This window comes from Cupressus sempervirens, chromosome 7, assembly GCF_028749045.1.
Source record: "Cupressus sempervirens isolate cs-2001-9-10 chromosome 7, ASM2874904v1, whole genome shotgun sequence".
Taxonomy (NCBI): Eukaryota; Viridiplantae; Streptophyta; class Pinopsida; order Cupressales; family Cupressaceae; genus Cupressus; species Cupressus sempervirens.
In genome coordinates, this window is record NC_143124.1 from 752,202,829 (window position 1) to 752,347,007 (window position 144,179).

The following is a 144,179-nucleotide window of genomic DNA, read 5'->3' on the forward strand; positions in this document are numbered from 1 at the left end:
ACATCATTTACTTTGAAGTAAGATCTACTTAGTACTTGACTCAAAACTAAAGAAGTTGATTACAGAAGGTTTCCTTCAACCAAATTTGTATTTTCTTGAGGACAATAAAATTTTGGGATGGAAGGATTGTAATTTTCCTATCATAAAATAAATGTATTTAATTAAATCTTGTTAATGGCCTAATTGATTCAATATATCTCAGGCCCATTTTTAATTTATTTTTTTCGTAGGTAGGTGTGGTTGTTGGCTATCTTTGTACACCCTTAGAAGGTTTTCCCAACAGGTATTTAAGTACAGCATGTAAGTAGTTGTTAGGTATGCATTTTGGATTATTTTCTATGTACTACGAATTTTTGTTGGAGTTCTCTATTGTTCACCATTTTGGAAGTGAAAGACCTTCCCTATTTGATTTTTTTAGTTTTAGTGGGATTCAACCCTTGCCCTATTCTGTCGCTTATAACACTTTGCTTAGATCTGGCAAATCAAAGCACCATCTATCTATGAATATTAATTGAATATACTTGTGTTCAATTTTCATTATTTGGATTTCATTTTCTTCATGGTTGTATTGTTCAAACTGACTTCTACTACCCCCACATCTTCTTCTGTACAATTACACAAACATATAGACATTGGATTGGCACAAAATCATTTCATAGTAATAGTGTATGGCCCATCCTATATAACCCATCTTGTATGACCCATCTATTATGGCCCATCTTGTACATCCCACACTGTATGACCCATCTTGTACAACCTCACAGGCTTTCATTCACTTGTCCCCCTCACTGTACATCATCTTTGCTCCATTACCAACACTGTACGGTCATACTCTCATATTGTACGACCATAATATATCATATTACCATCATACAATATGTTCTACCATCAACACTAGTGTACAGTCACCTCTATTATCATCTCTGGTATATAATCAGCAATAAGATTGTGAAAGAAGGGAAAATGGAATATCACAATTTTACAATTTAATCATTGCTTCTATAGGATGTATCAAAGAATGGAGTTTCCTTACATTATACCACAAGAGGCTATCATCCAAACCTATTTGGTAACAATGGATTCATTAACTTCTATTTTTCTAAGAAGGCTCCCACACAAAGACATTGATACCATTGAAAAGGTCTTCAAAGAGGTTGTTACATTCACAAAGTAGATTACTATTGCTCCAATGCCAACAATTGCATACTCAGGGTATGAGCCCCAAAAGATTGTATTCTTTAAGAAAAAGACTTCTTTGCCTGCTAAACTTGAGAACAATATGGCTAGAGAAGTTAAGGCCATAACAAGATGATATCTCTTTTATCCAATGAACTCATCATAATAAAGTTGAATTCCTCAAGAAATCAAGGCAATCATCCAAGACAACTTGTTGCCTAGAACAATTATTCTCAAAATTAGAGTAGAAATTTTGGCCTTTACAGTAACATAAACAATGAGAATAATGGTATTACAGGTATGAGTCCAAGTGAAAATGGATATAGGCACAATGATGTTTTGGATCAGCCTCCCTAAATCATGGAGGAAAAACATTTGTAGTTTAGTGTAATGGTGTTTGAATCATGTGATAAATCTGTAGAAGGAAAAAATGATGAAGATGATCAAGAGGAGTTTGTGTTCCCATTCAATGAAGAAATTATTTCAAGATTTGATGTTGCAATAAGTGTGGATATCCCAAGAAATTTTGAGGATGCAGAAAATTTTGAAGTTCCAAAACTGCATGGACTTGCAAAAATTCTCAAAGTTGCAAAAAAAGATGGAAATGGAGAAGATCCCAAGGTTGTTGAGATTTTGGAATCAGAAAGTCATGAAGATGAAGATACCAATTCTTTCTATTGTGATATTGATTCCCCATTGGATAATGATAAGCTACCTCACTCAAAACAAGATATGTCATTAGAAGAGATGGATAGAGTGCTTAATTTGGTCTCAAGCTTGAACGACGATATGTCTATTTGTGGGTATTCTATACATATATCAGACCATGCAATAACCAAATCATGTAGAATCCATCTATTTGGGTTCCTTTCAGAAGTAAGTTGCCCTAATTTCTTATTAGCTTGGGATATTTCAATGGAGGGTAAGTATGTTTTTGAACATGCTCTTTCAGACATGAGGGAAGAAACACCTTGATTAATGGCATTAATGAATCATTTTATTCCAAATGAAGGCTTATGATTGAGTTTTCTAGTCCTAGGGAGCCTAAAGGTGACAATTCATGGTTTAAGGCCAATGATGGTGGTAATAGGGACCATAAAAACAATGTTTTATCTTTGGGGTCTTGTTATGATAGCTATATTACATTAAGGACACTAATGTTTCCTTGTCTATGTGAAGTTGTGTACCATGAGATAAGACCACCAGAAGGAGAAATTACAATGTGTAAGTGTACCCCTATGATGGGGAACTAGCTAGATTAGGTGATACTTTTCCATTATCCCTCTTAGTTTGATGATTTTCAATTTGAATATGATGCTAAAGGTAAGAGAACGTGTTTGTGGATTAATCATGGTCATGGAGAGTTACCACAACTTTTGATTTTGGGTGATTTGTGCCCAAAATTTGAACCAAGATTGTCCAAATTTTATTTTTTTGAGTACAAAGACAAGTTGGGTTCTTTTAGGGCTATATGGGGTGGTTCATTACTATTACACATAATAATAAATCTATAGACAACCACCCCACATTCTTATTATTCAAGGTTTTATCTATATAAGTTTTTTTTTTTTTTTTTTAGTCTTTCTAGTTAGGTGTTAGTTTCTTTGAGTCAAGTTTTTTTTAGTTTGGGTTTCTTTTCTTTTTTCTTCTTTTTCTTTTTTAGTCATGTCAATCTGGGGGATAGGTGTAATCAATACTCATTCTTGACGTATTTTATAAACCACTCCTTATGGTTTCGAATTTTAGGGAGAGGTATTTCTTTGTTAGAGCATCCAGATAATTTTGTTTCTTGTACCATTTGAAAATAGGTGTTGCTTGTAGTTGTAGAGGACTTCTAGTCTTAAGATCAAAATCACAAATTGATAGCTCTTATCACTTTACAAATTAAAAATTTGATTATTTAGGTGTTTTTTGAGTCTAGGTAGACAGTAGCGAGGGATAATTCAAAACTAACTAGTTTAGACAAAGGGTCTCTTCAAAGAACTACTAAGATCACTGTTTGGTGTGAGAGTTTCCTAAAAGTTCATCAAAAGAGGAATGCGTAGGTTATCAAACTAAAGAAAGAATCTGAGAAATGACACTAATGCCTTGGCCACATAGTTTAAGCATGGTCAGGGTACAAAAAGAGAATAAAAATTGAGATGGTGTTAAGAATGAAAGATTCTAAAGGTTCTCAGAAAGATAATCTAACAATAGGGATATGCCCTCCAAAATGGCTTCATGGAAGAATGAAATGGAAACATGTGAGGTCTATGGAGCAAAATCCAAAGATTACTCAAACCTGAAATGCAAAAAAGGACAACTTGTTAAGAGCACTAAGAATGGATTCTCTCATCTAGTCAGATAAGGGATTGATAAAAAGGTTCTATGAGGATTCCTGATGAATGGAATAGTAAAGCATAAGATTTTGTCCAAGTTGCTAGATACTCATGATAGACTACACCTCAAGAAGTCAAAGGAAGTGAATACGCTAAGCACACATTAGGCTTGAAGATTCAAGATTCTAAAGTTTTGACTATCACGAAACTTGAAACCTGCTTGAAGTATTAGGAATTCAACTATCATTTGAAACATGCCATAAGAATGCTTGTTGATGAAGAAATGCCTTTTCCATTTCTTCCCTTTTTTTGGGGCTTTTTGTTGTGGTTTCACAATGCACACCCCGTTTTGAGTCACAAAATGGTGACCTCCTAATTTAAAAATTCCCCATGAGGCATCTAGTTTGAAGCCTTGATCATTTTGGACCCTCCCCTAGGTCTAGGTCAAACCCTAACCTCTGATCAAGAAGGGTCAGGCAATCAGACAGAGAAAAAAATGAATCTTAAGACTTCATGTGCTTAAAGTGCACACATGCACACGTTCACACATGGGAAGGTGCACACATGCACACTTCACCCCCACTCTGGGGATGCACATGTGCACACCCTCAAAAGTGTGCACCTTCACAAGGTACACACATGGTCCCACCACACTTGCATAATACCACAATGCAAAAGTGCATAGTTGTGCACCATGTTCACCTTCTCAAGATGTACATGTGTCCTACTGCATAGCTATGCACTTTTCCATCTCCAAGGAAAATTTTTGCACCTAGTGCACCTTCCAAGGTGCACTAGTGTGCAAAACTAGCTTTTGGAGGAAAAAATCTATTGTCTTATCTATTTTGACTTGTGTTGACACAATTTTTAATAGTCTAAGTCTTGTAGATTCCTCTTTTGGGTCTTCCAACATGAAATAACTAATTTTTTTTCTTTGTGCAGATAAAAAAGGTATCCTTAACTTCTCGGATTCGTAACTTTTGACCTAGAGCTTGGAATTCAAAATTGTTTACACTGTTTGAAAGAAGAACTAAAAATCTAATTTCAGTGCCTAAAATAGTGAGCCTTTAGTTACCTAGTTTTAGAGATCGATGAAAGTTTCAACTTGAAATTTTCAACAAAAGACCTCCAAAAAAGCTAGTTAAGAATGCCTAGAAAATCTTGTTAAAAAATATGAAAAAATTTCAAACATTTGATCATTATGGATAATCTGGATCACCTAGTCTCTGACTGAGAAAGATCAAGAAGTCAGAGAGAAGATAAAATCAAGGAATGGACTTCACATTGCACGAAGATGTGCATAACATGAAGGTGTGGCACATAACATGCAAGTGTGTAGATTATCATATCATCTTCATTATCAACAGCAATAGAGACCTCACCTAAGCTGGTAACCTTCACCTTTAAAGAAGTCACACGTAAATTTTGATTCATGAATTTACACTGAAGATCAAAGATACGAAGGTTGGACACATGAACTAGAATAGGCTCCTCATCTTATGAAACTATTAATGACAAGATTCAACACATGTACTTTGGTAGTTCAGATAGAAGGAGTTCAAATATATGACAATGTTGGGCTATAGAGAGGGTATAAGTCATCAAAAAGGGAAAAATAAGAACACAAGAGTGCTCCCAGACCTTGTCTAAGAAAAACCAAAAAACCATTTTCAAAATAGAGAAATTTGGTTTTTTAGTGAATTGAGCACCTTGCACAATTCCTCAAAGGTGTGCAGGTGCACAATTTGAAGAGTTGGTGAATGAATTATCTCTTAAGGTGTGCAAGTGCACATATCTAAAACATCTAGAGGCCCCTCAAGGTCCTAAACATTACCATGGATATCTTTTCTTCTATATTAGCTAAGATCACACTCAAATCCATGAATTTCAAGTTCTACGGAATGCCCAAGAAGTCACACTTCATGGTTTCCATAGGAAAGTGAGGGTAAATTATGAAGCTTTATAACTATTAGCTTCTCAATAAATCACCTTTTCTATACAAAAGTTCAAAGGTAAACATCTGAACATCGCTTTGGTATAAAGGGGAAGAAAACCTAGAAGCTAGAAATTTAGTTTTGACACTTGGGAAATTTTTTGATTTTTTGAACCTACCACTAAGGTGCATAGGTGCACAAGGGAAATTTTTTGATTTTTTGAACCTACCACTAAGGTGCATAGGTGCACAAGTGCACTAGAAATTTTGAAGAATTCAAAGGTGCACTTACAATTAATTGCAAGTTCCAAATTTAGAGCTTTACATGCATTGAAAACGTATTCTAACGGTAGTTTAACTCCTAGAAACATTCAAATAAAGCCAAGCTTCAGTTTTTAGAGCTTTCAGTGATTCACAGATCCTCTTACAGCTTCCTTCTTCTTATCTACTACATCTTTCTTTATTTATAAAGGCTCATGCACCCATTAATTGGTATTAACAAGGGTGGACTCCTACTTAGCACCATTTAGAGAGTCAGTTTGTACATAAATAGATTTGTTTTATTAGTTTAGAAGCATATGTTTGCATAAAGAGATTTCTCACTCTCAACGCAAATTGAGGAGATGATTTCTTATAAATTTAGGAATGTAATATGTATTCTAATCCATTATTTTCATGTAATAATATATGTTATTGGTGCTCTCATTCTGAATGTAGTTATTCTTGGAAGAGTGTGTCATTTTTTGTGGATTCTTGTTCATGATAATAATGGAGTCAATATTTTTGTTGTGTCAATTTAATTGTGTGGTATTTTAGTTCTTGTGTTTTCCATGTGTTGATGAATTCCACTAATGTACAAAGTTCGAAAAGAGATAACCCTATTGTTCCTACATAGCTTCTTGTCTCAGATGAGCACACTTTTTGTGGTCTTGCAATTTGATAAGAAGTGAAACATCTTTCAGTTTTACTAAATTCCCATCAACGATTGCATCAACAGATTCGAGGAAGTGTTGCACCAATTTTCATTGGTTTCCTATCCAATTTTTTCAATAATTTAACTCACAGATGTGTTGTTACCGTGGTTTCTTGTTGGAAAATGAAGATGGGGTAACTGAGAGGGGAGGGGTGAATCAGTTACCACAAAAACAAATTCAACAGTCCCAAAGATGCCTTAAACTTAGTTGCTGCTGCTACTCGGTAAACACATAAATTACTGCTTAAAACTTGATAGATGTTTAGTTAATTTATTAAGCATTTACTGAAATAAGTGACCATGCAAAAGAAAGTAATCATGAACACAGTAGACACCAGATTTACGTGGAAACCCAATATGGGAAAAACCACCAGCAACTAGTCACCAATTTTCACTCTTCTGAAGTGAGCCCTGTTAGGAGCCAACCCTATTAAAGGTTACAAAACACATTGTTAGGTGTGACCCTGTTAGAGGATTTAATCACCCTGTTAGGAGTGGCCTTGTAAGAGGTCTTTAGAACAATTCAACTGAATTTCCACCCTGTTAAAGGATTTATGGAATGGCTGTTAAACCAACTCTGTTAGGAGATTTTGGAATCACTGTTACAATGGTTAGAAAGCAACAATGAATGATCTGAAAATACATGCAACTTATCTTTCTGAATACAGATCTCAGTTTAGCTCCACAAGATCCTTACTGATTAAATATATCTTTGCAGCTCCAAGATTTCCCTCTGCTCAACTCTGCTTAGGCACACACAAGTCTCTTCCTTGCACTTCCTTGCACTATCTGTATACACTCTTTGTTCCACGCTTTTCTGCATCTTGAGCACCTCTTTATATACTATACATAATACCAGGTCAGCCCAACCAACTTGACAAAACATATTCCAAAGTCGGCTTGAACTAATAATCAAAACAAATTCTTCACTGGCCGACGCTGCTCGGTCAATACAGAACAAAAAAAAAACTGCTTCCTATGTTAACCGGCAGAACTCGGTAAAAACTACAATTACCGGGGAATTCGGTAAACCTGCCACTTCCTTTGAAAACCGACTAGACTCGATAAAAGCTGTCTTCGACTACCGAGTAAGCTCGGTGAAAACTAAGCTTTCCTTAGCTTACCGTGCGAACTCGATTAACACTAACCGTCCGCTACAAAATCCTTTGATACCCGAGTGATCTCGGTAAGAACTAAACTTTCCTTAGCTTACCGTGTGACATATAGGAACGCTCAGTATACACTGCAAAAGGCTTTACTGACCGACTGAGCTCGGTAGACTCTGTAAACTATTTTCCTGATCAACAGAACTCGATAGACTCTGTCTGATAACTGATATGGCATTTGTGTAACATCAAAGACAATACATAATTACTTAATTGTATCCAACAATCTCCCTCTTTGGCATTGATGGCAACACAACATGTCATAGCAGAAATAAAATTTGAAAGCAAGTCTACAGAAATACAACACAATTAACAATTCTCCCTCTAAGATAGAGAACTCTCCCTCTTACAGTAATCTCCCTCTGTGAAGGAATTACATAATCAAATTTCGGAAAGATATGACAGTAAAACTCTCCCTCTTTGACAACACATGCCAAAGACAATCCAATTTCAATGAATTTCATTGTACCTTTAGTACTGATTCATATGCAATATTTCTTTGATTTGTTGCATCAACTGATGATTGTTTAATTTTGTAAGAGCTGATGCATCACTAAAACTTATTTTTAGTGAACTTCAGATAGGAGAATGACCCCTAACTTACCTCTGAGATACAAAAATGCATCCTTAGGTAAAGGCTTTGTGAATATGTCAGCAATCTATTCCTTTGTATGGACATATTCCAATCTGATTTCCTTGTTCTGCACCAATTCTCTGACAAAGTGATACTTGATTGCAATGTGCTTAGTCTTAGAATGCATTACTGGATTCTTAGATATGTTGATTGCACTTGTATTATCACAAAACATGACAACTGGTTCCTTGATTTCCATCTTCATGCCTTGTAGCAATTGCTTGAACCAAATAATATTAGAACAGTTTACTGCTGCAGCAACATACTCTGCCTCTGCTATTGATTGAGATGTACAATTTTACTTTTTGCTTGTCCAAGAAACCAACCTCTTTCCAAGAAAGAATGCACCGCCACTTGTGCTTTTTCTGTCGTCAAGGTTTCTTGCCCAATCAGCATCAGTAAACACTTTTAAGTCTAGGTTTCTTCCAAATTTATACCATAATCCATAATCTTCAGTTCCTTTCAGATATCTCATTATCCTCTTGATTGCCATCATGTGATTTTCTCTTGGTTTGGCTGAAAATCTTGCCACAATTCCAACTGCAAGAGCAATATCTGGCCTAGTATGAACTACATATTGCAATTTTTCAATCATAGATTTGTACAATGTCTGATCTATTTCTTTTGAATCATCTTCTTTGGTAAGTTTTAGTGCAGTACACATGGGAGTTCCAACTGGTTTACAGTCTTCCATACCAAACTTTTTCAATATCTCTTTGATGTATTTTGCTTGAGTGATGTAGATGCCATTCTTGTTCTGCTGAATTTGAAGTCCAACAAAGAATTTGATTTCATTGAACATTGACATTTCAAATTCCTTGCTCATTTGTTCTGAAAATTCTTTGCAAAGATCATCATTCCCTGTGAAAACAGTATCATCTACAAATATTTCTGCCAGGACAATCTTATTTTCTGGTCCTTCCTTGATATACAAACTATTGTTATCATTTTTTCTTTGAAATCCAATTTGAATAAGATAGCTATGCAATCTTTCATACCATGCTCTAGGGGCTTGTTTCAGACCATATAGTGCCTTGTGCAATTTGCAAATCATGTTCTTTTTATCTGGATCTATAAAACCTTCAGGTTGTTCAATGTAGACCTCTTCATCCAATATACCATTTAGAAATGCTGACTTGACATCCATCTGATAAACTTTAAATCCTTTGTAAGCAGCATATGCTAATAAGGTTCTAACACCTTCCAATCTAGCAACGGGAGCAAAAGTTTCTCCATAATTTATGCCTTCCTCTTGAGAATATCCTTTGCACACTAATCTAGCTTTGTTTCTTGATACTTTACCATTTTCATCCAACTTATTTCTGAAAACCCACTTTGTACCGATTACATTTTTGTCTTTAGGCCTGGGTACAAGAGTCCATGTCTTGTTTTTCTCTATCTGCTCTATTTTTTCATTCATTGCTTCAATCCAATTATCATTTTCTAATGCATCTTTGACAGTTCTAGGTTCAAAATCAGCAAGTAAACAAGTACCTTTCAACTTACTTCTTGTGATGGTTCCTTCAGATTTATTTCCAATGATCTGATCTGCTGAATGATGTCTCCTGACATACTTGGCTAGAACAGGTTCTTTTCCTTTTGGATGAATCTTGTTGTTATCTTCTTGCATTTCACCTTCATGCTCGGTTTGGTCTGGCTCGGTATCAACTGGCTCGGTATGCACAAGCTCGGTTACCTCTGGCTCGGTAATCTCTAACTTGGTATTCTCTGACTCGGTAGACGTTGGCTCGATAGATGTTGGCTCGGTAGATGTTTCCTGCAACTCGGTTAGTGATGACTCGGTAGAAGAAGGTTTCTGATTCTCAGATGCAATTGATATTATATCCGGTTCACTGAAGACGAATCTTTTGTAATCTTCTGGTTCTCTTCTGCTTTCTTCTTCAGTCTTTTCTGCAAACTCATCAACTTTCACATGTATATTTTCTATGACTTTGTGAGTAGATAAGTTCAAGCATCTATATGCTTTACTCTTGCATGAGTATCCAAGAAATATACCTTCATCACCTTTTACATCAAATTTACCTTTTCTAGATTCTTTCAAGATATAACATTTGCTTCCAAATACTTTCAGATAACTTACATTGGGTTTATAGCCATACCATAATTCATAGGGAGTTTTGAATGAGTCTTTTTTCAATTGTACTCGGTTTAAGGTATGAACTGGTGTACTGATAGCCTCCTTCCAGTATTTGATAGCAACATTCTTTTCTATCATCAAGGTTCTTGCACAATCCATGATGGATCTGTTCCTTCTTTTAGCTATGCCATTTTGTTCAGGAGTACCTGGTGCTGAAACCTGTCTTTTGATTCCTCTTTCAATACAAAAGTTATTAAATTCATGTGAAATAAATTCACCACCTCTGTCTGACCTTAGGCATTTCAATCTTTTCCCTGTTTCTTTTTTTACTCTTGCCAAATACCATTTGAACTTTTCAAATGCTTCTGATTTGTTCCTTAGGTACATGACGGTCATCATTCTTGAATAATCATCAACAAAAAGAATAAAATATTTTTCACCAGTATAGCTTTCAGTTTCAATAGGTCCACATAAGTTAGTATGCACAATTTCTAATAAATCTTCAGACTGATAATTTTTGCTTTTGAAACTAGACTTACCCATCTTTCCAATTTGACAATTCTTGCATAAACCAACCTCTGGTTTCTTTAAATCAGGAATGCCTCTCACTTTCTTGAATTTTCTTATCTTTACCAAATTGTCAAAATTCACATGACATAACCTTTTATGCCATAACCAACTCTCTTCTACTTGAGCAATAAAACATGAATGTTCATCAAGTTCAAGATAGAACAAGTTACCTTTAGTTTGAGTACCAGATCCAATCAGCTTTCCCTTACCGTTCAGCAGTCTTGCTTTGCCTTGGATGAATTCTACTTTGAGTCCATTGTTGAGTAACTGTGCCACACTCAAAAAATTGTGCTTTAGGCCTTCTACCCAATAAGCATTATCACATACAAGTTCCTGGGTTAGAGTGATTCTTCCTTTTCCTTTGTTGCAACAAGGTTCATTGTTTCCAAATCTTACACTGCCACCATCATACTCTTCAAATTGATCAAACTTTGTTTTATCTCCAGTCATATGATGTGAGCAGCCACTATCAATGATCCATGTATCATTCTTACTTATGTGAGAGATGAGTGCCATTTCTTCATTGTCAGATTCATCTTTTACAGCAATGTAAACAATCTCATCCTCTTCTTCATCATTAGAATCATTAGAATCTTTAGCCATAAAACATGATTTCTTACTTTTATCCTTAAATGATTTGAGATCTTTCTTACTGTTCCATTTATTATATTTCTTTTCATCTTTATCTTTCTTGTTTGGACACCTTGCAGCAATATGACCGACTTCTTCACATGAAAAGTAGACTAGGGGTACTTTACCTTTGTATTTACCTCTTCCTCTTGAATATTTCCTTGCAAGTAGAGCTTCAATTACTTCAAGGTCACTGTCAGAACTCTGATCTGATTGATCTTCACTCTCTGACTGAGATTCCTTCTTCTTCTTGCCTTTGTCCTTGAGTGAAAGCTTGGCTTCAAATGCAGACTCAATGTTCTTTGTAGCTGGAATATAATTATCAAAATTATCTAGTTCAAATGTTGTCAATCTTCCAACTATGGCCTCTAGGTTTATCTTGTGATTGGCCTCACACCTTCTTTCTTGAATGGCTGATACCCTGATGGCATAAACTGGAAGTAGAGTTCTAAGAACTTTACTTATGACTATCTCTTCACTGATACTTCCTCCAGAAGCTTTGATAGCACTGACACATGCTTTAATTCTTTCAACATATTTGGTAATATTTTCATCTTCTTTCATTTTCATCTGATCGAACTGTCCTCTCAGACTTTCAGCTTTGGCTCTTCTGACATTGTCATCTCCACCATAGATCTCTTTCAGTCTTTCTCACATTTCATAGGTAGTAGTGCAGTCCTTGACATCATCAAACTCTTCATAACTCAAGGCAGATGCATTATCAATCATCATAATGTTATGAGTCTTCTTTATAGCAATGTCATTGACTAATAATGTACCTGATGGTTCTACATATTTCTCATCAAGATATTTCAGACCAGTGTCACCAATGGAAGCTAGATGAAGTCTCATTAATCCCTGCCATGCTGAGAAGTTGTTTCGGTTAAGCCTTGGGATTTCCCTCTTGTAAGACATCTTGATCTTTGGCTTAGATCTTTGAAATCTCCTCCTACAAGCACCAAAAGCTCTGATACCAATTGTTGGAAAATGAAGATGGGGTAACTGAGAGGGGAGGGGTGAATCAGTTACCACAAAAACAAATTCAACAGTCCCAAAGATGCCTTAAACTTAGTTGCTACTGCTACTCAGTAAACACATAAATTACTGCTTAAAACTTGATAGATGTTTAGTTAATTTATTAAGCATTTACTGAAATAAGCGACCATGCAAAAGAAAGTAATCATGAACACAGTAGACACCAGATTTACGTGGAAACCCAATATGGGAAAAACCACCAGCAACTAGTCACCAATTTTCACTCTTCTGAAGTGAGCCCTGTTAGGAGCCAACCCTGTTAAAGGTTACAAAACACACTGTTAGGTGTGACCCTGTTAGAAGATTTAATCACCTTATTAGGAGTGGCCTTGTAAGAGGTCTTTAGAACAATTCAACTGAATTGCCACCCTGTTAAAGGATTTATGGAATGGCTGTTAAACCAACTCTGTTAGGAGATTTTGGAATCACTGTTACAATGGTTAGAAAGCAACAATGAATGATCTGAAAATACATGCAACTTATCTTGCTGAATAAAGATCTCAGTTTAGCTCCACAAGATCCTTACTGATTAAATATATATTTGCAGCTCCAAGATTTCCCTCTGCTCAACTCTGCTTAGGCACACACAAGTCTCTTCCTTGCACTTCCTTGCACTATCCGTATACACTCTTTGTTCCAAGCTTTTTCGCATCTTGAGCACCTCTTTATATACTATACATAATACCAGGTCAGCCCAACCAACTTGACAAAACATATTCCAAAGTCGGCTTGAACTAATAATCAAAACAAAATTCTTCACTGGCCGACGCTGCTCGGTCAATACAGAACAAAAAAAAAACTGCTTCTTGTGTTAATCGGCAGAACTCGGTAAAAACTACAATTACCGGGGAATTCGGTAAACCTGCCACTTTCTTTGGAAACCGACTAGACTCGGTAAAAGCTGTCTTCGACTACCGAGTGAGCTCGGTGAAAACTAAGCTTTCCTTAGCTTACCGTGCGAACTCGGTTAACACTAACCGTCTGCTACAAAATCCTTTGATACCCGAGTGATCTCGGTAAGAACTAAACTTTCCTTAGCTTACCATGTGACATACAGGAACGCTCGGTATACACTGCAAAAGGCTTTACTGACCGACTGAGCTCGGTAGACTCTGTAAACTGTTTTCCTGACCGACAGAACTCGGTAGACTCTGTCTGATAACTGATATGACATTTGTGTAACATCAAAGACAATACACAATTACTTAATTGTATCCAACAGTTTCTATCTATTAGAAATTTCCCTTTCATGTTATTCTTTCATCTCTTATTACCTTATCTTTGTTATTTTCTTTGCTAACCCTTGGTTAAATTAGGAATTCATATAGTTGCATTGTTAGATTACATTTATTTAAAAATAGAAAATACCAAAAGCATATCTCTTTTTGTGGCTAATTTTGAAACATAAAGCAGAGTGATTATCTTATCCAAAATTAGTTCAAACCATAAAAGGCCTCTTTGTAAACAAATACATTTATCTTCAACTAAGCAGATTCTAGTAGGTTGCAAGATTGCCTAGAACCTTGGAGTTGATCCCAAATCATCTTTTCAAGAAAGGAGTTTGAAAGGATTCCTATCATTAAGCATCATGCAAAATGATAGCTCAACAATTATGAACAGAAATTTTTTGCAGAATCATGGTGTTCTCAGAAATCAACAATGGTGAATCAACAAAATTCTCAGTGTTATAGCACCAAATGTTACAAACAAACAAAAATGGTGTGCAATTACTAGGTTCTTCTTGGAATTAAAATTTTTTAATGCACAAAATCTAATGATATATTTACTTGCATCAAGTCTCATAATATTTTTCTTGTGTCGAGGCCTACCACCCCGAACACATTGCTAATATATCACTAAAAGATAAACTTCAACTTTTAATGTCCTTGATTTCCTTAATGATGCAATTATGGAAGGATGGGTCATCAAACATGTGATGAAGGTTATCTCATAAGACAAAAACTTCAAAGTTTACATGCAATTTGAAATTTTGAAAAATGAATTTTTCCCCCCACCCCAAAAAAATTAAGGGCACATACATGTTTGCATAAAGAATGAATAAAATAAAATATGTATGAGGTTATGTGGCATGAACTTGGTGAGTGTTGTAGGAAAAGTGCTCTAAAAAAGATCACCAAAATGGATAGAGTGATTAGATGGTATGGAAATATGGTGAAGAGAGATGGTGAGGTGGAATGTATGGTAGAGAAATAACTTTCAGGAAGAAAGTGTTTATTATGGAAATTTTGAATGGAGTCAAGAATTAGTAAAAGTCAAGGTAGAAGACCCAAACATGAGTATGTCTTTTTTGTGCTAGAACTATTGTAGGAACTTGTCATGACTAACTATTTTGTTGTAGAGTTTGAAGCGATGCCCATTGACAAGTAACTTGAATTGAACAAGATCAACAATAGAAAATTGGACTGCTCCATTTGGAAATATAGCAATAATTTCATATGGTCCGAACCAATGAGTTTGAAACTTTCCTAAATTGTGTTCATACCTAGAATCATAAAGAAGTGTCCAATCCCACACACAAAAAAAATTATCTTTGATAAACTTATATTGCACTATTTCTATTTATGCTAGATGAGTTTTGGTTATTCAATGTAGATTTGCATCATTCATCAAGGCCATTTAAACTCAAAATTTGGTCTTTTTGTGCAATAGTAAGTTCCATACCAAGGTCCAAAGCAATCCTTAATGTCTTATATTCAAACTTCATAGGCATTATAGCTGACCTACCATAGACAAGCTCAAAAGGAGTAAAACTCGTTGTAGACTTCCACGTGGTTCTATAAGCCTAAGGAGCTTATGGAAGGCATTGTGCCCAATCTTTCCTATGGAGTACTATTTTTTTGGTGAGAATGGCTTTCAACTCATATTGGGAGATTTTTGGAAGATTGGTTTGATGATGATATGTCACATTCATGACTGAGCTTGTCATTGATGTCAACATAGCATGTTTGATTTTTTTGTGGTATCTGACAGAAGAATAGTAGAAAGATCAAGTTGGTACAGATGGCTAGTTGAGAATGATAACCAACCAAGGTTATGGGAGATACTTCTGAGTATCTAGCATGCGTAGTTAACATTGAAAATAGAAAGGATAAGTCTAGAAGAAGTTATGTAAGTTTTGGTGATGTTTGTCCTAAGATACAGTTTACAGAGGCATGTTCTCTTAAACTTTCTATATGTCTTAGTAGAGTTGATATCTTAAGGATTGAGGTTGAGGACATGGAGAATACATGTTGAGGATGACATGGCTAAGCTCTCTCATCATAATATTGTGTATATAGAATGTTATTCAAGTTGCAAGGCAAAATATTTGTGTTATTGCTAAGTGTAACATGTTCTTAAAGTGGTCCTATAATAATTAATTGAGAAGGATTAACAGCTGACTCAAGGAATTTTTTTATGGAATCGATATAAAGGAAGGAAATTTTCCTTTATCATGAGAAGGATGAATTTTAATTTTAAATATTTTTTTTAAGTAGCAGAGAGTGTGAAATGTGAAAATGAGCAGAGCACTGTGAAAGTGAAGGAAACTTCATTGCCAAGGTTTTGTTGAGTGATCCAAGGTTTGGTATTTGTATCTAAGGTTTGTGACCTAGTCTACAAGGTCTAATATCAATTTATCCAATTGAGAGGATAGAGGAAAGAAGAAGATAACAATAAATTACTTGTTTGAGTAGTGAGCTCTTCTTATAGTTAAAATTGCATGTTTGGTCAATGGGCTCATCTTGCACACATTGTACCACAACTCCTAATAGGCTTGGCACAACTCCTAATAGGTTTGGAATCTCCTAACAAAGATTCAAAATCTCCTAACAGGGACTCATTGTACTAAATTTTGTAATAGACTCCTAGCAGGGTCCATCCTCTAACAAGGAATATATACATTAGTACACCATCTTGTGGGCATCATTCCCACCGAGGTTTTCCCTCTGATCAAGGGTTTCCCTAGTCAACATATATAATATAGTTGTCTATCTACATCTTTGTATGGTTTATGTTTACTTTGGTTGAATTGTTAAGTTTGTTTAAAGAAGATAAGTGTTTTAATTGTTGGAAAATTGATTCACCTCATCCCCCCCTCTTAGTTATCTTGGTGGACTATTGTTTCTAACAACTCCCTATTGGTAATTTCTTCTTGGCTATTAGCTTGTAGATGGTAAGGTGATTATTTACCATTCCAAATGATATATTCCTCCATGAGAGAAGTTATTAAATTAGATGTAAATTGAGCTCCATGATCAGATGTCAAATCCTAGGGACACCAAACCATGTAAAGATAAATTCATACAAGAACTTGGCAACATTATTATCCCTTGGATGTTTCATGGGTTTGGCCTCTACCCACTTAGTTACATAATTAGTGAAAACTAAAATATAGGATTTACCTTGTGAAGAGGGTTCAATAGGACCTACAATGTCAATCCCCCATTTATTAAAGGGTGCAATGACTATTTGAAGTTTCAAGGGCATTTCATCTAATTTAGTAGGTATCCCCATGCATTGACACTTATCACATTTCTTTTTGTATCGAGTTGCATCCTTATATAGTATTGGCCAATAGTACTTGGTAGTCAATATTTTTAAGGCGGTCCACTTGGCTATAAGATGACCTTCATAGGGCTCATCATGGCATGCCCTTAAGGTACCATATGTTTCATCTTCACTTATACACATACGCATTACTTGATCAAGACTAGTACAAAACATAAATCCAAAAATCCAAGAATAGTTAAAGCTCTTTACAACTAGTAACTTCATTTCTTTAGCAGAGAAGTAAATTGGCATCTTTCTTGTGGTTCGGTAATTTAGAATATCTACATACCATGGATTTTGTGTTGACAATAGGAAAAGATGTTCATCTATAAAATTATTGTCAATGGCTACAGGATCATCAAGGACATGCAACCAAGAGAAAAAGTCAAATACCACATTGGCCTTGTTGGGCTTATCTACTATTGTGATATCAAATTCCTACATAAGTAGCAACTAGTGAGCCAATCTTCTTGATATTGCAAGCTTATTCATTAGATACTTTATAGAAGAGTGGTTAGTATGAACAAATATTTCATATCCAGTAATATTGTGCCTAAATTTATTTAGTACATAGATAACTACAAGTAACTCCTTTTCAGTGATTATATAGTTGAACTCTGCACCTAGAAAAATTTTACTATTGAAATAAATAGCATGTTCAACTGAGTCTACCTTTTGGCCTAGCACGGAACCTATAGCATAGTTTGGGCCATCTGTATGAATGTGAAAATGAAATTCCCAATTGGGCCCTCCCAAAATTGGTGTTGTGGTTAGAGCCACTTTAAGTTGCAGGAAAGATGTAGTACACTCAAAGTCCCAAGAAATTTTGGAATCATTTTTAATAGGTTATAAAGGGGTGTTTCAAGTTGACTAAAATTCTTGATGAATCTTTTCTAGTACCCAGCATGTCCAAGAAAACTTTGCACATCCTTCTACTTATCTAGCATGGGAAAGGTACTAATAAGCTCAATCTTTGATGGATCTACTTGGATGCCTTGTGATGAAATGAAATGGCCTAGTACTACTCCTTCCATCATCATAAAACATTTTTCACTATTTAGGGAAAGGTTATAGTCTTCACATCTCTTGAGTACCTTTTCTAAGTTTTCTTTTGCTTCCTTAAAAGTAGTCCCATAAATAGTAAAATCATCTATGTAGATCTCAATATAGTTAGCAAATATATCAGAAAAGATACTTATGACAGCTAGTTGGAATGTGAATGGAGCATTACACAAGCCAAAAGGTAAAACTAAGTAGGAAAATGTTCCCTATGGACATGTGAAGGTTGTTTTTTCTTGGTCCTCTAGAGCTATTTTTATCTAATTGTAACCACTAAAACCATCCAAAAAATAAAAATATTTCTTGCTAACTAGGTTGTCAAGAACTTGATCTATAAATGGCAAGCAGAAGTGGTCTTTCTTAGTGGTTGAATTGAGCTCCTTGTAATCCACACAAACTCTCCATTTTCCCCCCTTATTTGGTACTATAACCAGGGGTGAGACCCATTGGCTATCAAAGATGGGGTAGATAAAACCAGCATTTAACAACTTTTGGACCTCATTTTAAACTATATCCCTTAGGATAGGGTTGACTCTCCTTTGAGGCTATCAAACAAGTTTGAATTTAGGACTGATATAGATCTTGTGAGTGTAGAGCATAGGGTCCAATCCCTTCATGCTCATGTAGTCCCAAGTGAATTCTTGTTGATTTTCCTACAGTAACTATAGTACAATATTTTGGTAGGAGGCTAACAAAGTGTTGTTGACATTCAGCTCTCTCCCTGGGTCAACTTCCATCTTGATGACCTTGTCTACCAAAAATATATGAGTAACTAGAGAAGAGTCTGCCTCATAAGGTAATAATGTGTGAATGAATTAGGAGGCTTCTAAATACTAAAGTGTGCTCAAAGGTGGTAATATGGTTTCTAGGATACATTCCTCTTGAGTACACACTTGAGACTCTACTCCATACACATTCATGATAATGGATGAAATTATCTCATCTTCTTCCCAAGAAGCTACAAATGAATCTCGACCTATCATCATTAGCTGATGGATGGAATTGACCTCTAGATCATCATCACCCGAGTCTTGCCAAATTATTTGGTCATCTTGTAATAGTGGATGAGTAGGGGAGTATAAATTTAGGTTCTTAGTATGGATACCATTGGAAATTGTCATCTTCCCATACTGACAAGCTATGTAGGCATCTATAGTAGCTAACCATGGTTTCCCTAGAATTAAAGGATATCCACCCATGTTAGCCTTGGGGAAGAGGAAAACAAAATCTACTAGATGCTCCAAAGAGTTTAAGGTGACTGTGACATCTTCTATCATGACATCTAGCTTGATAGTAGAATGATCAGGGAACTAAAGTATGGTTGGTGTTTCTTAGGAGACCAATAATATGAAGTTGGGAAAATACCTCTTTTTTCATGATATTTATAGATGCTCCTAGGTCAACTAAAGAATTTTGAACTTGCATCCCATGAATGGTGATAGTAACCACAGGGCTCCCAAGGTCAAAATATTTGGGTATAGTCAGTTTCTTCAACATTAGATCAAACAATTGTCCTAGGACATGAATAGTTTTTGGATCCTTCTTCTTTCTTCCTAGTTGTTTGACACATGCTTCCTTGATGGCTTTAGTATAGATAAGAACTTTCTTAATAGCATCAAGTAATAGTATTTTTACTATCATCTACTTCAGCCAATTAAGTAAATCAATTATTGCTTAGTTTTTTGCAAGCTAACCTTGTTCTATCAACCTAAGAGGAAATGGGGGCTCTTTGGCTATAGGAGAGGTTTTTTGAACTGATACATCCACTAGTTCAGATGGGGAATCTTCAACTTTGGTTATTATAGGCTTTTGTGGTGAAGGAAGAGTAGTACCTGACCTTAAGTGGATATCATTCAAGGAAATAGTATAGTCTTTTTGTTATGTTGGCTATTTGGTATTGTTGGGAATAGGATTAGGCTAAACTAGTAGATGAGTCTTCTTAGGAGGAGTATTAGTGGCTAAAGGAGGAGGCATTAGAGCCTATTGATGTGGTGGTGGCATTAAGGCTTGCTAACTAGGTTGGTTATTCCAATTTTGGGGTTATTGCCAACCTTGTTGAGGTTGTTGCCAACCTTCATGGGGTTGTTTCCAATTGTTATTCCCACTAAAACTAGTATTCTGAGAATTTTTCCATCAATTGTTACTATTATAATTTTGGAGAGGATCTTGCGGCACACCTTATCTTTGAGCCCATGGCCTTCATTCAGCAATGTAGAGCACTTCTCCATCTTCATCAATGGCTTTAAACTCAGTAGGCATTGGTTATGGCTCCAGCATTGCAACAGACTTGCATCTACAGTTCCTTTTCTTCTCTCTGCAATGTGGATAGTATTTTTGCTAACATGGCATCATCTTCATCCTTCTTCCTTCTCGCTTGAATGATGTCCAACTACATAGCTACATCATTAATGATGTATTATTTGAAATGAAATAAAAGATTGGATAGCTCCATCTTAGATACCCCTAAACCACCATTAGACTTATGTGGTAGGTCTCTAAGTCCCCTACATTTCTTCACAATGGCCATTGAATAATTCAGACATATCTTCTTTATGTCAATCCATTTTTTTTTAATAATATCTCCTCCCGCTATAGGGTCTAAGGCCTCAATACTTCCATCAGCCACACTCTTCATAATGAGATACTTTTTTGATTCCTCATTCAACTAGTGTTGTGTATTACACTGTAGGCTAAACATGAACCTTGAGACATAACCCTTGAGGGTTACTTATTCCTTTTAGGACATTCTAAAAATTTTATCCCCTTTCAAATCTTGACCCTTACAATATTCTATGTACTTTGAAAGAAACAAATTTCTCATTGCAACCCAATCTTGTATAGTGTCGATGCCTAACCCCATGAACCATCTTAGAGCAGCTTCTTTTAGAGTAGCTAGAAATGACTTCATCTTATGAGCATCAGTTGTGTAGTCATGACTTCTATAAAGGATGTCAAACTCAAAGAGGAAGATTTTAGGATCTTCTATAATTAGGCTGTAGAATTTGGGAAGTACAAAAAAAGGTATGTTCTTCAAATTTTGATTACCCTACTGAGTAGGGATAGGAAAAGGAAACATAGACTGAGGCTAAGCCATTCTTGGAGAAGGGCCTAGCAGTGGTGGTTGATAGATAACAAGGGCAAGTGGGTTGTCTAGGTATTCAACTTCAACAAAAAGATCATTCAGATACATTGATTCTTCAAAGGATGAGGGTATTTGTTCTTGAGCAACAACAAATGGATTTTCAAAGGGTTATTCTTCTTCATTCTCACTGTGAGGTTCTTTAGGCTCAAGATTAAAAATATCTTCTTGATTATTATGAGGAAGAAATCTCCCAAGGAGGTCTCCCCTTCTAGACATAAAATTCTTTAAGACTAAGCTTTAGAATATTAAAACTAGAAATGCAACTACTAAGATAAGTTTAAATAAACACCATCCTCAACAATAGTGCCAAAAATGGTTGGCCAAATAATAGTATCATAAACCTACAGCAATGGACTACCTATTCAAGATTGGACACCCTAAATGGTTTCTAAATAAATTATTCAGTCTCATTTAATTATTGACCAGCAACATAAACTTGGAATGGCATTTACAAAGTATATGATTTAAACCTTCTCAATCTTAAGACTAACCTATGGAATTCAAATACTTGAGCTTTAGGAAAACTAAACTAGAACTAGTAAATGAAATTACTCTAACAAAGTATGCAATCATAGATAGAAACTACTCTGACCACTTATGTATACGAATAGTTCACTAATTTTGTTATCAATGGTTATAGGAGCAATAAAGTTCTACCTTTCTTAGAAATAAAAAAGGAAATGAAATCTATTCTAACAAAATAGTTCATTCACCAAGCGGGCCCCCTTGGATGAGTAAATATGAAATATAATCAAGATAAGAGATATAAACTTGAACTATGCATTCTATTTGTTCATGAAGAAATATTACACTTGATTGAAAGATACTATGACAATAGTACTACTATGAAAATCAACTCATTCCATTTATTTGAGTACCCTTGAAGTTACAATAGTTGTTATTTTAAAGAAAACTACAACTACTTCCTAAATCTAAGATCACTTCATTAGTGAGGATCAATTATAGACTCATAAAGCTTAAAATAGAAATAACATTAACCATGAATAAATCCTCCAAGAATATATCAAGTTATGGAAGCTACATCCATGCACTGCAACAATAGAAAGTAATAAATGATTTTCCCCACTTGCGAAGGTCTGGCAATCCATGTTGGCTTTGACTACTCTAGTGTTGAAATGTTGAATCTTGAATACCTATGACAAACACCTACAAAATAATCAATGTTCACACAACCTCCATATACATACATACATACATACATACATATACATATATATCATCAAGATTAGAGAAAAGGTGTAAAATTCTAATTACAACTCTTGCAAATCCTATGGCTACAAGAGGAAAACTACCCAAAACATAGCATAGATAGGGAATCATTAGCATGTATAACTACTTCAATATACCATTTATGTCCATTAATTCAAGAAAATATAGCATCTTTAAACTATCTATATTACTACTTCATGTCTTCACATATATATAACATATACATAAAAATCATAAGTTCATATGCTTGAAATGATAAAGTCAGGATTGTTTGCAAGATAATTGTTTGAAAGTAAGATAAAAAGAACTCAAAAAGTTGGCCTTTTGGAGGCCCATCATATGGCATATTCTCATGCTTGGATTTGGATTTATGCTATAATTGTATAGATTGTCTCTAAGCATAATATTGTGTACATGTAAAAAATCTAAATTAACACATGTACTACATGTGTATGTATCAAATAGGTCCACCTCCTAATCCATGACTTGATGGTGATCTACATTGTAAGTTTGATTACTTTGTCAAATAAAATAAATATATGCATGTGTTAAATTGAAAGTACAAATCAATAAAATTACATGCATGTGTATCTATAATATGTAAGTAAATTACCTTTGAGTCATGCTTCCCAAGATCACTATGTATCTGTAATCTTTGAAGCATAAGATAGTATCACACGTACCCTATAGTACATGTACATATATAATTTATCTTGAATTAGATATGTGTGTAGGTACATTTAGACTCAAGTACAATTTTTTTAAATAAAAACATATAGATATACTATAGTAGTATGTAATGCTCAATCAATCTCATTCATGTTTGAGTCATGCAATAATAAGGCATTCAAATTGAGCATCTCATATCTAAGTAAAATGGTGAATATATGACATGATGTGGGGGGATGAGTAGGGTATTTAATGTATGAGGTGATGTAGGAAGTTTTGTTGGAGCTTGAGTAAGGAGAGGTATCGAAAGAGGTGTTGTAGGAGCTTTTGGAATATCCTCATCAATTGTGGTCTACTAAGGAGTTGTAAGAGGTGCACAAACATCCTCCTATCATTGTACACTCTATTATCATGATGTCATGGTAGTCAATGTGAGTGAGAGAATATGGATAGTGTGTGATTAAATGTCACTAAGAGGAATCCTAATGATTGTTGATAAGGACTAATATGTACCAAGAATATCTCTAGTTAAACATGTCAACATACAATGCAATGAATCCATATCTAATAAAGTGGAACCTCTAGTTGAAAAGGTATGTCTGATGTCTCATATGCATCATCACTAAAGGATGTAGTTTGTGCTATTGTAAAAATGGTAGTATGTGAATGTAGCATATATCTCTCACATTGATCAGATGATATATCCTACACCTTTGTAGAAATATAAGTGATACTAGAATACACTCGAGTCCCAGTATCATCTAGAAAATTCTATCTTGTAGCAGTCATCTCCATACCTTTTGACATAACCAAAAGGTTTGGACCCACCTTTTCCTTCTTATTAGTAGGCATGGGGGTATCTGCAAGTCTAAATCTATCTAACAATTTTCGTAGGCCCTTCCCAACATAAGCTAGAAAATATATATATTCTATATCATAATGAAAATGAAATTCTACAAATATGTTTTTACAAAAATAGAGTGTAAGCTCATCCTTCTATCCCCATCTATGATGAGTGGCCAACCATTGAAGATATATACATGGTGTAACAAGCTTATCCATGCACATGGTATCCATGCAACCTTTAACCCTGATTTTGTCCATATAAAATGGAAACATGGTCTTCGTCATAGAAATGGAGACCTTTGTATCAATATGTCTATACTTCATAGTGCTGGTGACGTTGTAAGAAAGAGAAGAGTAAAAAGTGTCATTGTTAATACTATCATATGGGTTGTATGATTCAACTATCTAAATCATACAAAGAAACTCTTCTCTAATATTGATCACCTTCTCCCTATTAGTAAGGGTGGTGGAAGTTAGAATGGTAGAATCAAGGAACTTGATAGCATGAGATATTCTGGCAATGGTATTAGAAAATAACTGATGTCTACCCTAACTAGATGATCCTAACCTACATGTTGTACCTGACTAAGCACTAGAACCCCCTTCCTAAATTTTAGCCTCTCCTAAAGATGCAGGTGTTGCCCCAATACGATATGTCATGATGTATGATCTAAAGATGTATCTATAAAGCAAAGGTATTTAAAAGTATGTAGCTTGAGAAGTATGTATAAATACAATTATGATAAATACCTCTTCACATGCGTACACATATACATACAATGTAAATAAATAATAATAATTTTAATTTAAAGCATACATATATATCATTACATTATTTCATTGGATCTACTTCAAGTGAAAATATATATAATTCATATATATCAACACTTTATATCATCTATTTTCCAGAAACATGTGACAAAAAACTAAGTCAATAGAACTTAACTCTAGGTTAAAACTAGATTAGAACAACTAAGTTACCTCTAGATTTTAAGCTATATATTTTGACTAGGTTAGATCTTATTTCTATATTTTCACAACTCGGTTAACTAGGTTTTCAATTTTCTAAGTATTAAGTAGATGAAACTTAACTAGATTAAATATAAGTTTGAACAACTACTTGCTAACTAGGTTTTAAATTATTTTCACTAGGTTAGTTCTACATGATGTTTGACTCAGTTAACTAACATTAAATCTTGGCAATATAATTATTGAATATTATAAACATGAACAAGTGTTTCAAGTGTCATTTTACATATTATATGAATAAACATCTAAATTTATATCATGTGCAGGTACATTCAATCTAAACATGAGAAAAAATGAATAATAAGTTTATAATTCACCTATAAATTTATATGTACAACTCATGAATAAAACATGAATATGCATGGTTTCAACTTTATTCTATACATGTGTTAGTTCTACATTTAAAGTATGGTTAAAATTTCGTTAAGTTGTATGTTAGATTAGGTTTACTATATTAACTATATTTTTTAAAAAAGGTTTACTAGAGTTCATCTATGTTTAATCTATGTTAACTATGTTTAATCTATGTTAACTATGTTTAATTTATGACTGTGGTTAACTAGGGTTAAATTTGACTATGTTTATCTATGTTCAATCTATGACTATGGATAATTGGGGTTAAATTTTACTACAGTAGTTATCTACATTTAATCAATATCATTAATTGATCTATATATTATTTAAGTAAAAATTACATTAAAAACAAATTAATTAATTTTAAGAGAATAAATAAGTTAAATTATCCTAAATATAAAATATAAACATATTCTAACTAAAAAATACTAAAAAGCTAAAAATTAAAGAGAATAAAAAATTGGCCTATTTGATCAAACTAAAAGCACCAATCTCCCTCTCCAGGCACTCTAGAAACTTTTGCAATGAAAATGAGCCACTAAGGGCTCATTCAAACTATGTATAGGTTTAATGGGGTTCAATCAGACCCCTTCCAAATAGAAAGGGGGTCAATTGAACCTTTCTTTCCATGGTGATGTCACTTGGTGCCACATGGGTTCAAGTGAAAGGGTTATGGTCAAACTCCTTCCAGTCGTAACTACTTCAATTGAAACCTCCTAAAATTTCCTTAAAGGTGACATAGGTTTTTACTTTTAATTTATATGTGATTAAAAATATACATGTGCACATATACATGTTATATCCAAAAATACTTTGCATCGTACTACTTGACTCATTCTTGATGATGTGCTAACCTCATTTGATGAAAAATGTGTCTTGTACTCTCAAAAACATCATATTCATCCTTTGTGAAAAATCCCTTATAATTTATTTGATAATTTTGTAGAGCATGTTAGATGTAAGCTCTAACACCATCATGTTCACCTTTGACATGCTCGATGTGATATGTGTTCATTACGATGATATCTACCACGTGCATAAAATGATCTAAATTATTTAAAGTGTGTGGCACACCCATCTAACCAAATGTAATTTTTATCAATAATTATGCTCCTTTCTTTCAAATATGCAAAATAATTCTTGAAATAATGTTTTACATAATGAATATCATGTTCTTTATTGTCACTAATGTAAAAGTGATATTCTTTCTTGGTGACTTGTGTTTCATATGTACTCTAGATACCATCCAAATATAATTGTGTATGATGATAACAAACATGTACTATACCATTCTATAATCAAATTATTATTCTTAAGAAAAAATGGGAGAAATACAAAGAGAACTAGATGAAGAAAAAATGAAGAGAGGCCAACTGGAGAATTAGGTTGGGAACATCCTTGAGAAGCTTAAGGCCTATGAAATGAAACTTTGACAACTGGTAAAAGATAGTGGGAAAAGAATGGACATGATGACTTCTAGTTTATGTGTTGTTGCTGCAAGTTTAGGTAAAAGAAGCAATGAGGAGATTATGCCCCATGTTGTTGTTGATGTCAAGATTCTAGGTGGCCCTAGTAAAAGAACGAGACAAAGCACGAAGAAAGTTGCAATTAAGGCCCCTAGATCTACTATTGATGACATATGATACTATGGAGGTTGGAAAGGATTTAGCTAAGTTTATTAAAGAACTAATTTAGTTGTTAGTTCTGGTTCCTGGTATATGGCCTCTAGCTAGTCAGTTGGTCCTGGTTTCCTATTTTTGTTTTGTTTCTAGCTTTGTTTTGTTGTTTACTTTAGATTTTAGGTCCTTGTAAAACCTAGTTTTGAACTTTGAATAGTTTTTTTTGGTGGTTCCAGGTCCCTATAAAACCTGATTTAGTGTTGTTTTTGTGAACTTAGGTTTTAGGTCCTTGTAAAACTTGGGGTTCATTATCATTTATCTTTCTTCTTTTTGTAAGGGGTTTTGGGTCCCCTCAAAACCAGTTTTTACCTTAATCTAAAACACACATGTGCCATAAAAGTAACTTGATTTGAAAAATAGTATTCTGATTGAATAGCCTTTTGATGAACCAAAGAATGGTTTTCTATAAAATCAACAACTAATAGAATAGTTCCAAGTGGAAAATTATCTCTATGTTTGAAACTGTTATGTTTTCCACTTTGCAAAAAAACATGATGAATATAGGGTTGAATCAAAATTTTAAATTTGTCCATAAATGCTTCAATGGTTATCTCCTCTTCAACATATTCTAACCTTTTGGATTCTTTCCCAATTCTAGTTATATTCCTTATATATTTGTAACTCTATCAATTTATCATATTTGTGACATCAATATCTTCATTTTTCAAAGGAAATGGAGCCAAATCAGCACATGTTTCATATATTCTTCTTATGAAATTTATTTAACCAACTATATCATCTGGCTTCTCACATAAAATGGATGTAATGAACTCACTTCATCTACTAGGAGGAACATTTTGATAACCAAAAGTATCTTCTATAAAAATTGAAAAATCCTTATAGTAGAGATCAAATTCAATACGATAATGACAACAACAAGTTTCAAACAATTTATTTCTCCTCACATAATATGGCTTCAATCTTTCAAATAATATTTACCCAATCTTTAAATTAGGATTTGAACTATAGAATGAGACATACATTTCATGTTGTGTTGTTTCCAACCAATGTTTTGTATGATTTTCATATTGATTTTCTCTTACCCTAACATCTCTAGGGTTTGATGAAGGACAAGTATTATATAATTCCAAAATGATATTACCAAATTCTTGATTTCATCATCAATTCTATCATAATAAAGAGATATACACATAATTGCCTAATTTCCTTCCAAAGTGTTATTTATTGGTATATCTAACCATTATTGTCTATTAGTGTCAACAACTTAGTCATTTACAAGGTAGAGTCAGACAGTCATCAATGTGACTGAGATACTCTTTATGGCTTGAGTCATGTACATAAGTGAGTGTGTACCAAGCTCTAGAGGAGTCAAGTAAGTGTATGGTTACTGAGTATTTTCTATACAGGCCGAGGTCATCAATGACCAAGAAAATTCCAAGTATACAAGTGTCAAGTTATATAGTGTGTACTAAGCACAATACATGTTGAGCATCAAAAGGGTAATACAGGTCAAGAAATAGCAATGCCAAGCATCAGGAAATAGCAAAGACCAAGAAATGTAAAGTTTACATAAAAGTCAGGAATGGAACAGAGTTTGAGGAAAAATGAATATCAAGCTAACTTGGAAGGTATATTTAAGTTTTGAAGAGGTTGTTACAGAATATTTACATGATGTGGATCACATATTTTTATGTTGTGCATTTAACGAACAATATGAAGAGGTAAAATAGGGAACCATCTAAAAAAACTTTACAAAATTCTTTAAATAGTGATGATCTTAACCTAGATCGAGAGAGAGTGAGAGAGAGAGAGAGAGAGAGAGAGAGAGAGAGAGAGAGAGAGAGAGAGAGAGAGAGAGAGAGAGAAGAGAAGAAAAGGAGAAGGAAGAGATAATGCATGCAAAGAAGAAGTAAAGGATTGAGAACATATCAGAAGTAAGAGAAGGGTTTCATTATCATCTAATAGATCAAGTGAAACTAGTCATGGAAGTAAAGTGAAAGGGAAAGACAAGTGATATCATATCAGAAGAGATGGCTAATTAGCAAGGAGGATACTTGAAATTAGCTTGTAGAACAAACCAAGAGTTGGAATTGAATCAATTTTAACCAACTTGAATCAGGGTAAATCTCTTAATAGAGTGGTCTTAAAAGATCGTTGTAAGTCTCCTAACAGAGTCCTTACTTTGTTGTAAGTGTTAAATTCTCTAACAAGGTGAGACCTAGTAGTCTCTTAAGCCTCTAATAAGGTAGACTCCTCATAGGGTAGATCATACTTTATGATCAAACATTGTAACATTAACTGGTTAACTTTATTACTATAGTAGTGAAAATTGATGGGTTTCATCCCCACCCCAATTTTAAATTCACCTTGGATGGTTTCTGGGTAACAAATATTGTGTTGTGTGTTTTCATTTTCATGCATGTGATTGATCATGTTTACATGTTACAACTATAATACCCCAAAATTGGCTCATTGCCATGACAACCAATTCTAGTCTATTTTAATCAAACCTAAAGTCCTATTTCATTAGGCAATTCTTATTCTAATTTTGCTACTTGACTTAATTGTCAAATGCAAAAAGCCCTAATTTGCATTAATTACACTACTCATTTAATTCCTAAAGTATTTACTCGAATTAGCTACCTTAAACCTATTGATTTAATTTAATTTAATATAAAGTGTTTAATTTAATTTAATTATCTCCTAAGGCTAATGTGCTAAGGAATTAAATTTATTTACTTTTATAATGCTTACTTTAATTAATTGATTGGGATTATTCAATTAAATGAAATATGCATTTATGAGGTCATATCTCATCTTATTAAATTTAAAAACTTTCTAAATTCTTCTCTTCAATTCAAGAATGGGAATTTCAAGTTATGTATCTCTCAAATTAGAATTGACTTAATTCACTCATTCTCACACTCAGGTGAATTTTAGTTAACTATTAATTACACTCAAGACCTAAGTGAGTTAACTCCACCTACATTGCGAATCTTCCATCTTGACTGAATCTTAGCTTCAATCCTAACCATTGATCTAAATTAATCTCAACCATTGATTGATTTTGGGAATTCTATATAAGAGGCTTCTAATTCCTCATTATGGGGTTTAGAATTTGAATTGCATTGAATTGTTGTCAAATTAAGTATTCATTTGATTTCCAGCTTCCATATTGTTTAGCACTTTAAATATCATCTAGATTAGAATGCATTCATATAGTTTAAATTTCCTTTTGTTATTAGAATAAATTGCATTTCTCATTTAGATTAATTGCAAGATCATACAGCTACATGAAATCCTCCACACTAAAAGGTTTGGTTGCCTGCTTCTCGAGAAAATAGGAAAAATCCTTCTAGTTAGAAGGCAATAGGTTGCTCTATCAAACCTCTCAAATAAACCATTCAATTTTTATCCCAGGGTGATCTTGCAAGTAAGGACCATGTTGAAGTGTAAGTGAGGATAAGAGGCCCCCAATTTTGCATTTACAAGAATAAGTTTACATTTCAAGTTTTACATGCACAAGTTACTAATAGATATGAATGAACTTGTGAAAAAATTAAAATGTTATAGATTCTGATCCCATCCCCTCTCAGTATCTAGTTTATCCTATTTACACCTCCATAAATCAACAATTGATATCAAAGCATCGGTTCTCTGAGAGAAGCTTAATAGCTTGGAGATTAGATCTTGGAGATGGAGGAATTTAAACTGGATAAGGTTATTGATAATCAAATGATTGACATCCAAATCATATTGAAAAAACTTAAGAAGGAAAGATGAGATATGAAGGATTCCCTAAAGAGGAGAAAGGAAATTTCCATCCAGATTAAACAGTTTTCCTATGAAGAAGTTTAGACTAACAGATTGTTTGAATCAATCAATCCAAATGATAAAGCATTTGTTGATCTACTTGACAAGAACAAACTCTTGGATGAAGAAATAAGGGGACTAAAAAGAGAATATGAAATCCAATCAGTAAGACTATGTGAAGTGACTAAACAAAGAAAGAAAGTTGAAGAAGAAAGAACTATGGTTGAAGAAGACAAAAGTGTAATGGCTACCAAACTTGAAGAAAGGATATCAGATGTGTAGAAGCTCACTAATACTCAATTGGACATGATGAATCAAATCATTATTACAAACCAAGAATTCAATCACAAGGATGTGGAAATTGCAAATCTAAAATCGCTGAAAGACATACTAAAGAATGAACTAAAAAATGAGAAAGAATCTATGGAGAAATTCAACAAACCTAAAGAGGCAATGAATTACTTTTAATAATTTATGAAATAATCAAGTTTTTATAATGATTCAACACATTCATGCATTTAAAAAGGAGAATTATCTAGGAATGGAGAACTAAGGAATGCAAAATCAAAGTACAAACCAACATGCTATCATTGTGGAAAACTTGGTCATACTACAAATATATTTCAAAGAAAACATGGTATGCAAAATTCCAAACCTAAGTTTAATGGTTACTATTTTTACTGTAAGAAGCAAGGACATAAAATACATGAGTGTAGGTCAAGACTAAGAAATGCACCTACTACACCTAGATTTGAAGGATACTACTATAATTGTTAGAAATATGGGCATATAGCATATGAATGTAGATCACAGACAAAACCCTACTAGAAAAATCAGAGAAAGAATTATGTACCTAACAATGCATGTTCCAAATGTCTCATGTTTGGAAATCAAAGCAAGAAATATAGGACTCAAGTACATTCAAAAAGTTAGTCAAAGGACAAAGGCAAAGGCAAAGTGGACATTGAGAAAAATAATATTGAAATGAACTAGAAATGGAAAAGGAGGATAGAAGATGGAAATAGTGGAGTTAATGAAGATGAGGTCACCAAATCCAATGGAGAAGGTGATCATGGCATCTCTAACTAACCAAGAGAGGTATGTATGGAACTGTATACTTAATTGATATATCATACATCAATTTCTTACATGTAAATGTGCCAAAAGTTCATATATGCATATGTAAAGATGCATAAGAACAAATGTGTGAAAGGTTGTTGAGTGTCATTAAAATTGTCTATGTTGACTAATAAATGCAACATAGACTAATAATTGTAGAAATGGTATGGAAGAGACTAAGTAATATGGAAGAGACTGAGTTGTAATACAAAGACCTAGTTAAAAGGCATCAATATCGACTAAGATAGTTGGCATCCACTCACCTAAGTACACAATATTAATGGAGACCCTAACTTGATCAAAGAAGGTATATAAGAAATTTTGAAAAAAATATTTTATACCTTTCATTCATATTTTTGAGAGCATAGAGAAATTTGGTGATTCTAGCAATCAACAAAGATTTCAAGAGTGATTTGATCAACAATCTTAAATGAGTAAAGATCTGAACTGTGATGAGTATCTAGACAAGGAAGAACTTCAAACCCTAGATATGGTCATGCCACCTTCATCAACTACTAGAATGAGCCAAGAGGTAAGTACAATCCAACTGGTGAAGAGTGACACCTGTCCTCCACCTAAGTTTTATGTTATTCCAGAGATTGTTATAAAAGGAGACCTAAATTCATTATGATACATGATGTTAGAAGTTGTTATATGGGAAAAATTAGAGAAGTACAAGATTATGAAATCAAGGAAGCTTATGAGAAGATATGCAATGAAGGAATCTTGAAGGAAAATTTTCAAATTGTTGAATGGAAAGGGTTAACTCATGCCCTATAATTCCTGAGAAATTTCAAAATCAAGTGGATTAAAGTTATTTTGAGAAGAATTCATCACATGAAGTATTGGCTATAGAATGTCCCAGTGGAGATCACAAGGAAAATGATTCACGAGGTTATGGGCTATCTAACCTTGGACAAGAAGAAAATAGTGTGATGTTTGAACTGTAAAGAAATTAAGGTGAATATAGGAGCTAAGTGGAATGGACATGGTATTTCCATCTCAAATATTTTTGATCCACTAATTGAATTTTCAGTAAGAGTCATTGCTCACAAATTTTATCAATTGAGCAGATTCAATAGTGTTCCTTTTAAATTTTATCAAGTGTGGAAGATTGTGATGAAATATCATGAGTATGATCTTACCAAGCTATAGAGGTTACAAGTTGCAAAAAATCTATCATCAATAATAAAAGTGAAGAATTGAATGTATAAGTTTGGATCCCTCATCATTTGTATTTACTTTTACATCTAGAAGTATTTTCCTAGTATTGGTAATATTGTATGGGGTCAAGACAAACTAGTGACAAAATATATCAATGAATATATTACTCGATTAGGAGACAATTTTGAGAAAGTAATGAATTCTTATTTTGATGAATTTAAGAAAAGGATGAAAAGAATAATGAGGATACTTGAAGAATTGGTCACAAAATATTATAGTGACATATGTTTTCTTGTTGATATGGACAACAATTTTGTATAGGAAGTTAAGCTGAGGAGGGCTTGGTTACAAAATTTTAAATATGAGATAGACAGTGACGTTATGAGTGCAGACATTGATGCACTAATAAAGGAAGAGATAGATTTCAAGGTTGAACCTTTTGGTTGATATGAGGAATCCAAAGAAAGAATAACTGTGCACATCAAGATTGCTTCCAACGAGAGGAAAACGAAGAAAATGAGTAAGGCCCTAGAAGCTAAATTGGGCACCCTATGCAAGGGTAAGGAACCATTGAAAATTACACAAGGTCTTGGTGAAGATGAAGAAAAATACAGTGTTGATGAGGAAGATAAAGAAGAAGAAGTTGACAAGGGACGGGCCCCAATTATTGTCATGCCACTAAGAAAGAAGGCTCAAGAAATAAAGAAGAAGTTGGCAGTAACACCTCCACCACCAAATAAGCCAAGGACAAAGGTAGTTGCTAGTGTCAACTAGTCTACAAAGAAAAAAGTAGCAAAGTCTATCGAGCCCAGTGCCCCTAGAACGAGAAGAAGGAGATTGGTCAAAGGACCGACTATTAGGAAATCAAGAACTATTGAAGAGGTATATGTGAAAGCTTGAGAAGATCTATAGGGTTATCTACTTTTATATTTGTAAAGTATGATACACTAGATAATGATGATAGAAATAAAGTTGAGGAGGCTATGGTTGAAATGATTACAAAAAAAAATTACTTCCTAGTGAAATAGAGAAGAAGATACCCAAGGATCTATACAAAATATTAGAGAGAAGATGAAAGCGAGATGAAGAAGTAGAGAAATAGATTAGAACTAACATTAGTCAAAGTCATGTATGATCTATCCTAGGAACAAAAGAACACATTTTTGGAGTAGTATAGGAGCATATTTGTTCCAAAGTATAGAATATTTTTGATATTACAAAATAAAGAGGGAGTTATACAATGGAAAAATGAGTTGTTATGGAAGAACATTTTTGGGATATCTACAAAGAAATAAGAGATAGACATTGTAAACATTGAAGACAATTATAATAGTGGAGAAAACTTAAGTTTGTAGAGTCCACAAGGCAGCATGTCCCCTATACATGTCAACACCCTTGATGCTCCAAAGGTCGAGCAATCAAGGCTCACAAATATAGAGGTAGAAGGTGAAGACAAAGAAATAAGTGTAAATAATAAGATTCTTTCAGCACCTCATATTGAGGAAAGAAAAGAATCAAATAAAGCTGAACCAAGTGTGACTGCTATTATCTTGAGCATAAATGCACAAGCATGACTGAGTGGTGAAACCCCCTCACCAATTCCTAAGGCAATCTCGAGCAGTAGCACTCCTTCACTAAGTAGGAAGAGAATAACAATAAAAGATGTTTCACTAGATATTGAGGTTAGTTTGGGTGAAATCATTCGATGCCATACTTGGATCTGTAAAATCTCACCTTGGAGAAAACTAGTTTTCTACAAGAATTTTTGGTGAAGAATAAGAGATAAGAAGAGCTCAGAAGATAGCACAAGCATAAAAGGTATTGTATGATGTAAAGCATATTTTTGTTCATGCTTTTGACATTTAAAATTTAAAAGAAGATGCACTAATAATAAACTAGCTTTTAAATATATTTGATGAAGTGAATGTTAGAAGTATGGAGTCAAATGTGAAGTTAATAGATTAGTCAAATAGAAGATTTGAAACTAGGGTTGTGGACAAAGCCTCCATAACTATTGCCAAGCAGAAAGTGTAACTAAAAGAGAGAGTACAGATTTTGATTAAGTAAATTTAAAAGGTACAAGATTTGTACACAATTTTTTTAGATGTGCTTAGGTTTACTAATAATATTCAAGCATAAATCAATAAAATTTAGGCTAAGATGAAGAGATCCAGTAGCATAATTTTAGAGTCAACAAGATCAAGAATTGATCATTACAATAATCTATTGAATGCTCAAGGCACATTGGTCAAGCTTTAGGTAGTTGACAGAAATATGAGATCCAAATTGATCTCTATTCAAGTGATGATGATACCTCATCTGGAGATCATCCAAAGAGAACTAAAAACAACCTAGGATCTTATCATAGAAGATCACAATTTATTAGTGGCTGAGAGTTTAATTCAATTGCTAGCAAGATTTTAGTTGTAAAATAATTTTTTGGAAGAAGCAAGAACCACATGGGATCATGCATTATCCATGGTTACCAAAGTTCATAAGGAATTCATTGAAAAATATGGATTACTTCCACCCATTCAACCCCGACAATGGTGACATATAGTGTTCAAAAATAAGGGGCAAAAGATTTTTGAAGGGGAAAAGAGTTTTGAGGGAGAAAGAATATTCAATTGGAAATACATATTTGAATATTTATTTTTACATTATTTATTCATTATTCATAAGTCATAAGACTTAGGGGGATAGCTCATTTGTCAGATTGTATTGTAATGATGTAAATATGATAAAGTATTTTTCCCACTAATGTCAAAGGGGGAGATTGTTGGTGTAGACACCTAAATCTGATTACATCATTTATGTAATCCTATTTAGTCATCTCCTAAGACATTTATTGACTAAGTATTTAATATTTAATTAATTTATCAACATCCCCTAGTTAATTAATTCATTTAATTAACTATCGTCCAATTGATATATTTAAATAATAACTAATAGTTTAATTATCAACTAAATCTCTATTCCCCTTTTAAATAAATTTAAATTTATTTAAGTTCCTCCACTTTAGAAAATTCTCTAATCATATGATTAAATTAAATCCTATTTAATTTAATTCTAAACCTAAGCCTAATTTCATGTTTAGCCCTAATTGGTTGCTCACACTTGTAAAATTCAACGTTAATGGCCCCTTTTTTATTTAGGCTTTGTCGTCCACTCATTTTGCAAGGTTGCTCAAACATGTGTGAACACACCTTGAGCCCTCAATCTAGAAGCCCCCTTTCTTAACTTTCTCCTCTAAGGTTTCTCACACATGTGTGAGCAAACCTTGAGCCCCTCAAACCTTAGTGGGTATTTTTGACTTTTGTTTGGTATGTCCCCCCTCAAACCATGTGCCTCTTCTCCTTGCATCCTGGCCATCGATCAGCTTTTCATCACAACTATCGATCAAACCCTTCCTTGTCCTATAAATTGAACCCTTCATCCTTCACAAAAGAATCCACTTTCATGTTGAGGTTATCATGCTATTTTGAGAGCCTAAATCCTATCAAAATACCATCATAATGGAAAAATTCATCAACAAATCCACTTTGATCCATATCCTCCATTGAAGATTGAGAAATTTCATTAAGCATACATCTCCATCCAAGGATACATCAACACAATCAAAGAGGCTTGTTGGGTGATTTGGTTTTAGCTTGTGAATGTTTTTTATTTTGTTAATGTTATTTGCATACTAATCTCTTATTCTGCATTTTGGCACGACTAGTGGGAATGACCCAAACCATGTCAAAATGACAAAATCAAAATTCAAAAAGGTCAAACTCAAACAATCGGTAGTCTATAGAGAAATTGAATCCAAACAAAAGAAACACACACTCAATACAAGAATTGCCAAGCTAGATCAAATTAAGAAAGAAGGTTTTGAGGTTTCCCTACAAACTAAGTGGGATCATAAAGTTCAAAACATGACCTTGAGATGTGGTGTCAATCAAAGCCTCAACAACTACACTAGCTATAACCACTTTGATTAGGCCCCCCTTCTTTCACACACTTTTCACTTATCATATCATAGATTTGACCCTTAGGATTATCGCATAGGTCATTTTTAGATCCATCATCCTTAGATCATTCTTTAGAAATCCATCCCCATCCCATTAATATCATAGATCAAAATCCTCTACCATCCTTGAGCATTTGGTGTCACTTTGTTAGAGTTGTCTATCCTACATCTTACATCCATCATACTATCGAGATTTATGCCTATGACTAAGCATTTTCTAGGGTAGTCTATCTTTGTCACTTATGTCCCACATCACCTTGAGCTAAAGGTTGGGCTCCACACTTGATCATCACTTCTCTTCATAAGGTTCACAAGTCTATCCTAAGGTTGACATTATCATCACATCTTGAGCTTACACATAGTAAGAACATCTATTTTACTTTGAAACCATCATAGTTAATCCTTTTGGTCTCCTTGATACCATATCATCATAAGTAAGATCATCCATCATACCCATTTGCATCTATCATACATCCTGGAAAATCCTTGCATCATAGTGATCACATCCTTAAGAAGCTTCAAAATCACCCCCTTGGATACTCTGCACTCATTGTCCTATCATCTTGCATCTCATCCTTAGGAGCATTATCATTTCATGCCAAAAGGAAGAAGAAGGACATGGACCCTAGTCTTAGTGGTGTCTCAGCTAGCACACAACCAAACCTGATGATATCTGTGACCACACATAACCCACCACAGCATAATCCAGAAGATTTGGGTCCCTCACTATCAGACATAGATGCCTTTATGGATCAACTAAGGAATGTGACCCTTGTTAATTCCATCATATAAAAAATAGAGAAACCATCATGACTAATTTTTAGAGAGATAATATCGATGCCTTTGGCTTTGGAAGGCCACCACCTTTGGACATATTAGATCCTACACATCCATTGTATGCAAGGCTTCCACCTCCTATTGGTCCCTCTGATCCAAATGACCCACTTTTCATACCTAAAAGAGGACATCAGATAATGATACCAAAAATCATGGGCCCAAACATCCCTCCACCCAACTTGATGCTCCCATCCTACAAAGTAATCAACCCACCATTCCACAATCATTGATCCACAAAATACCACAACAATCTACCATCATAAAACCCACACTCACCACCACTTCCATCACTTCTACTATTGTCACTTCACAACCCACATCCATTCCATTTAACATTGCAGGACCTTCCACCTCCCAAACTATTGCTCCCACTTCATATCTAGCCATTAGTAGTACACCTCATATATTCCAATGGAGCACACAATTTGCATTGCAATTCACTACAAGGATTTCACAGGTAGGGCCTACAAACCAACCCCTCATTGCCACTAGTCCATTTACATATATTTCAAACATCATTGCTTCATATCCACTTGGTCCTTGAAATTTGGGGCAATCACAAGGGCAAACCACAAGTCTCCCAATTAGTACCTCATTCATGCAAACCTTCCAAGCACAAAAACCACCACCTCCCATCAATCCACTACCACCCATTACCAACTATCTCACCATGCCACCCTTCAGGAGTAGCCATATAATACTACAACAATAACCAACAATCTGCTACCACCCCTACACCAACTATTTGGGACCCCTCAGCACTCAATTTCCTTCTCAAACAAGAGTGCAACCAACCTACATTAGGTAGAATGTGCAACACCAAAACATAGCATTGACATATCCACCACCTATCCATTAGCAACCACCTCAATAGTAGTATGTACAAACACCCATACCAACTCATTCATTTTCCCAAAAATCCTACACCTTTCCACTCCAATAGAGACCACAGTACCAACAATCCACCCAACAAGCCCAGGAGTATGTCCAACCATCACCCCAAAAATTGATAAATCATATCCTAACAGTAGTTCAATCCACATTCAACCCACCATAATACACCCATCAAAAATATCCATACTCACCTACCCCATCTATTACATACCTTGCACCAGGGGCACTGGGAATGGGGGCACCAACAATAACACCTGTCAACTCTGAGTGGGAAGAAATGAAGAACACTCTGAAAGAACTCAAAGATGGCACTAGATCCAAGACCTTCAAATTTAAGGATGTTTTTCCATACTCATTTGATAGATATATTGCCATGATACCCTTCCCTAAGCACATTGAGATCCCAAAATTTGATAAATTTAGAGGAAAAATTACGCATGTCAAAGAATTTTAAATGCATTACCTAGAAGTAGCCTACAATGATGTATTTTTCATGCACCTATTTCCAAAAAGTCTAGGAGGCCCCACTCTTGAATGGTTTTTCCAAATACCTAATGACACAATTAACACCTTTGCTTATCTTTCAGAAGCATTTGTGGCACAATACACCCATCTAGTTGAAACTGAGTCATCTGTGGTTGGTCTAGTCCATGCCAAAAAAAAGGAAGGTGAAAGCCTTGCTAATTATTTACAAAGGTGGAAAACTCTCACAACATGAATCTCTTGCAACATACCATAGCATCAACTTGTCAAAATGTTCATTGACAATGCACATCCTAGACTCTCTCACCACATGGTCATGAACTACCTACAAATGTACAAAGAAATCAAGGAGAAAGGCATGGTTCTTGAGTGAGGGCTTATTAACTATGGAATCATCAAGATCCATAAAGAAAATCACCATGAGAGAGGATACTCCAATGATAAACCATGATATTGGAACAAGAACACGAACACAATAACACATGGCACCACTAATACTAGATACATCCATGTAGTCGATACCACACCCAGCACATCAAACATCCCTTAACAAAAAAATTTCCAATAAAAAAAATCATATCAACCAAACATGTACTATCAAAAAACATATCAAAAACCTTTGCAAAATCAATATTAGTACCACACACCACCACCTAATTATCAAGGACCATCAAATCAAACTAATGCTATCACCATTACAGGTAGACAAAAACTAAGGGTCCCAAAGACACCTCATGAATATACTCCCTTGGGGGAACTACTTGATACTATCTTCAATAAAATGGCCCACGATAACCTCATCTAATACCAACAAACACAATCGCTTGACCCCAACACACGAAAATCATCTTGGTATCGAGAGAAAAAGTTCTATGAATTTCATTGTGTGAAAGGGCATACCACCCTTAGATGCCTACATATCAAAGATTTAATACAAGACCTAATTGATCATAAGGAAATCATGGTGGGAGCACAAGCCTCCCTAAATCCAAGTCTATGATCTATCATAATGCTTTCCCACCACACAATGACAAAAATTTAAGCAAGGCACCTATACAACACAACAATACCAACAATAACAAATGAACAATGCCCAAGCCAAGCAAGATGACAATTGTGACAAATCACAACACTATACTTTAGCATAACTTGATTATGGTAATTTGATTAGATGTATATTCCAAGATGAACCTTCTATTAATGTGCTAACTATCAAAGGCCCAAACAATCAATGTGCAATCTTAACACAACGGACCTGACTCAATATCATAGGGCCACCTACTATGGCACTTGCTCCTTCAGCAATGCAACACAATATTCTAGAACATCTTGGAAACATGCTAGCCCAAATCTCCATACTAGATTTACTCCACAGCCCACTTTATTGAGAAATCCTTAACAAGGCCCTCCATGAATCTCATTTCTCCACTGATATCGATGCCACAAAATTAAAAAACCTAGTAGGACACCTCTATGCCTCATGTGTGCTATCCTTCAAACCATTTAATGTCCCAAAAATTGAGCCAGATCATATCCTTCCACTTTGCATAGCCATCATGGTCTCTGACTTCTCCATAAAAAGGGTCATGATGGATAATGCATCTACCCTAAACCTATGTACTTTGAGGTTCATCAAACAAGTAGAATACACTGAGGCAGACATTATCAATGAGGTCATCACCATAAAATCCAATGATAACTTGGAAAGAACTATAGAGGGAATTATCTTGCTTCCCATCAAATTCGGTCCTACTACTCAGGAAATAGTGTGCCACATGGTTGATCTTAACCTACCTTTCAACATCCTCCTTAGCCAACCATGCAAGGTATTTTTTAGTGGCTAATATTCTCAAATTGGCTAATTTTAGATTTTTTTTGGCTAGTAATTTGGCTAATGATTTAAGATTTGATACAACCTAAATCGCCATAGTTTTATAAAATTTAGTTCTAGAATATTTAAAATCGCTCAATAATTTACTTTATTGAATTATTTAAGCTTAAATATTCACCACAATATTTGTTACATGATTAGATTTGAATCACCTAAATATAATATATTATTGGAGAAATTAAATTGAACTGACCAATAATTATCATAATTATTAGTTACTTTAGGGATATATCACTAGTATTTAGTTCTTCTATTGATTTAAAGTATATGTAACAATCCTCATAATATTCCACGAGGTAAAAAAATGTTCAATTTTGATTTGTAATATTCCATGACGATTAATGAACTTCCTATTATTATTGAAATTCGCTAATATTTTATACAAAAAAATAATGATTCGAAAATAATTGCCAATATTAATCATATTTAGAATAAAAAGTTGAGAGATTTGTTAATAGAAATAATTTTGTTTATTCACAATAATGAAAGATTTGCCAATATTTTATAGCTTTTTTTGGAGGTGGCTTTCTTAAAGCTTACCCTACAACCATGGATTCATGCCATGAAGGCCATACCATCCACTTATCATCAGTGCATCAAATTTATACATCATGGCACTGAGATAACCATCTGTGCTACTCCAAAACCATTTTCATATTGTAATATGGTAGAAACATCCTATGACAATCATTTCTTGAGCATTGAAATTGGCACCACCATCACTAGCTCTTTTGGTACGTACCATGACCCTGACACCATATTAGCCTTCACACTCTTCATCATTAAGATCAACCACCAAGGATGTGGTGAATATAGTCTCTCAGATACATTTGTTGTTAGCACTTTACCTCTTGACCCACACACTCTAGGGTGGCCAACCTATCAAGGAACCAAGAAAAACACCACTCCTTAGCTCAAACAATTTGGGCCCACCACATTTTTTGCAAATGGCATCCTTGATGGAGAAGAAATGGCCCTTGACATCAGATGGCTACACAAAGATCCACCTCCAAAAGAAAAAAATCTTCTAGATTACTTCAAATAGAAATATCCTTGCTCACATTGACTTTCCACTGAACAATACGATTATCAAAGAGGTGGCCTAAGAAAAGAAGAGTCAAGCATTAGGAAGCCTATAGAAGCATACAAAGAGGAAAAGAAGAAAGGCCTAGGATTTGGACGCCCAATAACTAGGGTCACTAGTAAAGATGGTCATGCCTTCTTAAATGTCCACAGTAAACTCATAGAAGTTGAACACATCCCTAAGGAAGTTGACAAGAAAGACGATATCCATGATACTGACATTTCCCTAGGAGACTCTATGCTCTGTGAACTATCCATCAACCTCATCAACCTACCCTCACTCATCCTAAAGTCATTGATTGGGACCAAGAAAGTGTAGTCCATGTTGATGAGTTCCCTACTGAGGAAGCACTCCTCAGATTCAAGGGGGCAAAGACACCACACAAGAAACCAAAGCCACTATTATCTTGTCTACAAATTGGACTTGAAGGGCTACTTGGGGGAGGAATAAATCTCCAATCACAAAAATGATAAGGAAAAAAGAAACAAAAATTAAAAAGGAACAAAAAAGGTATCCCTTGGTGAAAACTCCTTTGGAGTGCCATCAGATCAATCAAAAAATAAAAGAGAAATAAAGGACACATCTGACAGTGAAAACATCTCTAAGGCACTTGAAGATGGAGATTTCTTTCTTCCCCCACAAGATCATTGGTTGGAAGTATCATCTATCCTAGTTGAAGAAACAAGACCAGTCAACATCAATATGATAGAGACATCCAGGATCATGTACATCGCAACATATTTGCCACCAGACCAAGGAAAACTTCTCATTGAGGTATTTTGAGAAAACATTGATCGATTTGCATGGTCATACCAAGACATGCTAGGACTTGATCTTGATCTAGTTGTACATCATTTAGCAGTAGATCTAATAGTTAAGCCAGTCAAGCACAAACTCTAAAAAATGCATCCCAAGGTCCCCTTGCTAGTAGAGGCAGAATTAGAAAAGATGTTGGAAGCAAAGGTCATCCATCCAATTGACTACTCATAGTGGATTTCCAACATGGTACCAGTCACAGAACCCTTTAGTGATATTAGGATCTATACAAATTTCAAAGACCTTAATAAGGCTTACCCTAAAGATGATTTCCCACTACCAAATATTGACATGATTGTGGATCTCACAGCTAGCCATGAATTACTATCTCTCATGGATGGATTCTCTAGGTATAATCAAATATGGATAGTAGAATAGGATCAAAATAAGATAGCATTCACCACCCCTTGGGGGAAATTTTTCTACAACATGAAGCCATTTGGGTTAAAGAATGTAGGGGCAACCTATCAGTGAGCTATGGTGGTCATCTTTCATGACCTCATTCACAAAACCTTTGAAGATTATGTAGATGACATCTTGGTCAAATATATTGATGCCTTGGATCACTTGACTCACCTTGAAGAAGTGTTCTCTCGGTTAGCAAAGTACCACCTCATGCTTAACATCAAGAAATGTATTTTTGGCATCACATCTAACAAGCTCCTAGATTTTATTGTATCATGGTGTGGCATCAATATCGACCCATTAAAACTCAAGACCATCATGGACATGTCTCTACCTAAGACATTGTGCCAACTTTTCTCTCATCAAGGTAAGTTATAATCAGTAAGGTGATTCATTTCACAACTAGCACATAAATTTCATTCATTCACACATCTACTCAAGGACCAACATTTCAAATAGGATATTATTTGTCAGTGCAGCTTCAATCAGATCAAGCAATATCTAGAAAATCCACCCATCTTGGTACCACCAGTTGCTAGGAGACCATTGCTCTTGTACATATCAGCTACACCAACCACATTAAGGACACTCTTGGCCCAAATTGATGATAACAAAAGAGAAAGAGCCATCTACTACATCAGTCACACTCTTGTTGGCTACCAACTTAACTACACTCTAATGGAAAAATATTGTTTAGTAGTGGTTTTCACAACTCAGAAGCTTCGTCATTACATGCCCAATCATATGGTCAAGCTCATATCAAATATTGATCCTTTAAAATATATGCTCTCAAGGACAGCACTCATAGGTCATCTTTCCAAATGAGTCATGCTCCTCAATAATTTGACATCTAATATGTTGATCAAAAGGCAATCAAGCGACAGGCTATAGCAGACCACTTGGTTGATGCACCATTAGTTGATGACTATCCTCTTGTTATGGAGTTTCCAAATGAACATCTCTACATGATAGAAGAACAACCACCATGGAAGCTTTATTTTGATGGATCTTACACATCTCATTGATTAGGAGTTGGAATATTGTTGTTTACTCCTCAAGGTGATTACATTCTCAAAGCATTCAAGTTATAATTCCAATGCACCAATAACATCTCAAAATATGAAGCTCTAATATTAGGGCTCAAGACACCATTTGAATGGAATATAATAGAGCTACATGTATTTGGAGACTCACAACTCATTATCAAGAAGGTCCTTGATGAATATCAAACAAAGGATGACAAGTTGCTTCCCTACAAAGAATTGGTCCACTAGTTAAAGTAACATTTCACCACAATCCAATTTACAAAGGTACCAAGGTTACAAAATAAGGGTACAGATGCAATGTCCACCATCAATTCACTTTTGGAGATTCCTCAAAAAGTTACCCAATATGAATTCTTAGTCGAGCAGCTACACGGCCTTGCATATGAGAATGATGAATCAACATGTGTATGTGTCTTGGTTAGTCCCTAATCCCTGTGATACTATGAAATTCATGCTTATCCCAAAAATGGTGTCATATCCCCTCACCTCACATGAAACCAACATCAAAATCTCATTTGTAGAGCATCCCACTACACTATCGTAACCAACACCCTATATCATCAAGGTTATCATGATACTCTCTAGGTGTTTAGAACAAAATGAGGCCACCATGGCATTAAAAGAGGTACATTTTGGACTTTGTGATCCTCACATGAGAAGTATAGTCCTATCATGACAAATATTGAGAGTAGGATACTACTAGACTACTATCAAATATGACGCTTGTGAAATTGTCAAAATGTGTCTACTATGTCAGCAACATGCAAATTTGATACAAGCTCTAGCTCAAGATCTTCAACCCATTGCACCACCATGGCCATTTTCATGCTAGGGATTTGACCTTGTCCATGTTATTGCACCCTTATCATCAAAAGGCCACAAATGGATCATCCCAGCTATAGATTATTTCACCAAGTGGGTGGAGGCAGTCCTACTTGTCACCACCATAGGAGTTCAGGTTTCCAAATTCATCCTCTATCATATCATATGTCACTTCGATATCTCGACTACCATTTTTACAGACCATGGAGATAATTTTAAAAACATCAATATAGAAGAGTTGTGTACCTCCCTCCACATTCACCACCTTTTTTCCAGCCCATAATATCCACAAAGTAATGGCCAATTTGAGGCAACTAATAAAACCCTTCTCAAAATTGTCAAGAAATTTGTCAATAATTTCGGTTGTGATTGGCATTTACAAATCAATCCATCCTTATGGGCTTATTGCACCTCATTTCATACATACATAGGCACAACTCCATACTCCTTGGTCTATGGTCCCAAAGTAGTACTACCTATTAAGGTTGAACTCCCATCCTTGCGCATATCTTTGCAAGAACATATATCAAATGAGGACTATAGAGTTTCCAGACTCACATAGTTGGATCTACTAGATGAAAGGAGGCAATAGACCTATGACCATCTCATAGTCTACCAAAATCACCTCAAGTGCAACTTCAACAAAAAGGTTCACCCATGAAAGTTTCAAGTTGGTGACATGGTCCTCAAAGAAAATATGAAAGTCTAGGCAGACCAAGAGAAGAAGGGCAAGTTTGAGCCCAAATGGCTTGGTCCATATATTGTCACTGTATCTTTTGGCTCAAGAGCATATCAGTTATCAACACTAGAAGGTGAAACTCTAAATTATCCCACCAACATCATTCACCTTAAGAAGTTTTATGCCTAATCCCCTCAGTGTATCTTGCTAATTGTGAAAAAAAAAAAAAAATCTTTTGAAGTCTTGAAAAAAGACCAAAACAATCAAAATATCTAAAAAAGAAAAAGAAACAAGTAAAGAGAAAAATAAGCATCCAATGGTGAAAAACTTGGCAATTCAAGCACATTGGATAGGTACCTTGGTGAAAACCTAGCAATAGGTGCCATGTGTACTTGGCCTTCCCATTATCTATCAATGATCCACACCTACCCACTCTCTCACCCAATCCACTTATCCATCTCCCCATGTTACTAGGATGTTCTAGCATCACCATCACAGTGCATGTATCACTATCCCAATTCCTAAGCTTGGAATCCAAAACACAATAGTGCATCATATCTTGATAGTTTCCACATGTATCATATCATTGTATCATATCTATGTATCATACCCCTATACTATACTCTTTGTACTATATCATATTGCTTATGCTATCATCTCATCCTAAGTTTTCCATATGCTATCATCTCATCTTCAGATTTTCACTTGCTATCACCTCATCCTAAGCTTTTCATCCTGCTATCACCTCATCCTAAGCTTTTCATCCGCTATCACCTTATCATGATCTTTTGTACAATGATCCTTGTAAATACCATGGTAAATCAATTGTACATCCCCCAAAGTTAGTCATTAGCTTAGTACCATTTTATATCTTAGTTTTTTATGTCATTCATGTCTGATCAAAGTCTATAGCTTCCTTAGCTATGCATTTCAAATATTCCTCGTGCAAGATCTGTTGTCATCAAAGTGTTGTCCTAAAAGTTTTAGTTTGCCTCAATCACATTGCCCCTCTAGATACCAGCAATAGGTCCTTATAGGATATAGCTTTCCTCTTGTCTGATCTTGGTCCATGTCTCTCATGTCCTACCAATATCTTTGGAAAAAGGTTATTTTATGTTGATTTACACTTTCTTTCAATATTGGATTTCAAATTTTCTTCTTGATTATATTTTCCAAGAAATTTGGTTGCTCCCTTCTCAAAGTCGCCATGATCTTTCATATCATGGTGTGCTATGAATGGGTCAATTAGAGAGCAAGGTCTTGATTAGGTCTTTTTCTTTCTTATTTTATTGTGAGTTAGTCAGATGTGACCCTTGCATATTCCAAACATATGACCACTTGTGGTTACATGGTGCACTTGCGAAATATCATTTGCTTGTGGGTAACCCAATGTCATTTCCACTCTGATTCCTCCAGGATTCACGTGTGATGCTGGGGAAATCCTTGTATGTTTTTTTTGTGCCAATCCTATGTAATATTGATAAAAAGGTCTTGATTTTCTTTGTAACCTTGGCATATCTCCAATATTCTTATATCAAACTTAGTGCTCAACTACATGGATTTGCTCCATTTTAGGAGTACCCCCATGCTCAAACTTTAATGGATTCCATCTCCCTCCACACCACTAAAACACTAAACACTTTTCAAAATCCCAGAGTATCCAATCAAAAAATCCTATCTAAGCATCCAATCAAATTAGTCCTACAATCATGATCCAACAACTCTATCAATCCCCAAAGTATCAAAATTTTCTACCACCCCCTTCAACCCACCATCATCACCCCACCTAGGTTTAGTTTAAACAACCAATTCCTCCCCATCCCTTGCCCACATTCCCCCCCCCCACAATTTTTTCCTATGCACACAGTTCTCATTTGTCTCATTCTCCCATAGTGAGATTTTGAGTTGTTGTTCACCCTCTCTTAATCAATCTATGTCCTCTCACTTACCTCGAATTATTGTACTTTTCAAGAAGCTGATAGGCCTTGTCTTCTCTCCCCATTTCCTTCTTGAGGGGGCATCACATAGTCTAGTCTCTCCTCTTTCTCTTCGAGACTAGGGAAAATTTGTTGCTTTGAAAATGTTCTTTGTGTCATCTATCTTCAAACTTTTTCAAAATAGTGTTGTCCCACACTATGTCAAAGAGGAGGAAAATGTAGACAATTAAATCTAATTACATCATTTATGTAATCCTATTTAGTCATCTCCTAAGACATTTATTGATTAAGTATTTAATATATAATCAATTTATTGTCATCCCCTAGTTTATTTATTTATTTAATTAACTATAGTCCAATTGATATATTTAAATGACAACCAATAGTCTAATAATCAATTAAATCCCTATTCCCCTTCTAAATAAATTTCAATTTCTTTAAATTCCTCCACTTTAGCAAATTCTCTAATACTATGATTAAATTAAATCCTATTTATTTTAATTCTAAACCTAAGCCTAATTTCATTTTTAGCCCTAGTTGTTTGCTCACACATGTGTGAAATTCTACCTTAATGGCCCCTTTTTTAATTTAGGCTTTGTCCCCCACTCATTTTGTAAGGTTTCTCACACATGTTTGAACACACCTTGAGCCCTCAATCTAGAAGCCCCCTTTCTTGAATTTCTCCTCAAAGGTTTCTCACACATTTGAGAAAACCTTGAGCCCTTCAAACCTTAGTGGGCATTGTTGACTTTTGTTTGGCATGTCCCCCCTCAAACCATGTGCCTCTTCTCCTTGCATCCTAGCCATCCATCAGCTTTTCATCTCAATTGTCCCTCAGACCCTTCCTTGTCCTATAAATTGAACCCTTCATCCTTCACAAAAGAATTCACTTTCATGCTAAGGTTATCATGCTATTTTGATAGCCTAAAAACTATCAAAATACCATCATAATGGAAACATTCATCCACAAATCCACTTTGAGCCATATCCTCCATTGAAGATTGAGCAACATCATTGAGCATACATCTCCATCAAAGGACACATCAACACAATCAAAGAGGCTTGTTGGATGATTTGGTTTGCACTCTATTTTCCCCTCTTTTGTCTAATCTTATATGTGAATATGGTTTTAGCTTGTGAATTTTTTCAATTATGTTAATGTTCTTTACATGCTAATCTTTTATTCTATAGTTGGTATCTCTAAGCAGTGTTTTCTATTAGGGTCAACCACTTAGTCATTTACGAGGAAGAGTCAAACGATCATCATTGCAACCAAGCTACTCTATATAGGCCAAGTCATGTACATAAGTGAGTATGTATTGAGCTTTGTAGGAGGTGAGTAATGTTGATCTTAGATTGGTTTTGACAATTGAGTGTCAACACACTTAAGACATTCACTAAGTTCATACTGAACTAGTAATGTATGTCGAGTATAATATGTAAATATAGACTATGCCAAGTTGCAATGAGTGTTGATTCACTCATGTGTTGAGTCACTCAAGTGCCAAGTAGATAGACCATGCTGAGTGATTCAGGTGTTGAACAAGATAGTTGATGTCGGGCAGTTTAGGTGCTATGTTAGAAATAGAATTACAGTATGTGTCGAGCATCAATAACATCAAGTGTCGAGTAACACAGATTGGACATAGTTTTTTGTGATGGCACAAACAACTATGTAAACCATTTTTATGTTGATTTATGGATAGATCTTGAAGCTTTGAAGATAAGGAAAAATCTGTTTGATTTCCCTATGTAATCACATGTAGCCAATCAAAAAATAAGAAGAATGAAATGACAATAAGGATGAATCTCAACCATAGATTCATACCTAACCCTAAGCCACAAAATTCTTTATAAGGAAGACGATGCCCCAATATTTTTAAGATATAGAAAAAGGATCAAGAGAGCAAAGATATCAAGGGTTGAATGAATGAATTGTTCAGAGATCATTCAAGGTGACTTAGCAGATCAAAAGAATTGTAGAATCAGTTTACAGAATAGAGGATCAAAGACATAGCATTGATTTATAAGATCAAAGAGGATCAAGAAGGATAGAATAGTGATCTAAAATTAGCAAGTCAAAGTACTCTACTGTACTCTCTAAAAATTGCATCAGTTAGGGCATAATCCTTTGGACTAAGGTTGATTTAACAGTCATTAGAAAATTCTTTAATAGGGTGACATTCCAAGTGAATGTTCTAAAGTCTTTTAAACAGGCATATTTCTAATAGAGTTTTAAAATCCTCTAACAAGGTCGGACTTAACTGTCCTTGTAAGCCTTTAACAGGGCAGGCCTTTCATAGGGCAGATCATGTATCATGGTCAAACATTTTGTAACCGTAATTGGTGATGATTTATTGCTACAGTAGTGAAGAATTGTGGGTGGCATCTCCACCCTAGTTTTAGCTTCTCATTTGGAGGGTTTTTGGGTAATCATATTGTTAGATTGTGGTGACTGATCAGGAAAGTACTGTACATACTTCATAAATAGTGGGGTTCGGGGCATCGCCCCGAAAAAAATTTTTTTTTGGAAGTAGCCGACATCGACATGGTAGCCGACATATTATGGCCGACATATGGCCGACATGTTATAACCCTAAAGCGGTTTAATACTTGTATAAAAAGGGCTTAGGGTTGGGTATTTTTTGATATGTGGTGATACGAAATTGGTTCTTGCGGCGGTATTGAGCTGTAAGGGATTACGGATTGTAATCAGGTTGTAATCACTGGATTGTAATAAGATCGGACTTGCTGTTTGGTGGACGTAGCCCAGGGATTGGGTGAACCACGTTAAATCTTGGTGCCTTGTGTTCATTTCTGTGTGTTCTATTATTTTCTGTTATTGGTTATATTTGCATGTAGTTTTTTATTTCTGTCCGTGGTTTATCCTAACAAGTGGTATCAGAGCCTAGTTGTTTCTCAGTTATCCTCTGCAGGAAAGTCTCACGGTTAAGTGGGAGTCTCACGGTTGAGTGGGAGCAATGGCAGATGATGGTAAGCTGAGGGTTGATAGGTTTAATGGGCAGAACTTCCAGTTATGGAAGATGCAAATGGAAGACTATTTATATCAGAAGGATTTGTGGAAGCCGTTGGAAGGAAAAGCCAAGAATCAGGGAACTATGTCAGAGGCTGAATGGGATCTTTTGGATAGAAAGGCACTTGGAAGCATTCGGTTATGCTTGGCACCATCTGTGGCATTTAATATTACAAAAGCAAAGACGACAGAAAATTTGATGAAAACCCTAGCGACACTGTATGAAAAGCCCTCCGCTTCAAATAAGGTATTTCTCATGAAGCGTTTATTTAATATGAAAATGGCAGAAGGTGGATCTGTTGCAGATCATTTAAATGAGTTTAATACTATTACTAGTCAATTATCTTCTGTGGGTATCAATTTTGATGAAGAAATTAGGGCTCTCTTGATTTTGTGTTCTTTGCCTGAAAGCTAGAATGGCTTGGTAATGGCGGTGAGTAATTCTGTTCCTGGATCTAGTACCCTAAAATATGATGATGTGATCGGTGTTATTTTAAGTGAGGAAACTCGTAGAAAATCCTCAGGTGGATCTACATCAGGAAGTGCTTTAAATGCACAAAGCAGGGGCAGAACAACTGAAAGAGGAAGTAACTCTGGAAATCGTGGAAAATCAAGAGGAAAGTCAAAGGGGAGGAGGTCTCAATCGAGAGGACCAAATGATTGCTGGTACTGTGGGAAACCAGGGCACAAAAAGAAAGATTGCTGGACTCGAAAGAAAAATGAAGGAGATAAATCAGATGGAGACAAAGAGGCAAATGTGGTAAGTAATAAATCCGAAGAGGATGCTTTGCTTCTGTCTTTAGAGAGTGTTGATGATTCATGGGTTTTAGATTCTGGTGCTTCTTTTCATGCTACACCTCATAGAGGTTATTTCATTGATTATGTCCAAGGGGATTTTGGGCTTGTTTATTTGGGGGATAATGAACCCTGTCAGATTGTTGGAAAGGGAAAAATTAAGATTAAGTTGCAGAATGGGAATCATTGGCTACTACATGAGGTAAGACATGTTCCAAAACTAAGTAGAAATTTAATTTCAGCAGGGCAACTCGGTGATGAGGGTTGTGTAGTTACTTTTAATGATAAAAATTGGAAGGTTTCAAAAGGTTCCCTTGTAGTAGCAAGAGGTGTGAAAGTAGGCACCTTATATCTTTGTACAGGTCATATTGTTCCTTCTACTTTGATTGTTTCAGAGAAAAATGAATATTCAGGAACAATTACTGCAGATGAGCAGGGAGAACAAATAGCTGCTGTGGATTCTGATACAGCGCTGTGGCACAATAGACTTGGGCACATGAGTGAGAAAGGTATGAAAGTACTTCATTCAAGGAAAGTTTTACCAGGTCTAAAATGTGTGAATATGGATTTCTGTGAAAGTTGTGTGTATGGAAAACAAAAGAGAGTGAGTTTTGTAAAGACAGGGAAGGAAAACAAAAAGGAGAAATTAGAACTTGTGCATACAGATGTATGGGGACCGGCTCAGGTATCTTCCCTTGGTGGCTCTCATTATTATGTTACATTTATTGATGACGCAACTAGAAAAGTATGGGTTTATTTCCTTAAACAGAAATCTGATGTATTTCAAACTTTTAAGAAATGGAAATGCTTGGTTGAAAATGAGACTGGTAAGAAATTAAAATGTCTCAGATCTGATAATGGTGGTGAGTATTGCAGTCATGAATTTGAAGATTATTGCTCCACTAATGGTATTCGTAGACAAAAAACTGTTCCAAGGACTCCACAGGAAAATGGAGTGGCTGAACGCATGAACAGGACTATAATGGAGCGCGCAAGGAGCATGAGGTTGCATGCCGGGTTGCCCTTACACATGTGGGCGGAGGCTGTCAATACTGCAGTATATTTGATTAATAGAGGTCCCTCTACTCCTTTGGGCTGTGGTATTCCAGAGGAAGCATGGACTGGTAAGAAGGTGAGTTATTCTTTTCTCAAGACCTTCGGTTGTGAAGCTTTTGCTCATATAGACTCTGAAAATAGAACCAAGCTAGAAGCTAAATCAAAGAAATGTGTCTTTGTTGGATATGGCATTAATGAATTTGGTTATAGGCTTTGGGATTTTGAAAATCATAAAATTATAAGAAGCCGGGATGTCATATTCAATGAAAAAGTGTTGTACAAAGCTCTGTTGCAGCAACATGAGAAGAAAGAAGATGATTATGTAGTGCTGGATGATACTCCAAAAGCTGATGTTCCAGCCATTCCTCATGATGTGCAACAACCGCAACAACAAATACCACATACACCAGTGATTGTTAGACGGTCAACAAGGCCAATTAGACCTCCACAAAGGTTTTCTCCCTCTTTGTATTCTATTTTACTTACTGATGCTGGTGAACCTGAAAGTTATGATGAAGCTGTGCAGGTGGATACTAAGATTCAGTGGGAGTCTGCAATGAAAGATGAAATGGACTCTTTGCTGAAAAATAAGACATGGGATTTGTGCAAGTTGCCTGCAGGTAAAAAGGCTTTACAGAATAAATGGGTTTACAGGTTGAAAGAAGAGGAAGGAGGTAAGAACAGATTTAAGGCCAGGTTAGTTGTAAAAGGATTTGCACAGAAAAAAGGAATTGATTTTGATGAAATATTTTCTCCTGTTGTTAAAATGACTTCTATTCGTACTGTTTTAAGTCTTGTGGCTACTGAAGATTTGCATTTAGAGCAGATGGATGTTAAAACAGCCTTTCTTCATGGTGATTTGGATGAAGAAATATATATGGCTCAGCCACAGGGTTTTGAGGTCAAAGGTAAGGAGAACTTAGTGTGCAAATTGAAGAAAAGTTTATATGGCCTAAAGCAAGCACCTCGGCAATGGTATCTGAAATTTGACAGTTTTATGCATGAGCATGGATATAATAGGTGTCATTCAGATTACTGTGTTTATTTTAAGAGGTTGGATGATGATAGCTACATTATTTTATGTTTATATGTTGATGATATGCTTATAGCTGGGTCTAACATGGATCATATTAAGGGGCTGAAACGCCAATTAGCACATGCATTTGCTATGAAGGATTTGGGGGCAGCAAAACAAATCCTTGGTATGAAGATTTGCAGAGATAGGAAGAACAGAACATTGACGCTATCTCAAGCTGATTATGTTGAGAAGGTGTTGCAACGTTTCTCTATGGAGAATGCTAAAGCTGTCAGCACACCTTTACCTGGTCATTTGAAATTGACTAAGGAGATGTGTCCCAAGACACAAGAAGAGGAGGATAAGATGTCCAAGGTACCCTATGCTTCAGCTGTAGGAAGTTTGATGTATGCTATGGTATGCACTAGGCCAGATATTGCACATGCAGTGGGAGTCGTTAGCAGGTATATGAGTCATCCAGGTTTTGAGCATTGGAATGCTGTCAAGTGGATTCTCAGATATTTGCGAGGAACATCCAATAAGTGTTTACACTTTGGGGGCTCTACTACTGATTTACAGGGCTATGTTGACTCAGATTTGGCTGGGGATATTGATACCAGGCGGAGTACTACAGGTTATGTCTTTACTGTTGGTGGGGCAGCCGTGAGCTGGGTTTCTAGGCTACAGAAGATTAATGCTCTCTCCACTACAGAGGCAGAGTATGTTGCTGCTACAGAGGCAGCCAAAGAGATGATATGGCTTCAGTTCTTCTTGGAAGAATTGGGACATCCTCAGAAGGATAATTTTTTGTTCACAGATAGTCAGAGTGCCATTCATCTTGCTAAGAATTCAGCTCTGCATTCTAAGACCAAACACATACAATTGCGGTACCATTTCATTCGGTCAGTTTTGGAGGATGGACAGTTAAAGCTGGAGAAGATACATACCAATGAAAATCCAGCAGATATGTTGACAAAGGTTGTCACAAGGGAGAAGCTGAACTCCTCTTCAGCTTCAGTTGGTCTTTTAGACTAAATGTGAATAAAAGAACAGCAGAGTCCAGGGTGGTTTGATCCAGTGGGAGCCCCATGCGGTAGTTGTATTGCTACAGGATCAGTCTCCAAGTGGGAGATTGTTGTTTAGTGTGGAGCCTGATCAGTCCCCAAGTGGGAGATTGTTAGATTGTGGTGACTGATCAGGAAAGTACTGTACATACTTCATAAATAGTGGGGTTCGGGGCATCGCCCCGAAAAAAAATTTTTTTTGGAAGTAGCCGACATCGACATGGTAGCCGACATATTATGGCCGACATATGGCCGACATGTTATAACCCTAAAGCGGTTTAATACTTGTATAAAAAGGGCTTAGGGTTGGGTATTTTTTGATATGTGGTGATACGAAATTGGTTCTTGCGGCGGTATTGAGCTGTAAGGGATTACGGATTGTAATCAGGTTGTAATCACTGGATTGTAATAAGATCGGACTTGCTGTTTGGTGGACGTAGCCCAGGGATTGGGTGAACCACGTTAAATCTTGGTGCCTTGTGTTCATTTCTGTGTGTTCTATTATTTTCTGTTATTGGTTATATTTGCATGTAGTTTTTTATTTCTGTCCGTGGTTTATCCTAACACATATCTAGTGTCTAATGTGTATGTACTTACGTGTTTTGATGCATTTACTTTACTAGTTATTTTTGGTTCATATATTACATGCATCAAATGAATGGTTAGAAGTTTTAGTAGTTGAAGTTTGAACTTCTGATTCACACCCCCCCTCCCCCCCAACTCTCAGAAGTGTATGGTTCCCATTTTTAATTCCAACAAGTAAGTGTATGGTCACTAAGTATTTTCTATACGAGTCGAGCTCATCATCGATCGAGAAAATTATAATTATACAAGTGCTGAATTATATAGTTTGTACTGAGCACAATACATGTCAAGCATTAGAAGGGTAATACAAGCCAATAAATAGCAATTTCAAGCACCTAGAAATAGTAAAGATAGGGCAACAAAGAGTTCACATAAAATTTAGGACTGGAAAAGAGTTTGAGGCAAAATGAATATTAGGTTGACTTGGAAGGTATATTTATGTTTTGAAGAGGTTGTTACAGAACATTTGATACTTGAAGAGTTTGTTACAGAATATTTACACAACATGGATCCCAAATCCCTATGTTGTGTGTTCAATGATCAAGATGAAGAAAAATATTGTACCATCTAGAAAATTCCTTATGAAATTCTTTAAATAGAGATGATCTCAACCTATATCGAGATAGAGAGAGAAGAGAAGTGAAGGAGAAGGAAGAGAGAATACATACAAACAAGAAGTAAAGGATTGAGAATAGATCAGAAGTAAGTGAAGGATTATGTTATCATCTAACTTAGCAAGTGACCTAGTCATGGCAGTGAAGTGAAAGGTAAAGACAAGTGATATTAGATTAGAGGAGACGATTAGTTAGCAAGGAGAAGACTCAAAATAAGCTTGTAGAGAAAACTGAGAGTCAAATACTGAATTAATTTTAACCAACTTGAAGCAAGTTAAATCTCTTAACATAGTGGTCTTAAAAAATCTTTGTAAATCTCATAATAGAGTCCTTACTTTGTTGTAAGTCTTAAATCCTCTAACAAGGTAAGACCTAGCAATCTCTTAAGCCTTTAATAGGGCTAACTCCTCATAGGGTAGATCATATTTTATGATCAAACATTGTAACCTAAATTGGTTAAATTTATTACTACAGTAGTGAATATTTGTGGGTCTCATCCCCACCCTATTTTTACCTTCACCTTGGAGGGTTTTTGGGTAAAAAATATTGTGTTATGTGTTTTCATTTTCATGCATGTGATTGATCAATTTTATATGTTACAGCAAGTTTTCATTACAAGTTTTACATGCACATGTTACTAATGGATGTGAATAAATCGGTGAAAAGTTTAAAGTGTTAAAGATTTGGATTCACCCACACCCCCCCCCCACCTTAATATCTAGTTTATTATATTTACACCTCCATAAATAAACATTATCATCCAAAAGCATTCTCCTCTTAACATATTTTGATATTTCTTTCCTACTAAAACCAATTTAATGATTAAACAAGATTTTTTTTAAGGGTAGAATGCTACCATAACTCTACTTATGATGGTCTTATCTTTACTTTCTATTTTTTAATGTTGTGTTTACAACCATCAATTTTAAAGGCTCTTGTGAGTTTTTCTTGTAAGAACATGAGAAAGCACTTGGGATTTTTTAAGAGTTTCCAAATCATCAAATTTAGTCACTATTTATTTTACAGTCTTATTTAATGTTGTCTTCTTAAAAAGACTTAGTGTTTTAATGTTAGTATGTGATCTTGATTTCTCCATATTCATTGCAAGTAAATGACCTAATTTTCTATAAGTGATATTTTTCTTTATAGTTTGAGCTAGCTTTATCTGTTCATCCATACCAATGGGAGTAATTGATCTTGGCCCTTCTATAACTTCCACTTCTTAAGTGTATGTGCTATCAAAGCCTAAACCTTCTCCAACATCCATTTTTTCAACTTAATTTGACCCTCTTGCCTAAGATTCTGCTTCATCTTGTGATTGTTCATTGTGAGCTATAGGAAAAAAAATGAATTGAAGTAGAATATTTTATTTAGAAAATTGGAAATAGTGATATATGAATTTACAAGTGTATACCTTCTTTTTGTTTGTAATAATATGCTAATGATGCTTCATGATTTTTACCAAGTGATCTTTTTCTTATCAAGTTTACTTTATCTTCCTCTTCTAATGTCACATCTTCATTCTTCACAAAAACTATCAAATGCAATATAAAAGTTTGTTTCCCTTATCTTCAAAAAGAACGAATTAAGAAGATTCCAAATTTCTTTTTTCAAAAAAAAATCTTAATTTATACAATTAGTCTTTCCCTCTTCGAAAATGGTGAATTAAAGAAGATTTCCAATTTCTTTGAAAACAAAACAAAAATCTTATTTTATATCCCAAAAAAAGACTAACAAGGGGCTTCAAGTGAAGTCCCCTTGGAAAAAGACTGGTAAAATCAAAACTCACCAATTTTTTACCAAGAGGCTTCACATGAAGCCCCTTTCATACAAAGGGCATTGGACCTCTTTGATCGAAGGGTGTCTTTACTTGAAAGGGGTCCTAATTGACATTTTTGCACAATTGCATGGAATTTATGATAAATTATGCCCTTTAGAGAGATCAAAAAAGACCATATTCTAAAAAAACAAAAAAGATTATCATATTCTAAAAAAGATTTCTAATGACTATGCTTTTACTATATATTATGTTTGTCATAACTTTCTATTTATTATTTTATTAAATGTCTTTTGTCTAACCATTTCACAAACTCTTTGTTTGAAGCTTTGGGGAAATAGAAAATGAGAGGAAAATTTTTGAAAAAATATGCATTCAGGACATATTTGTGTTACCTTTCTATCAAAAAAATGTATTTTGATGTATACAAATCAAGTTATATCAATCTAAAACAACCTATGTCTAACTTATAGTTGACGTCACTTTGTAACTCAATAAAATATATAATTATTTTGAACCATATTGAGTAAAACCAACTATTGTCTATAGGTATCGATGCTACAATTTAGATAGCCTTGAATGATTTTTTTCATTGTCATATTTAAGATAATTATGTTGATCCAAATAACCATCACTCTTTAAAAATGCAAATTTTTCATATAAACAACTTTTTGGAGGAGAAGGAAAAATAGACTCAATTTAATTCAAAAAAAAAATTAGTAAAAAACTAGAAAGAAAATGTTAAAAATCACTAATTTATATCATCTTCAAATTATTTATGGTTTTCTAGCAATACACATCTTAAAGTGAAGTTTTTAAAACAAATATATGTTTCAATGTCCAAGTTTGTCAAAAAGTGGGAACTAGTATAGTGGGCCACCCAATCATTGATGTGAAAGATAATGTCTCTACTTCCTTAATTCTTGAACTATAGCTTAATATTTATTATCATAAACAAAATATCTTCTTTTAGCATCATTCAATTTCTTACTAAAATAAATAATAGGTTTACCTTCCTAACTCAAAAATAATAATGCAAATACCACTAGCATCATAGTTTACTTGAAACACCTTACTAAAATTTGGAAGAGGCAAAATAGGTAGATTTGTAACTTTCATTTTCAACATTTTGAAACTCTTGTCTATTGTGGTAGTCCACTTAAACTCTTTCCCATCCTCTCTCAATGTTTCAGTCAAGAGTCTATAGATAGTGCTAAAATTTCCAATAAGCTTCTTAGAAAAGATAGCCTAACTATGAAAATATCTTACCTCAATAGAACTCATTGGAGTAGGCCATTCAAAGATAGCCTTCACCTTCTCTGTGTCAAATTTAAGATATTTTTTGAAACTAAAAATCATATAAATCTCAGTCTTTCTTCACAAAACTATACTTCTTTAGATTAATCAACACTTGAACCCTTAGCCTCTCAAACATCCTATGAATATGCATTATGTGTTCTTCCAATGTCTTGCTTAAGATCAAAATATAATCCAAATAAACACTAACAAACTTACCCAAAAACTCTTCAATACCTCATTTATATGGCACATGAATGTTCTAGGTGCATTGGTTATCTCAAAAGGCATGACCAATCACTCATATAAGATTTTCTTTTTATTGAAGAGTGTCTTCCATTCATCTCCTCTTATTTGAATTTGATAGTATCCACTCTTCATATCTATCTTTGTGAAATATACAGATTCACTCAAATAATCCATAATACCATTCATCCTTGGCAAGGGAAATCTATACTTTGTAGGAATCTTATCTATACACATCCTTCATTCTTAATTTTTCATTAGTGCTAATATTGTTGGTACAACACATAGACTCAAAATCTCTTGAATCAACTTCTTCTGCAATAACTCCTCTACCTATTTTTTTAACTCTTCACTTTTTGTTGAAGTCATTCTATGGGTTTCCTTATTTGGAAAGTTGGTCCATGGAATCAAGTCATCTAGTGATTGATATTTTTCAATGTTGATAATCTATTAGGTACAATACTAAATACAATATCTTAAAAATTATCCAAAAAATTTGCAACTTCTACAAGTACATCTTCTACTTCCTCTTTACCAACTTTTGGAACTAAAGAAAAACACATATTCTCATATCCCATTTCTTCTAGGAACTTCTTCCCATTAACTAAACTTATTTTGGAATTACTATATACTTTTTCCTTTGTTTCCTTCAATGGCTTCAACTAGTGTCAAACTCCATCCTTTGTCAAAGAATAGTTTGCATACCCAATATATACTTCTCAATGATGATTAATCTGATAGGGTCTCCCTAACAAAATATAAAAATATCCATAGGCATAATACCACACAAAAAATCATCATGATAGTTCCCAATCTTTAAAATTACTAGATATTGTTTATTAATTAAACTCTTATTATCCTTTTTCAACCAAGCACTACGATAGGGATTTGTGTGCTTTTTTATTTCTAACTTCAACTTATCAACCATTTCCCTAAAAAAAAGACTATTTTTTTACCACTATCAACAATGGAATTGCATACTTTACCATTACACTTACATCTTGTGCAGAACAAATTCTTCATTTTCTTGGGTTCATTTCATCACTTAGAAAGGCTCTTCCAATAACTAGGACTTCTCCTCTTTCAACACCTTTATAATGTGATGACTTGGCATCTTTATCTGTATGTGCAAATTTTTTATTTCCCTCTAGTCCTCTATAAGTTCTCCCTTGATGTTGAGGATACTCATAAAAATTGTGTCCTTCTCTATAATATAAACATGTTCCATGAAAACCTCCTCTTCTAGTTCCTTTTCCTATTCATTTTCACATTGATCCTTGTTACTTTGATCATGGGAATGATTAAAATTATTTCCCCTTTGATTATTACTACTACTTGACTCAACATTCCTTTTATGATCTTTATTTTGGCCTCCATAAGACTGTTTGTTGGATTTTCCATCACGACTTCTTCCACCTTCCTTTCTTTCAAAATTCTTATTCATCTTTTCTTTCATCCTTAAAGAAAACTAGTATGCCTCTTCAATACTTGTGATTCTAACCAAACGCGATTCCTCTTGAATACTTAACCCTATCTCATTAAGGTAATAGGCTAATTTTTCCTTTTCAATTTCTGCATAACCTATTCTTACGAGGACTTGATAAAACTCTTTTGTATATTCCTGAATAGATCTTCCCATTTGCTTCAGCCCTTGTATTTTATTCAATGCATCAAAATCACAATTACAATGAATGAAATGTCTCTTTAGTTTCTCCACCATATAATCACATCTTGTGATTTCCTCATTTCCTCTTCTATTCCTCTCCTACCACCAAATTTTTGCATACCTTTTCAATTTGGCCTTTACAAATTTGACTTTCAGGATCTTCAACACCTTCATACTCAAAGTATTCATCCAGATCATTTATCAATTTGATTAATTCCTCTAGGTTGATATTTATCAAAAATATGGGGACATCAACCTCGAATCTCTCTCCAATTGTGGAAATAACCCTTAAAAACCTATCCTCCTCAAGATCCCTAGCCCCTTTTGGTGCTTCATGTTCCACTTGCCCTTATTTTTCAAAATACTCCTCGATTTTGTCTATTACTATAATATTAATTCCTCTAAGAAGCTCTTATTGTGATGCTTGCACTTGTCTTTTGAGGGCTCTAAATCCCTATTTTGCAATAGCTTCAACTCTTCTACCACAATTGCTTTATGGAGGCATTTTTAGTACTTATCACTCAAACCCATAACTATAGTCCTAGTCTAAATTTTCTCATGTCCTATGATTTATCTATGCACTTAAAAACCTAGCTCTAATACTGCTTGATGAAGCATACTATCTTTAATAACACAAATACATATAACATAATAGAGAAATAACAACAAATTAATAGAAAAATTACATTCTATTACCTTCAATGAAATGAAAATATAATATTCATAAATATGACAAACAAAGTCACATGGGATTTTTTCTTACAATATTATGCAAGCCAGAGCCACCATATGCATCCTCAAAACTATAGGCAATTCTTAACTATCCAAGAAGGTCCTAGAAAATTTAACCCTAAACTTTGAGGTCGACCATCCCTAATATGTTATTGTTCATATTGTATATTACATTAAAAAAGGCTCCAAATAACTTTTGGAACTCAATTTATTTTTTTAAGAAACTTTATTTTCTCTATTCTAGGTAGTGCAACTTTTGGAGACCATAATTCATTCTCAATTGACCCAATTGGCTATTATAGGTCTATTTTAAAAATAGCACGAAGTTCTCTACAACACATAACTTATGCAAACTCTAGTCAATTGAGGTTTGACCCCCTTTCAAATCCTTAAAAGCCTTCAAAACTAGGTTCAAAGTTTGTGTACCTTGTTTCCAATACCAAAATTCAATATCTTTAAAACTAGACTTGATCTTGCAATAAAACTTTACTTGAAGACTGATATATCCAAATTGAACCTCCAAGGAAGAAATTGGCATATTTTGAGCTCCAACTAACAAGTTAACAAAAATAGTAAGTTTTTAGAAATAGCAACTCAAACTAGATAATATTTTTGGGTGATGCAAGATTGCCCTTACACTCAAGATGCTCTTGTATTAATTTTTCTAGAGGGAGATTAAAGGTATATCTTCCATCTCAAAACTTTATGTGGTTACTACTCTCAAGAGGATAAAAAAGGTTTTGGTTTCATTTTTGTAGGAATTTGTAACAAAAATATGAAAGAAAAAGATGTGACTAATAGGGTGAGAGTTGTAAATGAAAGGGGGGAGTTATTTTCAGTTTTTTAGAGAGTTGTGCCCTTTTTCCTTGATGTTAAATGGGGATAAATGTATAGTTGAAGAGATATTTTCTTATTGGGCGTACAATTGTTTACATCAATGGAAAAGAGGGAGAATGTTGGCAAGATGCAAATATTTCATTACGTTGTCTATGATGTTAAACTTGTTTCTGTTGATGGATACTTGTTGAATTGTGCATTGATCATGTTTTTTGTTGGTATTGACATTAATGGAAAGAAGGAGATTGTTAGAAATATGGGTTTATTATTTTCATTGATGTCAATATGCTATGTACTAATTTATAGAGGTCCAAAATGAGCATTTAGATGTTTGTATGTGTTGGATAAATATGTTCATTCACATATTTGAGAGATGTGTTGTCATTGGCGTCAGCATATTTCTTTTTTTAGATAGTATTGCAAAGCTAGTACATAATTGTTTGGAAAACAATATTGGATCGTTGACACCACTATATGGAAGATCAAGTAATGTGCAACTAGAGATGGATAGAGAAGTGTTTGTAGATTACATGTGTAATGTAGCTAAGGTTCACTACACAAATAGTGAAAGTTAAAGAGGATTGACAATAGACTAGTAAAGTAGAAATCAAACAATTTTCAAGAAAGAGGAGATGATAGCGCTAGCATCGATGCAAACAAGTTATGAGTAGTGTAAGTTGGTGTATCAAGAACTTTATTATGCATCTTTGACATGATTAGTTCATGATAATGAGAAATTATAGTTAGGTTTTGGAAGCAACAAATTTGGTGGTTTCCTGATAAAAAGTGTTTAAGGTTGACCTATGGGGAAACATGTTGGTGAGGATTATAGAATGCTAGAAGATTTATTGGTATGTCTGAGGATGTTGTTTTGCATCATTATTATGTCTTAATTAGTATTTAATGGGTCATTTTTATTGTAATTATGAAATTATTTTTTAAATAAGTCATAGATACGGTGGACCTCATGTTTCTTGTTGGAAAAATGTTCAGTGCTCCCCTTGGGATTTGTGATAAGGGCTTAATCATATCTTTTGTACTATAAGTTGAGTGGTTGTATTAGGCATTGACAGGTCATTCTTTTGGTGCAATGATAACCCCACTCTAACAAGTGTTATCAAAGCTTGGTCACAAATTCAAATCCTCATACCCTCAAGTAATGTTGAGGGGGAGATTGTTGGAAAAAATGTTCAGCACTCCCCTCAGGATTTATGACAATGGCTTAACTATCTTTTGTGTACTATAAGTTGAGTGGTTGTATTGGGCATTAACAAATTGGTCTTTTGGTGCAACGGAAACCCACTCTAATATTTCCTCTATAATGTGGATTAATTGTATAAATAAATGTAATCTTTTGAGGATGAAAAGTGTGTGTGGCATGGATGTGGATATGATACATAAATTATTAGTAGAGGAAGAGGTATGAATTAAATATAATGAGCTCCAATATAACTGACCAAGTAGAACGGAGATGTTATCTAGAAATTTATGTAATATAGGATTGTAGTCCAATGTTGTAAGATAGTGAACCTTCCATTATAATTAAGTAGTATTCTCTAAATAGTTTCCATGAATGCAAGTGCATTCCCCTTTATAATAAGTTCTAAAAATATGTAGTGTGTTATGGGTATCGTCCACACCATCTTTTTTTGCTAACAAGGTTTCCATGTCAAAAATGATGGCGTTAAGTGATGATGTGATTATGTGTTATCATGCTTATCATTAAGATCTAGGGTTTAAAGTTTAATAAATAAAAGCACATAAAATCATGATACAACTGACTCAGTAGCCCCTAACAGCTAATCTTACAAACATTTTTCTCCACCATAGATTTCCCTCATATAGATGTTGTCAACTTGTGGATTTCCTATGTGTTTCAATTATTGTCATTCTTTTTTATTGATGTTCATTCATACTAGTTTGTGTTGCACTAAGTTTGAAAATGAGAAAAAATTAAAGACTGCTAACTTACCCTCTTCTGAGTGGTCCATTTATGTTCCTCCAAAGGAATGATGGTTTCACTGTGAAAGCTTATATAGATGCTAATTCAATTGCATGTATTAATTATAGAAGAAACACAAGCAGTGGTGCACTTTTCTTGGGAGATAGAGTGGTCTCTTGACTACATAAGCAACAAGATGCAATGTCATTGTCAACAGAAAAAGTGTATTACATTTTTGTAGTATCTTATTGCACTCAAGTGATGTGGATGAAGAAAATTCTAAGAGATATCAAGGTAATGTACATGATTTTTTTTTCTTATCATGTGTACAATACAAGTGCAATGAATGTTTCAAAGAATTAGGTTATATGTTCAAGTGTTAAACACATTTCTATATGGCGTCACTTGTTAATAGACAAGGTTGCATAGAAGGAAGTCAAACCTAATTATGTTCCTACAAAAAATTAGATTATAAATATTAGCATCAAGGCTCTGTCAAAGGATACTTTTAAGTAGCTCTGATAGAAGTTAGAGGTTATCTACCCCTCCTATTTCAAACTAGATGTAAATATTAATGCATATTTTGAGGGGGAGATTAAAGGTCTATCTTCCATCTCAAAGATTGATGTGGTGGCTACTCTCATGAGGATCAAAAAGGTTGTGCTTTCTTATTAATGGAAAGTGTTGCAAAAATATGGAAGACAAAAATATAGGATGAAAGGGGGGAGTTATTTTGAGTTGTTTAGAGGGTTATGTCATTTGTCCTTGATGTTAAAAGTGGGGAAATATATAGTTGAAGAGATAGTTTATTATTAGGGGTGCAAGTGTTTCCATCCATGATTAAGGGGGAGAAGTTGGCAATATATAGATCTTTTTTGTGATGTCAATGATATCAAACATTTTAGTGTTAATCACAATTGTTGAGTTGCACATTGATTGTGTTTGGCATTGGTATTGTCATCAATTATGAGGAGATTGTTAGAAATATGAGTTTATTGTTGTCATTGTTGTCAACATGATATGTAGTGATTGATGGAGGTCCAAAAATTAGTGTTTAGATGTTTGTGTGTGTTGGAAAAATATATTCCTTACACTTATGAGAGATGTGTTTTCATTGGTATCGCCATATTACTTTGTTCAAGCAGTATTGCAGAGTTAGTACAAGAATATTCAAGAAAGAAGATTGGGTAGGTGATGCCATTGTATGGAAGATCAAATAGATTGTAGCTATAGATGGATAGATAAGCACTTGTAGATGACATGTGTAAAGTGGCTAAGGTTCATTGAGCGAATTGTGGAAGTTAAAGAGGATTTACCAAAGATTGGTAAAATGATGATCTAATTGTGTTCAAGAAAGATGAGATGATAGTGCTAGCATCAGTGGGAATGAGTTTTGAGTAGTGACAATTATGGTGTATCAAGGACTCTATTATGCATCGTCAACATGATTTATTTGTAATAATGAGAAAAGATAGTTAGGTTTTCTAAAATAAGAAATTTGATGGTTTCTAGATAGATAGTGTTTAAGGATGACCTATGGTGAAATGTATTGAGGAGGATTGTAGCATGTTCAAGGATTTATTGGTGTGTACAAGGATGTTATTTTGGGTTATTTTTATGTTTTAATTGACATACAATCGATCAATGGTATTGTAATTCTGAAATGATTTTGTAAACAAGTATTAGATAGGGACATCCTTGTATTGTTTCTACAAGGTGGATGACTTGTATAAATAAATGTACTCAAATGAGGATGAAAACTGTGTGTGGTGTGGATGTGGATGTGACCCATGCATCGATAGCAGAGGAAGAGGTATGAGTGGAATCTGATGAACTCCAATGAAACTAAACAAGCACAAGGAAGATAAGGTATTTTTTATATAATATTGGACTATAGTCCAAAGTTGTAAAGCAATGAACCTTCCATTGTAATTAAGCAGCATGATCTAGGTAGTGTACATGAATGCAAGTGCATTCTACTTTGTAATAAGTTATACTTCTAACATACTATAGTTTATTGTGGGTATCAACCCCATCATGGTTTTCTTATAATAGGGTTTACACATCAAGGTGATGGTGTAATGTGTTCATGTTGTTGTAATATCTTATTCGAAAGAATGCTTCTGAGAGGGGGGTTGAATCAGAAGTGCTAGCTTTTGACCTATTTTAAATCCTTAATAACATATTTTTGAAATGAACATGCATGCATAGAAACATTAAGCAATTATGAGAAACAAATATGCATCACCACATAACACTTGAGATTTTGGTAACCCAGAAACCCTCCAGGAATAAGAAGGTAAAACTGGGGTGGGGATGATACCCAAAAAATCACTACAGTAAATAATGTTTGACCACTTCTAATGATCTGCCATGTTAAAGGCTTTACACTGTATCAATAGTGACCTAGTTAAAGGATTTACAAACACTTTACATGAAGTGTTATCCTGTCAAAGGATTTAATCACTTGTTTAAAGGATCTACAAAATAGTTGTTAAGCTAACCTATTATCATAGGATTTCCTTTCTAATACAATGGCTAAAGAGTATTAGGTATAAACATGATAGTTTACAATCCTTGATTGCTGAATATAGGCTCTTGATCTGCTTTCTTCTTATCTTGGTCCTCTGAGATCTAATACTCATTTTGTATCCCCTGCTTTTTTCTGATTAATTGGATATTTAACTGCTGATCTCTACCACTAAGTCTTTTTATTCTTTATTCTGAACTCCTCTAGAGTTTTTGTTTCCTCCTTCATCCATCTACATGATTCAATGAGATTTCATCTTCCTTATAAAGACATTCGAAGAATTAGGGTTAGATGTGGATCTACGAACCATATTGAATCTCTATTTTTTGCTCATTCCTTATACTTCTATCATTGGTTGCATGCCTTCTCCATTTTTCTTATTGGCTGCATGTAGATTGCATAAGAAATTTAAATGATTTGATCTTATCACTTAAATCCTTTGAGATTCATCATATGTCGGCCATGAAAATGGTTTACATCTAAATTTGCGAAGTTACAAACTCATATGTTGATTCTGAGTTACTCGGCACTTACAGATTCCTGATGCTCGGCACCTTCTATAACTCGGCTCCTGTATCGTTCCTATCTTGCTCGGCATTGTTCATGACTCAACGCCTAAATATTGCTCGGCACTCGTTTCATACTCGGCACCTGTAGTCACTCAGCATTTGATCTTCACTCAGCACCTGAAGATCACTCGGCACAACCTGTGGCTCGGCATACATAATGTACTCAGCTTTAATATAGAAAGTGGTTAAGTGTGTTGACACTCAAGTGTCAAAACCATTCTTAGACTAACAATCTCCCCTTTTGACATGAGTGTCAAAAACATGTAACTAAGCATTATTTATCTGATCTTATGAGTATGTTCACTGATCTCAAAATTATTATAACTCCCCCTGAGTTGATCATGCCTTGTCATGTCATGAATTTTGATGTCTTGTGCCATTATGCCTAACATTTTCTTTAATATATCTTCACAATATTATCTCCCCCTTAGAATATTATCTCCCCCTTTTTGATATGGATGTCAAAGGGTCCTAAATAGTAATGCCATGCTTGGCCAAAAATGTCTTATTTACCTCAAGGAGTATTTGGAGAGCTGCATCCCAGTTATTTAAGGCAATATCCAATGACTTTTGTTGGATTGCAAGCTGTGCTGCTAGATCAACAAGTCCTTCATGTGTAGAAATGTTTGGATCCTTCTTCAGAACTGTTTCAGCACACATTTGCTCCTTGTGTAATACTTCCAAGTGAGGAGTGATGGAGACTTGGATTTGCATTAGCTTTTCTTTGATAGTGGCCCCTTCTGCTGATAATGCAGCTAATTCCCTCTTAGTGTGAAGTGTTTGAGAAAATTGCTTTTCACTCTGTGCAAGATCTTAGGGTAGTTGCTTGTTGGAGAGCTTTAATTTACTCTCAAGGTTCAAAATTTGTGGATTTATTTCTTGTGTTATCTTGGAAAAATCACACAATTTGCTATAAAGGGAAAATGTGTTCCCTAATACACTCTTTCAATTTTCCAATTTCTTAGCTAGGTCAACATGTCCCAAAATTATGTTATTAGCTATTTTCTAGTTGACTTATCCTACAAACTTCTTTTCTGACCATTCCATTAGTTTAACATTAGTATCATGGTCTTCATTATTCACTTGGTCAACTATATCAAATAGTTGCTCAAGTATTGGCCTGTTTGCATCTGGAGGTTGAAGACTAAAAGCATCCATGAATATATTTTTTATCTCATTCATTGCCTACTTGTATTTGTAGTCTTTCCTCATTGTCTCTTGCCTCCTTCTCTTATCCAATGCACTTTGTATTTCATTCATCTTTTCCTCATTTAGAGTGCTTGAGTCATAATAGGGTATTTTAATTTCTTCATCAAGCTCAGGAATACCATAATGAATGGTCTTGGCTACCCTAGTGGAACTTAAACTTGGTGTATTGACATGTAAGGTCATTGTTTCAATACTCAGCTTATGACTGGGTTTGGTGGGAGTTCCTATTTTTGGTAATTCAACCAAAGTTTGTATTGCAGACTCCTCTTTATCTTGTGTTTCTTCTTTGTCCTCTTTTTCTTGCTTGGCTTCTTCTTGTGTCACTGCTATTGGAGGTATACTTGTTTTCTAAACTTTTATCCCTATGACTACCTCTATTGTTGCACTCGGCTCCTGATGAGCTTGAATGGCTATTGTTGGTGGTGATGGAGGTGGTAGAAATGTAAGCCTAGTAGTTTGAATGATTTGAGGTGGTTCTTGTGGTGACACCTTGGCTTCTTTGAGTTTGTCTACTGACTTTTGAAGATTATCCATACTAACCAATAGAGGACTTGTACACAATTGTGCTTGTAGACTTGTTTGGTCAAGGGTCTTAGTAAGATCCGCTATAGTTAATGGATTGATGTTTTGACATGTGATGTCAACAACATCCTTAATCTTTATGATCACTGTAGGTGTGGTAGTAGAGTGAGGCAGGCTAGGAGGTGAAAGTTGTGTGTCTTGCACACTTTGTTGTTCATTAGTACCTTTGTCTTCATCTCTTCCTTCCTCCTCTCTTTGTTTCTTGTTTTCCTCTTCTTCAACCTTTTTCTCTTCTTTTGTCTTCTCTTCTCTCCTCTTCCTTCTTTCTTCAGGTTTAGTAGCAGCTTCCTCTTTATATACCTCTTCAAGGACATCTTTAGTTGTCTTGTACAAGTTTTTCCAAACTCTTGTAGTTCTCTATACAACTTCTTCAATTTTGTTTTGTAGGATGGAGAATGCCCTATATTTAGGTGTAAACCTTTTACTATGCATTTTGACTACTTGAGTTACCTGTTCCTTTGTTAAATTAGGTAGTAGGTTTGCTAGGGTTGATTCCCTCATCTCTTTCTCCATCATTAGACAGAAATGCCATTTGTCTTCTATAGTTTTAGACAATTCCTTTGGCAATTTTCCATCTAGTTCAAGAGGTGTATACTTGAATTGTGCCATTAATGCATAGATTGATTCTTCTATGCTATTTTGTTCCTCTCTACTGAACTTAATGAAATCAATCTTTTTAATTTCACTTAAATCTGCATTCCTAATCTTCTCACATAATATATCAACTGAAGATTTAGGAGGATGAATTACCCTTTCAGTCTGATCTTCTTCATCAGTATTAGGTTGGGGCACATATCTTTTCCTTTTCTTTGGCTCTTCTTGTGCCTTTGTGTTCTTCTTCTTTGTGGCTTCCTCTTTGGCCTTTTGGGTAGAGACCCTTGTTGTGGCTCTGGTTGTTGGCTTCTTGGGCGTTTGCACGGTAGCTTTCTTTGGTGAAGGCTGAGAAGCAGGAGGTGTCTTTGTCTTTCTTTTGATGACTCTACCTTTGATGGGCGCCTTCTTGGTTTCTTCTTCCTTGGCACTCTCATCTTTCTCTTCAAGTGGCTCTTTTTCTGGCTCGCCTTCTTCTTCTCCTTCACTAATTTCTTCTGCTTCGCTTGCTGCACTTGATTCTTCAACACCAAATTTCTTCTTTATTTGCTTTACTAGCTTGTCCTTCTTCTTTACTAATGTGGTTGTCTTGAGTTTTGTAACAACTCTTGATTTGACAGTGTCAAATGTTCCAAATGCCTTGGCAGATTTGTCCATTTCCTCTGCGAGTAATGTTGTGATGGCTGCAAAAGCTTGGTCAACATCAAGCTCATATCCCAATGGTCTAAGCCATCTTGTTCTTGGAAGGACTGCTTGAATGTAAGTATAATCAATGTCAACAAGAAAAAATATGTCATTTACATGCTTTTCTACCAGTGAAAATTGTATTCTCATTCTTTTCTTCATTGCATTTTTGAAATCCTCAAAATTGCTTTACCAGCTTGTCCTTCTTCTTTACTGATGTGGTTGTCTTGAGTTCTATAACAACTCTTGATTTGACAGTGTCAAATGTTCCAAATGCCTTGGCAGATTTGTCCATTTCCTCTGTGACTAATGTTGTGAGGGCTGCAGAAGCTTGGTCAACATCAAGCTCATATCCCAATGGTCTAAGCCATCTTGTTCTTGGAAGGACTGCTTGAATGTAAGTATAATCAATATCAACAAGAAAACATATGTCATTTACATGCTTTTCTACCAGTGAAATTGGTATTCTCATTCTTTTCTTCATTGCATTTTTGAAATCCTCAAAATAGATAGACATTTGATCATCAAAGTTATCTCCCATTTGTGCAATGAAATCATTAATTTGATCAACAATGGTTCTATTCTGACTCCAGTTAATTTTGTCAAATGAAGGGAATTCCTTCATTACATAGAAGAACATACAAACCAACACTGAACCAAATTTACACTGTGCTCCCTTGGACTTTCTAATAGCTCCAAGATTTTCATTGATCTGTTGCAACAAGAGCTCTGCAAGGTCATAGGTGTGGTCTTTCTTTACAAGCTTATATGCCACATCCACTGCTATGCAGGGTACACTATTTAACCTACTGGATTGATAAAACTTATGTGATATAATCCTTATAGAAAAGTTTAGAAGGGGATCAGTTATGGTATCTATGGTCATACCTCTATTGTTCCATTTTGCTCCAGTTTTCTTCTCAATTGTTTCCTTCTTTTCACTTCTTAATGTCTTTGGCCGATCTTCGGTTGGAAAACCTGTAACCCTATGAACCATTTTCTTGGTAATTTTGGCTAGTCCTTGTTCTAACCAGAATGATCCATCATGGATTCTGCTGAGTATTATGCGTATCCACTTTTTTTTGAATATGATTGGAAAAACTAGGGCTTTGGTCAAACCCTTCTTTTCTATAACAAAAAACTCATCTTTCAGGATACCATTTTCACAGAGTTTGTCATAGGCATTAAATATTTCCAAATCTCCTATGGCTCCTATTTTACAATTATAGCACTTTCGCACATCCTGAACCATAACGACTTTTTCAGGGATGGCGGATAGGGCACCAGTGGGATCACTTTTGTATGCAACTTCTGGTATAGGTCTAAACTCAGGTTTCTTAACCTCATTGCTGACAAGTTGAATCTCATGACTCACTATCCCTTGGGTCGATTTTGAACTAGATGCCATTTATATCTGAACTAGGGTTTTACAATTAAAGCAAACTTCTCAAACTGTAAAACTCGGCACCTGAGGAAAATACCTGGATAAATGCTTAGGTCACTTGAGTAGATGCTGAATCACTAGTTAAAAGCTTGAAAATCGCTCAGTTGTGCTCAAGGTAATCGCTCTTCATTTGAATGTCTCAAGAATGAATCGATTTTTACTTTTAAGCGACAAACGAAACTTTGCATTTAATGCATTTTAGTACCTGCACCTATCACTTGGCTTCCAAATGTTTTTCAACTTGGTATCCACTCAATAACTATACTTACTCGGCATCTACTTATTTTGTTAATAGCTCGGCATCAAAGCCAGTTTCACTCGGCATCCAAAGACAACTTGGCATCATCTTTCAAGTTTAGTTTTAGCATCTTGTCTTATGCAAATTTATACTTTGTAGTACTTCTTCATGGTTTAGGGCTGATGTGTGATACTTCCTTATGTATCAACCCTATAGGCTTATCTTGTGATTAGTTAGATGAGAAATGATCACTTGACCTCATGGGTGAAGTGACCCTTTCATAGCATGTACTTGATCTATCCTTTTTCTGCCATGTCTTCTTCATGTTTGTTCTTTTGTGTTCCACATCAATCTTTTCTTTTCCCTTATTTACTTTAGTCTTGGGTGCCTTGGCCTTTGTTGGATAATTTCTGCTGACATGTCCAGTTTTCAAGCAACTAAAGCAAGTAGTCTGGCTCAACCATCTTTTATAAATACCCTTGAAATGTGTTCTTATGCAATTCTGGGGTATATGTCCATCCTCTTGACAATAGTGACAACTGTACCTAGTGTTATAATCCCAATGGTAGTGACCTTCATTCTCTTTTGCTGGTTGATTTGATGTCCACATAGGCTTTGATCTGCATTCAAATGCCCTATGTCCATATTTCTTACAATTATGAAAATGTCCATTAAATTTTTGTCTCCTTGGGACTTTGGATCTGCAATCTTGTGTCATATGTCCTTGCATGTTGCATTTGTGATAGTAACTCTTGCTTTTGGATGTGTTTGACTGATTGATCCTTCTACTCCTACAAACATTAGCAGTATGTCTCTTTTTATTACAGTAATGACAAATGGGTTTAGAATCCTTACCTTTGTCACTTCTTTGCTCAACACTCTTTGATGATTCACCTACTTCAGTGTTGTTGTATCCAAGTCTTGATGTATCATGGGCGGATCTTGGGGATTTCAGCAACTATTCAAAATTCTTTATGGCTTTGCTTGACTTGTTGAGATTCTCAGCTATTTCTTTTTCTCTGTTCAATTCATTCTGCAGCTATTCATTCTGCATCCTCAAAGTAGAGATCTCAATATCTTTCATATTAAGCTCATGATGAAGGTTCATTATTTGGGCAATTGTATCCATCTGCATGTTTGAGATCCTTGTTAATTCAGTACATTTTTCTTCCAATCTATTTGCAAGATTCATTTTGTCATCTTCCATCATGACTCTATCCTCAACTACTCTTTTCTTTTGTTCAGTGATTTCACATAACATTATGGCCTGTGATTCATGTTCCATCTTGAGAGATCTTATCTCATTTTCTTGAGCTTTGTTTTCTTCCATCAGTTCTGCTATTGCTACATCAAACTCTTTAGTGTCTCCATTGGCAAACACTTGTGTGGTATCAATCTCTTTGTAGTGTATATCATTTTCAGCTATGGCTATCTCCTTTCTTCTTTTCAAATATTTTCTTAATTCCACTCTGGCTTCCTCTACTTTTGTAGAGTGAGATGCACATCTATCACTTGGTTCTCAATGATCTTTCCAAGTTTGAAAACTTCCATCTTTAGATCTTTTCCTCCAAGCTGTTAGGCTCCTTCTTGAGAGAACAAGTTCTCTGATACCAATTGTTGTAATATCTTATTGGAAAGAATGCTTCTAAGGGGGGGGGTGAATTAGAAGTGCTAGCTTTTGACCTATTTTAAATCCTTAATAATATATTTTTGAAATGAACATGCATGCATAGAAATATTAAGCAATTATGAGAAACAAATATGCATCACCACATAACACTTGAGATTTTGGTAACCCAGAAACCCTCCAAGAATAAGAAGGTAAAATTGGGGCGGGGATGATACCCACAAAATCACTGCAGTAAATAATGTTTGACCACTTCTGATGATCTGCCATGTTAAAGGCTTTACATTGTATCAATAGTGACCTGGTTAAAGGATTTACAAACACTTTACATGAAGTGTTACCCTGTCAAAGGATTTAATCACTTGTTTAAAGGATCTACAAAATAGCTATTAAGCTAACCTATTATCATAGGATTTCCTTTCTAATACAATGGCTAAAGAGTATTAGGTATAAACCTGATAGCTTACAATCCTTGATTTCTGAATATAGGCTCTTGATCTGCTTTCTTTTGATCTTGATCCTCTGAGATCTAATACTCATTTTGTATCCCCTGCTTTGTTTTGATTAACTAGATATTTAACTGTTGATCTCTACCACTAAGTCTTTTTATTCTTTATTTTGAACTCCTCTAGAGTTTTTGTTTCCTCCTTCATCCATCTACATGATTCAATGAGATTGCGTCTTCCTTATAAAGACATTCAAAGACTTAGGGTTAGATGTGGATCTATGATCCATATTGAATCTCTTTTTTCTGCTCATTCCTTATACTTCTATCATCAGTTGCATGCCTTCTCCATTTTTCTTATTGGTTGCATGTAGATTGCATAGGAAATTTAAATGATTTGATCTTATCACTTAAATCCTTCAAGATTTGTCATATGTCGGCCATGAAAATGGTTTACATCTGAATTTGTGAAGTTACAAACTCATATGTTGATTCTGAGTTACTCGGCACTTACAGATTCCTGATGCTTGGCACCTTCTATAACTCGGCTCCTGTATTGCTCCTATCTTGCTCGGCACTGTTCATGACTCGGCACCTGAATATTGCTCGGCACTTGTATCATACTCGAAACCTATAGTCACTCGGCATTTGATCTTCACTCGGCATCTAAAGGTTGCTTGGCACCTAAAGATCACTTGGCACAACCTGTGGCTCGGCATACATAGTGTACTCGGCTTTAATATAGAAAGTGGTTAAGTGTGTTGGCACTCAAGTGTCAAAACCATTCTTAGACTAACACATGTGATGATGTGACTATGTGTTATCATGCTTATCATTTAGATATTAGGTTAAAGGGTTTAAGATTTAAGATTTAATCAACAAAGGCATGTTAGACCTTGACATAATTGATTCATGTCTCACTTCTTAGTTGTGTGGTGTTTCTAGTATTCTAACAATATGATCTCTAGTAATGATATTAAATGAGTTTGTAGTATTTCTAGAAGGTGACAGTATCAGAAGCTTGAATATGCAAGAATGTGTATTTCAAGCATTTATGAGAGAAAGTTTTGCATTCCTCAACATTTAAAGATGATATAGCTTGTGGTTTTGTATATAAAGTCTATGTTTTGTGGATGTTGCATCGTTATGTTTTCTAGTTCAATAATTAAATTTGGTTGTTACAATTTGAAGATTATGGTTGTTTGTCAAGACTAGTATCAAGAATCATTTGCGTTAGTCTTTCTTCTTATGTATCTTGGAAGACGTATTTAGATTATTTTTGCAATGTTCCAATCCAAATCTCAAGTGTTGTTTTACTCTACGACTAGAGTTGTGATGTTTCATTTCTTCGCAATGTTGTTTATGTGTTAGTCCCAACCAATACTAAGAGGAGGGGCAAATCGGTACACTCCATTTTACAAAATCTATCAATTATTGCAGCAAGCTTTATCACACTTCATTACTACCTCTTTAGCTATTAAGGAAATGATAAATGTTATGCAATAAAACCATCCGACACAGAAGTATACATAAATGACAATGGTATTTTTACATGGAAACCCCCGATATGAGGGTGAAGACCACGATGGCAGTACTATAACTAATGCAAAGCCTCACCTTGGAAAACTTAGGAGGAATTAAATCACTCAACTAAGTCTGCATCAAGGGGTTTGTGCACCTTTAGGATCAATTATTCCACTTAACTTAGATTGATGTCTATCTGACTCTCTTAGTATCAATTAATAGATAGACATGTAATAGGAGCCCCTTTGAGCTCCAGCAGCAACATTAGCTTTCCTGCATAGTCTTAATGTAAACTGACTAGATTCTTCTTTATTGAAATTGAAATGCATGGACAACTTCAATCACCGTCGAATATAAAAATTGAGGATCAAACCAAATACAAATTGACAACCAAGCAATGTTAATCCATGTTCGAATCTACACCATCTTTCTACATGCATGGTTTTAGAACATGATCATAGACCAACAGTTGATCATGGCATTCTCTGTCACAAAATCATGGCATTCTCTGTCATTAAAAAATTCACAGAGTATAAAAGACTCCCATCTATAGTTGCAACCCTCGAAATAGTGCGTAGTTACATTCACCAACTCATAAAAATGGAATTTTTTGTAACAATTTCAAACAGACACCTACTTTGGATTCAAGCCTAATTGAAGAGTTCATTATTCTACAACTAAACCATTGACATGCTCTTATAATTTTAGTGTTTTGATTTTGGAAAGAGAATAAGGAAAATGCACATTCAAATCGGAGACCCATGAAAATCAGGAGAAAGAAAAAAGAAAAAAAAAACTCTTTCTATTCTCTTATGTTGTCCTTGATCCTCATTTCTATTATAGAATCTACCTTTTCAATACTTTCCTATCTCTAATATTTTCAGCCAACTTTTTCCAGCTATTTGAAACTTCATGTAGCCATCGATTACATAGCTGGCCTCATTATTTCAAACACTCTCAAACAAATGAAATTAACTTTGTCCTAAGTGGCTATAATTGGAGAGCTTATAGAATCACTATTCCATTTATGTTGCCACATCATAGGACTTTATTACAAACATCAAAATTTTAAAACACACTAAAACATGACATCAAATTCCTTCATAGTTTCTACACAACCTATAGCATCATCTTTGTTATGTCTTCCTGTCGCACAATTCTGAAGTATTATTTCATCCTTGTTTGTTCTTGTAGCATATTTCACCATGTCAATTCCTATAGCATAATATGTTTGGTCTACTCCTGCAACAATAATCACTAGCCTTTCCTTGCAAGAAAAAAGTTGCCCTATTAAAATCTTACATATGTTCCTTCTAAGAATAAATCTTATTAAGAATGCCAGTAACCTATTAGGATATAATCAGCCTGTTAAGGCCACCTTGTTAAAGGATTTAGATCTCTTTCTTAGAGATACCTTGTTAGAGGATTTCAAAGACTTATTACAAGTATCCCATATTAAAGGCTTGCAATAGATGTTATGGTTCAAAAGAAGACTAAAGTGTTAGATCTAAATAACTGGCACACCTTTCCTAATAGATCTATTGTGGCTTCTTCAAGATGCTTTGGTATTCCTCTTCTATTGTGGCTTGATGAGCTTCCTCTACTCACTACCTCTCTCCTTATCATGCACTACACACCTGTCTATTGTCACACACTATTCACAGTTGTCCTCGTCTATGTATATAAATATTTGGCTCACACAATATTACCAACAACAATGTTCTTGGCTTTTTCTCTTGATAACAATCTTCTAATCTTTAAATCACATCTTCTTGTGAATGGAAATCCTAAAATTATCCCACTCAAACTGTAATTTGAAATACAAAATGCACATTGAGCATAGTCACAAGACATTCATGACTACCCATCCATAGATACATATGCTTATAGGCCATCTTGTTGTTTGTAGGTCTACAACTAGACCCAGTGCTTTCCGTGCATTAGCCGCATTCCATCACTTTTCTCTATTCCTTGTCTTGTTGCATTCATACCTTCTCTTGTATCATCACATCAATGTTCACTGAGCTACGACCATTCTTCTTCAATGCCTTCTTTCCCTTTTCTTCTTTGAAAGCTATGCCAGTATATCAATGGTTGCACTTGCAACTCTTTATTACTTCTTGGTAACTAGTTGCCAATTAATGACAACACTTCCTACTAGCTCAATGCTTAAGCTCTTTGCTCACCACTTCACCCAATTGATGTGTCTAAGTCCAACAATCTCCCCCTTTGGCATTGATGGAAAAACCTTTTAGATATAAATTGAATAGGTATACAAGACTTGTAGGTTGAGGGTAACTTATCTTCATGCTTCTTGTTTATGGCCTTATAATTTTGCAAGTCTACTCCCCCTATCAAATTGATTCCTTGTCTTTTCCCTCTCGAATTCTTCTTCTCCATTTTGCTTGATTGATTCCTCCATCTTTTTCCTGCTCCTTATTACTCTTCTACTTATAATCCCCCCTTTTTATTCATGTATATCTCCCCCTTTTTTTCATATGTATATTCTCGTGTATATCTCCACCTTTTTGTCATCAATGACAATAGGTAGGTATGGGATAACATTGGGGCTTTTATTTTGGCTTCATGCTCCCCTCCTGATGATGGTCTATGTTTTCCATGTTCTCTATAACTTCACAAAAATATTCTTGTATTTTTCTCGAGCTCGATTCATATTAGTCTCTCATGACCCTTTTAGGTGATTTAGTACACGCAATGCACTCTTGAGTTTTGACATTTGCCTATAGATTGCATCATTTGTATTTGCTTGTAGCATGATAATTTGAGCATCCACTTCCTTCATATGTGCATTGATGATTCCAATCATTGGAGTTAAGAAGCATTGAAGCTTCATTAGTTACATAGCTATTTTCTCTTCTTCTTGTAGCTGATGTACCAGACATATGGTATCCTGGATTTTGGTGACATGTTCTACTAATGATCCAAAAAGTGGATCATATGTCTAAGTGACGTCATCATGTTTGTGTTGAGCCTTTATTCTTTTCTTCTCAAGATAATCTATTAATGTGTGTGATGTTCCTAGTTTTTGAATTGTTGGGGTTATTTAAAGCTTCAAATGTCTTGTCTTTGAGTGTCATTAGTTCACTTTCTTCTCTAAAATAAGTTTGTTTTTCCTCTTCAAGCAGTCTAATTGGAACCTATTTTTTCACTGGCTTTGGGAACATGTCTTCTTGATTGTGAAGATTTCCTACGACATCTTTGATTTGGTTGATCATATCATCATCCTCATTGTTGGATGTCTGGTCCACAAGTCTTTTCAAAATGTCACAAGTATCTACCAGTGTGGTGGCTTGCTCATATTGTTTGCAATTTTGCTTCATCTTTTTGTATCTCTCAATGAGTCATGTGTACTTTTTCATCTCCTTTGATTTCATCCCTCATGTTCACTTTCTCATTTATTTGACTCTATCTCAAAGTTCCTACATCCTAGCAGCTTTAGTTGTGTCACTGTCATAAAGTGCACCTTCATCTTCCAATGCCATTAACTCTACCTATTCTTGATATTCCTTTATCCCTCTGCTCTTCTTTTTTCTTCATGATTCCTCTAAATCTATTTTCCTCTTTTCTTTGCCTGTTTCCACCTTCTTAACACTCATTTGTCCCTTCGATGGTGTCGAGGATGGCTCTATTGCTAATGTCTCTTGTGGTTGAGTAGATAGCAAAGTTGCTTTCCTTCGCATAGCCTCTGTCTCCTCTACTTGTCCTTCTTTTGCATCATTGTGAATTTCCGTTGCAGGTAATTGAGAGTCATCCATCTCATTACCTATTTCCTTTTTCTTTGTTGCTTCTCCCTTCTCTCCTTGTCTGACGACATCTTCATCATGATCGGTTGTGCCTTGTTCTACTTCATTTCTCCCCTTCGTCACATCAATGACACTAGGTTTATCTTTATTTTTTTTTAGTGTCATCCTATTGTTTCTCTATTGTAGAAGATGGTGTCATTAAGGCCTGCTACATCTCTTCACTCTCCTTGGGTTCCTTTTTCAGGTCTTAAATGATTTGTGTCTTTTTATGTTGTTTTATTCTTTGCACTTCTAGGGCCAGTTGCCCTGTTGTTTTCCTTCTACCTCCTTTTCTCGGCCTTCCCCTTTCTCATGCATTTATTTTTCATGTTCATACAACTGAGAGAAAAACTTCTTCGCATTTGTGAAAGCATATTTCTTCAACCCTATAGTTATCAATGCTACACTGGCAGGTTGGTGTTTTTCCTACATGAATCTATAAGATCTATGATATATTTTCTACTTAGGTTCGGTCTTAAGTCTTTAAGAGCTTCATCTGGCATATTCTTCCATTCCACTATGGCTTTAGACCATTTTTCCTTAACTATCTCATACAGTTCCTTTGGAACCTATGACTCCAGCATTGCAGGTGTTCTATTGAATTTTCTTAGGCTTACTAGTAAAACCTATACAATCTTATTCTTATTCAGCTTGATGAACTCAGAAAGTCTATCTCTAATTGTATTAGAATTTCCATTATTTTCAATATCATCAAGAATATTTTGAAGTTTAAGTTTCTTACATTCCTTTGTCAATTTGGGGCTTTCTATCTTTGATTATTCTTCTTGTTCTTCTTCCTCCAGCTAGGTAGGAGGTTTCCTCTTGTCTTTCATTGTGGCCTTCCTCTTGTATGTCTCCACTATTGAAAGCTCCAATGTTTCTGGTTTCTTCTTGTTTGTTGCTTCCTCCTCTAACTTAGGTTTAGGTGAGGAGCTATCTCCTATATTAGATTGTGGGCTTTCTCCACTTCCTTGGGCTATCTCTTCCTCAACCTATTGCACAGCTCATCCTATGCCTTTCTTCTTCTTCTGCTTCTTTTCTTTGGAGGTTTTTTCTTGTTACTCCATTATATTTTTCATCTTCTCCTCAATTGTGCCAAAGCTTTGTTGATCTTTATCAATGAGTTTCTCTAGCAATTGTTTGATGAGGTTTCTGGTTGGGCCTTCTTCAACCTCATAAGGAAATTCAATCAACTAGTGAGTTCTTGGTTTGACTGTTTATACTATGCAATTGTTTGTGTTGGCTAAGAAGAAAACACTGCTTCTGTAGTCATTTATTAAATTGATTGATATTCTTTTACTTCTTTGAATTTCAACTTGGAATTGCTTGAAGCATTTATAAATCTACTTTGGGCCTTTGTTGCTCAACTTGTTCTGCATGCTTTTTATCTTACTTGTGATGATGTTACTTAACTTCCATTAGAGCTCCTTGTAACCAGGGAACTCTCCTTTGAAGTAGAAACATATGCTTTCTAGTATTGCGCCAAAATTTGAATGTATGCACTATTATTATTTTTAATCTTCTTAATGCCCTCCATTATCTACCCATGTAACCAGCCGCTAAGGTCTAGCTTGGTTTTCTTCTCTATTACCCAGTATGCTCCATACATTGCTCCAGTAGGCACATTGTTTGACGACTAGACTACTGAAGTTTGTGTGCAATTACCCATGTTGAAAACTGCACTTTCTGATCTAGGATGTCCTTTAGCGTTCACATCCTTCCATCACAATAGCACCTAGTCAATTTTGCTACTTCCACCATTGTGTGCTTTCGAGTGCTTAGTTTCTCTCCAGCTTCACTAAACCTTGTCACCCTCTCAATCACCCCTTTTGTGATCTTGTATGGTGTATCTAGCCACATGTATTTGTCGCACACCCAGTTGAACACGAATGTCACCCTTTTGTCTCTAAAGAGATTTGGGATATCCATTGCACGGGCTAGAGTTCTCTTCTAGCTCTTTGAGACCTTCCTCCCCTTCATCTTCCACATGGAACTTCTTGTACATTTCTCTGATTTATGCATCTCCCATCTCTACTATCTTTGTCTTGAGATAGTCGCCGACATCTTCTATCAGTAGTACATTGCTTGGGAGTGAGGATAGGGCTCCCTTCATATCCTTCTTGTCAGGACTCAACAAGATTGGCTCATAAACGAGTGGCTCAAGATCCTATCCATTAACTAGTTCAACTTCGAATAAACCGTTGTATTGTGCCACTGTAAATTTTAGTTCTAGTTCTATCTTTTGATCTATTGCTCTAAGTATATCGTAGGGTTTCAAAGAAACTGGTAGGTTCTGGTCTATGTTCACACAAAGAATCACTCTTTTGGTAGTTAGGGTTTCACAAATAAAAGCTCTATTGGATCTCTAGATTGTAAAAAGTGATTTTTTATGGTAACCTAATGTCTCACCTACCTTTGCTTTTGTGAATTAAATGTCATCCAACGATTCATCCAACAGTCAAACTTTGGAGACAATTTATCTTCCACTTTTGAGTGCAATGCATTCACTTTCACTAAGTCACTAGTCATGACTTACCAATTATATGAGGGGACCACTACAAGGCTTATCTTGCTTGCCTAACCCCTCTTAAGATTTCTTTAGCTCAACTTAATTGGGAAGACTCACCACTTACTAGTGATCTTTCCACTTCTCCAATTTTTATTTTATTATTCTTTGATCTCTTCTTGATCTACACGTTGGAGTAGCCCTTATTGACTTGCACAGTATCAATGGTCTTGCATTTTCCTTTGTTCTCATTGTAGTGTTGTCTGGGTTTTTCCTTTACCCAACAATTGTTGACCACATGACCTACCATGTGGCATCTGTAGCATGTTTTCCTTGTGTTGTTCCATGGTTTTTCTAACATGTCCACCATTTGCATTGTGATGCAATGTGATCAGCATTTCCACAAGTGAAGCAAACTTGTCTCCTGCTCCTGGGAGAAGAAAGATATGATCATGTACTTGATCCATTATGTTTTTCATTATGACCATACATGTCGCAATAGTAGTAGTATTTTTTGCTCTAGCTTCATTTGCAAGATCTATGCATTCACGTGTGTTATGTTCATATTGATAACAGCTATAACATAGTTCTCTATGTGTATCATGTCTACTAGTTGAGGCTCGCCTATGACAACACTCACTTAATTTTTGTCCTATTTTAGCATAGTAAAGACAAGTAGGTTTGTTTGATGACATAACTCTCTTTTTTGTCCCTTTGTTCTTTGTAGTTTGTGAGTCTTTTTTCTTTGAAGACTCTCCTCTTTCAGATGTGCAGATCCCTTGGAATCCTAGACCGGTTGAGCTTGGCATCTCTCCTTGAGTGTTTGACTACTCCTCCACCTTCTGGGTGTTTTCACTTGGCTTTATAGCCTATCACATTCTTCCTTCACTATCTTGAGTTCATCCATCAACTGACAAACTTGCTCTACTATTTTTTTAGCTTCCTTAGTCAAAGCAGTCAGTTGTTCTATTTTATCATGATCATGCTCAAGTAGTATGTTATTTTCTTGCACTACATACTGATGCTCTTCTTCTATGACAACTATCTCATCTTCCTTCTCTTTCACCAAATCCTCAACTTGTTGTCTTGCGTCCTGAGCTAGTATTAGTTCTTCGTAGGCTTGGTCTCTTGCTAGGATGGCATTCCCTTTCTCATCCATAACTTCACCTAATCTCATTGTGGAGTGTTCTTGTTCCGTCTTTAGGAACTTGATTTTTTTCTTTAACTTATCATTCTCAGCTATGAGTTATCATATTGTTTCTTCTAACTCTTTGAAACAACTTTTTGCTCTTCAAGCTTCTCTATTAGCTTGTGGCTTCCTCCCAACTTTCTCATCAACTTCTTTCGCATAGCTCGGGATTCTCTCAATTTTTTCTTTAGATCTTTGATAATATCTAGTGCTTCTTCCAGCTATCTCCTAAGTGATGCTTCTAGATCTTCCCCTAAGTCATTAGACTTATAGTTCTCTGGGCCTATTGTCTGATGCCAATTGTTGGTCTCAACCCGTACTAAAAGGGGGGGTGAATCAGTACGCTCACTTTTACATAGTCTATTGGTTAATGCAACAAGTTTTACCACACACTTTATTACTACCTCTTTAACTATTAAGGAAATGACAAATGCTATGTAGTAAAACCATACAATATCTCACACAGAAGGATACATTAATGACACAAATATTTTTATGTGGAAATCATCGATGTGAGGGTGAAAACCACGATGGGAGTAATATACCCACTAGCCTTTCCTTGCAAGAAAAAGGGTGCCATGTTAAAGGCTTACATCTATTCCTTCTAAGGACGCATCCTGATAAAAATGTCAATAACTTGTCAAGATTACAATTAGCCTATTGAGGTTACCTTGTTAAAGGATTTAGATCTCTTTCTGAGAGATACCTTGTAAGAGGATTTCAAAGACTTATTACAAGTTTGCCCTGTTAAAGGATTACAATGGATGTTATGGTTAGAAAGCAAACTAAAGTGTTAGATCTAAATAACTAGCTCACCTTGCCTAATAGATCCTATAATGTGGCTTCTTGAAGATATTTTGATCTTCCCCTGCTATTCTAGCTTGGTGAGCTTCTTTTGCTCACTACCTTGCTCCTAATCGTACACTATGCACTTGTCTACTCTCACACTATTCACAATAGTTTGTTTATATATGTAAATCTCTAGTTCACACAGTTGCGGCAACAACGTCCTTGGCTCTTTCTCTTGAAAATAATCTTCTACTTTCCTTGTCAACCAACAACTACATAACATTGCAAGTGATCTTTAAATCACATCCACTACTTGCATATGGAAACCCTATAGTTATCCCACTCAAACTGTAATTTGAAAAATAAAATGGACATTGAGCATAGTCACAAGACATATGACTACCTATCTGTAGATGCTTATGCTTGTAGGCTAGCTTGTCCGTCTACAAATCTACAACTAGACCCAAGGCCTTATGTGCATTAGCCACATTCTATCAATTTTCTCCATTGCTTGTTTTATTCCATTTAGACCTTCACATGTATCATCACATCGATGGTGACTGAGCTATGACCATTTTTCTTTCGCGCCTTCACTCTTCTGCTTTGACCGATATGCCAGTCTACCAATGGTTGCACTTACAATGCTTTATTACTTCTTATTAACCAATTGTCAATCAATGACAACACCTCTTACTAGCTTAATGCTTGAGTTCTTTGCTCACCACTTCACCTGATTGATATGTTTTAGTCAAACATTATGTTGGTCCTTACATGATTCAATTGGTTTGTATTGGTTGGATCATATTATTTTGGTTCAAATACACATTTGAGGTTAAGATATTTCTATGGATCTTATCATGGTGTGTAAAGACTCGCATTGATTTGTTTACATGGGATAATGCTTTTGGACAGACTAGTTAATGTGTTGCATTATATATCTACACTACATTTAATGTTGACTTTAAGTTCATTTGGGTCAACTTCAAATGTGTTGTGATGTATTTGAGCCGACTTTACCTCCAGAATAGGATGTATTTTCCACAATTATTTATGTAATCGAGTTTGTTTGACTTATGATTATTTTGTTGTGGCCTACATAGTTGAGGGTTTTGAGGAATAAGTAGATATAGATTAATTGTAGATGTGTGAATTGTAGTGTAGATGATGGTGGTGTTTGTTCATTCTTGCCTCCATTTGATATCAGGGCTTATGATGCCTCTAAATAATCTTTTTAGATCATGTCATTTGAGTCTTAGACAACACATCAAACACCTAGCTGTCCAGGGTTACCTTTAGAGGCGCAATAAAAATTAATTTTGATATAACCCATGTCTAGGGCATACCACACCACCATCTCATTTGATTTTAACTACAAAGATGTATTCTTCTCCCCCATGTTAGTTTTAGTTAACTAGTTATATATTGTAAATGTTTGACTATAAGTTTCTTGTTTACAAGTTGGTAGTGATTTTCTTTTGGTGTCCTAGTATATAGTTGTTGGTTTTTGTCCCCAGTGTTGCAATGGTTGGCTTGTAATTATCTATACTATTAATAACATATAATTATTGTTATATACTATATTATTATATATAATTATTATTAGTCAACTAGTGATATATCATAGATGCCCAATTATATGTTTCTACTTTATAAGTGGGTGATGAATTTTTTGGTGTCCTAGTATAAGAGGGTTGGTTTTTTGTCTCCATTATTATAGTAACTGGCTTGTTATTGTATATGTATATGTATGTATATATATATATATATATATATATATATATATATATATATATATATATATATATATATATATATATATATGTATGTATATATATATATGTATGTATATATATATATATATGTATGTATATATATATATATGTATGTATATATATGTATATATATATATGTATATATATATATATGTATATATATGTATATATATATGTAAGATGGTGGTGTGGTATGCCTTAGAGATGGGTTGGGTCAAAATATATATATCCAACACCTAGTGGTCTTGGGTTACCTTTAGATGAACAATAAAAATTAATTTTGATCCAACCCATCTCTAAGGCATACCACACCACCATCTCATTTTATTTTATCTATAATGGTGTATTCTTCTCCCCTGGGTTAGTTTTAGTCAACTAGTTATATATTGTAGATGATTATAAGTTTCTAGTTTACAAGTGGGTGGTGATTTTCTTTTAGTGTCCTGGTATAGAGTTGTTGGTTTTTGACCCCATTGTTGCAATGGTTGGCTTGTAATTATATATACTATTGATAATATATTTGTTATATATTATATTATTATATAAAAATATTATTAGTCAACTAGTGATATATCATGGATGCTCAATTATAAGTTTCTAGTTTATAAATGGGTGATTTTTTTTGGTGTCCTAGCATACGAGTGTTGGTTTTTGTCTCCATTGTTATAGTAACTAGCTTGTAATTTTATATATACATCCATGGGTTACTATATATATATATACCCATGGCCATGGATGTATACCTACTTTGCATCCACCTTGAACGGGACAATCTTCTTTGAAGGTACCAAGTTGATCTAAGATTAATTGTAAGTCGTATGGATGGTGGCAAGGAGAGGCAACTTCGCATGACATGACATTAAGGGAGAGGAGATGTCCTAAGAATGAACAAAGTTTGGGATTACTACAAGGAGTCGTCTACAACGCCATGCGAATGTACCCTCTTAGGTGTAAATAAAATACACTTCACAAAAAAACATTGGGAATGGGTGCATTTAAGTTGCCCCCTAGAAAGTAGCCCACTACAAGAGGGTTAATGATGCATTCTTCTATGCTTAATCAATTAAAAAGAGATGTTAGCCATAAAATGTCCAAGGATTCCATGAAACTTGTGTCTCACTGGGGAAATTGGTTCATCCAAAACCCCAAATCAAGCTCCATCGAGCTTAATTGCTTCTACTAGAAGCCAATCCGCCTCACACATTGTCGTGATAATAAGGTAATCCTCCTAGAATTCGCAAGATAGATTGCAGAGGTATAGTCCCTCTTGACCTCCAAACACAAGTCAGGAGTGAAGTTCCCATTCAAATTGGGATATATAATTGTGCCAGTCTATAGATAGTAAGAACGTGTATCTTTGAACTAGAAGCTCTATATTTTGGTACTTCTGAAGAGAAGAATAAGTGTGATCCCATGGGTGAGGTAAAAACCTTGATGCTCAACAACTTTTCTTACAATAAGGCCTCGGAAGATTTTTGGACAAATCTCCAAGATGGTTTTGAAGGGTAGAAGAATGGGCTCTTGTAGGCTAACTGCCTTTTAAATAAGAAAATTTCGAATTAAAGAGGATATCCCAGAAAAAATTTCAAATGACGATGAAATCATGAACGTCTTATATGAAGAAGATAAGATAAGCTAGAGACCCCTTGCTCCAATAAGGTGGTAAGATAAAGAAAATACCACTATAAATGTAGTGACGAATGAGGTTATACAAAAGAGCCTTATCAAGATTAACTTAGACTACCAAAAGGAGCATAGGAGAAGGCGGGATAGAGAATCCACAATTTTCCAAGGCCACCTAAGAATATCAAAGGCAGAAGACAGATTACAAGAAGAGACCCAAGAGAGAAACTGAAGAGGAAGAGATAACGCACTGGAAAAGAATTGAGCTAATACGAAAGCTTTCTAAGAAAATGAAAAATCTCAACTTCAATAACACAATAGACGCAGGGATCACTATTAGATTGTCAATAATAGCTCAAGCATCTATAGGTCCAATAATGGAAGTAATCTATAGGCATAGCGCTTGGAGAGTTAAAGCAAGGGGAAGGGCAAGTTCAAAATACTACAGCTGACACCCCGTCACAAGAGCCAACCATAAAATAAATCTCCACCAAAGAAGCAGCCACCTCCTCTCCAAGGAACACCAAAGTTCGTAGACATAGAGACCTATGATACGGAAGACTCGGAAAATAAAAAGACCTATGAAGATGGAGGCCAGCTTGGAAAGAGACGAAGGAAAAATACACTTGTCCAACAAAATTAATTTTACCGAGGCCTTCCTAAGCTGGGGTCAAGTAAAGAAGTCTTTGACTGACCTCAATATGGACCGGTAAAAGAAATAGTGGGGACGAGATAAAATAGAACCTTCTCGGACAGATGTTGAGAATGCTAATAATTGAGAGAATATTGAGCAAGAGGGGCCTACCAATGAAGCGGAAAAGGAGGAAGATACAGAAAAGGGTGATCAAGAAAATATTGATGCCTACTGGATGGAATTGACTGACAAATACCAAGCAGAAATGATGACGCCTACAAAAGAAAAGAGCAAGCAAAAAAGAAGAAGAAAGCAAAGACACAAGATGGTTCTTCCAATCAACAAGTGCCTGTGAAAGAAATGATGCAAGGAGAGCCCAATGTATGTGGAGAAAGGCATCCAGCTAGAGGATCACGTCAGGCCAGAACAACCATCCCAGAGGAATTCATCTAAAATGTTGAACCTACATATGATGCTACCTCATGGCTAGCTTTAAATTTTGAGAAAGTGAAGAAGGTCGTACTGCAGAAAATATACCTTCAAGATTTAATTACTAAAGTTGACATGCCAGGATAGCCAAGAAGGTAAGAACATTATATGTCACTTCAAGAAATGACAAATGGAAAGTAGTGGCAAACATAGCAACTCCCCCAAATAAAGATTAAGAGACTTGTCTCTCTTTGACTACAAAACAACACAAATTGATTTGTTTAAATGGGCCAGGATGGGTGAGCTTGCTTCATTTGACGTGCTACTGAGACTTATACATCTATGATGCAGAAAGATCATCAATCAAAACAAGAAATCAAGGAATACCTAGTCTAATATAGGCAGTTCACCAAAGAATTATGTAGCCCCTTAGCTAAGCAAGCTTTCGAGACAGATGTCCACACCTCATTCCAAAGGCAAAGGTGGATTCTAATATGTCATGGAGGATAAGGTAACAGTGCCGGATTCTTTGTCTACCCAACAATTGGGTAAGAAAAGATATTTTTTTAATAAAGCGTGTAAAGTTTATGAAGATGCCGATAAAATTGAGGTGGAGATGGCTGCATTAGCCGGTCAAAGGAATAGTGACTTCCCCATGTATGAGAGAAATAAAACTGCTCAAGAGAGTTGAATGAAGAGGAGATCCCGGAAGCAAATATTTGAACTTCATAGAACTTCAATAATGAATGAATACTGTCCCATGTACAGCGAAAATTCCAATTTTGAAAGTTATTTTAACAGATTCGGAGGCAGACTAGAAGAAAGGGAGGTAGTCCTGGCCGAATGAGATAAGCTGGTTAAAAAGAAAATTTGCTCCAAGAAAAAGGCCGACTCAGCAGGTACTTGATGAATGCCTGAACCCGACTTTGCCCTCATATCAAACTACCAAATCTATGGCTTTAATAGAAAAAGTTATTTAATAATTAAAGGATTCCGTAAGAGTGGCCAAATTCAGAGACAATTGGGTGGATGTTCCTGATCGAGAGCCTTAGAATCATTATTTAACAAACTATGAAAAAATATAAGAAGCAAGGACAATCAGTATGATTTTGAACTTGAAAATGGATGGATATTATTTTAATTTAAATTCTTTAACACTTCAAAATAACATAAAAAGAAGTGAAATAAGTGGTCATAGTACACCGTGGCAGCATAAATGAGTTTAAAACAGCCAACTTCAAGTTCCTCATGTCTCAGAATGGCAAAGTTCCCCCAACCTCGATCACAAATGTTCTCTCTAGCTCAGTAGTAGAAAGTTGCCTTGTTTCTATAAGCTTAGGGTGCGGTACCAATGGAGGGGAGCTTCTTAAATAAATTCAGCTGGTTCTGCCTAAATTTTTTACAATTATTTTTAAATAGAGGTTCCATGAATTTTGTTAGCCCTAACTGAGGGATAAGCTGGTTAAAGCAAATTTGCTCCAAGAAAAAGGCTGACCCAACGGGCACTTGATGATTGCCTGAACCTGATTTTGCCCTCAGATCAAACTTCCGAATCTGTGGCTTTAATAGAAAAAGAAATTAATTAATTAAAGGAATCCGTAAGAGTGGCCAAATTCAGAGACAATTGGGTGGATGTTCCTGGTCAAGAGCCTTAGAATCATTATTTAACAAAATATGAAAGAATATGAGAAGCAAGGACAATCAGTATGATTTTGAACTTGAAAATCGATGGCTATTCTTTTGATTTAATTTCTTTAACACTTCAAAATAACATAAAAAGACATGAAATAAATGGTTATAGTACACCTTGGCAGCATCAATAAGATTAAAACAGCCAACTTTAAGTTCCTCATGTCTCAGAATGGCAAGTTCCCCCATGAAAACTCATACATAAATGTTCTCTCTAGTTCAGTAGTAGAAAGTTACCTTGTTTCAATAAGCTCAGGGTGCAGTACCAATGGAGGGGAGCTTCCTAAAAAATTCAGCTGGTGCTGCCGAGAAGCCAACTTCAAGTTCCTCATGTCTCAGAATGGCAAGTTCCCCCATGAAAAGGTGACAACTCATACATAAATGTTCTCTCTAGTTCAGTGGTAGAAAGTTACCTTGTTTCAACAAGCTTAGGGTGCAGTACCAATGGAGGGGAGTTTCCTAAAAAAATTCAGCTGGTGCTGCCTAGATTGTTTAAAATTATTTTAAAATAGAGGTTCCATGAATTTTGTATTGATTTTATTCTTAAAAGTTAAAGCTTCACAATGGGTAATCTCGTGAAATTTTTTAATTTAAAATATTCAATTCACTTGACTAAATAAATAAATAAAGTAAAAAAACTTATTAATAAGAATTTAAAATAATTATATGATTGACAAGTGGCAAAAAAGCTTAAGCTGGTGGGGCAATTTTGAGCCCCCTGCCTTATCCACTCGCTCAATTTTGCACCCTAAAAAATAGGGGCTGCTACATTTCGGGATAAGATTCCAATTGATCTTGTAGCAAGCTTTTTCCGGACTTCATAGGACCACTGGTCCATAAAAAGAGATCCTCCAGCTTCCCTCATGGGACCGCACCCTTATATTCTGTTCTTATGTTTGATTACAAGCTTTCTATTTTTTAGTTTAGATTAAAGATCTCCATGTCAAACACTTCAGCTTGTATCATCATCTTTTACCAAAGTATCCTTATGCAACAGTTGTACTTTCTATTCCACTTCAGTGTGGATGCCTCCTTCGATCCTTCTTCCTTTGTGGTGCTAAGACTTCTAGTCTTTTTGGGAATGTCTTCTATTTTGGAACTGTTTAGTTGCCGGCCAGCAACTAGCATGGCGGTTGTGCCTCTTGGGAAGATTTCTGCTGGGATTTTGATCCTGATTTTTAAGACAGTATTCTCTGTAAATGCAAATGCAAAATTCATTGTAAAGGTCTGAAAATGATGATTAGAGATCTAAGTAAAGTTGTAGATTTTAGCTTTTCTGTTGCTTTCAAGGACACTTTATGGAAGATTGTTAACGAGGTATCAATGATTTACTGTTATACATTGAAAGATTAATGGAAATGAAGCTCTTGGTTTTTCTCTGGATTTCTCATGTGATTGGTTGGTATCATTTTCTTAATTTCGACTTTCTTAATCCAGAAAAATCTAAATGAAATGAACTTTCTTTTCATAATGAATCTTTATGGTACTTGAGATTGAAATGAAAGTGAACAGGAGTGCTATGCTTGTTTGAAGTTTGGATTTCGTTTTCATGTTAAGGTTGATTTTAACATGTTAATGAAATAAATGCGTAATGTTTTTTTTGGATTTTGTTGACGCTGTTTGTAATGTAACAATACTGATCATTTAATTTCTCTTGGAGCCGGTCCTTTTTTTGCATTATTATTTATTTCTTTTGCTAGTTTAAGAAAGAAAATCAGAAGTTATACATACTTAATTTGAAACCATATTCAACAAATTGTCAGGAGCCGACGTTTTTTGTCTTTCGATTGGAAATAGTGAAAGTATTATGAACAATAGCAAAACATCGAAGATGGTTGAATTGTTGTCTCCAAATTGCGAAATTCTATTAAACATTATGAATTTAACATAAACTGATCTTGACGAAATTGGAAGGAATCATCTGAAACAGTTTAATTGTTATCTATAATCTATCTGTGCAAAACAAGTGAGATAAAAATTATCATCTTTCAAAAATAACAGCATAGACCATGGGCTATGAAGAGATCAACTTATGATTAGAGTAATAAAAAAGGAGCATATGAAACATTGATGCAGACAACGAAATGTATAAAAGAGATGCAGCTATCCATGAAGAAGTATTAGATAATTACGAAGACTTTCAAGAAATTGAATATATCAGACAAGTACGCGCTATTCTCTAAAATATTTAAATTTCAAATATTATTCATTCATTGACAGTTTTTAGTCTCAATAAACGGCCTCAGCCTATGTTATTTTATTCATTTACATTTTATTTATACACAGTTTTAAAAAACATGAAAAATAAACATTAACTTAGGCAAAATAAATACATATCCTATGGACAAAGATGTGCCCTAAATGTGCATAATAGTTGTGTGGTGGTATCTCAGCTTTGTAAAGCATACTAAGGGGAAGTATTGCCAGTAATGTTGCTGTCCTAAAAATGTCTAACATGGGAAGTAATATTTTTTCCTGCAGCAATAAATTCTAAATCATTATATAATTAATAATGCACATGAGCAACTTGAACTACACATGACTAGAAGAAGAAAGATTCGTCTATTTCTACATTTTTTCTTACAACTTGGGGATTACTTATTTATGTCTCTAGGAAGGAATAGGCGTGGAATCTCAGGAATGAGCACAAATGCTATGCCAATTCCAAACCCAGCAGAAAATTCTCAAAATGAAACAAGGCCACAACCTTTTATTCAAAATCTGGGAAGATGAAACAGCGAACAATACCAAGAAGCATTCTGGCGCTTGGAGGAGTCAATCTATAGCATATAGCTGGTGCATTATTTGTTCAACCCCATAAACACTTCCACCAAGGCAAAATAATTACCAGTGGTTGTGAATCAAATGGAGAATAAACCAAAATATTTCTAAGAATCACAAATTAATATGGAGCTCAAAATCTATAAATCTGTAAAACAGAAACCAAACTACTCATCCATGTGATCATTCAAATTATGTAATTTTTGACATCTGTCTGGCAATTTTATTTAGGTATGTAGTATCTGGCCAAAGCTATTATATAATGAAACAAATCCCTGCATTTTGGATTTTTTTACAAAGAAATTATAGCTATTAAAAAACTTAGCCGTAAGATTTGAACCCACGGCAAAACTTGTAGTGATTGAGCAATAAATCCGCCTACTAATTCAACAAAAAAACAGTAGAAAGGCTCTCATAATAGCTCCCATATTTGAATGGCAGAAAGATCATATTGCAAGAGTACAAATGTCTTCATCCTATGAAATCAATAGCATCTGACATCTTTCCATCATAAAGACTATTGACGAGAAATGATGAGAAGAAGTGGCAGCAACCATAGAAATGCTCCAAAGATGAACCAGATTACTTTTTATGGAAGGAGGGTAAGCTAATATTTGAATCATAATGGTTGAGTTTTTCCTCGGATGAAAGGAAAGACAAAGTACAAAGAAGCTACTGTTGTCATCCCAACAATAATAGAGAAGTCAAGAGCTGAGAAGCTAATCTAATCTTCATAAGGTCAAGAGCATGCATCAATGTATGCACATAAACATATGCAGATAAACCCACCTAAAATTGGCAGAACTCGCCTAGAATGGTAATAGGAACTTTTAGAGCTCCCACTACCTGGTAGTAGAAGAAAACCCAATAAACTATCTACAAACTTCACTTAAGTAACCCCCAAGATTAAAGAAAACATGTGCTGATTTTCTCTGTACGGAGAGGGATTGGAAGTTGAAAAGCTAGCCCCCATGTATTTAAGGTTGCTATTAGGTAAGATATGAATGGTCCTGTGAGGCCTGGATGGGAATGACTGTTTGTTATTTTACAAGTTCTCATTCAAGTCCACACTAGAAAATATTGGCATAGTTTTCTGATAAAAAAATGGCATATGCTTCATGTTAAAGGTATCAAGATCCCAGTCCACAGCCTACTCTCACTGACTTTTGTTGTTGATTCGCCACAAAAATGTACAATACCAAATACAGAACATAGCTGATAATTAATAGGTCAATGTTAATTGTCAAATGTTTAAGATAAAAGGATTATATTATTAAATGCAGATTAAAGGTCAATACAAAATATTATATGATCTTCATCAAGATCATCAAAGTCTTGTTCGCTGGAAACACAAGCAGTAACAGTGACACTCCCACTAGGTGTACTTGCAAGTGACCCTGTGTAACAGTTTGATGCCTTTCATCCCCAATCAAGACTAATAAAAGCAATTCCTTAGGGTTTTAATTTGTTTGTTTTTTTCTCAAAAAATATAACTTTTTTTGCGAACCAAGTAGGTTCCAAATGTTTGCCCCAGATTTACCTAGGGTTCCATCTCTGGCAATAAACCCAGCCTGTTACATTTGAATGTACCTAAGCAAACCCAAACCAGACAACAACCAGGATCAAATTAAGTAAAGCCTGATCCAGGTTTTGCCAGTGTTCTTGCAGAACCTTATATCAGACCTTAATTGTTGAGCTGATTCCAAAAAATTATAAACCTGTACCACAGGAAGTTTTAAGACTACCCTGTTATAGAATTATATTGAGAAGGATCGACAGAGCAGATATTACATGAAAAATTAGTTCCTGTAATAATTTTATAATCAGTGGAAGCAGAAAGAAATTTATAATATTTGATAAGAACTCAGATCTGAGCACAATGTAACAAACAAAAGTTTATTACACAGCACTAACTATACATCCTGTCTCCTGTTTATTTTGAACTGCAATCAAGTCCTAGCCAGGGAATTCTACACTGTAACAGGCATCAACTCTAGAGTATTGCTCAATAAGTAGATGTAAAAAGCCTTAAAAGAGAGCCCTGTGCATGTAAATATGATCAAGATAAAGCCAAAAATGGATATAATGTTTGCATTTTAGCAAGCATCTAAAGTTTGAATAGTGCTAATGGCTTGGGGCAAGTAGTATTACCCGATGGGAAGGTGTAGAGAATCAATCTTCTGTGTTACGGTGGGTGAAACTTGAAACGTGTCAAGTTTAACCATAATAAAAAACTGAACCCATCTACACATTTGCTACAAGGTCTGTCCTAATACATAACCTTCACATCATTGGCCCAAAGGATTTAAAAAGCAAAGGGTTGGAGAAGAAAAAGTTTCACATCATAAGCCTGTATCATATTCCCCAGATTAAGGGGTACCTTTTATAGCCATGGGAACATCTAAAGCTAGACTCAAACTAATCACCAGGCATTTAACTGAGCCCACCTATATGTCCCACCACCAGGAAGGTAGCGGTCAAATAAAATAATATGGAGGAGCCAAGACCACCCCCATTTCTCTACAACCAGCATCCTAATATTTAGAGAGAGAGACCTCGGATTGACCAGAACTAGGTAAAAGGGACAAGACGTTGCAGCAGTTGACAGTACAAAGTTCTAGGAAAAGAGAAGCCTAGAATCAGATGAAGAACATAAGACAAAATTAAGCACTGTGTCACTAACTAACAGCAATACATATAGCAATCGAAGGCATAAAAATAGCCTCAAAAGCAGGTGACAGTGAAGACTGCAAAGAAATCTCAATGGGGCTTTCATAGAGGAACTTGTGGTTCAAAAAAATTGGATTTTTTCTAATCAAGTAGTAAAATGCATTCAATTACGAGTGTTGTCTAAAACAACATATGAGCCCAGGTGCAATCCTTATTTGGATTTGACAGAATATATGCCACTGAATTATTAAATTCTAAGCCAAAATTTTCCTCAATAGCAGGATTCTTATGAAAAATACACAAAACATCTTAAGTTAGAATTCCAAATTCAACTAAGGCGTTTTACTTGCAGACTGGAACATCACATGTCACCAAAATGGTAGTTAGAACTCGAGAGAAGAAGAACAAATAACATTGGAAAGCAAACTGTGGTCCTACAAATAACATTAAAAAGTGAAAAAGATCAAAACAAGAACACTAGAAAATAAATAACTAGAACCTAAACCAAAAATTAGCAGGAAACTAATTAAAACTACACAAAGCATCTTCCGTTATAACTCCAAATATCAAATCTGAAAACAAAGCATTGTAATAGCAGATTGGACCATCACAAGCCACCAAAATGGTAAGTCAAAACTCAAGAGAAGATCAAACAACATTGAAAAGCAAATTGGGATCCTTCACATAACATTCACAAGTAATAAAGTTCAAATAGAACACCAGAAAATAAATAACTGGCAAATGCAAATCCTTCAAACCTACATAGTGTTTACACGACTTCAACAACTGTTTCTCAGCCTTTGTTGAATAAGGTAAAAGAAAACATTCTCGAGAAATATACATCCATGTTTTGAGCCTGGCATACTTTGAAAACTTTTAGTCTGCAAAACATATAAAGTTTAAACCATAAGCTATTAAATACTTCTCTTGTAGGGAGGAGGGTGCTTCTCATATGTGTTTTACCTTTCCATGCAGCTAATTATAAATGAACGAAGAGCCACCTTATTGGTAACATGCTTAACCTAAATGATTAATCACTTTGCAAGTCATCAGCTGAAGATCTGTCTCATCCATATCATCAATATGAGGCTTGGAAGAAAGTGTAACTCTGGTATATGGTGCAGATGAAGTCTCCAGACAATACACAGAAAATAACCATTGATGCACAACATGATAATATTACAGTTGATGTGGCAAATACACAGGAACTTTTTTAGAAACCGATTTGCCGAGGAAAAAACATTAACAATTGCATTCTTGTAGCGGAACTTCTAAAGGACAAGCTCACTTACACCACTCACTAAAAGCACACGTCAGACATCTGCATGAGTAACCACAACCATTTTTATCAATGGCTGCATTTTTCTCTCCTTTAGAAGTTGTATTCCAAATACAGCTCACTCACAGGCAATTTTAGTACCAAAGCTGGTCAAGCATATTGCAAATGCCTGAAATGCTGAGAGAGGTTGTCTGTAGTCCATTGTAAACATGTCCTTCCCAACCTTGCCAAACTGAAGGAGAACCACATCCTGATCAACTTGTGATCCTGGACAGCTGGGATCCATTGCAGCTACTAACTGGAAATTCTTTACAGAAGCCACAGTTACACGTCCATGAAAATTCAAGCACCAACACTGTAGTTGTTCATGCCATCTTGGAGCCTTGTTCTTCAATATCATTGGCCCACTTTTTCGAACAGGACTGTTGCAGGATTCTGAAACACCACTAGATCCTTCTGCATTTGATGCAGTCATTGGTTTATCAGTTATAGAGCTTGATGATTCTTTACAGGTTGAGGGTTTCTCTCCATAATCCAAAGCTAAGAACGGTACAGATTGGAGTATGCAATGCATCCGTCTGGGACCCCTTGAGCCCAGAAGATTAAATTTGTAAGCTACCTGCCCAGCATTGTAACTTCCAGCAGGAAGTCGAGGAGAGACTTGTTTTGATGCCATCCGCCGGCTAGCTCGATTATTTGAAATTTTTGCACCATTGTGTGGGGGCTGACTATCATAAATGGTAAATTTGGTCCCCAGGAAATCAGAACTGTAATGACAACTCAAAACAAATTCAGGATAGATGCCTTAACTATGTAATTTACTGGAGCAATCAAAACATAATGGAAATTTCATTTCAAATATTAATCACAACATGGAAAGTTGACTTAGAAGGTCAGGTCCTTGTGCATATTTTTCCTTAACATTCAGCAACAAGTAACATGTTTCAATAAAAGCAGATTATTGGTGGATCACTAGTTGTGTGGGAAGCATAATTTGACTAGAGTTTCAAAATATGAGTTATTAGTACAAAATCCAGGTCGAAATTCTGCCATGTGAAATTTCAACACTTGTTCTGAGCATTTTATTTAAGTTGGCTACCAACCATAGAAACGAGAATCGCACAGAAATTGCGTGAATCGCCGGTTTGGCATTTTGATTCGGGCTTCCCGATTTTTTTTAATCCTTGAACCAGATCAGCAATTTCATCGCCATGAATTGTCCATTAAGCGATTCATCCAAAAAATCGCCAAAATCGCTTGCATGAATCGCAAAAAATTGGCCCACGCGGCTTGATAAAAAGTCAAATCAATTTTTTTTAAAAACAAATCGTTTTTTAATGTTTTATTTTTGCCTTTCCTCTTTGTTTTAACCCTAAAGGGCCTTCTAATTGTTTTTTCATTTTGTTTACAGATATTGATAGTTATAGGTTTCATGGATCTTCATCTTACATACATATATGATTTGATTGCCTTTCCTCTTTGTTTTAACCCTAAAGGGCCTTCTAATTGTTTTTTCATTTTGTTTTAACCCTAAAGGGCCTTCTAATTGTTTTTTCATTTTGTTTACAGATATTGATAGTTATACGTTTCATGGATCTTCATCTTACATACATATATGATTTGATGTCTTATGGATCTTTGTCTTACGTACATTCTATGATTTGACTCATTATGATCCTATGATTTGTATCTACTTAAGCTACAATTTACATTTTAGGTGTAACATATGTGATGGATTTATCATTTATGTTCCTTGTTTATGTATGTTAGCTTCTATTTGATGATGTTAGAGAGTGTTTAAGTTATAGAATATAAAGGGTGTATGAAATAAGTTTTAAATTGTTAAAATATCTAAATTTCAAGTGTTTTTAAAATTTGCCAATTCGTGGCCAATTTGCGATTCGATTTGGTCTTTGCCGATTCCGATCCAATTCCGATTCTCATTACTTTGCTACTAATGGTGCACTGAATTTTAGCTAAAAACGAAATTTGACAACAAAAATCACCCCTGTGAGCATCACCTAGATCCAATGAGTGCTAAGTGTTTCATTTATTCTCATGAGAGATGGATTCATGTTGAATCACTAATCATGAAACATGGGTCAATGAGTTTGACTCAAAATCACACAGTTAAATCCTGATAGCAATATCACAACAAAAATCAATTTCAAATTTAAAAACCCTTAATGTTCTCGACAAGAAATCAAAATTTCATCTATGATTTTTTCCGTCATTTCCTATGAAGAGTTTAAACTTATTGGTTTTTATCACTCATTTGTTTAAGAAATACTCACAAATAATGCTATTGCATGCTATTTGTGGTATGTCTTTATGTGAGCTTTCAGCAAACTAAAAAGTTCATTTCTTGACCAGATTTTTTTAAAATCTTTTGTGGATCCTGCTATTTACCACTTTGTATCTTATGTGAAATGTTTCATCCCAAACTTTAAGACCCAAATATGATATATATCAGACAGGAAGCATTTAATCAGTCAAATGAACCAGTTCGAATTACTGGGTCCTTCAAAAAATACCCATGTCACTGTACTGGATGACAGGTTTGAAAGCAAGGACGGAATGGACCCAGGTTTGACCAGAATACAGCCCTGCTGTCTCAAGAACCTTATGGGCTAGGTTGCATGGGTATGTGTACCCACACCCCTGGGCTGCATAGCACGTACCCAAGTACCGGGTACACGTACCCCAAGTACTGGTGCTCAGTGGAGAGCAAAACAGCTAAGGAACTTGATTAAGATTTCTGATTTTGTTTTGGTTTTTTGTTGGCATATCAGCTTCTTGTTTATCAAGCTTAATTCAATATATAATCAGTTTGAAACCCTGATACAATACTGATCAATAGTAAACTTTATCACTGCGTAAGTCAGAAGTTTATCATTTGCAATGTCATTGTTATATGATTTATGATCTTCGTGTTCATGTTTAAAGTCTGCCTTCTCTATCATGCATCTAAACATTTATCATATATTATTAATATTGTTACAAACATGTTGCAAATCTAAAACAGAAAACAATACTATACATTTGCAAACTTTATCACTGTTCTTGTTTTGAAAAACCATTGTCAGGACTCATAATTTCAAATTTTCAATAAATATTAAATTATATTAAAAAAAAGTTTGACATGGCCAAGTACCCCCGTCCTCTATTTTGAAAAATAGCCATACCCATACTGGTACCCTAAGCACCCCTGTCCCCCTGCAACCTTGCTTATGGGTAAACCATGATCATGTCCTAGTGACCTAGACCAAGCTAGGAGAACCTACACCCTAGCTCACATACGGTGCCTAGGATGACAAGTTCATGCCAAGGTAACCTGGGAGAACCCACACTGTACCCAACAGAATTTGTGGATTTAAAAGAAAAACGTCAGAATCTTAATAATAATGATTTTCTAAAAAGAAGAATACAATTTGTTTTCATAAAGTAAAACTGAAAACCTACTTTAAAACCTTAAAGGTGGCATAAAACATCTCATTTGACAAACAGAAGACACAAAAGCCTCCAATACCATTCAAAGTTGTCATTTTTTATACCTAACTTGCTGGTTTTTTTAAGGTGAAGGTTTGTAACAGTTAGGTTGTGCTTGTTAAGTGCTAAGAGAGGGAACTAGCTTGCATAAAAGACATTTGTCAGCAAAAGGTAAATTCAGTTTTAATTTAGGATTTCCTCGGAATTTTTCCATGTTTCTTAGAATTGTTTTCAGGTTTTCTGGGTTTTATTCCTTTAAAAAACAAGTTTAATGTTCTTTTAAATCATTGATCACTTTTATTACACAAAACTGTTTTCTTTTGTTGTCTTCTAGTTTATTTTAACATGCCCTATGGTTACATTTACAATTCTTACTTTTCCTTGAAGCAAGATTTCATTCAAATTAACATTATCAGATTTCCACAATCCATTAGTAAAAATCAGTTTATTTCTGAATTCGATTGTGTGTTTTAAGCATCAACATTTCGAATCACACTCAGTGATCCATCATCAAGAAGAGAGTGTAAGAATAGTAAAAGAAAGGAGTAGACCAAGCCCGACTCAACAACTATAAGAGAAGAATACAGAAACCTAGGTAGAAAAGAAAGAAATAAAAATAGAAAGAAAGAATATTTTATCTGTTATCTACTATTTTATTTTTAGTTATTTATCTACTATTTTATTGTTTTTATTTTTATTTATTTAGTTTTTATGTAATTTGATTTTATATATTATATTGGTCGGCCTTTATATATATGCAATTATTTGGTTATTAATATTTTTACTTATTTTATTTTATTATATTTAGTTTTTGTGTAAATTGGTTTTATATATTATATTTATATGTATGTACTACCTGGGTTTCTATTTTCTTTTCTCTTCTTATAGTTGCTAAGTCAGACTTGGTCTACTCCTTTCTTTTACCATTCTTGCACTCTCTCTTCTGATGATGGATCACTGAGTGTGATCCAAAACGTTGACGCTAAAAACACACACAATCGAATCCAGAAATAAACTGATATTCCATCCAAATTGTTGCTAGTTCTGGTGGAAAAAGAATAGAACAAGAAGCTCAAAGGGTCAAATAATTGATTTTAGATTACTATTGGCTAGATTATATAGAGTATCCTCTTAGTTTCACAAAGCCCATCACGAGTATGAGTATGTTTGCTGATATAATTCAATCATTTTTGGAAGTTTGGATGATGTCATGCACTCCAAGATAAAAAAAAATAAGGGTCATAATAGTAAATAAGGAGAAAGATCCCACAAAAATATTTTTTCAAAAAGGTGAAAAACACTAATATTATAGCATTAGTACAAGATGACCAAATTCTCACATGTCCTTGCATTTGTATTGTTTCCCACATATTATAGCATGACTATGCTTTCTCTGCATGGAAGGGTGGCACCATATAGAGACATTGATGTTATTTATGGGTGGTAAGGTCTCAGCTATGAAGAATATTATCAAAACTAGAATAAGATACAGTTATGAATTCGTTTGGCAACTTCATCTTGTCACAAAAACATGGTCTTAGCACTCTTCAAGACAAGTACAAGCGTGCTCATACATGGTAGTACCTCCCTACGCAAGGTTATATTTTCCCCCAGCCTCTTGCAATGAAAATTCTATCACAACTAGACAATTTTTAGTTTTCAACATTCTTGCACAGCTACATACTACATTTTACAGTTAGAAATATTGTATTGTCTCCGATTTCAACAGGTTGCAAATTCTTCTTCAGCTGAGTGGAATTGTAAAACTTACTCCTTTAACCACTCAGTTCAGTGCTGCCGATTAATTGCCAAAAAAAAAAAGCGAAATATTTGGCCTGCTGGGGGAAAACAATTGATGTACTAGTATACCCAAACTCCAAACAGCATCCCATAGCCAAACTGGCAACTAGAATTTATTGCACGGATATGGCAGCAACAACAGTGTCTTAAATTTATTAGAACATTTGTAGTATCCTAGGTTCTAGCTATACTTAGCTCATTCTTGTAGAATCCTAGCCAGTGGTCATTTAGGCTTCCTTTTTAGTTTTTCTCAGTTGAGTTTATTTTTAAAAAACACTATAATTAGCATCTATAAACTCTATTTAAGAGTTTATTCCATTTTCTCCATTCATTCAGTCTTTAACAATTTCATGGTATTAGAACGGGTCTGAGTCTAGCCCCCTTATGGGAGTGTTCAGATTTTGGAAGCTTTTAATTTTAGACTCTAACCCATGACTGCAGTTTCCTTTCAGCACCAGCTGTTTTGTTTTTTGGCCTTCTTTGGCGGCGGGGGGGGGGGTGTGTGGGGATTTTTGTTGGCAGCTAACGGGCTTTTTCTGTGAATGAAGGTGTTCTTTTGTCTGCATTTTTCTGTCCATCCGCATCAACCAAATGTAACTCCACACAATTGTTTATCTGCCAGCACCTGCATTTTCAACCCTGCAATTTCCTCCAGCAGCCATGACTTTGCCAAAACCCTAATCCAAGTTTCAGCAATGCGTTTTTCCATTTTTTTGGGATAAAAGGTTTGTTAATATTTTTTCCCTCAAAAATTAACAGGTGGATTTCCATTATTTTTACCTCTAAAAATTGAAGTTGAGTTTTACCAGACTTCCGTATTCTCTGATCCATATCTCTGTTTCTGCTTGGTTTTCATTAATCTTTCACCTAAAAATCAAGTTTGGATTTCATCGATTTTTCTCTTCAAAAATTTTTTATGTTTCTATAATAGGCGATGTTCATGTGAGATGTTATTTGAGGAATTTTACCATTTTTCTCCGGAAAAAATGAGGCTTTGGACTCGCATAATGCTCATCTGCAAAGTTTGGAGGGTTTGCCAATTTTTCCTCAGAATCATTACAATTGTTCTAAATGTTTGTCTTTCTCTACAGGGAAGACCAGCTCGGTTGTCCAACATTAGGTTGGATGATTCTATGATGATTTCTGGTCAGATTTTGCCAATTATGGGAGAGTTAGTGGAAGAGTCAGTGGCAAGCTCTACTGTCACACCAGCAAATCATGGCCCACCACTCTCCACATTTTTCTGGCTATACTTGGTCATTGGTATTCTGCAAATCCAGGGAGAGTCTCAATACTAGCAGAATGTTCTAAAGGATTTGTAATAGAAGACATGAATTGTCTTCTGCAGGGTAGTTAATAAAATGACCATTATGGAAGGGCATTAGAATATTTTCAGTATCCTAGGTTCTAGCTATACTTAACTCATCTTGTTATATTTTACTTGTTCTTGTCGAACCTTAGTTAATAGTCATTTAGGCTTTCTTTTTATTTTTTCTTGGTTAAGTCTATTTTTAGACTATGATGTAATTGGCGTCTGTAAACTCTATTTAAGAATTCAATGCTACTGCAATATTAATCAGTTTTCTCAACTTATTCAATCTTTCAAACTTCCAAAAAACTTGCAACAACACCAAATGATTCTTAGTGATAAATAATTTGATGCTATCATTGCTTATTAACAACAAATCAAACTAAACAGTTTATTGATGCAATAATTTACACAGTTGAATGCAGAGAAATTTCTTGGGGTCCGAAGCAAATTATAATTTAGAAAAGAATTGCTCAAAGAAAAGCATCTAGTGTTTATTAAAATCAAACTCCTTTTTAGAGCTTGCACATTTTGTATTCATCTTCTCGCCAAGGACTGAAACCCATTAAGTGCAGGAGTTTGAAGGACAAAATTTCTGTTAGTGTGCAGTCTGGACTGGAGGACAAAATTTCTTCTTCTTTTTAGGTGTTTTGTTCAAGAATGGCATGTGTGGAAGGTTCATAATCTATTTGACATCAGTTTGCTACAGTGCCCTCTATAGTACGGTGCCTTTATTTCAGCATATACTTCATTAGAAAAGCTTTTAGTAGAAGATTGTTGATGTAAGCTTTTAGATTTTGTGTAATTCCCATTGTGGTGCAGCTCTTCATTGTAAAAAGACATTTATGATGGTGTTGTTCCAGTATTTTGGTGTTTATTTCTATGTGGTTGTTCCATATTATGTGACTGTGTTGCTTCCCAGCCTTTCAAAAGCTTTTATTTGCTCTGCATCTACTGCCATACAGTCTGGTGGCTGTTGTGTCATTGTAAAATGCTGGAAATCATAGCCTCTTTCAGTCATTCCTTCTTGTTTCAGGTTGTTCAAGCAAACATCATTTGTGAATACTCAATCCTCCCCAGCTGTGGCAGACTTTTGTTAAATGAACACACATGTTCAAGGTATCATTATGGTGGTCTGTAATCAGCAATTGTTTGGTAAGATTCCACTAAATATTCTTGCATTTCTCATGTGGTACAGCCCTAAAACTTTAACAACATTTAGCCGCATCCAGAATTGGTGTCAAGTTTTCCATGGTAATCATTCGGTGCCAGGGTTTCCATAATCATCATTCTTATACCTGGTGCTGCTATAATCTATTTACAAATTAAACAGCAGTTTACATTCAATCAGATATTATTTGATAAAAGACAAATTTGGGTATTAATTGTCGTCTACATCAAGAAATGAGTGTTCAGTAAATTCATCAAAGGAGTTTGTATCACTCGCATAGGGAGGAAATAAAAAATTAGAGCAAGTTTAATTAAAATATTAAAAGGGATAACACAATAAATTTGTTGTCCAGTAATTTGCAACATTGGGAATAGCATTTACAACAAAAGAGTCTATCTTCAATATATAAAATGGATTATTAGAATGATTCAGTAGAAAAAATTATCATATTCCTCTTTTTAAGGCATAATTAATGTAGTTGAAGTACAAAACAGAACCATATTTCTTTTTAAATGATGGAAAGAAAACATTGTGTTAATGTAATTACATTCCCACAATCCATTAGAAGTGTGAAACAGTTTTCTGGAGTTTGATTGTGTAGATATTTCTATCATCAATGTTTCGGATCACACACAGTGATCCATCATCAGGATGAAGGAGAGTGCTAGAGAGTAGAAAATAATGGTGTCTTAAAGGTTACATTCCACATCAAAATGGTGTCTGTACTGTATTGTATTTGAAACAACAAATAAAATGAAAATTAATTGACACCGTTTGGACAGAATTTCTAGACACCGTCAAAGAAGCATGATTACTTGTAAAAACTATGACAACAAATGAATAGAATAAAATTTTACATAAGGTGAATGCAAGATTATACCAAAACATTTTGTAACTTGTTGGCAAAACTTGATCTGCACAATATCGAGTAACAACGAATTCTCAAATACAACACTAGCTTTTTGGTTTACATCCATGAAGGAATGGAATTTGCAAATATGCAGGCATTAAGAGAAGCCTACCGTTTAGCAATCAGTATCAAAGATGGGTTCAAAAAAGGCAGAAAAGGAAATATTTTTGGAAGTAATAGCATCAAACCCAACAAGGCCAACACCTTCAGTTAAAGTTTTAGTCAAAGAAGGTTGTACTAAATAAAATTCTAAGGACAGTTGAAAGTTGTGTGACATTTACAAGAGCAAGTGACACTTAAATGAAGAATATCATGCTATCATCATCAGGATGAGAGAGCAAGATTTGCCAAAAGGCACAGACCTTGTTACCAAATCCACAAACCAGCCCACACATCAGCAGTGACACCAGCACACATGTTAGACAAGGAAATGCATATCACAGGCCCATTCTAATCATTACAACAGCATAAGTTTCTTCTTTAAAGTCAAAGAAGGGAGAGCATTTCTTACAATGACATCTAAGGATGAGGTGAACATCCCGACACTTCATTTTGGATAGTGGTAATCAGAAGAAACTAGTTTCATAGGACATCATCAACAGATAAGTATGAAAACATCAACACACTCCCAAACCACATAAATAGCTTGGTATTATTGGAGTAGATATTTATATGTGAAACTACAGTGTCATGTCCATATGCAATCAAGAGATTTCAGGATGTAACCACATGGCTCCCTAGTATTAATTGGTGTTCTGTTCAACCAACATTCTAGGTGGAAAGTCACAATGCCCATCAATTTATAGCTCAAATCATCATCATCACCATATCAATCTAACTTACAAAATTTAGAGGTGGCCCTTCTAAGAAAATATCTTTGATCAATGTGAAGAAGTTTGTAGCTTTATGGCCAATACCAATATGCAGCAAATTACATTAGGGGATACGAACTAACAGCTAAATAACAACTTTTGTCTTGTCATGGAGCAAAATACAAAATGAAAAAAGAACTTCTACAATTCAAAAACTCTATCATCAAACAATTGCTTCAAAATGAGGAAACATCCAACAAAGCTGAGGCAAAGCCTCAATGCAATAATTACAAGCAAAAAATGTCAATCAATTGAGCTGAGATAAAGAAATCCATGAAAATCCAGAATAGAAATAAAAATGTCAATCAGCAATATCATATATAGTAATACACCAAAGAAATTGGTTTCAAGTCCGTAAAGAAGATGGATAGACATGTCAAGCTCTTGGTAAAAATTGCAAGGGAATTGGAAAGCGTCTTGAGACCAGAAATGAGACCCAAGAATTTCGATTTGCATAACAAGGATCCTACTTAACCCATCATGAGCCAATGTTGATCCAATGACATCCATTTTTATATATTGTCAGAATCAACAAAAATCCATTTTGGGTAGCTTAGCCCAGGAAAGTAGGAATAATAAATAAAAAAGACTTACACAAAATCTATTTAGTTCGTCAGAAATTAGAACTACAAGCAAGGTTCTAATCGCTTCTCAAGAGATAATTAATCCAAGAGGATATCATTGCTAGGGTTGCAACTCCTTCGTTGTTGATTATATCTTAAAATTATTTAACATGTCAATAAGCCTGGGTTACACTCTAAATTCTAGTGGTGTCAAAAGTATGCAATACAAAAACATGATATTGCACATCATAACAAACATGTAAAAAAATTTGAATCTCATATGAAAAGAAATTCTGTATTCTAATGAGTTTCATGTCACGTTAGATCCCCTTGAATTCTTAGAGAAATCCTTGTTACCTGGCTTTCCAATTCCAAGGCAAAACACAGTGTGTTGTAGATTCAAATATCTTCTCGTAATTTGATTAAATCTTGTCAACTACTTTCAGTTTCAATTAATCTGCATTAAGATTGCACTATCATGTGTTTATAATGTTACATTTCTTTTAACTTGGTTCATTGCTAGAATCTTAAATTTCTATAATTTGGTGGGGTGCATCTACCAGATTTTGATTTCAAATAAAAATCATGCAAACAGAAGGAATCCAGAAAACAACATTATAATCTGCAATATTCTTATGCAGAGCAGTCAGGAAAACCAATAAAATTTAAGTGAAGTAAAGCAGCACTTTAATCATACAATAGTGAAAAAAGAACTAAAGCATCAATTTAACATATATAGGAATCACTTATGATTTGTAAACAGTAAATATGAACTAGTTAACATCAAAATTAATACTATCAAATATTTTTGTCAACTTCTTGCAACATCAATACATTTCAAAAACTAGCATTAAACAAAAAGATACAATTGGTAACTTGTTACAGGATCAATACCTTCAAAAAACAAGCATTAACAAAAAGATGCAAATCTCATTTGAGAATCTTATATGACTTTAACCAGAATACAAGCGAGCCTCAATAATGAATTGATACATAAGTAAAGAGAACTGAAAATATATCACCCAAGTTAGAGACCATTTATAAAAGGCTTAAAACTAAAGCATCCAATTCAAACACCCTAGCTGTGCACCCCATGTTATTGGAAGGATTAAAATTACCAGGCTTCTTTTCAGGTGGACACAAATTTAAGAACAATCAAGCAAATAGTTTCACTGAAAAACAGTTACATGCTAAAGACAAGGTTTATACAAGACACAAGCTGATCCCTTTCCTGTAGAGATAATCTCGGTAAATATAATACAAATTGCTACAAAACCTGTGTTACCCAGGGACACATTTCCAGCATAATTTGATCCATCCTGGAAATGGGGACATCCCAGAAACTCAGAAATTTTTGGAATCCCGAGCAATGGCTGTCACATAAAATTAATATTTGAGTTTTGATCATTTGTTTGACTTCCACTCTCATGTGAACTCTCAACTTTAATTACTTGACACAAATGTTATATGTGAAGGTTCTATAGTATATATAAGCATGCTTTAACCATGTTTTTATATGAATATTTTCCTAGTTTTTTAACAGTCATCCCCACTGCCATCCATCCCCTGTCGTCCCCGAAACCTGTTTCCCCAAGCCCCCATCTCAGAACCCAGAGTAGCATAGTACAAAACCAATAAATTTCTATAAGAAAAATTCAAAATTCAAATCATACATGCAAATAGATCATATATTCAATCACTAATATAAAAGTCATTGACTAATTTGGTAACATACCTCAATTTTCCTACATATGCATTACTTCCTTGGGACAGATCTTCAGCATCAAGAGAGATAATGTATTCAACACTAGTAGCATGCCTAAACCTCTTCGCAGCCAAAAGAAACTTCCCTTTATCCATTATGGCTGCAGATTCAACTTGCAATGAGATTGACAATATAATTAAAATTTGAAAATCATTGCCAGAGAGAGATAAAAACAAATAAACATCAAACATAGAAAATAACATATATCCACAAATCTTAAAGAGACTATGGCACACAGACTTGACAGATAACAGACAGATCTGAACAATTAGTAATTATCATCTTAAATTACAGAGCTACATCAGATATAATAAAAAATATTTTTATGTGGCTTGTTTCCTTTGTTCCACTATATAAAAATGCTCAGAAACAGATTGAAGATCAAATGAGTTTCAATGAAGTTGACATTGCATAAACCATTCAAGTAAATTTACAAACAACTTTTAAATTTCAATATATAAAGCATTTTGCCCTTCCTAAAGGAATCCCCGTAAAGTTAATTTAAATCCTTCAATTCACCTATTTGGCAAACTTCAGGAATTTTCTGCCAATGCGCTGGCATTTCTCAAATTTTCAACTTGTAAATACAGAGAAAAATATAACAGATTTTTGAATGTGACTCACAATTTTTATCATCTATGGTTTCAATCAAACTTAATGATCAAAACCATTCATGATAAGAATTGCAGAGTAAAATCCAGAAATCTGTGGACTGAAAATTTCATGCTTTTACAGAAAGAAATGTCAAATCTCAAGTAGCATTCCATTTAAAGGGAAATGACAAAGCATGGAAAAAGTGAAGTCCCTTCAAGTACATGGGGATAAAACAGGAAAAACATGCCAAAGCAAGGTATATTTAATAAGAACAGCAAACTAGGCAGGAGCCTACAACAAAACGGTAACTTGTGAGCCTCTCATGTGGGAGGTCTTGGTCTCGAATTCACTCGAATGTAACACAAAAATAATTAATTATAACAGATAATAATAGCTAATCAAGGCTTCGGCCGCTTCTTGATCCAAAAAAAAATTAGGAACAGCAAACTAAAAAATAATTGTACTTACTTTTCATACCAAACATGGTATGCATTACATAGAAGATGTCAAGAACATAACTAGATCAAATATCATTGAACAGGTAAAAGGACTATTGCAAGTCTAGATCTAGGTCACCGGATTCAACCCAGAAATCTTAGGGTACCGGTCCGTCCCAGCCCAGCCCAAATTTGTGTCCAAATGCGGTTCAACCCAAACACAGCCAGGGTCCCTTATTTTGACTGTGGTTTGCTCTGCAGGACCCGGGAAAAACTTTTTGCCATATTTGAAGCAAATTTTGATGTGAGACGCAGAACCCAGGCAGAATTTGAACAAAAATTTATTGCTGCAGAATTTTACTTTGTGAAAATTCTACTTTGCTCCTGGGCAGAATCTTTTACACACCAAGAACTTCTACTTCGCTCTCATTTATCACTAGCGAGTCGCTGCAAGGAATAAAACACTTCCACTCTAGACTGTATTTCATCACAGTGATAAATATAGCTATAGTCTTCCTTTCCTTATTATTCATCATGCCAACTATAATGATAAAACGACTCACAATTTACATTACAAAGCAGAACACTAAAATGAAACATGTCCACCAATATTATACACAACAATATTCTTTATTTGAATCGGCTGGCTTAATAATATGATCCGTGCACTTGGATATCTCCCTCTTTAATATTCAAACTAATTTTAATAATAAATAATAGATATTAATAAAGATATTGTGTACAATATTTCTATAATATATATTATAATATTACTAATAAATTATAATTTATAAATATGAAATATCAATAAATAATATATGTTACATATATTACACGTATTGACTTTATATATATAAATAAACAGTGTACACTTTATTTTGGTACGGATAAACCCAGCTCCAAATCCAAACCAGAACCCACAACTTAATTCTAGATACAATGCTTTTTATTAAAATGAATCAGTATTCTTTATTTGTGTGCAATTAAAATGCAATATTTTCTGAATAACAAGGTGGTTTTGGAACAATATACAAATTTTGCTCGGCACCAGGTTTGACTCTTTCGTTCTACAACGTGATACATCATACAATTGACAGATTACAATTTCTCTTTCTTTGTTGTATAATGCTATATGCTCAAGTATGCTTTGGTTTTAGGTTCATTTTAGCAACCATATTTATCTTTTTCTCTGCTGCCTACCACAGAGATGTTGAACTCTCAGAAAAATATGGTCTTTGATCACGCAAATAACAGATAGTAGCTCTTTTGAGACCAAATGAAATCATACTCAAAGCAATAATTCAACAAAAAGTTGCATAAAGCCTTACAGATCTCTAATTCTAAGCGAAAATATTCCAGTTTATTTTTCAAGTATATGCTCGGCACCACATTTGACTCTTTCATTCTACAACATGATACAATTGACAGGTTACAATTTCTCTTTCTTTATTGTATAATGCTATATGCTCAAGTGTGCTTTGGTTTTAGGTTCATTCTAGCAACCGTATTTATCTTTTTCTCTGCTGCCTACCACAGAGATGTTGAACTCTCAGAAAAATATGGTCTTCAATCACGCAAATAACACATAGTAGCTCTTTTGACACCAAATGAAATCATACTCAAAGCAATAATTCAATAAAAAGTTACATAAAGCCTTACAGATCTCTTATTCTAAGCGAAAATATTCCAGTTTATTTTTCAAGTGTATGCCCCTGGCCCTAGAGCAGCTTATCATAACAGAGCACAAAGAAAGCAAAAACTGATTGCACAACATGGTTTGAGTTTCATATTAATCTCAGATAAGCTTTTCTTTACAAATCCTTGCACCATCTGCTTCAAAGAGTCTAACAAAAATTTGATTCCCTCACATGTTAAATTTCAAGATGAAAATTCCTGATCACAACAGTTCATCCAAATAAATCAGTAATTAAGTGTCCACAAGTCCTAATGATAGCCACAAATTTTATAAGCACCCACAAACTTGAATCTCTGACACTACCAACATATATATTCCTCAATCCTTCTGAGACAAAATAATTAGAAACTACATACGCAAAACACTTAAATGAAAACATGGGAGACATTTTCTGTGTGTTTCCAGAGATAGTTTGTTCTCAGAATAGGTTTCCCAGCTTGTTTTTATATCTTTTGTATAGTTTAATGACTAATCAAAGTCCTCTCATTTCATTTTCAAGCATTTCTATAAAAGAGACACTGGTGTCAAGTGATTGACAGCCTTGATTGTACGATTATATTTATTTTCTTCCATTTCTAATTTTTTTTAATTTTTCCTTTGTTTCCCATTTGGAACAGTCTATTTCGAGTGCTTCCAGATCTGCATTTAATTTTTGTTTTTTTGGGCCATTTCAATCATTTTTTCCCTTCTTTTTGTCTTTTCCTAAATCCTTTTTCCTATTTTCCTGTAAGCTATAGTAGATTTCCACACTGCTTCCCCATTTCGAAAAAATCTTAAGTTCTGATTTCCAGAGAAGCAAAAATCTCCAAAATTCCTGAATATACCCAATTTGCTGCAATTCCTTCACAATTATTCCCATGGACAATTTTTCCTAAAAAAAATTAAGTCATTTTTTTAAATTGTTGACTGCACTTCTCAGCATACTTGTTTTGCATTTACATTGCATAAAATTTGCATCTGAAACCTTTGTCAGTCTCCCACAAATTTGTTAAACCCTCAAAACAAACAAAATATTTATAAATAGCACAGTTGTGTGATATTATTAGGAAACAACTACAAACAAGAGCTCGTTGGAACATTCATATGGGGTACAGCTAGTCAAAAATTTCCACGGAGTCAGGAAGCTGTTCAAATGAGACAAAGGTGGCCAATCTTTTGCTGTAACATAATTGCAAAGACATTCTATAACATCACACATATAAAAAGTAATTACACAAAATTCAACCAGCACATACAAATAGATGAATAAATTGTTAAATTTTAAATGTGTACATCAAAAGGATTTATTACTTCAAATTAACAAGATAAACAACAGTAAATTTTAATCTTATTTTGGTTGGGATTCAATCCAAAGAGAGTGTTTTAATGTTATGACAAGTGAATGGTCTTTATTCTAACGGTATATCTTTGCTTCGTGTTCGTGCTTCATATCTGGGTCTACTCTATCATAGTTTAATATTATCTAATAATCAGATGCTAGGATTTCTGTCAATATCTATAACACTCAGTTTAATTTTTTGTCTACTTATCTAAATCTATTTTTAAATAAAATTTTCTAAGTGCACATCAAAAATTTATTTCAATTTAAATTAAACAAGATTAAAAAAATATGTTGAATCTATTTTATTTTGGTGAGGCTTCCATCCAAAAGAGAGTATTTTACTATAATAATAGGAAAATGGTCTATAATCTAAGGTTATATTTTGGCTTGATGTGTCTACAGATTTTATGTCTGCTTTATGATGGTTTAATGTTGTGTCTACTTCTGCACAACTAAATTGTTACTGTAAACAGCATTTGATGGTTTATCTTTTTCTATAATGATGTCCTTGTAAATTAGTTCTCCGGAAAAAAATTAATTCATATTCTTGGCTAAATGGTTTGAATTTAATGCTAATTCGTCCTCTCTATCATAACATTGTTTTGCTTCATGACAATACTATTTTTCATTTTTTAACCATTCTCATTACTAGAACTGAAGAGGTAATATTATAAGTAGGTCATCTTCTTCATAACATTTATCATTTTCTCAAATAGTAGTACAAATGCCCTTGGCTGCATAAAAACTTTGGCCTGATCTTTATATGTAACCCAATATTGCACCAAGATGTTCATTCTTTGTAACATAAAAATCTTGGTCATTATAATTGTGTATACTTTTTTGATAATATGCATATATATCCTAAAATGTGTTTTATAAGTCTAGTTCTACTTTATATGAGTCGGTACTTCGACTAAATTTGAAGGTTTGGTTTAATTAAAAGCTTTTCAGTGTGACTTGGTTTTATACCTTAAATATTTTAAAATGCTTGGTTTAATTAAAAGCTTTTCAGTGTGACTTGGTTTTATACCTTAAATATTTTAAAATGCATAATTCATCGCCATTTGACCCTACCTATTGTGAGAAATGGTTTCTCTTTTATCAATGATTACATTTTCTATTTTAGTTTGGGTGATATATCCTTTAAAGTTTCTTACTTGAAACTTTTGCAGTGATAAAATGTTTTTTCTTTTATCCTACTGCAATGCAAACATGTTTATTGTAGTTATCTTGAGGTCTTACTAAGTTTTCAATGTTTTCAGAATTTGTATGACAATGCAGTCTCTATGATTAAACATTCTTTTGATATCAATAATAATTTAGAGTACAGTTCATATAATTTGGAAAGCAGTGTTAGAAACATTCTACCATCTACTCACATAATACAACAAGACAAGTGGTCCACTCACATATCATTCAGCTATTTTACTGTTGACAATGACTTTATCAAACTTCATACCAAACTTACCTAATAATTGTTTAGTAGCAAATCTTACATGCTACACTGCTTTCTGCTATTTAAGACAAACTTTTCATTTGGACAATTCATGGGCTCAACTCTCTATTTTATTTTCTCTCTATATCTCCATGCTGTAGAAATGCCTTCAAATTTCAAAGAACGCAGTTTTTGTCTCTTTTTCAGTATTTTTTATGTTTTATTATAATCTGATTTTCCCTCATTTTTTCTCATTTAAATCCCAATTTCAAAATCCTTATATTTTTACTTTTAGTTTGACTATTTTTCGCCATAAGATTTTTGCTGCTATAATGATTTCACAAACAAGTTTTTAGAACTTGTAAGGGGAGATCAAGGACTAGGCAGATTGCATGAAAATTATGGAAAAAGCCTGGTTTTTTTCCTGGAACAAGTAGGCTGGGTGACTGAAGATTTGATCCTGTGAAGCGCTGGCAAAGGGTGACAGGCTTTTTCAAGAATTGGTATAGGTGAACAGGAAGCAGGAAAGCGATGGCAAGTAAATTCGAACCATGGTGGGTCTGTTTCTGACGATGATGTCATAAGTATGACTGATCGTGCATGGGCTTTTTGCCTTCTATGTATAAAATATGTAGGGTGGTTATGGGTGGCTTTTTAAGATATCTAAAGGGATAAAGATATAGGATGTACTTATTTTAGAAAGTTGTTAAAGTCATGGGATGTAATGCCCACTTTTCATGGTCTTTATATGTAATGCTCTTTTTTAGATGAATAAAAAATCTCTTATTAGTAAATAAAAACAAGTTTTAAAACTTTTCCATTTTCCCATTCTGGTAACTTTACCCAAAAGCTCTGGTTGCGAATGGCTTTAAATATAGCTTTGATGGCAAATTTGATCCACTTTTAACCTTCAAAGTTGTACAGCTATCCCTGCAACCAACATGACAACATGATCCACTTTAAGCGCACTCGACTTGGGGTATAACTAGGATAGGTGACCTCCCAGAAAGTCCCAATGCTTCACCTCTGTGAGCATCACCTGGATGCAATAAGTGTTAAGTGTTCCATTTATTCTCATGATAGATGGGTTCATGTGAACCACTACTCATGAGACATGGGTCAATGAGTTTGACTCAAGAACTACACTATTAAATCTTGATAGCAATATCACAATTTGACTTGTTGTCAAAAATATCTCCTACTTATCAATCGATGAGCTTAAGGGGCTTTCTAATGAATGGTTCATAAGGCACAACACTTGGTGAAGGTTTTGCAAATTAGGTTGCAAGCAGAATAGGTTTAACCATGGAGGAAACTCCATAGTTAAGCGCGCTCAAGCTGGAGTAGTACTGGGATGACCTCCCAGGAAGTCCCAATGCTTCACCTGTGTGAGAATCACCTAGATCCAATGAGTGCTAAGTGTTCTATTTATTGTCATGACAGATGGGTTCATGTGAGCCACTACTCATGAAACATGGGTCAATGAGTTTGACTCAAGAACTGCACTGTTAAATCTTGATAGCAATATCACAATTTGAATTGCTATAGAAAATATCTCCTACTTATCAATTGATGAGCTCAAAGGGCATTCTAATGAAAAGTTCATAAGGCGCAACACTTGGTGAAGGTTTTGCAAATGGGATTGCAAGCAGCGTGGGTTTAACCATGGAGGAAACTCTGTGGTTAAGCACACTCGAGCTAGAGTAGTATTGGGATGGGTGACCTCCCAGGAAGTCTCGGTGCTTCACCTCTCTGAGCATCACCTAGATCCAATGAGTGCTAAATGTTCCATTTATTCTCATGAGAGACAAGTTCATGTGAACCACTACTCATGAAAAATGGGTCAATGAGTTTGACTCAAGAACTATACAGTTAAATCCTTATAGTAATATCACAATGAAACATCTCTTCTCAAACTTTCAAAGCAGTAGAAAAGAAGGATGACAGATTAAAGTCATGGCATTTGAACAGTCCATGTACATTGTAAATTAGAATGCTTATGGTAAAAACTAGGTGAGAATTTTTTTAATGACATTATGGATCACAGTCTCTGAAACATCACGTAGAAGAAGAAAACTGAGATAGATTGCACAACTAAGCTATATGAAAAGACATATAGGAAGGTAAGAAGCAAAAAACAAGAGTTGGAAATATAAACTAAAACTTTGAGAGAGAGAGAGAGAGAGAGACGGCAGGAGAGAGAGAAACTGAAATAAATAATAAATTGAGAAATTCAAATCGGAAGGTAAGGAAATGAAAAAATTAAGAAAAAAATTTTAAAATAACAAATTAATGAAGAGATTAGCTAATGATACCCAAGTTTCCAGTTATATTAATCTAAGAACTTAGAAAAATGATAAATGTTGGATTGATATTAGTAATACAATTAGAGATTTTCATAAACTTATTAGGATGGTTTAAAGTTGTAATATAGAATAAAATTCTATTAAAGGAAATAAGAGATTATTATTACGATACTAAAATTGAAAATTTGGGGATCATTACCTTTTTCCTTACTAATTTACTTTTTTTCACTTTTTTCTTTCCTACCTTTCTGACTGAATTTCTGATGCTATATTAATTTATGTATTCCTCTCTTCATTCTCTTTAATTATTTAGGTTTTTTCCCTCTGCTAGGTCTTTTTTTCCCACTCCCCTCCATCTCCCTATTTGTATATAGCCTCATTCTTTTATCTGAAAAATGGCAATTCAAAAATTCTCACACCTGTTTTACATATTGTGTTCTAGTTAAAATGACAAATTCAAGGCCTACAAGTCTTGCTAGAAAGACCAAGAAACTAAAATGCATTCAACAATTCACATAAAGTACACATAGAAAAGCATATGTTCATTATGCCTTGCTTTCAACAGTTCTAGATATACAAATATCAATCAAACTAAAATAACAATTCACATAATCTACACATAGAAAAGCATACTTTCATTATGCCTTGCTTTCAACAGTTCTAGATATACAAATACCAATCGACGTGGACTTCTTAATGGTCAATTAAAACAAGATATCCTATAAAATCGAATTGTTCCTCAAAGTTAAACATGACTTCCCTCAAAAAGAAAATAAAAGAACTGATAAGAGACTGTCTAGACTCTAAACTATTAGCTTGTAATCAACGTATCTGATTATGAAACTAAAATTCAAAATACTGTGAGAATGGAAGCATACTTGGTGAAAACCCAAGATATAAATAATATGTTGATGTTTCTTTGTCCCTTTTGATAAAGCACTGCATTGCGGGGTCACGTGGACCAGGCTGCATAAGAAACATCAAATTGCAATAGCACTTGTCAGGACTCAGAACGCTTTCATTTGTCTCCTCTATGAAAGTTAGGCAGTGGAATAAATAAACTAACATGTGAATTCACCAAAACATAAATGCTCTCAATGTACTGCTTTGCATCTTAGAAGAAAAGGTGAAATGAGTCATACAGATCCAACCATCAGCATAAATAGAATGGGCAACCTGCTAGTCAACATGTTCAATGTCTAAGTTTCATGGCTGATGTATAGTGGTTTGATCAACCTAGTCAAATGAACGTTCCTCATAAAGATGCAATGCATGATGTATGAATGCACTAAATCACTATAACATTATTATATACACAATACAGTATATCTGAAATCCTTATCTCCGTCAAGATTATAACTCCTATGAAATAGGTCCTTGTAACTCAACTCATTCCAGAAAGCTTAAATCCATATTCCACATTTATGTAAATCAAATCCACTCATATGTTAACAGTTTCCAATGAAACTGCTACAGTCCTTACCACAACAACTATGACCTTCCCATTTACTATAACATGCTTTCAGAGAAATAATCCACTCATATTTTTATATTTTCTAGTGAAGCCGCTCCAGACCTTAATATGACTACTATGACATTCCAATTTATTATGATATGATTCCAAAAAAATATCGCAGAATGCTTATTGTCATAGCTAAACAAAGGGAAATAATGGAAGAAACACCTGCTATATACACTGCAGCACATTCAATGCAGTCTTATGTGTGTATGATCTGAATGGCAACAAAATCATTTATTTTTTAAGTTGCTATCACTGTTATTTTCATATCGACTGATCAATTGGTTGTGTTATTGCCAAAATCCTACATTCTAAAATCTCATACCATCTATTTGTTCCACTTTGTTTAGTTGCCAAAGGCTTGAAAAAGAAAACACGGCAAAGGAAAAACAGAACCTAGAACAGAAGACTGTCTTGAGCAAACAAAACAATGAAGGATAAATTGAACTTATACAGAAGATAATCAGTTGATCAAAATCAGCTCATGAACTGCATAATCAGATGAACACAGGGATCAAAAGAAAGCAAATCTAAAAGCAGAAATAAAGGCAAATCAACCCCTTTTCCTTGTTTCATTTGTAGATTTCTACTCCACAAGGTAGTACAAATCAGTCAAGAGAAAGCACTTACATACTACTCACTTTAACAACAATGTAGATAAAATATATATGCAGCTATTTCTTTAAAAAAGAGTCTAGTTCCAATCAGCATGCATGATGGACAAAGAGTGTAGGATGAGAACTCGGAAAGAAAGTTGCCATGGGCCAATCATGTATAGCAAGTATCAAGCAACTACCACTTCCGTGGAAAACTCTTGTCAAAAGTCACAAGTCTTCAAGAAAGATCATTATGAAATATTAGCTCAAACAACCCAGTTTGCAACTACAATTTAGAAAATCAACAATATCATTAATAAAGCAGATAGAATTTTTGCAGTGCATTATTTTTAGATAAGAACTTTTGGAATCAAATATGTGCTGTTTTTGATACTCCAATCATCCCTTGAATGTATTTCTTATGTCTACTAATTTTTTAAAGAAGAGAAACAATCTCTTGGGAGCTTGAACGGTTCTCCTCCACAACAACTTAAGGTAAAGTACAAATCAGTCTAGAGAAAGCACTTCAATGCAAAGTCTCAGAAAACACCTACATGCTATTCACTTTAACAACAATATAGATATACCATATATGCAGCTAAATCTTAAAAAGAGTCTAGTTCCAATCAGCATGCATGATGCACAATGATTATACAATGACAACTCAGAAAGAAAGGTTGCCATAGGCCAATCATGTGTAGCAAGTATCAAGCAACAACCACTTCAAGGTAAAACCTTTGTCAAAAGTCGCCAGCCTCCCAGGAAGATCATTATGAAATAACTCTAACATCCCAGTTTCCAACTACAATTTAGAAAATCAACAATATTATTAATTAAGCAAATAATGTTTTTGCAGTGCATTATTTTTAGATAAGGATTTTTGGAATCAAATGCGTGCTGCTTTTGATACTCCAGTCCTCCCCTGAATGTATTTTTTATGTGTGCTAAATTTTTAAGGAAGAGGATCTTTCGGGAGTTTGAACAGTCCTCTAGGTGCTGAATATATCAGATGATGCTTAAAGGTATAGAGTTGAAAGTAGCAACCATCACATAACAACAAACATGACAAATAGAATTTGCACCCTGTAGGTCTCTCCATCTCTTAACTATTACACATACTTGATAATGAACATTTCATAAGGCACAAGACTAGCTGAATATTTTATATATGAGCTAGCAAGTTAAGTGAGCTTGATTGGAAGCGAGGAATTGGCAACTAGGTAGTAATATTGGGATAGGTGACCTCTTAGAACGTCCCAATGCGTCACCCTTACCAAAATGCAATGAGTGCCAAGCGGAATGTTCAGGTTCAATGAGACTGATGATGTGGTTCTGTCACAACAAATCATTACATAATTGGGTACACTGTAAAGAAACACCAGTTACATGAAAATATCATTTATGGCTTCCCACTCCTGCCCAAGGCATCCACAATTGCAAATCAGGAAAGTAAAAACAAAGACTTCATGAAGAGTTAGAGATACCTGCTTAAGAGATGCCGGAAAGGTCAATTTCCCACACTGGTCGGGACCTTTCACAATCTCCTTTGTAATCTCTCTCCAGCTCTTACACACGGCAGCGCAGGCAACCACATTTTTCCGGCCAGGCCAAGCCCCCTCACTGGCCTCTACTCTCTGAATCATCTCCGTCAGTAATTCCGGCAACATATTAGACCAACTGTCGTGTTCCTCCTCCTCCTCTGCCGCCACGGTCTGGATTTCATCCCTAACGCTGTTCTGAGATCGTCCCCGGAGAACCCTCGCTTCAAAGCTTCTCTTCGAAAAGCTGCCAATCCCTCCCTGAATTATACTCTTCAAAGCCATCACAAATCCTTGAAAACCAAAATCAAACCAGTCCCTCTTCCTGTTACCGTCTAATGCGGCTTCATATATAAATATCTCGCCGCAACTACACTACAACAGCCTGATCTAAAGCCATTTTCGAAAAAGAGGATCCAAAGAAAGAAGGCAAAAGAATCTCACTCTTTCTACAACAGATCGATCCCAAAACACGTAACAGGTAAAGCGACACCAAACTTCTTTCCCACAATTTCAAGTAGAATGTCCAAAATTAATTTGACAAGTTGCCAATGAAAATCTCCTCCAAAACCACCTCCGAATGGATAACTTGATTGCTAATAAGCCTAACCAAGATTCAATATTTTCATTAATTAAAATATATTTTATATATCTACCTCGCGGATGCCTCGACCACAGAAATAATTTGCAGATATATCACAGAGAGACTTCCGAAGAGCACCAGTAACCCTAATTATTCTTTTTTGTCTATGTGAAAACCGGCATAATCCGATTAGCCACATAAACATCGGCATAGAATACAATTGAATTCAATTTGAACGAGGTGACTGCGAAAGCGAAAGATTCCCACTCGATTGAATACAAATTTTTGACTGTGTCGATCACATTAACCCTGGACTTTTACGTTGCAGAATTCGTCGTTTCGCCAGCCATGCCGCCCTTTCCCAAGGGCCCCATTCCCAATTAACCTAACGAATATCCTTTACCTCTCTTATCACCACCCTGTTCACGAAACCACCATCCCTCCGTTAACTCACGTGAATTTCTCTCCTGTCAACAGTTCCACGATCTTCTCGGAAGTTGCAACGTAACAGATCGATTTAAATCCGTTTTACCCCGTCAATGAAGTCTCCGCGTCCGATGAATTTTTTAATCGATCTGGAATGACGTCCTACTTTTCGAGGCACTCCTCATCATTTGACAATCCAACCCACCAGGGTGGCCCGGGTTCGACTCCGGGGAGTTACGTGTGCATTTGACCTTTAAATATCATAATTTGCTCTCAATTTCCGAGCCACATGATGGTCGAGGGATCGAACCCCGCAGGGTACGGCAATTTTCAATCGTAATAAGACTTGACTTCTACGTTCATTGACGGCGAAGGTAAAGAGATGAAAGAATATATAGATAATAAATAGTCTGTCAGTGTCGAAGTCAGTGATGACGTGGAGTAGCAATAAGTAGGCATTAGACTAATCTACATTTGTTACAAGTTGGTGGAAGGAATCACTCAAACAAGAAATTAGTGCAAGAGGTTATTTGTTTGAAAGGAGCTTAGCAAGAAGTTTTTCCAAAATTAAAAAATTGTTTTCTTAACTTGTCTAATTTTAAATTTTTTTCCTTCCAAATTTGGTGTTTTCTTCTTGTTTTCATTTTGGTTTCCATCTATAATGATAAGTGTTGTAATAATGTATATGTTTCATTTGTATTTAATTTTAAGAATTGGTGTTGACTTTTTAATTTCTTTTTCTTTTTTCTATTTGTTGTCTAAGTGTGTAAGTTCAAAATAATTGAAAGAAACATAAATAAGAAATTAGTTCATCGGTTATTTGAAAGGAGCTTAGGAAGAAGTTTTTCCAAAATTAAAAAATTGATCTCTTATCTTACCTAATTTTTTATTTTTTTTCACTTTCAAGCTTGTAATTTTCTTCTTTTATTTTGAGTTTAAGGATAAATGGTATGATAAGGTTCAATCTTTCAATTTTTATATAATATGAATTTTGTTTGATTTGTTTGTATTCAATTTTAAGGATTAGAGTTGATATATTATTTTCAATTTTCAATGTTTATCTTTTGTCTAACTTTATATGTATAGTTTATTAGATTGGCCTTGGTCAATTCTACAATTTGTTGACCAAAACTTCTATATTTTAAATTGAATTTCAAGGGAAGACTTGAGTCTTCAAATTAAATATTTATTTGTCAACTCAAAGTGTGAATTGTTTTAAATAATACCTTTGGAGTTATGTTTAATGGCTAGTGCTAGCTCATTTTGACATTTCTAGTTCACATGTAAACATCTTGAAACCTGGACATAAAGCATTCAATAAACAATATTCAAGCATCTAAAATTTGTTACCTTCTTGCATTAACATATTGTTACTTTTGCATAACAATGTATAAGTGATCATTGTTTTAAGTTATAGAATGTTCATCAAGGGTTTGGCAAACGGAGAACTAATCCTTGCCTACAAAGTCTTGCATTTCATTTTAAAACATCATCCTTAATAGATATAGAGTTTAAATCCTTTCATGTGTAGTTTGGCACTCTTTATTTACCATATTATAATATCCCTCAAAGATAATACATCTATTGGTCTTTGTAATACATGTTCCTTTGTCATCACTGTAGAATATGTTGTCAAAACAAATGAGACCCTTTCTATGAACATGTTAGTTTTATGTTATAATTGTTGATATAGTACTTTGATATATAGAGTATTTAATTATATCATTTTAGTGGATAGTGATGACTACTTTCTTATGATAATGATATATTGTGTGCTTTTAGTTGAAGGTTATAGATATTTTATGTTAGAGTAATGATTAATTTCATTTCATTTATTAAATTACATTTACTTCCTACTTATGATTTCACTTTATGCACATGCATTTCCATTTAATAATTAAATATTGATTATTAAATGTCATTTACCTCTTAAGGGTTTCCCTACTAGGGTTTTACGATCTCCTTTATTAGGATTGATCCATTGTATTTTCATTCATTTTTTTCACTCTAATAATATATTCTTGCATATTTTCATAGCCAAACCCTTGCCTTCTCTTGTCTTTTTCTTCTCTATGATAGGTTCTTGCATGCAAATGTTTTATTGAATCTATGGATTTGTTCTCATCAAATCCATCATGGTATCAGATCTATGGGGTTGATCTTTCATCAACTTCAAACCCCATAGCTCCCAAGAATCACCTACATGCAAACACCTATCACATAAAGAGAGCAACAAAAGCTATGGAGGTTGGAATTCCTAGATACATAGATGAGACATTCTTAATGAGCAAAAAGAGAAATTATTATTATCAAAAGTGAATGAATGTTACAAAGAGATCGATCCTTATAAAAGGAGATCAAAACCCTAATAGGTAACTAACCTAGTTTACATGATAATAATTCAAAAAAGAATTAATTATTATATGCCCAAAGTTTAGCTTAAGTAACTACAGATAATAATTGACTTAATAATTAAATCAATATAATTTAATTAATAAGAAAAACTTTAGTACTCTAACATTTTCATAATAATACTCAACTAATAAAAAATGGCAAGCAGAGCTAAAAGAGCGAAACATGCGAAAAGTACAAAATTTTCAAACATAGGCAGACAATTTCCAAACAGATCTACAAATGTTAAAAGACTAGGGCACCCTCATGAAAACAGACCATTTTTGTATATTCTGAGGAGCTCTATCACGCAGAAATGGGTGGATGACTCACAGTATACGGGGCATTCTACGATTGTAACTTCTAACAATTTTGCTCTATTGGAGGATTTGTATGCTGGGAAGTTCAAAAATCCAACAAACTGATGCCCTAAGTGGTATCCTTTATGCTAGTCTGTGGAAGTACAGAGCAAGGAAGAGCCAGTAATTTATTCTACAGCAAGTTTAGACAAGCAAATCTATGTTTCTAATGCCACAAAATACGCTAGCCAAAATCTGAATTGCTTTTACCTAAGGCAAAAGGGTTTTTTTCTTCATCCAACTGAAAAATCTCCATCTCATCTGAAGAACTCTACCTCTAGGCTTTCACCATCCATTTATATTCCTCCACATCGTAGGGAGCCTTTCTCTCTCCAAGTGAACTTTGTGCATTCTAAGGATTCTCAGCTCCACTTGGAAGATCATGAAGACAATGTCCTCATCATCAATAACCAAGAGAGTGAGGAATGCTGGCGAGATTGTCAAGATTTTGGTTTATTCGCCTTTTGGAACGATCCCAAAGCAGAATTACACCATTTGATTGATTGGCTGGAGGATCTTTGCGGCAGCCAAGTAAGTATTTCACATTATTCTAATAAATTAATCTTTATGCTTTGTTGTGATGTAGATATGAAAAAAGAATTTCTTAGGGTTTCTAACTGTTTGTTTAAGGGTCATGCAATTAAGTTTTTCGAGTGGATTCCTAATTGTAGAGAGGATAACTTAGATTTAACCATACCTACATGGTTTGTTATCAATTCATTCCCTCCGGAGCTAAATCAAATAAGTATTATTAGAAGAATTGGTAGAACTGTTGGTGAACTGATTGGTTTGGAGGCATCATTTGAAAATTGTCATAACATAAAACTCCTCATTAGACAAAATGTGAATAATATAAACCCTAAGCAACTGAAGTTAATTACAAACAGATCAACTTAAAATCTAAACTTTCAAAAGTATGATGGTAAGATCTTAGAACTTATCAGGCTCGATGATGAAAGGAAGTATTCCATCAGATTTCTTCCCATAACATCTAATCTTAACAATTATCTTTCCAAGATAAGTAAAAGGCAACTATGTTACAAGAGAAGCATGAATCAGGGAAAAAATATTTTATAGACATAATAGATGAAACAAAAAATTCAAGGGCAGACAAATTAAAGGAGGAGGAGGTAGGGAAGGGTAACAATTTTACATATCAAGATAAGGAAGGTCTGCAAGCCAGAAATTATAAATCTTTAGAATATAAAGATGGGAATCTTTAGATGGATTTGAATAACTCGCCAAACAGGAGTAAGGCTAATGGGTCCCCTATGGATCTGCTAGAATAGAACAATAACTTATGTTTCATGGGAGAGTCCCCTAAAGCATATGACAGACCAAAATTATAGAGTATAATTGTGGATGACAGAAAGAAAAGGAAGAAAGATAGGAAAGCTAAGAAAAAGAAAGCAGCCATAAAAGCAGAGAGTGAATTAAAGATTCAATCATATTCTAATTTGGAGGGTAATAAGGATGCAACAAACTCGCCAAGGTGTTTGGAGGATAGGGAACAGTCATTATTATTTGAGGTCTCAGCAAAGAGAGAAATGGGATCAGAGGATAAGCTTCCTCAACTACATAGGACAAAACCATCTCTATCAAGCACTACCTATGAAAAGGAGTCTATCAAACGGTTGACCAAATTGTGGCAAACTCCATCTCCAAAAAAAGATTATTTTGATAACAGGATTAGATTGCAAGAGTCAGAAGAACCTAATTCTAAAGATATTCCTATTCAAGAGTTTCAGAACTTTTTGAATCAGAAAGTGGATAGGGAAGAAGAGATAGAAATAGAAAGGCTAAAAAAGGAGGAGAATGATTATATAGAGAAGCTTTCATAAGAGCTAAGTAGGGTATTTGATTTTGACAATGAAGATATGGATAACGTGGCACAAAAAGAAGAGCTCCTGAAGAAAGTTCTATAGTTGGGAGGAGACAATTACACTTACAAATCTTAAAAGGGACTTATTATCATTTGAAATGGAGGACAAGACTTCCAAATATTCAAGGATAGAGAGTAGATTTGAAGACAATGAAGATACAACGACTAAGTCTCAAAAAGGTATAATAGAGCAATTATTATAAGAACTTGAATTTGAGGATAAGGTAACTGAAAAAGTAAATGAGGAAAGTATTAAAGATAAAATTGTTAAGTGTGCTTAGGAAAACTTGGAACAGTTGGGCATAATAAAGAACCTGGAAGGAATAAATTTCCTAATTGTGGAAAGGCATTAGCAAAAAGAGGTGGAAAATCACTTAAGGAGCTCAGAGAAGCAGACGGTAAAGCTTGGGAATAGCAAAAAATCAGTCTTATTTTCAATAAAGGGAAGGGGAAGAGCCTTCCCTTAGAGCCATGAAGATCACCACATGGAATGTTAATGGGGGCCTAAATGCCCCTAACAAGAAAAGGATTTTAAAACAAAATCTAAATAAGTTCGAATCAGATATTATATTATTACAAGAAACTAAGTTAAATAAATCAGAAGGAATAAATTTAGGTAAAAAACTAGGTAATTGGAGTTGCATCATGCATGAATCTGTAGGTGCATCTGAGGGTTTAGGGTTCATATAGAATCATAGGAAAATCTCTTTAGATATATTAACATCTAAAAACAACTAGATTAGTGGTTTAGTTAATAGTGTTAAGTCAAATATCAAGTTTATTATTTTTAATGTATATGGGCTAGTGAGTAACCTAGAGACAAAAATAGTCTGGAAAGAGATTAGTCAATATATGAGAAATTTTCAAAACATTTCTATAATTCTAGGAGGAGATTTTAACACAATTTTAAATCTAAATGAGAAAACTAGAGGAGTTCCATAGATCTCCCAATCCATGAAGGATTTCAATGAATGGTATGAAGATCATAATTTAATTGATATCCCCTGCAACAACGGGATACACACTTGGAATAACAAACGAAAGAATTTCGTGTATATTGCGGAAAAATTAGATAGGTTTTTCATTAAGGGAGATCTAGAAATTAATAATCTTAACATTCAGCCCTTGATCCTTCCAATTGCTGGCTCTGATCATTTCCCTATCAGATTGGAGTTGATTGAGCCCCATAAACCCATTAGAAATTCATTTAAATGTGAAAAGATGTGGTTTTTGGATTCTAGTTTCTTAGATAATATCAAAGAATAGTGGTCTCAAGGTGAGTTTGTAGGATTAAAAATGTTTGTTTTTCTCTCTAAAATGAAGATGCTCAAAGAAAATATTCTCAGATGGAACAAAGATCATTTTAAGAATATTTTCAAAGAAAAACTAGAAATCGAAGATAGATTAAAAGAACTAAATTTAGAAATTATCAAACATGGCATGAACAACAATAGTTATAAGTTAGAAAAAGAATTATTGGCTAAACAAGAAGATATTTCTAACCAAGGAAGAATTTTTTTGGAAACAAAAGTCTAGAGAAAGGTGGCTAGAGGAAGGAGATCGAAATACTAAATATTTCCATAATTCAATTCTCTACAATAGAGCTAAGAACACTATATCAAGGATCAAAAACTGTGAGGGGTTAGAGACTGATAAACCATTTGAAATTACAAAGAGTTTTGTAAATTATTTCTAGAAAATATTAAACAACTTGGAAGGGTCAAATAGAATAGAACAAGACACGTTGCTTGGAGTAATACCCAAATTGGTTTCTCTAGAAGATAATAAAGCTTTAAATAAACCAATCATGCTAGAAGAAGGAGTGTAGTTTTTAACATGAATCTAGAGAAATCTCTGGGTCCAGATAGATTTTAGGCCTTCTTTTATCAAAAATGTTGGGATATTATTGGTAAAGACCTTTGGGAGGTGATAAAAGCCTCCAGGAAGTGTGGTTCACTATTGTCAAAAATTAATCATTCTTTTCTTACCTTAATTTCTAAAAAGTCAGAGCCTAAGAATCCAGGTGATTTTAGACCTATCGCTTTATGCAATACTATTTATAATTTTTTTTTCTAAAATTCTAGCTAATAGACTCAAATCAATTTTGCTTAAGATTATATCAGAAGAGCAAACAGGCTTTGTGCCAGGCAGATCCATTCTGGATGGCATCATTATCATTTAGGAGGTTATACATTCAGTTCTTAAGAATAAAGAAGCATGTATGTTTATGAAATTGGACATTCAAAAAGGATAAGATATGGTAGATTGGTGCTTCCTCTATAAGACATTAGAAGCTTTCAACTTTTCTCGATAATGGATTAATCTAATTTTTAAGTGTATTTCTACTACTAAGATTTTTGTCCTTCTCAAAGGGTCACCTGAAGTTTTTTTCAAAATATCAAGGGGAATAAGACAAGGGGATCCATTATCCTCGTTCCTATATATTATTATGGCTGAAGCTTTTGGGAGAGCTATAACAAAAGCTTATAAGAATAATGATATTAAAGGGGTAATCGTTACGAGGAATATTCCTAATATCACTCATCAACAATATGCAGATGATACGATTTTGCCAGGAGAAAGTTCACAAAAGGAGGCAGCCAATTTAAAGTTCATCATTGATGGATATATGAAAGCTTCTGGGCAAAAAGTAAATGAAGCCAAATTGGAAATATTTTTTTATCAATACGGATACAAAGATGGAAAATCAAATTTGTCAAATTATGGGGTATAAAAAAGGTCTCTTCCCATGCAAGTATCTCGGTATAGATTTAGAAAAGTGTACAAAATCAAGGAAGGTTTGGCATAACACTTTGGAAAAAATGGAAGCGAGGATTAGTGGTTGGAAAGACAAATGGCTCTTGAAAGTAGGTAAGAGCATTAAGATAAGATTGGTCTTATTCACCATCCCGACTTATCCTCTTTCTTGTCTTCTTCCACCTAAACATCTCCTCCAGAAGTTCAAAGCCAAAGTCAGAGACTTTCTATGGAATGACTATGTGGAATCCAAAAATTTGGCTTTAATAAAATAGGATAAGGTTTGTAAACCAAAGGAGCTTGGTGGTTTAGGTATTAAGAATTTAATATGGAAAAATGAAGCATTAGGGGCCAAATTGATTTGGAACCTATACTTAGAAAGAGAGCATAAATGGGCCAAGATCTTGTTCAATAAGTATCTTAGTGCAGATGACACATACTCAATTTTCAGAATGAAGTCCCTTCCGAAGGGATCAGAGAGTTGGAATTTCATGGTCAAGTGTCGTCATTTAGTTAGCAAATTTCTAACTTGGGATGTCGGTAAGGTTGATGAAGCACTTTTTTGGGAAGATTCTTGGGATGGACATCCACCTATTGACAAAAGTCATGTCCCTATTAGCCTCAAAGAAAAACTTATTAATTGTTGGGGTAGGAAAGTTAGTGATTATAAGATTGAACCCCATATGGATAATCAATCTATTTGGAGTTGGAAATCTTTGGATGGTGTTGATTTGGATCCTATGGAGGCTATGGCTTATAAAAAGGTCATCTCTACGAGGGATGTCAAACAAATGGTGAGAAAGGATAAATTGATTTGGGCGGCATCAAATGATGGAAAATATAGTGTTAAAAATGGTTATAAAGCTCTGATTAATTCCAAAAGATGGGAGGAAGTGGAGATTCCACTTAACCTATGTTGGGACTCTGCATGTCTATAGAAAGCTAGTTTTTTCTTATGGTTAGCGTTTCAAAATAGGATTTTGACAGCAAATAGGCTCAATAGAATTGGTATGACAGGCCTGTCGAGATGTGTTCTTTGTAAAAAAAATTGTGAAAATGTTGACCATCTCATCTATAATTGTCGTTACTCTCGTAAGTGTTGGGAATGGCTCATACATAAATTTGGTTGGTATTCTTCATTCTCTAAAAGTCTTAAGGATTTTCTTATTGGATGGCCAACTCACATCTGTAAGGGCATCTATAGTAAACTCTGGAATATTAGTCCTTCTATTCTCATGTGGGAAATTTAGAAAGAAAGAAATAGGAGGATTTTCTGCGATAAAGAGATGAATGCAGAAGATTTGATTTTAAAAATCAAAGCAAGTTTAGTGGAAAACGTTAATTCCTATCTAAGGAATCTATAATGGAAGAAGGCTCCTTTTCTTTATGTGATGGTTCAATCAAGAAGTTTTGGCCCAAGCCGATCAATCCTCCGCTTATTTACTCAAAGGAAAATAAGGAGGCTAGGAGAAACTATAAATAGTCTCCCCCCCCCTCGAAGGGCTGGGCTAAGCTTAACTTTGACGAAGCTGCTAGAAGCAACCCAAGGGTTGATGGTATTGGATGTATCGTCAATGATGACTCAGGTAAGTGGCTAGCCAAAAAAGCTATGTCCATCAAACCCACTACTAACAATCTAGCTAAGTTCGTAGCCTTGGAAGAAGGTCTAAGTATATGTCTTCAATTAGGTATATCTAACCTTATCATTGAGGGTGACTCAAAAATTGTTTTAAATGTAATTAGGAAATGATTTACTCCTAAAATTATCCTTAATTTGAGATTACAAGAAGTTATCCTTTTGCTCAATAAATTCGAGGATATAAGGATTTGCCACATCTATAGAGAAGGTAACTCCAAGGTAGATTCATTAGCAAATGTAGGGGCTGATGGTGTTAATTTTTCTAATTTTAGGTCTTAGGATTCATTTGTGATGTAATTATAATATTTTTCACCAATTTTTAAGGTATTATTAGTATTGTATCAGGTTTTGCACTAAGTTATATATTAAATTAACTCTTGGTTTTGGTTAGTCTTTGGGGTCATATTCTCATAATGTTGTGTGGGTATTAAATTAGAGAGGAGTATGTGGGTATTTAGGGTTTCTTACGTGGGACTATATTGCCTTTTTTCTAACCTTAAGAGTTTCGAGTACCATCATTATCTATCAAGGTGGATTGCTCCGTGAGATAAAGACACATCATTTACATAGGGTTTAGTGGTCATAATCACCTAAGGAGATGACAGTCTATCGTCTAATTATGATATGGTGATGGACAACTCATCTAGTAGTCATGGCTTCTAGGTTCTTCGAGATTTTAACATTTTTGGCTTGTTGTCCTTTATTTCTATCTTCTGTCATTATCAAGAAGGGTTTGAAGTAGGTGGAAATGGATACTAAGATTTGTGTATTCCACACGTTCGAACTGCAAACTATGGCATTTATTGGAAATGTAAAGCCAGAAAGGTGGAACAATATTCTCAGGGCAGTGGACAACATGACAAGGATTGTTGTCAACAGAGCGATTAGAGAAGGAATGTTCAAGTATGATCATTCTTGGAGGGCAAATAGTGATATAATTGGCATTTTTATGGGGTGCATGGCGAGAATTGGTTTCAAGAAGTGGGCCATGATCCGTTTATGCCTAAATATCTTCCAATCAACCTAGTGTAAAGGCATTGAGGAAGCTATTATGGGTTTAGATGAGGATTTATGCTTACCTCTCCTTGAGACATATATGGAGCACCCCCCAGGGAGTCTTAACATTGCTAATATACCTAGACGTCCAACCCTAATCATTAGAGATAGGGTGGCCTTTAACAAGGCTTGGCCCCAAATGGAATCCTGCTTCCTCTTTTTAATGGGTTGGAGAAAGATTGCTCGTATGATAGGGCATGGGTGGCTAGTTAATTACCTCAAACTGCATAAGGCTTATGTTCATCCTGGAGTGACTTTTGATAACCTTGACAAGCTGGACTTTTGTACACCTAACATTGAGAAGACAAGTAGGGAGAAGTCTACTTTTGAGTTTCCTCCTTTCTTCAGGGCTAATAATCCAAGCGAAGTGGCTGAAGTCATTATGATATATTGGAAGAAGTAAGGGTTGGTTTGGTGAAGTTGGTTTTTTGTTGTTTTTATTCTTAGGCCCTACAGTTTCTCTTGTAGTATTCTGGGGTGAGATGTATTTTGATTTCTTCATCTTAGATGGGGTCCCTATTTTTAGATTCTGGTTTTTCACTAAATATGTAGTGATTTGGTTATACTATTATGAAGTCTATGTGTTATCAATCATATATATTGTTCACATAATGGTATGTTTCTGATGTATATTTGGACGTGGACAGTTGCGACAGTTTTTTAAATTGTAAACTAAGACAAGTTTTTAAACTCCTTGTAGATTGGTCTAAACCTTATTAAGATTAATATAAATGGTTTAATATTTGATATTTTAGGTATTGGCATGTTGCTATTGTTTTATTTCTTTTGCTTTGTGTCTTGGTTTCCCCGAGTTATGCCCTACGGGCTTTGTGTTTTAAGTAGGGTGTGGGTGGATTTAGCTTATTATTGATATCAAGATGGGATGATCATAGATTTAAATGTTTTTTCCAGGTTTAGATGCCTGTGATGGTTATTTCAACCGAATTAGACTTTGTTCTATGTACTTATGAGATATTTTGGTTCCGACATGTTAATTTTAGTTGAGTTGTTTTTTTGTGGATTATTATATCATTCAATCATTCCTGATGCTTTTGTCAGGAGTATGTAAAGGAGCTCTATATCCCCTGACAGGTTATGCCTCTGTTACTAACTGGTTTTAATATCTTCATCCATTCTTTATTGTGTAATTAGAATGAGGTTTGTTAGTTGGAATGATTAAACTAGAATGATGAACTTATATGACGGAGCCCCGAGTCTCCTCTTAGTTTCTATCTTAACCTTTGCTCATATCATTTTGTTAAGATCTTTGAGTGTATAGTGGTTTTTTTTTTTTTTTGATAATGTATTATTTTCTTGTTCTTTATTGTAGGACTTATTTTAGTAATATTCTTATTGTGGATATTTAATTCGTTAGGAGAAGCATTACAACATTTATAATATTGGTAGATGTTTATCATCTAATATAGGAATTAGAATATCTTGGAGACCTCGCAAGGCTGTTGTTATCTTTTTTTGTTTATAAACTTTTCTAACCATGTTGATTGATAAAGCTTAGAAGGAGGGATGAATGCTCTATTTGGGAGGTATGCCAGTACATAGGCAGCACTCGATTCCAGTTCAGGTGGAGCTTGATAAAATGTAACCAAATATGATGTTAATTGTTAGGGGTATGCCCCTTTTCATGTTGCAATTATTGACAATGTATTTATTAGATGTGATTTGACTGGGGAATGCCCCCTTTAAGATGTAATAATAAAGGACATTTGTCCTGGGCTAGACTAGAGGTTTTCTTCTCTGTTCTTTCCTACCAGTGCCCGTTTGAATGGAGCAAAGTTGATGTAATTTATTTATTGAATTAATAAAATTAATCAAGGCCTTGACAGTTTACAATTTTTTTTTTAAAAATTAAAAATTAAAAAATCATAATAATGTTAAACTATGTGTTTTTAGTTGATGATTACAGTGATCTTCACGATGATGGAATTCCTATCTTATGAAATGATGTTATTCATATTCATGGATTATTAGTCGTGTGCACCCCATACTTGTATGTGTATGGTGTGCATGTTTGCAAAATGTTTTTGATTGATGTAGTTTGATAGAAGGGAGTCATAGTCACCTATAAGTCACTATCTACACGATGTACCACTTCCTAACATTGCCTAGTTAATTAGATTTATATTAGTACATACTCATCATTTATGCAACTTTGCAGGTATTGACCATAAACTTCCTTGAATTGTCAAGATGAGTGTGTCATGTCACAATATCTCACTACTAAGAGAGGGGCTATAATATTCAGCTACAAATCCCAACCCAAGTAGATTATTGTCCTAAGAAGTAGGACAAGTATCAAATTGATTATAGATCTAAGTTCGTTAATATGACGTAAATTCGTGAACTTACCCCTTGTGTATGTTTTATATTTTATATTTTGTTAGTTTTCCTTATTGTGGTATGTCCTTATTTTGTTATGATATGTAATATTTATTTAATCAATTAAGAAAACTAATTAAGATTAATTAAAAGATAAATTATTGTATTTATTAAAATAAGAAAATATTAAAATACAAGACGATTTAATTAATTAGAAATTAAGTAAATATATTTATTTAATTTAGAAACTTAAATTAAGAGTTTAATTATAAAATAGAGAAATTAATTAAATAATAAAGATAAGTGGATGTTTAGGCAAGAGCCTACAACACAATGGTAAAATTGTGAGCCTCTTAACGAAGAGATATTGGGTTCAAATCTACTCACAATCGTGCTTAATAAATAATAATAATAAATTACAACACATAATAATTAATCTTGGCTTCAGCCTCTTACCGATCAAAAAACAAAAAAAATAAGTGGATGTTTTATACATAATAAATTATAAGTTACATATAATTAGCATATTATAAAAATTAATTATGAGTTAAAATAATAATTGTACAAGTTAAAAGTGCATCAAAAGATAAAATAAAATTAGAAAATAAATTAAGAATTATGAAATCATGTAAGTGATACAGACGAGTTAATTGATTTGGGAGTTTCAAATCTAAATGGCGGAGTTAACTATTTATTTTTTATCAGTAATAGGTCTAACCCAAGGTTTATTATTATTTTTATTTGTTAAATAATGATGGAGTTAACTAACATGACTAAAGATTCATTATTAAATTAATTAAATAAAAGTAAATTAATGTGCATGAGAAGGCAAGAGCCTACAACACAATGGTAAATTGTGTGCCTCTTATTTGGGAGGTCTTGGGTTTGAGTCTACTCTAACTTAATAAATAATAATAATAATTAATCATGACACATAATAATTATACTCTTGGCTTCAACCTCTTACCCATAAAAAAAAACTAGTGTGGATGAGGGAAAAATGATTAATTAAAATATTTATTATTTAATTTTAAGTTGAGTTGTCCAATTTAGGTTTTAGAGGCTAGAAATGTTGGAAACTGCAATTGGAACAATTATTATGTTGTCGTTGATGTCAAACCTTATTGGTAAGATAGTTTGCTATCTAATTTAAGTGTTATATCTAGATAATTGATGAAGATGATTTGAGAAGTTGGACATAACAATAGCACATAGAGGAAAGGTTGAGTTATGACAGGAAACTACAATGGAAACTTGATTAGTTAGACTTTGACAAGATGACGTGATTGTTTAAATCATGCTATAAGTGAAGATGAAAATTGTACTGAAGCCTTGAAGAAGTGATCAAAGATTGACTAAATACATAAGCTTGACCAAGCAAAAGAGAAGAAGATTAAGGAACTTGCAATGTTTGTCGAGTGATGCTAGTGTCGACTAAGTCACCATATAAGCTAAGCAAAAGCAATGTCAATTGAGCATCATTATTGATTGAGAATCAGTATATGTGTTGAACAAGAATGTTAGTAGCAACCGAGTAACCCAACGATGACCGAGTGTCAGAACATAGTGTTGGACAAGGGACAATACTTTGACAGTTTATGAGAAAATCATGATTTCCAACTGATAGAGTTGACTTCTTGAAATATGTAAAGCATGTTGAAGGTAAGGATGGATGACCTGAAACATTTAAATCAAGGAAAATCATGTTTGCATGTTTTTATGCAAGAATTCAATGAGAAGTTTGGAGAAGTTTCTAGAAGGGAAAAGAGGAGACGAAATGTTACAAGGATTCAATGAATCAAACAAACGCTAAGATCTATGATGATGTTTAAGGGGAAAAAGATCATGATTATCTATTTAAGGATGTACAAGTGCTAACCTAATGAGGTTGAAGTAGTTGTTGATGCTATTGATTAGAGAAGTAGAAGGCTAAAGAAGAGTTGTGAAGTTGAGAAGAGTGATTACATGAAGGGTTGCCAAAGTAAGTTGTATTTGTCAGATCAAAACCTGTTGTTACTTTCTAATCATTGTATCAGTATTGAAATCCTTTAATCAAGGTTGATCTAACAGTTATATATAAATCATTTAATCAAGGTGGCATTCTAATTGAATGTTCTAAAGTCCTCTAACAAGGCCACTCCTAACAGGTGATTAAATCCTTCAACAAGGTTACATTTAACAGTGTGTTTTGTAACCTTTGATAGGGTTGGCTCCTAACAAAGCTCACTTCATAAGAGTGAAAATATTGGTGACATGTTATTGGTGGTTTATTTTCCAAATTGGGTTTCCACGTTAAATCCTAGTGTCAAACTATGTAGATGTTATTTGTGATATTTTATAGTTAATGTTTTACATTCTACAAGTCTGTTATATTTAGGAAAGTGGATTACTAGTTTATGTTACTCAAAGTTTACAATAGAGACCGAGCTAATGGATGTTAAGATCTAAACTAGTTGAAGTGTTTGTTTGTTCAATTGGTACACCTAGACCTTGGATAACTAATTCACCCCCCTCCCCCTCTCAATTATTCTAAACATTCTAAAAATTGGTATCAGAGTATTGGTTCTTATAGAGAAAAGTTTGAAGGTACTTGAAGCTAAATATCAAAATGTACAAGAAGAAGGTGTCAAGGTTCAACAAAGAGAACTTCCCTACATGGAAAAGTTTTATGAGGCTACATCTGGCAAGAAATGGAGATGGTGCAATACATTTTGTGGAAAATGCATATGTGGAGATAATAGTTCTTCCTCTGATAGCTCAATAGTTGAAGGAGAAGCAAGAACACAACCAAGCTATGTTGAGCTTGATGACATAAAAGATTGCAAGACTGCCAAGGAAATGTGGGATACATTGCAGACCATCTATGAGGAGACAAGAATATCCTGAGGGAAAAATTAGAAAGCTTGAGAGGTAAGTTTAATGAAATGAGAATGATGGAAGGTGAGAATATTGTTTAGTATTGTGGAAGAATCAAAGAATTTGTTAACGCTATAAGAGGAGCCAATGGAAAGATTGATGATGAAACTATGACCAATAAGATATTGAAAACTCTACTTCCTATTTATGTTATTAGAGTTTCAGAAATACAAGAATTAAGATGTACTCCTAGTAATAACCTAGCTTTAGAAGGTGTGATAAGTAGACTTACTACTTTTGAGATGTCAAATTTTTATAATTTCAAGCTTACCACTATTGAACCTGCTTTTAAATCACAATTGGTTCTTAGTAAGAAAGGATAAGGAAAATGTGTAAAAAGTGACAGTGATTTTTCTAATAATGAGCTTGATGAGATTGAAGCACTGATGGCTAGAAGACTTCCAGGAGGTAGAGGAAAACACAAAGGTAATCTTCCTATAATTTATTTTTCATGCAACAAAGTTGGTCATATTGTTGCAAGATTTTTTGATAGAGAAGACAATGATGAAAGAAAGGAAAACAAGTATAAAGGAAGAAGACATGACCAAGATAGGAGAAACAAGGACTACAAAGACAAAGGTAAGAAATCTTATTACATTGTTGAAGAAGAAACTGATATCTAAAAGTAATGATTGTGAAGTTATTTATGTTGCCATGAAAGAAGATTCTAACGAAGATGAAAAAATTGCATTAATTTCATATGTGAATAAAGGTGATAGATGAATAATTGATAAGTGGTTGTTCACATCACATGACTATTGAGAAAAGTAAATTTGAAACCATAGGACTATACATGGGTAGTTGTGTTAAGTTTGGTAATGATTCATCATGTCTTGTGAAAGGTAAAGGATCAATATAATTGAATGATAAGATCGTGCGATAATTTTTATTAGGATGAAGAACTTAACTATAACTTGATGAGTGTTTCACAATTTAACAAATCATGATATATGGTTGAATTCTATCACAAGAAGGCCAAGATATTTGATGTTGATGGTGAACTTATTAGAAGTGGTGATCAAACAAAAGGTAACTTATTCGAGTCATGTTTGTTTGCTCAATATGAAGATATATGGTTATGGCATAAGAGGTTATGTCATGTGAATTTTGATAATTTGGTAAGTATTAGTAAGATTAAAAGAGTAAGAGGTTTTCCAAAACTGAAGAAGCTTGATAATGTTGTGTAAACAATGTCAATTGGGAAAAATGAAAAAGTCTAGTTTCAAGAGCAAGACACACACATCTAATGAGATTTTGGAATTAGTTCATACTAACCTTTGTGGACCTATTGGTGTTCAAATCTATTGTGGAGACAAATATTTCATTATATTTGTTGATGACTATTCTAGGATGATGATTGTGATGTTTTTTAAAGAAAAATATGATTCTTTTCAGTTATTTAAGTGGTATTTGGCTAGAGTTGAAAAGGAAATAGGTAAGAGTCTAAAGTGCTTGAGATCTGATAAGGTGGGGAATTAATCTATAATGAATTCAATATACTTTGCAATGATAGAGGAATAAAAAAGAAGATGTTAGCACCAAGGAACTATCCACAAAATGGAATAGTTGAAAGGAGAATTAGATCAATTATGGACTATGCTAGAACACTGATGATGGAGAAGAATGTATCATAAAAATACTAGAGAGAAGATGTATGTACAGTAGTTTATACTTTGAACAAAGTGCAAGTCAAGAAAGGTACAAATGTTACACCATTTGAATTATGGTATGGATATGCACCTAATGTGAAGTATTTTAATGTTTTTGGAAGAAAATGTTATATACTTAAGGATAATAGAAATAGAAAAATTGATGCTAAAAGTGATGAAGGCATATTCCTAGGATATTCCACTAAGAGATTAGCTTGTAAGTGTTTGAATTCTAACACTAAAAAAGTGGAAAGTGCAAATGCAAAAGTTATTGAATATGTAGAAAACAATGAAGTTGAACGTGAAAAGGAACTTGAAGATTAAAACACATTCATATATCTGAATGAAGGTGATCCTTGCACTCTACTTGAGCAAGAGAAAAAAGCTACAAATTAGTAACAAAATGTGAATGCCAAGTTGCAACATCCAGTTGTCAAGCAATAAATTGTGGGTGTCAAGCAACAACAAAACAATGTCGAGGAACATGTTGAAGAAGCCAAACATCAGGAAGACAATGTCGAGCAAGCAAAACCTAAACCAGAGAGACAAGATGAACTTGAAATCACTTTTCAAGATGAACCTATAAAAGAAGAAAGAAGGAAAGAACCTAAACTAGTAAAATACATAAGAAGACATCATGCAGTTGAGAAAATTATTGGAGGTAAATAATCTAGAGTTATGACAAGGAAAAGACTCATAAGTGAGAAATGTTTACTTTGTGAGTTTGAGTCTAAATCAATAAAAGATGCTTTGGAGAATGAGGATTGGATTCATGTTGTATCATCTTAAAATGGAAGCACTTCCATCTTGATAGGTTAAGCACCCTCTTTTACTACATTTATCATGATATACTTGCATTTAGGATGCATTCTACACTTGATTCCTTCATTCTAGGTGAAACTAAGGTTAGGATCTCAAAGATTCTCCTTCTATAGATTTATTTTCTAGGTGGGACTTAGGCATAGGTCCTCTTGGCCTTCATCATATTCATCATAGGATTTTGTGCCTATTTTTGGCACTCTACCCTATTCTGATATCATTTATAGGTCTCTAGGCATCCCTGTGACCTCCTATTTTCTATTATGGTTGGATTTGGATCCTTAGGTTGAGGTTGAGGTCAACCCTAACCTAGGGCAAGGTTAAGGTAAACCTTGAACTAGGTTAGGGTCGAGGTCATCCTTGACCTTCTTCAGGATTTGATCCCTCTTTTCAAATTTTGGTCTTGGAAGGTCTCAAAATCAATGTCAAGCTTTCAGATCTGAATGCAAAAAGGTTTTAATTTGAAATTCATTTATTTATTTTCCCTCAGCTGGTTATTGTGATTAGACCATAATTCAAGGTGAAATTTGAATTATGGGTCCTAGCATTACTCTAGGGGCCTCACCTTGAAACCTCTATATAAAGACTCTCATTTTGCATTCATTTACAACAAGAAATCATGAGAAGCACACAAGCAATGGTGAAATGAAGATGCAATATTGCAAGAGGATGATATAGAAGATCAAGCCATTGTTGATATTAAGCATTTTTGTGAACACACCATTCTGAACATCTATTTGGAGCAAGAGAGATCCCATCTTCATTGATCCACCATTATCAATATTCAAGCATTTATAGATACAATCATAAGGTATCAATTATGGATTATGAGTTTTATAGGAGTACTTTAGCCTTGGGGGCTTGGTATGCTTTCTTATCTTGTTCAAATCTAGGCATTTCTTTCTCATATATATCCATGCTAGGGTTTCAATCTAGACGATTAGATCTTGGCATTACACATTCAATACACACACATATTTTGTTACAACTGGCTATTTATGGAGCTAAAATCACCAAAATGGGGGTTTGACTAAGGCAAAACCTTGTATAGCCACCCTAAAACACCATTTTTTAGATATATACAGTTGTTGTTTGGAGAATCGATGTACAAATTTGAGTACCCTTTTTAACAAACTTTCAGGACGCGTGAATAGAATTTTCGTCGAAGCAGTGTAGGTCAAGGTCAACTTTTGGGTCAAGGATGACCTTTAGTGAGGGGTACAATTGTGCCCCACTATCTGGGTCAAAGTTGACCTACTTCCAGAGAGACAAAAGTTTTATGATTTTTCTCCATTGTCATTTTCAGTTTATAGATCTAGTTGTAGAATTTCTAGAAATTGTACTCAGGCATCAGAAAACAGGTATTTCCAAATGAATTCCATCGAGGTATGTATCTTATCTTATTTTATTGCAAGCATTTCTAGATTTACATTATTCTATTTCAACTAAAAATATAAATGAATAGGAATGTTAAAGGCATTGTTAAAGCTTCCTTTTTATCTTATTCACATGCAATGAATGTCGAAGAAATTGAGAAGATAAAGAAGAAAAAAACATTGACACTAGTACCTAGACGTAATGACAAGAATTTTATTGGAACAAAGTGGGTATTTAGGAACAAGCTAAATGAAAAAGGTGAAGTCACAAGGAACAAGGAAAGATTAGTATGCAAAGGATATGCACAAGAAGAAGGGATTGACTATTGGGAAACATTTTCTTGTGTTGCAAGTTTAGGAGTTAGAACACTACTTGCATATTATGCTTATAAAGGATTTAAGGTATATTAAATAGATGTCAAATCTGTATTTCTGAATGGAATACTTGAAGAAGTTTATATTGAGCAGCCAAAAGGATTTTTTGACCCCAGAAAGAAGTACATGGTATGTAAGTTGCACAAGGCTCTATATGGTTTAAAACAATCCCCTAGAGCATGGTATGAAAGACTACATAATTATTTGGTGAAGGTGTCTTTATTGCTCAATCAAAATACATCAAGGAGATACTTAAAACTTTTAGAATGGAAGATTCAAGAACAGTTAGTATACCTATGGCCACATGAAATAAGTTATCTAAGAATGATGATTCTACTGATGTGAACTAGACATTGTATAGATCAATGATTGGAAAGCTTCAATATGTTGTTCACAATAGACCTAATATTGCATTAGCAATTGGGATAGTTGCATTATTTTCTACAAGTCCTAAGGATAATCATATAATGGTAGTATTGTCATAAAATATTGTACCCTTGCCTAATTTTTTTATCTAAAGGCAACCTTGTGAAACATGGAAACAATCTCCAAGCTGTGGGACTTGAACTATGAGATTGAGTCTCCAGAGAGGGTTGACTTCCTTACTGTCAGGTTGCACCTAACTACTCTTTGAGAGGAAAAGGGAGAAGGAATGAAAGAAAGCAAACTACCTAATCTAATCTAAAGGGGGTGATACACCAAAATAGTTTGTTCAGTCATATTTATGCCCAACAATGCACTATTTATCAATATAACCTCAAAATACATTGATTCAACTTTTGTCTTAATCTAATAGTTGCATACAGATTAGAAACCAAATGAAATTCCATAAGAAAGGAACTTCATTCAATAATAATTCAAAGACAAGAGGAAATACAATTATGCAGATTGAAGGATGAGAAGTGTTGGTGTTTTAAAACTACTGAGCAATAGAGTGCTTCAATACTGAAATGATAACACTTACATAACCTAAGGACTAGCCACTTCCCATTAACAATTGCATAAGCAAACCATTTGGATCCAACATTAACAAAACCAAGAATGGTTTCCTTCTCTTTAGGCTTTGCAAAACCAAGGTGGGTATACCTAACAGATGAGTCAATTTGACTATTGTTGTATGAAAACTATCTTAGTTTCATTCTGACTCTCATCCTCAATCCATAAACACATAGTTAATTATGACATTTTAAATAGAATACATCCCATATAATAGATTTCATCATAAATTCTTCTATAGATCTGCAAGTATTCTTTGCAATAGTGGCTAACTAAGGCTAGAATATCTCATGCAAACAAGTATTTACCAACTTTGAAGATCTTTAGGAAATAAAAGTGAAAGTGATTATAACTTCGCATTTGATATTCATTTATGATCTATTTCTCTTCTAGCTGAATTAATTTGACCAGTGCCTAATTCATTGGGGTTCAAAGTCTACTGCAATTCCATGGATCTAATTTGTTGCCTTACAACAAATATTATCAGCAATTCTTACTGGAATCCATCATTCAAAACATCCTTCTAATTACTTTAGCAACCTTATCAAATTCATCAAAGCTCTTACTTAATTCATTGAACTAATAGTAATGATGAAAATATATACAACCTAAATGGATTGCATTCAATTGAACAAGCTTTTACTCACATGACATCAAGATAACTAAGTAATCAAAAGGAGACAAAATTCAGAAAGAACTGATATGGGGACAACTCATACTTTATATTCATTTTCCTTGAAAATTGTATACATCTACAATTAACTCAGAATGACCTTAGAAAGAAACACAGAGATCATTCTATATTCATGTATTCTTAGAAAATTTGTAGAGAAAATACATCATAAGACTTGCTCAAAATTATTGGACCGAAAAAAAACCAAGTATATGACTAAAAAGCATTAGAAATTAGACCGTTCTCTAGCCCTGGAACCTCACTTATATAATGTGAGATGCAACAAGCTCCAGGCTAAGAGAATTGATAGGTGTCTTGACAAGAGATATTCTCATACACCTATCACAAAATGACAAAAATATAAATAATAGAAAGACATGCAGATCAAAAATTCTTTTTTGGGTCCCCTTTCTGTTATATTTCTTTATGCTTATTTGGCTGCTACTCTGATTCCTTCATGTATGCAACTACTAAGCCCACCAATGGTTAAATCTATTTTAATGATTGCAAACTAACCTCAACCATGGGTTTCACCATCATTATACTGTACTGTAAGAGTCACTTTTACCTTTCACTCTTCCTTGGTTAGATCAGCATCCTAGGGTTATGAGATTATTGCTTAATGTGAAGCATCTGAGCTTGGAGGTAATGTGGCTATCAAACATAACAAAATGGGCATTTTCTGCTTCCCCAGTCATATCTACATTCAAAACCATTCCTCTACCAAAATATGTCACCCCCTTAAAAAGAAAGATGCGCACCAACAAAAAGTAAGAGTAACTATACACATGAAACTAATGGGTATAAAACCTTCTTCACCCTCTCCAAAAACTCTGCGTAGGGCCCTATATATTTCTATTGCCCTAGCATTGAAGTATGTTTTCTTGAAAAACTCTTTAGAGAATGATGTTATTGCTAACAAGATTCTAATTTTGTCATGTTCACCCTTTGCTCTTCTTACTACCTTAGTGGCTTGATCACAACTTTTTGCCACAGTCTTAAGGAGATCATAATCCATAAAAACACTTAGAATTACTAGTTTTCCTCAGTCAAAACTCCATATACTGGCATGTGGGGCAAACAACTTCCTCTCTGCGAACCATCTTTTGAAAAAATCTAAACCAGTTTGGGTGGTATTAGCATCTTGGACCCAATTACCTTCATTAATCAATCCCTCTGCTATCCACAACCTAGGATTTAATGAGTCCATTGGAGGCATTTTTTGACTATATCTTGCAGGACTAGAGCACAATAGAAGTTATAGTATAGTTACGTACTTGAAATTCTTTATTATTCCTTA

General features: G+C 34.5%; 1 protein-coding gene and 1 long non-coding RNA gene across 3 annotated transcripts; both read right to left on the minus strand.

The window, feature by feature from the left end:
- Nucleotides 1-22,129: 22,129 nt before the first annotated feature.
- On the minus strand, nucleotides 22,130-91,965 carry LOC149549444 (uncharacterized). The gene is made up of 2 exons (XR_016354471.1): nucleotides 90,832-91,965; nucleotides 22,130-22,452 (listed from the first exon to the last, which is right to left on the minus strand). It is a non-coding gene; the product is annotated as an uncharacterized LOC149549444 (long non-coding RNA).
- A 4,738-nt stretch (nucleotides 91,966-96,703) lies between these two features.
- On the minus strand, nucleotides 96,704-121,410 carry TLP7 (tubby like protein 7). Of its 2 annotated transcripts, none has more exons than XM_089792822.1 (4): nucleotides 120,592-121,410; nucleotides 117,871-117,958; nucleotides 109,174-109,303; nucleotides 96,704-98,091 (listed from the first exon to the last, which is right to left on the minus strand). In XM_089792822.1, exons 1-4 carry the CDS (start codon nucleotides 120,928-120,930, stop codon nucleotides 97,443-97,445), a joined length of 1,206 nt encoding a protein of 401 aa, XP_089648948.1. In that variant the 5' UTR covers nucleotides 120,931-121,410; the 3' UTR covers nucleotides 96,704-97,442. The 2 variants fall into 2 exon arrangements, with proteins under 2 accessions (XP_089648948.1, XP_089648947.1); XM_089792821.1 differs by having other exon boundaries at nucleotides 109,174-109,315.
- Nucleotides 121,411-144,179: the final 22,769 nt, after the last annotated feature.

Bases quoted from the DNA above. Each gene is read 5' to 3' on its own strand.
- TLP7 (XM_089792821.1), bottom strand. From the start codon at position 120,930: ATGGCTTTGAAGAGTATAATTCAGGGAGGGATTGGCAGCTTTTCGAAG. The intron at 117,959-120,591 runs GTATCTCTAACT...TTTCTTATGCAG, and splicing joins TTCCGGCATCTCTTAAGCAG to CCTGGTCCACGTGACCCCGC. The intron at 98,092-109,173 runs GTATGTTACCAA...TTGTCATTACAG, and splicing joins GCATATGTAGGAAAATTGAG to TTCTGATTTCCTGGGGACCA.